The 143,464-nt window shown below is 44.0% G+C and overlaps 7 protein-coding genes, 7 long non-coding RNA genes and 1 pseudogene across 21 annotated transcripts; 7 read left to right on the forward strand and 8 right to left on the reverse strand.

The window, feature by feature from the left end:
• Window positions 1–14,018: 14,018 nt before the first annotated feature.
• LOC120648087 (UDP-glycosyltransferase 73C5-like) lies at window positions 14,019–14,940 on the forward strand. The gene is made up of 2 exons (XM_039924850.1): window positions 14,019–14,348; window positions 14,869–14,940. The coding sequence occupies exons 1-2, from the start codon at window positions 14,019–14,021 to the stop codon at window positions 14,938–14,940; spliced, it is 402 nt and encodes a 133-aa protein (XP_039780784.1).
• Window positions 14,941–15,889: 949 nt separating this feature from the next.
• LOC120652009 (UDP-glycosyltransferase 73E1-like) lies at window positions 15,890–17,293 on the forward strand. 3 transcript variants are annotated; one of them, XM_039929697.1, is made up of 2 exons: window positions 15,890–16,922; window positions 16,995–17,293. In XM_039929697.1, exon 1 carries the CDS (start codon window positions 16,003–16,005, stop codon window positions 16,891–16,893), a length of 891 nt encoding a protein of 296 aa, XP_039785631.1. In that variant the 5' UTR covers window positions 15,890–16,002; the 3' UTR covers window positions 16,894–16,922; window positions 16,995–17,293. The 3 variants fall into 3 exon arrangements, with proteins under 3 accessions (XP_039785631.1, XP_039785630.1, XP_039785629.1); XM_039929696.1 differs by having other exon boundaries at window positions 15,890–16,902; XM_039929695.1 differs by having other exon boundaries at window positions 15,890–16,889.
• Window positions 17,294–17,773: 480 nt separating this feature from the next.
• Window positions 17,774–20,921, reverse strand: LOC120652012. The gene is made up of 2 exons (XR_005666410.1): window positions 20,120–20,921; window positions 17,774–19,964 (listed from the first exon to the last, which is right to left on the reverse strand). It is a non-coding gene; the product is annotated as an uncharacterized LOC120652012 (long non-coding RNA).
• Window positions 20,922–22,464: 1,543 nt separating this feature from the next.
• Window positions 22,465–25,486, forward strand: LOC120652008 (UDP-glycosyltransferase 73C4-like). Of its 2 annotated transcripts, none has more exons than XM_039929694.1 (2): window positions 22,465–24,043; window positions 25,179–25,486. In XM_039929694.1, the coding sequence occupies exon 1, from the start codon at window positions 22,541–22,543 to the stop codon at window positions 24,023–24,025; it is 1,485 nt and encodes a 494-aa protein (XP_039785628.1). In that variant the 5' UTR covers window positions 22,465–22,540; the 3' UTR covers window positions 24,026–24,043; window positions 25,179–25,486. The 2 variants fall into 2 exon arrangements, with proteins under 2 accessions (XP_039785628.1, XP_039785627.1); XM_039929693.1 differs by having other exon boundaries at window positions 22,470–24,043; window positions 25,176–25,486.
• Window positions 25,487–43,119: 17,633 nt separating this feature from the next.
• On the reverse strand, window positions 43,120–49,227 carry LOC120648088. The gene is made up of 6 exons (XM_039924851.1): window positions 49,169–49,227; window positions 48,108–48,545; window positions 47,807–48,003; window positions 47,551–47,619; window positions 47,405–47,459; window positions 43,120–43,345 (listed from the first exon to the last, which is right to left on the reverse strand). The coding sequence occupies exons 1-6, from the start codon at window positions 49,225–49,227 to the stop codon at window positions 43,324–43,326; spliced, it is 840 nt and encodes a 279-aa protein (XP_039780785.1). The 3' UTR covers window positions 43,120–43,323.
• LOC120652014 lies at window positions 44,967–46,053 on the forward strand. Its single transcript, XR_005666412.1, has 2 exons — window positions 44,967–45,229; window positions 45,312–46,053. It is a non-coding gene; the product is annotated as an uncharacterized LOC120652014 (long non-coding RNA).
• A 406-nt stretch (window positions 49,228–49,633) lies between the features above and the next one.
• LOC120652013 lies at window positions 49,634–50,612 on the forward strand. The gene is made up of 4 exons (XR_005666411.1): window positions 49,634–49,731; window positions 49,806–49,844; window positions 49,957–50,046; window positions 50,478–50,612. It is a non-coding gene; the product is annotated as an uncharacterized LOC120652013 (long non-coding RNA).
• A 1,783-nt stretch (window positions 50,613–52,395) lies between these two features.
• LOC120652015 (UDP-glycosyltransferase 73C4-like) lies at window positions 52,396–54,374 on the reverse strand. Its single transcript, XM_039929698.1, has 2 exons — window positions 52,797–54,374; window positions 52,396–52,704 (listed from the first exon to the last, which is right to left on the reverse strand). The coding sequence occupies exon 1, from the start codon at window positions 54,315–54,317 to the stop codon at window positions 52,806–52,808; it is 1,512 nt and encodes a 503-aa protein (XP_039785632.1). The 5' UTR covers window positions 54,318–54,374; the 3' UTR covers window positions 52,396–52,704; window positions 52,797–52,805.
• Window positions 54,375–60,136: 5,762 nt separating this feature from the next.
• On the reverse strand, window positions 60,137–62,461 carry LOC120652017. Its single transcript, XR_005666417.1, has 3 exons — window positions 62,142–62,461; window positions 61,104–62,074; window positions 60,137–60,647 (listed from the first exon to the last, which is right to left on the reverse strand). It is a non-coding gene; the product is annotated as an uncharacterized LOC120652017 (long non-coding RNA).
• A 15-nt stretch (window positions 62,462–62,476) lies between these two features.
• LOC120652016 lies at window positions 62,477–72,214 on the forward strand. 4 transcript variants are annotated; one of them, XR_005666414.1, is made up of 8 exons: window positions 62,477–64,767; window positions 64,842–64,880; window positions 64,993–65,082; window positions 65,514–65,600; window positions 67,231–67,291; window positions 68,144–68,210; window positions 68,888–69,553; window positions 69,706–72,214. It is a non-coding gene; the product is annotated as an uncharacterized LOC120652016 (long non-coding RNA). The 4 variants fall into 4 exon arrangements; XR_005666415.1 differs by having other exon boundaries at window positions 62,477–64,278; window positions 64,381–64,767; window positions 68,888–72,212; XR_005666416.1 differs by having other exon boundaries at window positions 68,735–72,212.
• Window positions 72,215–74,983: 2,769 nt separating this feature from the next.
• LOC120652018 lies at window positions 74,984–80,161 on the reverse strand. 2 transcript variants are annotated; one of them, XR_005666419.1, is made up of 4 exons: window positions 79,981–80,161; window positions 79,225–79,369; window positions 75,920–75,983; window positions 74,984–75,827 (listed from the first exon to the last, which is right to left on the reverse strand). It is a non-coding gene; the product is annotated as an uncharacterized LOC120652018 (long non-coding RNA). The 2 variants fall into 2 exon arrangements; XR_005666418.1 differs by having other exon boundaries at window positions 74,984–75,983.
• Window positions 80,162–107,551: 27,390 nt separating this feature from the next.
• On the reverse strand, window positions 107,552–109,461 carry LOC120648768. The gene is made up of 2 exons (XR_005665080.1): window positions 109,146–109,461; window positions 107,552–109,059 (listed from the first exon to the last, which is right to left on the reverse strand). It is a non-coding gene; the product is annotated as an uncharacterized LOC120648768 (long non-coding RNA).
• Window positions 109,462–110,152: 691 nt separating this feature from the next.
• On the reverse strand, window positions 110,153–114,204 carry LOC120648089 (annotated as a pseudogene).
• Window positions 114,205–122,357: 8,153 nt separating this feature from the next.
• Window positions 122,358–124,706, reverse strand: LOC120652019 (cytochrome P450 94B3-like). The gene has a single exon (XM_039929700.1). The coding sequence runs from the start codon at window positions 124,279–124,281 to the stop codon at window positions 122,650–122,652; it is 1,632 nt and encodes a 543-aa protein (XP_039785634.1). The 5' UTR covers window positions 124,282–124,706; the 3' UTR covers window positions 122,358–122,649.
• Window positions 124,707–126,089: 1,383 nt separating this feature from the next.
• On the forward strand, window positions 126,090–130,053 carry LOC120652020 (cytochrome P450 87A3-like). Its single transcript, XM_039929701.1, has 9 exons — window positions 126,090–126,575; window positions 127,603–127,927; window positions 128,057–128,206; window positions 128,373–128,627; window positions 128,710–128,799; window positions 128,948–129,026; window positions 129,229–129,335; window positions 129,464–129,594; window positions 129,741–130,053. Exons 1-9 carry the CDS (start codon window positions 126,304–126,306, stop codon window positions 129,829–129,831), a joined length of 1,500 nt encoding a protein of 499 aa, XP_039785635.1. The 5' UTR covers window positions 126,090–126,303; the 3' UTR covers window positions 129,832–130,053.
• The last annotated feature ends 13,411 nt before the right edge of the window (window positions 130,054–143,464 follow it).

A 143,464-nucleotide genomic window follows, 5' to 3' on the forward strand; every position in this document is an offset into this window, starting at 1 on the left:
TCGGCCCTTTGTCAGCCACGAGCCTTACCACGGAGGCATGTACGGCGACGAGGAGGACGAGAGGCCCACTATGGGAACTATCTAGATCTGGCGTCAGGTACGTTCGTATCAAATCTAATTTTGTTATTCATTGTTACATGATGTATTAGCGCAATTTTAATTTTACTTATTCGGAATGCAGAGGTCCTGGGCACATGCGCGGGTTAGACGCGCATATCCTGAGTTTGTTTTGGAGCTCGACATGCTGACGCCCGAGGACGTTATCTGGGAGCCTTACAGCCCAGAGACTGTGGCTAGACGTGCACCAGCAGGCCTGTCTTCGTACTGCTCCGCGAATGCGAGCCTGTGGCTTACTTCCGCCGTCCTGGTTTATGACATCGCGGTTGAGACATATTGCCCCTGGAGAGTCAGGAGACAGTTTGGGCAACGCCAGGAGTTTTCGGTGCCCACCGCGTTGGAGCGTGTCAGTCGCCAGGACCACAGGTAATTATGAATTAACTTGGCTCATACATTCGTGTCGAATCTAACAATTCTTCGTAATCCACTTTGTAGATTGTCAAGGAGTGGCTTGCCGTGCTCTGATGATTGGCTCACCAAGATCCAGCCGTGGGTGGACCAATGGGAACAGGCAGACGAGCTTTTGGTCCAACCAACAGGACCACACACAGACAGTTCCTTCAGGGCTTACCTCACCTGGTACTTACCCCGGACTCGGGCTCGTCTAGTTTTTGTTGACACTCACCCGCAGCCACACCAGGCGAGGCCTCAGGATGGCTATGGCCGGCACCACGTGGAGGCACTAGCTGGCGCGGTGAGTCTCTTGATCATATTTGCATATATATGTATATATATATATATATATATATATATATATATATATATATATATATATATATAATCATATTCATAAGATAATTCATGTGTTTGTAACTTTACTGAATTGATGCAGTTTCGCCTTTGCAACATGATGGAGACGGACTGCTCGACTTACCTGACGAGGGTACGTGCCGGATCCCCAATGACCCAGTTTGAGCAGATAGAGGCATGGTCGAGGCAGCGTGATCAGTTGCGTCAGGTAACGCACAACTTCGGAAGCCGTGTGCAGTACGAAGACAGCCACGGGTCGTCTCAGGCGTCGTCGTCGTTCCCGTGTCCGTCGACCATACACGGGCCGACGTCGCAGTTCTTCCCAAGTGCAGGTAACGTACATATCTCTTTAAAATTACATCAAGTGTTCCTACATATTTACTAATATCACATACAGGATACGATCCAGCTACTGCGTTCGGCCATACTGGAATGTTTAGAGGGACAGCACCAGTTGGCGGACCGTATCCAGGGATGGTACCGGGGCCACAGATACCGGCGTACACAGGTTAATTTATGTTTCGTATTTCGGTTTCTACATGTCATTACGAAATATACGAGCGTACGCTAACATCCATATTTTTTGCGTAGGATTCTACCCCGATGCGGGCGCCGGACCTTCTTCTTCCTCCTTTCGACCAGATAACGAGACATTCACCTTAGACGACTTCGACAGCTTGAGTCCAGAAGAGCCTGCCGCGCAAGGTGACCCCGATGTCTTGGGGTATTCACAGCTAGGAGGAGCACCACTTGGGATCTCTCAGCAGCAGACACCGCAGCCCCTTGCGCGTCCTGAGCGACAGGTGAGGTCTCCGGATGTTCTCACCTACTCCGAGGGACATGTTCGTGCCCAGCAGAGGGCTAAGAGGGTCCGACGCCCTAGGGGTGGTTAGATGTATATGATGTTTATTTGTAATGAGATAGCTGTGGACCGCTTATTTGTATCCGATGTTTATGATTGTGGTAGGTTACTTGTCATTTGTTTTTATAGATATTATTTATGTGAACTTATTATGTTTGTGGGTTCCATAATGCTCGTGAAATAAGGGAAGTTCTTGCGATTTTTTCCCGTGATTTAATGAAGGACAAGTTACGTGCGGTAGGAGTTAGCGGCCGAGATCTTGCCGACGATGATGACGAATACACGCTCGAATAGATCAAAATAGGTCCCTGCAAAAATAAAAGTCCGAGAAAAAAAAGGGGGGGCCTGTCGCCCCCCCCCAACGGGCGACAGGGCCCTGTCGCCCGAGGGGTGGGCGACAGGCCCCTGTCGCCCGTTGGGGGGGCGACAGGTCCCCCCCTTTTTTTTCTCCAGGGACTTCGTTGCAAATTTGAAAAAAAATTACACATTGGGCCTGTCGCCCTATGGGAGGGCGACCGGGGTATATTTTTGAAATATTTGAAAACGGACATATATTTTTGAAATTTAATTTTTAAAAAATATAAAAATGAAAAAAAGTTCCCAAACCAGCGTGAGCTCTGGGCCACCATGGAGTTATGGGCCGCATCCAACAGGTTAGGTTGCTGCATGCCCGGGTGTTTTTTTATATATATATTTTTCAAAATTATTTTTTACAGAAATATATTTTCAGTTTCACAATTTATAGGTTTATACCCCTACCGCCCGGCAGGGGGCGGCAGGGTGCCGGCCGCCTGCCGCCCCCCTGCCGTGCGGTAGGGGCTTATATGTAATTAAAATTTGTGTTTTATTGCATGGAGGTCCCTACCGCCCGGCAGGGGGCGGCAGGCTCCCCCCAATGTAAAAGCCGAGGTCCCCCCACCTGCATTTGCAGCAAACAACATCCATAAAGGAAAAAAGGAGAGACGTGGGGTGAGGGAGGGAGTTGCAACAGCGAAGCCCTGCTGGATTTTGGATCCGAACCGTAGATAACCAATATTTCTCAACTTTGTCATTCTAAATTTTTTGTATTTTTAATTCTATAATTAGTGTTTTTTATAATTGAAACCGCTTAGGGTTCGGATTAGTAGTTATAATTGAAGCCGTACCATGGTTTTAGAAACTTGTTTAATTAAAATTAAGTCTTTGGATGGCCAGATATGTCGAGCAAGGTGGCGTTTCAAGTTCATTACGGTGATTTCTATAGAATTACTCGTGATTCCTATGGAGTAAATCTATCGACATTGGAACGAAGACAGTGCAGTCTAGATAAACCCCTCGAGATGAGTTTTGGTTCCATACGCAAATGGTTTCACGGGAAGTTCAATGTGAATCCAAAGACTCATTTGCTTACGGTTCATACCGTCACTTCCTGGGAAACAAATGGGGATTTTTGGGAGTTGACGCTTATAAGTAGTACGGAAGAATGGAAACATTACATGCACGCAGCTCTTCAAAGAGGGTGGCCTCTCGCAATGGTAATTCAGATTCACCAGAAGGTCGGTGATTTAAGTGAAGGATCAACACACACAACATATGACTGGAATGAAGAGTTGGAAGAGGATAAAGAAGAAGAGAACGTACAAGCTACAGAACCAGAACCAGAACCACAAGGTTTAGCAGATGAATGCGAGCGGATACCTGGAATTGTGGAGGACATGGAGAAAGAAGACCAGGATGCACAAATAATGGAGCAATGTGGTGACTCATCGGACGATGAGAACGATGAGCGCTTCCCAGTGCTAGGTGAATGGCGTGAAGAGGGTTTTGTGAATCCAGTAGTACAAGATATTAGATATCCAGAGTTTGAATACAGAGTGAATGAGGTCATACAAGGAGTAAAGTATTGTATCATTGAAGATGTGAAGGATGTTGTGAAGGTCTGTGCTATATCTCTGAGGAAGAAATTCAGAGTGTTGAAGTCTAGCAGCAAAGAATACGAGGTGAGGTGTGCAGATAGAGACTGTACATGGCGAGTGCATGCCTACAAGGGGAAGTTCAAAACACACTGGGAATGTCCAATTGTTACACCACATACTTGTAGATTGACAGGTGTTGTGGGACATCACCGTAATATCACATCTACTTTCGTGGCCAAAAAGATGTATAGGGTGATTCTTGACAAAATGGATTACGAGCCTGCATTGATAATTAGGGACATTGAACAGAATTTCCAGTATGTGATCAGCTATGCAAAGGCTTGGCGGGCTAAACAAAAAGTGTTTGAGATGCGGTTTGGCATTTATGAGGCTTCATATGACAACCTACCTCGTATGCTTGGAGCAATTGTGCACAGAAATCCTGGAAGTGCTTTTGATACATACAGTATACCGAGCTTGTCAGGGGGGCCAAGCATTTTGCTGCGAGCTTTCTTCTACATTGGTGCATGTGTGAGGGCCTTCATTTACTCCCTTCATGTTCTGTGTATTGACGGCACTTTTCTGACAGGGAAATATAAGGGAACAATATTGACGACGATCGGAATTGATTGCAACAAGCAGATAATTCCCATCGCCTTTGCCTTTGTTGAGAATGAGAACACAGAAAGCTGGTACTGGTTTCTTGAACGTCTGAAAAATCACGTTGTTGCTGGAAGGCCTAATGTTTTCCTTATCAATGATAGGCATGCGGGTCTACTTGCAGCTATAAGGCAGCTCCAAGTAGGTATTCCATTTTCACCTCCTATATGGCCACATGTTGTCAGTAGGTGGTGTGTGAGGCATATGGCTGCTAATTTTTATGAGCGGTTCAAGAATAAGGATCTGATGAGTTTGTTCAAGCGATTGTGCACTCAGAATCAGCAGAGAAAGTTCGATGCTTTGTGGGGTATAATTGATGACATGAGCGCCGAATTGCTTAAGAGCCAGGCCTCATCATCCAACAGGAGACGTTCTACAGATTCATTAGTTCGATGTGCCAAACCATTTACACAGTGGATTGATGGTGCACCTAAAGAGAAGTGGTCACTTCTGTATGTGGTATTGTATCATAGAGCCACACGAGGTTCAAGATTCATAAATAAATATAATCATTGCAATCAAACATAGCAAACATATAAGTATTGCAATTAAAGGTACAGGAGGTCTGCCGTCCCGTCACAATTCACATCACAATCTAAAACCGATGAACATCATATGTTATAGATCATGTCATGAAATCATCTAGGTCGTCATCCCAGTTGACAGATGGTGGTGCTGCAGGTGGTGTAGCATGACTTGACGAACCTTTCAACTTTCCCTTTCTATCTTTTCTGGTTCTAGAGTCATGTACAGGGGGACAAATATCATGTGTTGGAGGCTATGGTTTTAGGAGCATGAAGTCATCCATATCGTCATCCCAGTTAACACAAGTTGGTGCTTGAGGTGGTGCAGCATTACTTGACGAACCTCTTGTCTTTCCCTTTCTCTCTTTTCTGGTTCTAGCTTCGTGTACAGGGGTAGGAACATCATGTGTTGGAGGCCATGATTTGGGGGCATGAAGTCATCCATATCGTCATCCCAGTTAACACAAGTTGATGCTTGAGGTAGTGCAGCATGACTTGACGAATCTCCGGTCATCTGTTCTTGCGGAGGCCAAGGACTATCACCCGAAGATCTTTTCCACCTCCTTCGTCTAGTTTGCGGCATAACTCCACCGAAGATACATACCAATTTACGGAAATTTGGTATCTTTTTGTTAATCAACTCCGTGTCCTGGGGGTAATCCTAGCATATAATTACACAATAATTTTACTATTTCGTAAATATGGATTACAAATGACGGACGGGATTAGAACTGAATAAGAGTTACCTTAATGTGCATCTCATACACCTCTGACCGCATTCATATCTTACAAGTACTTTGTAAGAATCCAATAACATTATGATGATTCGCTAGTTCACACACCCTCATGTATATCTTCCGACGTTCTAGTAGGTGTTCCTTTACATCTTGCGTTGTAATACCTCGAAAAAATGTGAAATCTTTAAACTGAACTAATTTTGACAACACCATCTCTATCGTACCATCCGCTAATACATCCAACTTCTTACTGATTATAAGATGTGTCATGATCTCAAGTATTATACTAGATTTTTCTTCGGTCCATGAAAATCCTCCAAAATTGGAGGCAGCCATTGTCTTATGCTGCAATATTTAGAAACAAGTTTAATACTATATTTCACTATCCAAAACTTAATTCTATTTTAATTTATAATTCATTTAGAAACAAGTCTGTAATAAACTTAAATTTTAATATTGAACTGAAATTTTAATACTATAGCATTAATTAAATTAAATTGCTTTACAATATTAATGGATTCATACGTAACTTACCTGCAGATCACAAGTGCGGAATCCGGCAGGGTTTCGCTGTTGCAACTCCCTCCCTCACCCCATGTCTCTCCTTTTTCCCTCCGTGGATGTTGTTTGCTGCAAATGCAGGTGGGGGGGACCTCGGCTTTTATATTGGGGGGAGCCTGCCGCCCCCTGCTGGGCGGTAGGGGCCTCCATACGATAAAACACAAATTTTAATTACATATAGGCCCCTACCGCCCGGCAGGGGGGCGGCAGGGGGCCGGCTGCCCCGCAGACGGGCGGTAGGCCCCCTGCCGCCCCCTTGCCAGATGGTAGGGGTATAAACCTGTAAATTGTGAAACCGAAAATATATTTCTGTAAAAACGATTTTGAAAAATATAAAAATAAAAAAACATGCCAGGCCAGGAGGAGGTAAATGCACAGACCCTTTTGGGCCAGATGGCTTTTCAGGCCCAATTTGATTGCCCTAGGATTTATTTCGTAGGTCCTGTTTAGGACGATTGTGCCACAAAATCGCAGCCCAGGAGCACGCACGCTCCGAGTGATAATTTCATTCAACTCTGGGCACCCAACCAGCCCATCGTCGTAAAAACTGACTGCTTCTTATGCAGACGAAGAAAACTGATCGGCGGATATATGACCTTGGGGATGCATCAACTATCTCCGCCACACGGGGGAACCTCTGCCTGGTCAATTTGCTCACAGTGTTCTAGCTCCACATTGAGCCAGCCCTTGCATCTCCGGATCCGACTTGTTCCTCTTAGCTCCATATTAACGAGACATTTTCCCGCTGATCAACTAAATAGTTTGTTTTTAGGAGAACACACTAAATAGTTTAGGGACTTAAACTGAAATCTTAGAGTTTGATTTTATCTAGATGATAATGTCGAAATAGTTTAAAGGCCTAGCATATAATTTACTTTGTCACTTTTATTAGAACAAATTAGTTTTTTAGGCAATCTAACTCACCCCGCCGCCCCCATCTAAGGATAACCATATGGTCCTTACACTCTTAGAGGGCGTTTGCTATGGCTTCAGCTGGCTTTGGCTCTCACGCTGTTCATATACTGCTCATCGCTGGATTGTGAAGCAGGTGAAGCTAAAAAAATCGACTTCACATCTCCCTCAGTTGTTTTTTGCTTTCATTCAGTCTTCTCTCTACCAGGAGCGAATCCGGCCAACATATGAAGAGATTCATCTTACTTCTCATTTTCTTCTTCCCAAAAATAGAGAGAGGTTTAGGGAATATCAATTGATCTTGAGGAGATAGAGGGACTTGAGCCCCCTAGCTTTCCTTGTAGATCTGCCATTGCTATCTACTGTTTAGAGTAGTGACAACTCAAAGAGCTGAAGCTGACGCCGGACCGAGCCTTACCAAAAAGGGCCTTAAAGATGAAGTAGTTATGCCAATCATAATAATATATTAATGTTTCTAAAAAATATATAATAATATTGAGGCATTTTATACGTCTATATTGTCCGTGCAAATAAGGTCTACTAACTGCAATTACTACCTAGGCCTTGTTTAGTTGCGTAAAGATTTGGGTGTAAAACACTGTAGGCCTTGTTTACATTCACAGTGCTTTGGGGGCAATAATTCGTTAGGTCAATCAATGGTGCGGGTCCTGTAGGTTGGTGGCGCGCAACACGTGGAACACGTGGTTGATGATGGCGGGGCCGGGGTAATTGGTGATAGGACTGGACTCTGGTGGTGGCGTGGTGCTACTGTCGCCCTGCCCCTGCGTGAGGGGGCAGATGCAGATCAGGCAGAGAGGCCAACAGAGGAGTGGCGGAGTGTGTGCTGCTCTGCTTTTGCTGGTCGGTACCACTGTGTTTGTTTGGCTGTGGCTCGTAGCTGCTCATTTGTTATGAGAAAAAAATACTGCTGGTTGATTGGTAGTTGATAACTAGTGTTGATTTAGTGTAAGAAAAAAATACTACTGACTGATCGACTGACAAGCCAAGCACGCCGCTGCTAGGCTTGAGAGGAAGCAAACAGGGAGGATCCGTTGCTGGAGAGAGAGAGGATCCTATTGAAAATACAAATTCATGTCAGTGCTGTTCACAGTCTCAAGTAACGCCCATCTTTTGCATCTTTTGGTACGTGCATTTCTGAACTGTTTGTAAAACTAGATCCGTTCTCGGGAACTGTAAAATATATTATTTTAGATTTTTTTCCTAACCATTTTCACTGACTATTCAAGAATTCGTTTGAGTTTTTCTTTTTAAAAAGAAAGGAACTTCGTTTGAGATTTATTTTATTTAAAAAAGAAAGGCATATACATTCAAATTAAACTGTTCTTTTTCTCGGCAAAAAAAAACTAAACTCTTCTGTATATATTAGTGGTGACATCCTCTACCTCCAGTCAATTATGCTTTTTAATTTGCTTCTTGTAGTTGCTATCTGATCTGGCTACACACATGTGTGGTCCACCATGTTGAATCCTCTGATCGATGACAGAAGAAAACAAGCAATTAACTAGATAAAATATACATGCATGCCGGCCACGTGAGAAGTAAGTTTTGAGCTTTACAGAGCCGTAATAAGCGACAAGTGACAAGTAAGTTTTGAGCTTTACAGAGCCGTAATAAGCGACAAGTGAGAAGTAAGTTTTGAGCTTTTTTTTTTTTGAAGAAAAGTTTTGAGCTTTACAGAGCCGTAATAAGCGTAACTGATGACAGAGTTGTGTCAGCTCAATCCGAGTTGGAGGAGCGAGAAACGCCGGACCGGCGACTCGTGAGTCGTGAGTCGTGACTCGCTCACTCAAAACAGCAGACCCGAGGCAGAGTCGCCTGCTCCCAGACCGTCATTGGTTATTCTGCTGGCGATTTATTCCTCCCCTCCAATCAGATTGTATCTACATGTCTGCACTAAGTTTTTGGTCATAAATGCAATAGCTCTCTTAGCAAACCTAATAGCCAACTTTATTATATGGACTGACTGTGTCGAAGGCTCAATGTGATGTGGCTGTTGCATTCCGCGAGCAGTTAGTTAAACCACTAGCCATGCTCTAATTGGTGGTGGTCCGAACTCCCAAGCCCAGGCTCTGTGTCATTAGTCTGGAACTCTGGATGGCAGATGGCTCGCTCTATAGCTAGCCAACTGCCAATCTGACTGGTATCTTTGGATCAGTGACTTGTGAATCCGGATCCACATGTTAATGACAGTGACTTGTGAACCCGGATCCACATGGTAATAATAACGAGGCATTACAACAATATTATAGGAAGCTCGTCATGCTGTATGTAAACTAGCAGTACATTGCTTTGTGTACTCCAGCAGTTGTAGATCTCAATGCATGCTAGCGCCACCCGGCCGTTGGCAGCTATCAGCAGCAGCCATCACCGGCGGAGCCGGGATTTAAAAGTTGGGTATTTATATTAAAAAAACATTCAATACAAAAATGTTAAAAGTTCAAATTAAAAATGGTCCATGCAACAAAGAGAAATCAAAATTGTTTTTCTTTTCATTTCTCATGTGATGATTTTTCACAAAATTATTTCCACTAGACCAAATAAAATAGATGCAAGTAGCTCTACAAATATTTGAAATCACTAACTTGCTATTTATTTCTCATAGCTCCGTGATCCACGCTAAAAAAAACATACACACCACCGTGCAAATACTAATAGGGGCTCCTGCAAGGTGCGAGACCGGGGGGCTCGAACCCCGACTGGTTAGTTGCCTATCGGCAGCCAATCACTGAGCTACACCCCTTCTTCTGCTCCTCGAAGAGCAGCTATGGCACTTGATCTTGAGGGTCAGTGCATCTGTAATCTCCCTTGCATGTGATGCACTGCCCGGGTGGGATGTGAGGCATGGGACATCTCTGTGTCGGCGTTAAGCTGAGTTATTAGAAATTTAAAACTAGAATTCTTTTCCCAACATAACATATACATGTGTGTATATTTGACATATACTTAATTTTCAAGCAAAATAGTTGGGTATTCCTGGGAATACTCAGGCATCCATACTGGCTCCGCCCATGGGTTCAATGGTAAAATGAGTGGTCATGCCGACACAGGAAACCATAGTGGCTTTAGAACTCATTTGGGAGTGTGATGATGTCCGTACTCGTCGTACTCTATTTTTATTCTCTAAAAGAAATATTCTGTTATATTATCAAGATTCCTTTCTTTATATCAATTTCTCCGCATCCATCGTACTCTATATCTCATACTCTATATCTCATTCTCCATACAAGTACGTGAGATGTGCGTGTTAGATTTTTTTTTACCTCCCCACACGCTCTCACTCCCTCCCAGGGGCCTCATGGACCCCACGGGTTAGAGACAATAGCCAGCCAGGACACGCACGCCATGCGCATGACATAGTGTAGGGCGGCGTGCGGCTCCCGCCGGCGACAGGGCCGGCCCTGGTAAGCATCACGCAACTATTTAGTGCAATTTTCTCTTTTTGGTTTCTTTTTGTAAAATTTTTTGTTTAACCTCAAACTTTGCATGATGTTAAATACTTATGTGTTCTATCTGTTTATTTTTTTATAATTTTTAGTGCACAAATTTTATTATAATTAAAATTAATAATACGATAACGCCGGATACGTTCTTAGGAAGAGATCAATAGTACGTGGTTGTAGCTAGCCTAGCTCCAACTGTTGCACCACGAGGCAGCCGCTGGCACGTACGTGCATGCAGTGCAGCAGCAGAGGCTAGCTGTTGACGAGCCGGTAGGAATATGGTCAAAATGATGCGTGCGCAGCGGCAGCGGCAGATGATGAGCAGACGCCGGTCCGATGCCAACTCAACAGCAACGAGGCATTTCTAGATGATAATCCCTAAACTTGAAATTTTAGATTTTGATTTATCTAGATAATAATCTTGAAATAGTTTAAGGATCCGGTGTATAATTTACTCCGTCGTTTTATTAGAACAAATAAATTTTAAGCAACCTAACTCACCCCGTCCCCTCTAAGGACAACCATACAGTCCTTACCCTCTCTTAGCGTGTGTTTGCCACGGTTTCAACTGACACTGTTCATATATTGCTCATCACTATAGTGTGAAGTCAGTGAAGCTAAGAAAGAAAACTAGCTTCATCTCTCTGTCAATTGTTTTTTCTTTGCGTTCCAACTTCTCTCTACGGTTTAGAACAATGACGATCACCCAAACAGCTGAAGCCGTAGCCGCCTTGACAAAAGGGGCTTTAAAGATGAAGTGAAGCAGCTATGCCAATCATAATACTAATATTTTTAAAAGGAATAATAATATTAAGGCACTATGTATTATTGCATCTATAGTGTCCATACAAATAAGACCTACTTACTGCAATTACTACCCGATGATGAAGACGGTGGAGCGTCATTGTCGATCTCATCTGTGGCCGTCAATTGTCCTCTCTGCTGCCTTCCTAACCCCGGTAGCACCTAGCAACGCACATAGTACTCCAGTAACTCCCCTCGTCTCTGTTGGTTCTTGTTTCGCCGCAGCCGGTTCTTTTGATGTAAAGTTTTTGAAATATACAGACACATATTTAAAGTATTAAATGTAGACTAATAGCAAAATAAATTTCAGATTTCGCCTGTGAACTTTGAGGTGAATTTATTAAGACTAATCAATCTGTCATTAGTAAATATTTACTGTAGCACCACATAGTCAAATCATGACACAATTAGACTCAAAAGATTTGTCTCGCAATTTACACGTGAACTGTGCAATTAGTTTTTTCTTTCTTTTATTTATATTTAATACTCCATATATGTGTCCAAATATTCGATGTGACATTTTTTTGCCAATTTTTTTTTGAAATCTAAACAAGAAGCCACAGCCACTCCTGCCTTTTCCTGAATCCTCACAATTCTGTCTATTCCATGCTCACCAATAATTTGTTAGCGTGCACATCAAGTATGGTGGGACGGATCTTTCCCGCCCGTGTGGTAAAGAACCCTAAAATTTGATTTAGATTATTAAAAAATCAGACTCTAATTTTATACCATTTCAAACTAAAAATATATAAAAATCAACCATGACCCATGTTTGGGACGGTGGCCAGCGTAAGCGCGTGGCGTATAAGCAAAACGCGGCTCGAAATCCGCTTCTCGCTTTTTTGCGTCGGCACGTTGAAACTGCTACTTTTTTGCGATGTGTGATTTTGCAACGCGCGTTGAACGCTGGCCGTTTGGCGGGTGTATTGTGCGTTTTTGGCTCAAATGCGTCCAGGGGCGGAGACAAGGGGGCGGGCAGGCGCCATGCCCCCTAATGTTGGTATAACTACACATAAATCTCCCTAATTTCATTGCTAATGTTGCTCATTAACAAGGTGTGGCTCCTCCTAATTATCAGCATTAGTAAATTAGCCCCCTTTATGTTTCAATCCTGACTCCGCCCCTGAAACAAACACGCCAATATCACTCTGTTCGCTTTAATTAGTTAATGATATTTTTCTTTCACACCAGCCATCATTAATTATAGTCAGTCATTAATGTTTTTCTCTCCCAACAAATAAACATCATCTACTGGTCACATCCAGCCATTAGTATATCTACTGCAGCATAGAGACAGGCCCACGAGTCCCTCTGCAGTAGGATTTCGAATGGCGCGTAACGTGGAGCACGTGGTTGATGATGGAGATACCGGGGTAATTGGTGATGGGACTGGTGGTCAACTTCAACAACGAGAGCTGTTCTGTGAGCCAAATCCATCTTTTCCTCGCGTTAACAGTACTTTGCATCGGTGCCTCAAATTCGTGCCTCTAACAGCCATTGCATCCTCTAACAGCCATTGCATCCGGCGGCGATTCCCCGTGCGACCGTGCCCCCGCCACTGCCCCTGCTCTGGCTGCGCTCCTTGCCACTGCCTGCGGAGGCGAACTGGCGGTGCGCTCCTCCACGCCGCGCCATCGCCTTCCGCCTCGTCGCCCGGCGGGCTCGGCCTCCGCCGTGCTCGCCTCGTCGGCGTCCACGCAGGCCCGCCGCAGAGCCCGCCCCGGCTGGATCTCGGCCAAGAGACGCGTGCGGGGCGGCGGCCATGGGAGGGGCGGAGCAGATGTGACACCTTAGGTGTCTGCACAGTAGAACTGTATTTATTCTATGCATCATGTGCTTAATTGCTTGAACAAGAGTCTTATTTAAAAATAGTAATAAGGTTAATTGTGTAAATATGATTTGATGTAAGGACCTTCCTATAATTTAATTTGAATAAGATGGGTGAATATTACTTTTGTGGAGAGTTTCTTTGTAAAATTTAGTGTAATCTTTACATGGCAGGAAATTTTACTTTTAAGTCTGAAATTCAGATGAATTTGCTTTGGAAAAGATGAAAATCCATTAAATTCAAAATCATTTCTATGTTTTCAAAATAACCTTTCAAACTTTGGTCAAATCAAATTTTGCACAACATCAAAGTTATAGATCTTGAAAAGTTGAACAACTTTTATGTTGGACACTTTTTCATTTGAGCCCTAGTTTAGGAGTTATTTTTATTTTACAGTAGGACCCCTAAACTTTTCTAAAATTTTAAACAGGTCCAGCTTGTGTCTTCCTCCTCTCTCCCTCTCTGCTTCCTCTGCTGCCGGCGCAGAGCGGTGCCGCCCGCCACCGAGGGAGGGCTGCAGGCCACCTCCTGCTCGCTGTGTCCTTCCACGCGTCGTGCCCGGGCTCCTCGCCGCCCTTTTCCCCTCGCGCTGGACCTCCCCCGCTCCTACCACGCACCCCCGAGGCCCCAGTCGGCCGCTACATCGCCACCGCCGTGGCAAGCTCGGGGAAGAGCCCCGACTCCTCTTCTCTCGCGCGCTTCAGCACTAGGGGAACTTCCGCATCCCAATCCCCTCACTCTCTCGCCACTTCCCCGCTCCAAATCTCCAGAACGCCGCCACCGCCCACCCGAATGCCGGCGAGCTCGAGCTCACCGTTGCCCCGCTCCTCCACGGCCGCTCACCCTCATCTGGGTGGTCCGGAACGCCGGCGGCTACGACGAGGCGGTGCGCGCCGTCCTGGGGGAGATGGAGGCGCGCGTGGCGGGGCGCGGCCTGCTCGTCCGGGGGTGGGCGCCCCAGGCGGTGATCCTGTCCCACGCCACGGTGGGCGGCTTCGTGACGCACTGCGGCTGGAACTCGACGCTGGAAGCCATCACGGCGGGGCTGCCGGTGGTGACGTGGCCGCACTTCACGGACCAGTTCCTGAACGAGAAGATGGCCGTGGAGGTGCTGGGCATCGGCGTCAGCGTCGGGGTCAAGGAGCCCCTGGCGTTCCAGGCCGCGAACAAGGAGATCCTGGTGGGGCGGGACGTGGTGGAGAAGGCCGTGAGGGACATCATGGGCGCCGGGGAGGAGGCCGACGGGAGGAGGCAGCGGGCGCGCGAGCTCGCCGCCAAGGCGAGGGCGGCCGTGCAGGAGGGCGGGTCGTCGCACGCCAACCTGCTGGATCTGGTCAAGCGTTTCCAGAAGCAGGGCGCAGCCGCGCCTAGTGACAAGTCTAGCGCAGCATGATCGAGTAACCAAACCGGGAGGACGGATGACGGTGTGTGCCAATGTCACCAGAGAGAACTTGCCCTCTGTTCAATGGGTAAAAATGCGGCTGATGATTTCGGCTAACCCAACACTGTTCTATGTGAGAGAATAAATCGAAGGCTGAACAAAAGACTAGCCGAAATAAGCTAAAAGTAGACAAATATTGGTGTCGGCAAACTAAATTTTTATTGTTTTGCTTCTGTTTCGTGCTTCTGAACCGACAAAACTGATGCCTTCTTAGCACATCCTATATTTATGGACATTTTTGAGAAACTGGATCCGCTAATTTTGAGATAGAAAATTGTTCGTTTTCGGTCAATTCTAATTTGCGGGTGCCCGCCAGATTCCCAACGTCCGGTCGATCTCCGACATGCCCACCTTTCCATTTTCGGCATATGTGTGGATGCCATATTAATTCCCTTTCCCTTTTCACGATTGGCTTTCCCGCAAATCCTGAGCGCGCGTGAAAACAAAAATTAGTTGTGGGACCAATGTTAACGGAGAACATTTTTCAGAAGCCATTTTTTTAGGGATGTGGGATAATTGGGTGTAAAATATGGGTGGGGGGTGTGAAAATAAAAGTAACTTTTAACAAAATATTATATTGAAAAGATTGGAAAGAATAATATAAATTTATTGGAAAATTTAATTACTTGTAAAAACTTTTGACATTAGCGCTTAGAAAAAGCATATTATTAAAAATTTTTGTTGGAAAAAATTGTAAATGGAAACATATATATCGAAATTTTTTGAGAAAACAATTATTTAAGAAAAATGTGTGCTAGAAAAATATTTTATTTTGAGTAAAAAATATATTGAGTAAAAAAATATTTCGAGCTTAAAAAGAGGTGGTGGAAAAGTTTTAGACAGAAAACTTTGAAGATAGATAATAAAAAGGTGAAACTAACAATTAAACGTAAAAGAGGGAAAAAAGATTACTGTCACAAAATAAAAACTATCGAACAAAACTTTACATGGGTAGTGATTAACTTTTTGTTTTAACTCACGATACAGTACGATATTTTTTTACCAAACAAAAAAGAAATAAAAAAGGATTTGTTTTCCTTGAATTCTGCTTGACTCGGGAGGAGGGAAGGAATGGGAATGGAGAACGCGAGAGAGGAGGAAAAGAAAATGAGAAATGAAACAAACACGGGAAAAGGAAAACAAGCCGCACGTGGTGGACGGTCGGTCGGTCGACCGCGAGATGGCTTCCGAGCGGGCGATTGTAAAACCAACATTGGGCACTGTTCCTCCCATTTGCGTGAGCTGGGGTTTTCTTGTCGCCGACAGCCACCAAAACCATAAACCCTAGTTTGTCAGTGACTCAGTGATCAACAACTAGTAGTACTCGTAGTATGTTGACATCCATGGCACCGCTGGAGCAGGTGTGGTGCCTCTGCCTCGAGCTGAAGGCGGCGGCCACATACTGATCCCGCACACGGAGCTCCCTGAGTTCGTGAGGAGCTAGAAAATCATGGATGGCCCCGTCCTGGATCGGATGACCGCAAGCGTGAAAAGGTGTGCCGGCCGGGCCGTGAACACCTTCTTCGACCTAGAGCAAGGGTACTGCGAGATTTTCACTAGCAGTATAAAGACGAAGCCCTCCTACTTTGTTGGGCCCCTCTCGCTGCCGCCGGCAGCGGCGGCGCCGGCACCAACAACAGGAGACAGCGCAGGAGCAGGGCACTCGCCGCCGTGCATCGAATGGCTCGACAGAATGCCGTCTCGATCGGTCGTGTTCCTGTGTTTCGGCAGCTTGACCCATGTCTCCGACGCCCAGCTCGTGGAGCTGGCTCTCGGGCTCGAGGCCTCGGGGAAGCCGTTCCTGTGGGTCATCAGGGACAATGATACGTGGTCGCCGCCGGATGGGTGGATGGATCGCGTTGGTGCGAGGGGCATGGTCGTCAAGGGCTGGGCGCCGCAGACGCGGATCCTGGAACACCAGGCGGTGGGGGTGTTCGTGACCCACTGCGGCTGGAACTCCGTCATGGAGACGGTGACCGCCGGCGTGCCGGCGCTGACGTGGCCGATGGTGTTCGAGCAGTTCATCATCGAGCGGCTGCTGACCGAAGTGCTGGAGATCGGGGAGCGGCTGTTCCCGGAGCGTGCCGGGGTGCGTAGCACCAGGTACGAAGAGCACGACCTGGTCCCGGCAGAGGTCGTGGCGCGGGCGGTGACCAAGTTCCTGGAGCCCGGAGGCAGAGGAGACGCGGCGAGGAGACGGGTGAAGGAGCTCTCCGCCCGAGCTCGTGCTGCCGTGGCGGAAGGCGGCACCTCTCACCGCGATCTGCAGCGCCTCATCGACGACCTCGTGCAAGCAAGAACAGAGCAGCGGCAAAGTAACAGCAGCACCCTCAAAAAGTAACTAGTACAGGTATACCGTATAGCAAATAAGTACGCTGTTCGCATTTGATTATCTGATCTGAGCTCATGCAGATACTGATATGACCTTTTGGTTGCTTGAAGGATTCCAGTGCATGCATCATGCATGCCATTGCCATTCTGAAGGCTGAAGCTTCCGAGGTGGAAGCATCGATCTACTGTAAGACTACACGTCGGCCAATACGTGCAAGAAAGTAGTTTTTTCTGCAAAACTCAGGACTGATTATCTTTTCTGAAAAATTTATTGATTAATCGTTGCGGCAAATCTAAAACCCATGTAATGCTTGTGGGTTTGAAGTTTGTCGTGTACGCCCTACTTTTTTTTGCGTCGTATTTAGTTTTGGAAGAAAGTAGCAAATAAGTGTCGTATTTTGGTTTGCATATGCCTCGGTTCCTTCCAAACAATTAAGTCCGCATGCATGCAGCTAGTGTATTAGTAGTGCGGCCGCGGATTAGTAAAGCACACGGTCATGCAGGGAGAGAGACTGTGTCAAGCGCTACTCCCTCCGTCTCATAAAAATTATTTTGTTTAGAAATGACCTTGTTACCTTACCCCTAATTAATTATAGCAATTGTTGCGATTGAAAATTACATTATTTATTATTCTCAAAATCCTTAATAAATGCAAATGCAATGAAAACATAAAAATAGCATGTACCGAAGTATTTGATTGGCTTTATACCTCTCTCTCTACATAATAGTTTCTTAGTACATATGCCATAAGTTTTACTCCCTCCATCCTTGAATGTAAGGTGCTCTAGGTAGAAAAAAGACGCATTTACCCTTTATTAGTGCATTGTTCAGTTAATTAATTGCTTAATTTTTGGTTGGCTGTTCAGCTGCCCACACCAAAACCAAAAAGATTAGCATAACTTTTTACTCTCTCAGCCAAGCCAACCGCAATTGATTTCTTTACAAAATTAATACCAAAACCAAAGAGGTCAGCATGCCTTTTTGAAGGACCTTATGATGCCTTACATTTGGGTACAAATTTTAAACCCTCTAATACGTTACACTCCATGACACGGAGCGAGACACCATCTAAGGCAAAAATCCGTCGATCAGATCCTCAAGCTCCACGTATGCTAAGGCCGGAGAGATCTACTTTGTTCATAGTTCCGAACCCAAATCGGCGTGTGTGGCGTGCCAATCAATTTGTCCTGTAATTGACAAGGAGGATAAATGTTAAATTCCAGTGGCTATCGGCTAGCCAGCCGATATCGGCTATCAAACAGTCGATCTAAAGAAGCATACTGCGCTTAAAGCAACGTAGCTCACGAGCAACACCTAGATCTAGATCCAATCGGCTATGATGATGAGATCACGGAAAGAGCCGATTGTGAGCAGATCTAAACTGGATAACTTGTGATAAAAACTTAAAACGAACTAGATTAAACGCGTTAGCCTAGCAAGATCAAAGTAGATACTGATAACTTATGATAAAAACTACAACAAGATAGACTAAGCCGATTAATCTAAGAAAAGTAGTAACTTCTACCAATAACTTGTGAATAAATAAGATCAAGATAAGAGCGATGATGCGCCATAAACCTAAAATCTAACATATTCGACAATAACTTGAGCGCTATAGAAAGAGGAAGAAGCAATGTGGCATCAACCATGAGCCTATATAGGCAACTTAACTCGGAACTTACCAACAAGATGGAGATCGAAGCCGATGCAGCCTCGCTTGCCGAGAAGAACTTGTAAAGAGAAAAAGGCTACTACTACAAGTAGGATTTTAGCGAAGTCACCGATATAAAAAGTAGATGTGATAAATGTAAAGATTTTTTGTTTGAATGTGGTTGATCAAAATTTACAAAAAAAAACGGGAATCTGCTATTTATAGCCTAAATCTAGACCCCTTTGCGATACGACTTACATGACTTGCGAACAAAGAAAACACTTCTTCTTAAACAAACGACTCAAAACCTATGAAATAACAGCCCTTTCTCAGCTTTATCAACCACGACGTCCCTATTGGCCCACAGGACCAATACGCTATGTTTCCTTCTCCATTCCAGCATCGGCTCGCTTCCTCATCAACAGCCCCATTACTAGGTGGGAAAATTCCCTATATGGCCCTTTTAAAGTTAGCTATTCGTTCCTTAGCCCTCTTTTTTCCCAAAAGTTTTCTATAGGACCTCTTAACTTCATTTTCTCTCTAATATGGCCTTCTGTTAGTTTTGAGTGTTAATGGTGTTAACAACCACGTGAAAAGAGCTTGTGATCCCACAGCCATGACTATATCAGACTTTGTGCCATGTAACCTCGTAGTCTTTCTCTTAACCTGCTCTCTAGGAGCTTGTGATCCCACTGCCATGACTATATCAGACTCTTCTGCATCCTCCCCAGAGTCCAGAATTTCCTCTTCCTCAGACTGAAGGGCCTCCCATAATTCTTCTATGACATGTAAGGGCACCTGGGCAGGACAGGTGTGGTTGTGGCCTCATTTCTCTCCATATTTAAAGCGTAACCCATTCTTTCACCTAAACTGCATCAGCTCTTTCAGTTTCTCTAAATTGTCAGACTTGCCCAACTTGGGTTTCTCGGAGCCTGATTTATCCAATGGCAACAGTTTCGACCGCTCAGAAGTAGTAGTCATTTTACTGCTAGAACAATCCTTCAGAGAGAATCGCTTCCTGCTCATTGCCAACTCTTCTTCCTGAATCAATGTAAGAGCACTTGCCTCTGCAACATTCTTAGGGCGATGTAAAGCAATCACTGAATGAATCTCTTCAGTTAGTCCTCCCAAGAACCGAGTCACAAAATAGGTATCATCATAATGAGTATTGTAGAGCAGAATACCATGGGATAATCGCTCAAACCTCTCCAAGTAATTGGCCATGGTGGAAGTCTGCCTGAGAGAATCCAACTAACGAAGCTGGATTTGATACTGGTCGTGGTCGAATCGGCGAACACCGCCTTGCAGAAATCATCCTAGTCTGTGACTCGCCCACGACGTTCTAGCGTCTGCAGACAGATTGCCGCTGCTCCCTTGAAGTTGAGTGCCGCAAATCGTGTCTTCAATCCGGGGCTCATCACCGAGAAAACCTTGAAATACATTTCACAACGATCGCGCCGTAAGCGAGGATTATCAATATCAAAAGCAGGGAAATGCAATTTGGGAAAATGCGGTGCTCTGCTAGGACCCTCACGAGCGTAATTGCAGAACTCTGAGCGAGAAGAGTGGGATTTTGGAATCATACCCGTGACCGGGCGTGGCGGGTGGGAGCCAAGAATCCCCCCGCCAGCGTCCTGGTGGTGGTCATCCTCGTGGTGCCCGCTGGGACGCTCCCCGGTCGACGCAGATGGGCGTGTCACCGGTGGTGGAGAAAGGTTGAGGTCGAACGGGTCCGTCCACCGAGGTGGCGGTAGAGGTGTCGTAGATGGGCGCAGGAACGGTGGCGGCGGTGGTGGCGCGACCTCGAGGTGTTGAAGTCACGACGCGAGCTGCTCGGACTGCGAGAGGAGCATATCGGTGGCCTCATCTACGGTCATTCACTATGCCTCCAAGCCCAACAGCTTGTCCAATGCCTGGGTCAGCTGGGTCTCAAAGTTGTCGAACTTCTTGGCGAGGTCATCCATGGTCGTTGTCATCGTTGCCTCAAACTTGGTCGGTTTTCACGGCGCCAGGTCGCAGGCACCACGAAATCGAGAACTTCAGAGGCGGGTTCGCGTTCCTCAACTATCCTAAGCGGTGCGAGAGGAAGGTGGGCGGCGCATCGGAATGGCTAACCGACGTTGTGCTATGGCCGCCGCCGCCGGGAAGTCAGTAGCGGGGCGTGGACGCCGGAGTCAGGAACGACTCGGCGGAGCGGCGGCTGGAGCTCCGTGAGAGGGTCTAGGTGAGGAACGAAAAAAATTAGGGGTAAAAGGCTATTGATATCAAATGTCAGGGTTCTACTTGGAATCACTCATCAGATAGGGAAAATGGGTTCATGATTCAGAGTAGATCGAAGCAGGGGAATTGGGGAAGAATAGCAGAGGAAGACGATTGAATGGTTTAGAGTTATGTTACATCATAACCGAATTCGTTACAGCAGCTGGGTTATATACCCGCTGATACTCGGCACGCAAGCCGGATAGCTGGCCCATGGGCCGGGAGCGAAGCCCATTGTAAAGGAAAGAGTCTTCTCCAGCTCTTACTCACACTGACTGGCCGTCCTTACGAGGGTCATTACACCTGCACCTCGAGGCCTTCCACCTCATGCTGCACTGCACGATCGATGTCGTGAAGCTAGGATCGGTGTGCCTTGGCAGGGTCACGCCCATCTTCGACTCCTCTGGCACGCCGTAGTGTGATGGGCGAAGGCTGTGAGCGGGCGGCAATGTTCTCTTCCGGTCTTCCCGGACGCCGAGGCCACCAAGGGTTATCTTCACCGGCTCCAATTTGAGTAGGTCACTGACGAACGAGATGACTGTGTCGCTGGAGAAGCGGCCTGTTCGGTTTCGTTGGAAACGACGCGACTGGGGCTGGCGCTGGACTCGCTGGAAATACTGAGTCTGTGGATGGGCCCAGCAGCTCTCGCCCAGCCGAACAAGGTGAAGAGTGGCAGATCGACGTGAGAGTTTTCGCACCAACAAGCTAAGTAAATAAAACCAATGAGTCTTACTCGGTTAATGCACAGGATTGAGTGGGATTGAAGAGATTGAGAGAGAGATTTTGACTTTAATCCCTAACCTACTCCAATCGCTTCCAAACCGAGCGAGCCTGACAAAGAATTAATTAATAAATTAAATGACGAAACAACAAAAAATACCAGAAAAACTCCGGGTTGCCTTGCGGCCAGAAGATGCTGCTTCCTGAAGTTAAGAACACCGCTGCGACATTACGCTCAGCTCAGGCCGGCAAAGCTTCCCGACGTAGTCCCTTCCCTTGACGCAGCGTCGGTTGAGATGTTCCGCTGCTTTGGTCTCGGCGGGGAACGCAAAGAGCTCCGGGATGCAGCGCTTGAGCAAGGCCGGCCGCCGGAGCTCCGGGCCGCGCGCGTCGCGCGCGGCGACAACGCAGCCGTGCTCCGCGCCTCCACCACGGACGCCATCACCGCAGCACGAGCTGAGGCCCACCCAGCAGCCCGCGCAGGTTGACCTTGGGAATCGCCATGAGCTTGGTGCTACTCACCGTGTTCGGCAGGCTGGAGCTGGAGGCTGGAGTTGGAGTAGTGTGAGAGAAAAACACTGTTACCTGGCTGGAAGCTAGAGCTAGAGTAATGTGAGAGAGAGTTACTGTAGGGCTGGAGGCTCAATCCACCAGCCGAACAGGGTGACTCTGCGCAGCATGCGCCACGTGCAGGGATGGTAATGGGTCATGATTCTAGTGATTTTTTATAGCTCAATAAAATTCTTAGTTTTTTTAGTTCAAAATTATAGTATAAAATTAGACCTTAGTCTTTTTAGAGTCCTGTCTTTTGATTTTCCAAAATCACAATATTAGGCCCTTTGCCACCCACGTGCTTCCTCAGTCACTCTCATAATTGGACTCAGTGGTAAACCACAAACTAGCAGTTTACTGTAGCTATCCCTACCTACTACAACACAGCTTCCTCATATATCCGAAGTTGGAGAGACTTTTCCTAACACTACTCCAACCCAGATATCCACCAAGACCTCTGCACTAGTGAGCAATAATGGCTGCTCCTGTCCAGAGCAGGAAGCTGCGCATCCTCCTCATGCCCTTCTTCGCCTCTAGCCACATCGGCCCATTCACCAACCTCGCCGTCCACCTCGCGGCTGCGCGGTCGGACATCGTCGAGGCCACCGTCGCCGTCAGCACGGCGAACGCCGCGGTCGTGCGGTCAGCTCTTGCACGGCAGCTGAGCCCCGGCAGCGCGACGGCGGTGAGGATAGCGACGTACCCGTTCCCGGTGGTGGATGGCCTCCCGCCGGGGGTGGAGAACCTCTCGACCGTCAAGGCCGAGGACGCGTGGAGGATCTCCGTCGCCACTTTCGACGAGACCGTGATGCGGCCCGGCCAGGAAGCCCTCATCAGGGAGCACTCGCCGGACGCCATCATCAGCGATGGGCACTTCTTCTGGAACACCGACATCGCCGCCAATCTCGGCGTGCCATGCATCTCTTTCCAAGTCATCGGAACCTTCGCGGCGACGGCCATCACACACCTCAGGGATGCCGACATCCATGGCATCGCTGAAGGAGGTGTGGTGGCTCTGCCTCGAGCTGAAGGCGGCGGCGACATACTGATCCCGCACACGGAGCTGCCTGAGTTCGTGAGGAGCCAGGAAATCTTGGACGGCCCCGTCATGGATCGGATCACCTCGAGCATCAAAAGGTGCGCCGGCCGGGCCGTGAACACCTTCTACGACCTGGAGCAAGGGTACTGCGACATTTTCGCGAGCAGTATAAAGACACTGCCCTCCTACTTCGTTGGGCCTCTCGCGCTGCAGCCGGCGGCGGAGGCGCCGGCAGAAACAACAACAGGAGACAGTGCAGGAGCAGGGCACTCGCCGCCGTGCATCGAATGGCTGGACAGAATGCCATCTCGATCAGTTGTGTTCCTATGTTTCGGCAGCTTGACCCATGTCTCCGATGCCCAGCTCGTGGAGCTAGCTCTCGGGCTTGAAGCCTCGGGGAAGCCGTTCCTTTGGGCCATCAGGAAGGATACATGGTCGCCGCCGGACGGGTGGATGGATCGTGTTGGGGAGCGGGGCATGCTCGTCAGGGGCTGGGCGCCGCAGACGCAGATCCTGGAACACCAGGCGGTGGGGGCGTTCGTGACCCACTGCGGCTGGAACTCCGTGCTAGAGACGGTGAGCGCCGGCGTGCCGGCGCTGACGTGGCCGATGGACTTCGAGCAGTTCATCATCGAGCGGCTGCTGACCGAAGTCCTGGAGATCGGGGAGCGGCTGTTCCCGGAGGGTGCCGGGGTGCGGAGCACCAGGCCTCAGGAGCACGACCTGGTCACGGCCGAGGTCGTGGCGCAGGCGGTGACCAAGTTCATGGAGCCCGGAGGCAGGGGAGATGCGGCGAGGAGACGGGTGAAGGAGCTCTCCGCCCGGGCTCATGCTGCCGTGGCGGAAGGCGGCTCCTCTCACCGCGACCTGCACCGCCTGATACACGACCTCGTGCAAGCAAGAACAGCCGCAGCAAACTAATAGCAGCACCCTCGAAAAGTAAGTACTACTGCCATGTGTTTAGATATAAAAAAAATTAGCACTACAGTAATTTCGAACCACTGAACAGTATTAAATATTAAAGGTGGACAACTGACCAAACTCGTTACACAACTCGGGATGTAATTGCGAGACGAATCTTTTGAGCTTAATTGTACCATAACTCGTCTATCAATCTGTGCTACCGCACAGTCTAGTTAGAAATATCTAATAATTATCTACCTCACGCTCTCTTTAACTAATTAAATATTCTAATCTAGTACTATAAAACTAAATATTTATCATTATGTAATTGTAATAAATGTGGTAGGTTAGTACCTAATAATTTTTTCTCACTTTGCATCACACCTCCATATATGTTCGATAATATATTTAATTGAACACTTTGTTTGAGCTATGTGAATAACATGAAAATTGGTATTCTTATCTCTTCTCTTATACATGAATATACGGTGACACACACATTATGATTAATATTTCTATATAAATAATAACATAAATACTATATTAATAATGATAGAAATAGTAATTTAGACTTTTACATTGATGTGCTTTAAGATTTTATTATAATAATATAATTTTGATTCAGACGTGGGAGTTTATTTTAATTTTTTATTATATTATCATTGGATAATATATATGAAAATTTAGGGGGTTATGTGATATTATTTTATAATGGCATAAGTGGGTAATTTACGTGAAGATTAGGGAGTTATTTTAGATTATTTTTTATAATGGCAGAGGTGGGTAATTTAGATACATGTTTAGGGTTTACTTTAGTCTATTTTCATAATGACAAATGTGAGTAATTTGTTAGAAAAAAATAATAGATCCAATAGCTATTATAATTAGAGTTGCCGAATTGATGGCCGGATGTTTTTGATTTTTGTGAGAATTTGTAGAATTTTTCTATTTTTTTAGACTGTCCACCTAGGATCTTAGATGGCTTCACCTGAAGGCTTCAAAAAGAGCCTCCAACCTCTAATCATATTTAGTCCTAATCTTCGATTGAAAATTGGTACAGTGAATTTCGTCCAAATTTATACACACCTACTGTTCTCATTTGATTATCTGAGCTCATGCTGCAGTTTGCTGCTAGCAAATTTTGATATGACATTTTTGTTGTGTGAAGGACTATTCCGCACAGCCTCTCTGCTGTGGCTAGAAGTTGAACGACTAGCTGGTGCTATTCTGAAGCTTCGGAGGTGGAACTGGAAGCATCGATGATGTATTTTGTATGGCTACACGTCGGCCAACACGAACAAAGTAGTTTTATTGCAATAAACTTAGGATTCATTATCTTTTCTGAAAAACTTATTGATTACTCGTTGGGGTTAATCTAAAACCCATTTATGCTTGTGGGTGAACAACATCAGGCGACGCGTTTGAAGTTTGTCGCGTACCTCATTATTAGTATTTTTCATTGGTGGCCTATCTCTTTAATTTTGATGTCTGCATGGTCAGGGCTTGGTCACCTAATTTGGTACCCCGCCAGCAGAGCTGTCGGAGATCTTGGGCTACCTACACTTTTTTTTATTAGAACAGTGTCATTATAATTTTTTAAATTCACTCATCTACTATTATATTTTATCTATTTTAAATTATGTCATCATAACTTTACAGCTCTTTGAAACATACTATTACTTATTTTTTATATGTTTCTTCAAATTTATAAACTAAAATATCTCTATTTTTTCCTTCCTCTCATCTCCTCTCTCCTTCGTGGCTCTCCCCTCCATGGCGTGGGCAGATCCGCCGCAACCCCCATTGGCCAGGCCTCCTCCGTCCCACGCCGGGTCACCGCCCCTTCCTATTACTCATGCCTAGGGTGGTAATAGGCCATGGTTCTAATAAACTCTTCACAGTTTAATAAGACTTTTAAAATTTTTAATTTAAAATTATATAAAATTAAAATCTGATCTTTTTAAAGTCCAATCTTTAGATTTTTTCTAGTTTAAAATTTTGGACCTTCACCCCCCTGCTCACGCCGCGACTCGTCCAGCGCCTTCAGGTTCCTCAGGACTGTCCAGGTGATGCTGTCGACGCAGAGGCGGGGCACCCACAGCGTGCCTCATCAGAGCTGCACGTCGAGGACGGAGGATGCGGCGCCGTCATCCTAACGTGCAAGAAAAAGCATAAATCCCATCAATGCTGCTGCTCCATGAAACTTACTTCTTTACTCTAAGCACAGGAAGCTTTTAACTCTAGCACCCAAACTCTCTGGTGTTTGGCACCCAAACTCTAGCATCTCAAAAGATTCCCTTAGCACCAACAATTGTGTGGAGCTGCCCTCGGGCGACGATGTCGCCGGCCTCGGCTGAGGTGGCGGCGAGAGAGTATGTAAATTCAGTTACATTATCTACTACTATTCTCTCTCGCTAGCTCCTAGCAAATAAATTAAAGACAGTGACGAATCTAAAATCTAAATTTAAGGAAGACTTATTTTTCTCTTTTCTCTTTTTCTTCTCTTTCCACCTTCTTTTTTTCTTCCTCTTCATCATCATAGTTCAAAATGGGGGGGGGGGGTGCTTCATGGGCTCTATGGGAGTAGGGGGGCTTGAGCACCCCAGTAAACCCCTAGCTCCCCCACTTGAAGTCTTACGAGAGCACATCTGCCAGAGCTGCACATACCGAAGATAGGAGAGAAATTTTTTCTATTTTTCTATTGTCTTTTAGCTCCATCTCACCCAGCGATATCGCTGGACCATTTGAGAGGGCCTTACAGTGTTTGGAGGCACGTCGTTGTGCATAATTTGTCGACAATAGCTAAATGACACTTAACCTAGCTTGGCCAGTGGGCTTACTAGACCAGTCTCAATGCACAATTTTATGGCATAGTTATATAGATAGAAAACTAGATAACTATGCCAGTCGAGTTTTATAGAGATGAAACTCCTCTATTATCTTATAAAATTCTCTTCTTCTATCTCCTTGTCATGTCATCGAGATGATGTGGCATATAATTTGATACTATAAAACTTCATGAAACTTTCATCATGACTGGCCTGCTCTCCATGGCCAACCTGGTGAACCCTTGGATGACATATCGTTAGAACCTGATATCGTTTGATTTGAGACTACCATGCAATTGAGACAATGAAAGATATAGCAACAATATTTGGCATGATATATCAACTTATATTGTTTAAAGGTAGTGTCTATGTAGTCATATAATCAAAATATCATTTTTAGAACACTCTACAATCCCTAATGTTTGGGTTGGATTCCTATTAAACTCATTCTATTTTATTTATCTATTATATTTGTTCTCTATTCAGTATAAAGACATCACCTCACTCGCTCCCAATGCACAACTTAACAGTTCTAGCGCATAAATTTTTATACTAATATGGAATCTTGCATAAGACTCGTGCATAAGACTCGGTTTCATTCTTTCTCCACAAAGCTCCCTCTCATTTATCTAGCACCACATAAGTAAAAAAAAATTATAAACGGTTGTATAATTATTTTTTTAAAAAAATCATGAGGACTGCCAACGTTCTTATTTAAATGCTTATTATATTGCTTATCATTAATGGTATTCAGTTGGGGCAGGTGAGCGTGTCAGCTAGGAATCATTATTATCTATGGAGCATTGCAGGTGGAGCCTCTCACCAATCTCAAGATGGTGATGCAAAAGAACAAAAAATTTAGAGGCACCATCTGCAATCAACCTATCCGGTCAAAACTACAGTCCAGAAAGGGACACAGTAGCCAGGTTGTTTAAAATTTCAAGAGGCGGCATCAATAGTTTATAGGGCTAGTTTGGTTTTTAAGTTGTGCTCACATTAAATATTTGTATGTCAATTTAAATATTCAGATGATAATTTAATATAAAATTAAGTACATAAGCTTTAGATAAATTTATTAAGTATAATTAAGACACAAACACAACTAGCGGGTGATTACTGTAGCAATTAATGATTAAATTATGAACTAATTAGTCTTAATAGATTCATCTCGTGATTAAATCACGACTTATGAAATTAGTTTTGCAATAAGTCTATATTTAGTACTCTTAATTGATATGAAAATATGTGATGTGACGGAACTTATGACTTGAACTGAAAAACGAGACCTTAATCTTAACTAGTCGTGTGTCTATCACGACTCTAAGCATGGGCCAGTTGTCATATGCTCTTCGGTGCCGGTGCACATCATGCCGGACCGGTACGCGTAGCCCGACATGCGTGGCTGAAAATTTCCCTCGCAAGGATAATAATTTAGTGTGGCATGTAATTGCTTTCCAAATTTTAATAAAAAATATAATTTTCCTAATTTATGCGCCCATCTACTTAACTAAGTGGTACACGTTCGCTACACATAAGATGAAATCTTCAATATAAAGTTGGAGTGTTGCCTTAAATGTTGCTCATTCTAATAGGAGTTCTGGCGGAAAGGGTCCATAATTAAAGAATATTTACTGTAGTATCATCGTATCAAAACTAAGAATTAATTAGGCTTATTAGACTCATCTCGTGAATTAGCAACTATCTGTGCAAAATATTTTATAATTATATTTTATTTGATACTTTTAAATAATAAGATTCTCTTTAATATGATATGACAAAAATTTAGCCCCATGAAAACGAACCCAATGTTGGTTTTACGATCGCCCGCTCGGAAGCCATCTCGCGGTCGACCGACCGACCGTCCACCACGTGCGGCTTGTTTTCCTTTTCCCATGTTTGTTTAATTTCTCATTTTCTTTTCCTCCTCTCTCGCGTTCTCCATTCCCATTCCTTCCCTCCTCCCGATCTAGAGCAGTGCAGCCGGAAGGTCGCTCGGGGCTGCGCCGACGGCGCGCGCCACAGGAGAACGTCGGGCTGCCCCCCACCTATTCCTCTCTTCATCGGCGGATCTCGGCCGGCACGTTCGAGCGGCTGCGGGTCGGCGCGCTCGAGCAGCTCGTCCGTACAATAGTAGCAGTAGGCTACCCACGCGTCCGATCCGCCGCTCCCTCGCCGTCCGGAGGTGGCTTCCGCCGCCTTCGCCTTCACCTCGCCGGCGGCCTCCGCCGTCGCCGCCCGGTCCAAGGCACGACCTGCCCCTAACCCTCAGTCCCTACCAATTTGCTGCTCTACTGGTCCAGGGACTGAATGTCTTCTGTGATGGCTTGTTGATGGGCGCAGGTGCTTGGAGGGGGAAAGAATCAGGGGAGAAATTAAATGGCTGCCGCGTGGGGATCACGAGGAAGGTGACCGCCTGCTGGCTTTTCTAATTGCTCATACTCGTAGCCTCGTACTGCTTATTTGGATCATGGAGTTGATTTGGCGAATTACTTGGGTGCTGTAGCATGAGATGCCCATGGGCCATGGTTATCGTCGTGTATGGTCTGTCAATTGTTAGCCAGCAGTTCCTTAATTAGCAATTCATGAATTGAGACAACTTATAGCTTTTTTGCCGAATTCTAGTCTATGTGATCTGCTATGTTATCAGTTACTGCAGGTTTCTAGGACATTATCTGCCTTCCCATATAAGCATGTAGGTTACTGTTGAGTAAGCAACAGGATTGTCCTGCTAACCATTGATCTATAAGCATGTCACAGGATCATCAACTTTGAATGGAGGACTACTTGCATTAATAACTTTTGCAAGAAAAGATATGCTCCATACTATGTTTCTGCATGCAGAAAATATCATAAGTTCACTTATGAACACATCTGTTGGAGCTTAAGTGCTTTCAGAGCATAAGCAAATAATTGTCTTAGAGTTCTGAATTGAACCGAGAACCTCATTTCATGATAAATAAAATGACGCACCAAGTGTTGTATAGGAATGATTATTATTTTGATTGGTACACACTTTAAATTTCCTATGCTGAAGCTAAGACACATCACTATTGACAGGCTAGCTAGTTATGAGAATTTTCTTCTTCATTGAGGGTGATGTTTTGTATTTTTGTTGCCTTTTATTTAGTGTGCACTCCTGTGTGAAGCTTTGACATCTCTTTGTGCAATGATGTGATTTATGCTTTGAGTTATGATTGCTCCTTTCTTGAACGCAGAACTTTGGCCATGTTATGATGGCCCTTGCAGTGGATGTTTCTCGTTTTGTGGGAGTGCCAATGGCTCCACCAGACCCAATTCTTCGGGTTTCAGAAGCTTTCACTACAAGAAATCATTTAATCTATGACGAAACAAATTTGTCACAAATCGCGAAAAAACGTCATAAAACAACATCTATGACAATTTCGGATAACGTCATGTATTGAGCGTCACAGATTAAATCGGGTGACGTTTTTTCTGTAATCGTCACAGATTGGCACGATCTATGACGTTTCTAAACCGTCACAAAATGGCCCGAAGTCCACTTAGCCCAGCCCAAGCCCAATATCTATGACGAAAATAAACGTCACAGATAATGTCACGTGTTCAACTATCAATGACATGGACATTGACATGGCATCTGACGTGGCAGCTAATGTGGCATCCAACGTGGCGGCCCACATGGCTACCACATGGATGCTGACGTGGACAATGATGTGGCAGCGAGTCAATTTGGGCCCATTTGCATATGGCCCAATTAAGTTTCTACTCATGAAAATGCAGAGCCCATTTTACATCTTGGCCATTAAAATACAGCCCGTTCTTCTAATCAATGCATTATTATTTTAGCCCAAATCAAGATATAAACTAGCATATATTCTAATCCAACAACTCATCACATACATACATGATACAACATCAAAGTTTTTCAATTCAGCATGAAATCAGTGTAACTCTAGTTAATCTAGCACATCTCACAATTCTGAAAAACAAAAAAAAAAACAGCTTCCAGCAAATATATACACAGAACTACGAATTTTATTTAGCAGAAGCTCAAGTTTTGCATCTCACAAGTCTTGACTTTTCCAGGCAGTACCATCAAGGCCAATCTAGTTCAAATTATTGCCTTTGTCCCTGTATAATAGGAACCCACAGAAATATCAGTTACCATATCAAATAAGGCCATAAAATCTGCAGTTACTGCAGTTGCAAGTAAGAAACAATATATTTGTAGTGGAGAAGTAACTACAGTGCTATATTAGGAAAGGCTGGAATTTGAAAACAGAGGCTGAGTAGTCATAGAAAGCAATCTTAATGGTGATCTGACATATAAAAAATCAGGAGACTAGATGATCATACAAATCAATCTTACGGTGCTTTTTTTCAATGGAGACCAACTGAGCTATAAAGCATAATTAACATGAGAATACATTATATCACTGTAACAGGCCCCGTAAATACATGAGAATGATAACCTTGTACAGAAAAACTATATACGACTTACACTACGTCAATATAAATGATACACTTCTGGGCATAGTAAGACATGCTACCTACACTAGCAAATCTGGGCATAGTAAGACATGCTACCTTCCAGCATAAGCAAGAAAAGACCTTGGAGTCATCTTGCTTAAAGAACTTGCTGCACTGAAAACCTACAAAGATACAGGCTGATAATAAACTGAGATCAATACTGACAAGAGGTAAGGCTTCACTGTCTTGCACAATCATTAAGGCTTAACTATCTTTTGCATATTGTTTTCCTATCTCATGAAAAGGCAAGATTTCAATTCTTGTTCTATAGGTTCAGTTAGACATTTGAATGAATATCTGACATGCTAATTGTTGAAACAAAGAGGAAAGCCATGCTGGCCAATATTGGCCACAATTTAAATTTGAGTGGACCAGCAAGAAAGAATACCACTGTGTACGACACAATGCTTGCAAATTATAGAACTGATCCGATATAGCATTTGATTATCCACATTTCTTAAATTCCATTCAAGGCTAGCATTTGATTTGACATGGAAACAATGATAGCTACTCAGGGAAGCATGCTTTCATGCAATAGACATTGAGAACTGACATACAAGGAAATATAACAGAAGAAACAAATAATCCTGGTTAGAGGAAATATACAACCTATAACTTCACCTGTTATTGATGAACAAGGGACTGCAAATAAAATGACAATGATATACTTTGGCAATTGTCCAGAACTTATTAGTGACTACAATAAAACTTAATGCATTATATGGAAGTTAATATAAACGACAAGTATTGCATTCCCAGAAATATGGTTGCTGGTAAAGAACTTGTGTGAAAGTAAATTAAATCCATGTCTATGCGTGCAATCAAAGAGAGCATCCAGCTGCATATCTCTGACAGAATTTGTGGTGCTTACCGTGCTAGGGACATTTTATCGAACATCTTACCAGCAGTGTAGTCCAAAACATCTTACCAACGAACACCTCCACCATGTATGTGGCTGATCTGAACAAGCTTTCTCTGCAGCAATCTCCATTCCTTGGTGTCTATCTCATGTAGTAGAGATCTTCAAGCTGAGTAGGGAGCGGGATGAGGAGAAATCCAAGCAACATGAATCCAACATGAGCCAAATCAACCTACCGTAGATCCGCTGCTCCGTGGTGAAGACCATCCACGGCCGAAGGCTTGAGTTGCAAGTCAGGAGGATGGGCTTGGCGCGGCGTCTCCCCATACAGCTGCTCCTCGGGAAGAGGAGCGGGGGCCGGGGCCACGGCGGCGCCAAACTTCATGCGGCGGATGAGCATGTTGAGGTGCTCGAGCTCCTTGGATACAGAGGTTGAGGAGAGGGGCGCGGATCTGAGGGGGAAGGGATTTGGAAGGAGGCGCACAGGATGGGGTCCGGCCGCGGAGGACCAGAGCGGTGGGATGGAGGGGCGGAGGGCCGGATGCGGGCGGCGGACGGCGGACGGTGGTGTTGAGCGCAACCTGCGGGTGGCGGGTTGGCGACCAGGATAGGAACTGCGAGATCCGCCTCGGAGGAGGAGGCAGGGGGAGTCTGAGCAGCAGGACGAGTGGGAGAGCGCGAGCTAGGGTTTCAGCTCATTTTATACCATGGGAACGCGATGCTAACCATCGGATCGGAGATGGACGGTCGAGAATGATTAGGCCGGGTAGGCCGAGCCCAAAACGGCCCATATTTATCTCAACTCATTGTTTTTCTTTTTTTTTCAATTTAAAGCACTCTGGTGAAGTAACTTGCAAAAAAGGACATCTTAAATAGGCAATACACTTTTGAAATGTACTAGACAATATCTAAGTTGCCATGTAGAAGTTTCAATAATTTTTTGAACAGATTTAGTATTTTCTACCATTTAAATGAATTTCTGCATGCTTATTGAAAGTAATTACTATTTGAACTACAAGTATCTCACATAATACCTAAAAAATCCCAAAAAATATATTTAAGCAAACATATACAATTTTATACTATATCCTAAAAAACAAATGAATGATTCAAATGTTTGTTAGAGATAATTTAAACTTCTATGCACAAATTTATTGAAAATAAAATTAATAATATCCAAATTTGGTCAGAAAAATCTACAAATTGACATGGCAACATAATTTTGGTTCACGTGCTTGCCATAAAAAAATAAATAATTTTAATGAAATGAGATCATACACTATTCACAAACGGATACATCTCTCAAAGAGTTTCTTATAACTCAAGTCAATCTTTGAGATTAGACTACTTGATAACATTTTCGAACTCGCATGGATCTCAAATTTGGACAAAAGCTTATGTTGACCATAATAATAGAAATTATGAAGTTAAATTAGTTATTGTTATGTAAAAATATGTATTTCTATTCTATGCTTAAATGAAAGAAAACAAGCTATATGAAGAAGATTCAAGAAATCATAATTGACTTACAAAAAAATGCAATTACACGAAAGAACATGATTTTAGAAAAATTTAGGAAAAAGAACCATCAAATTTGGAGTCTATATGAGGGAAAAATACCAGTTACAAATTTTAATTCCGAATTAAAAAGAGGAATCTTCTTACGACGAAATTTGGCCGGATACTCCAGCAGGGATTGGGCCACGTCGCTTGTAAATAATAACCGTCGGATCTTTAGCACATAGTATCTCAATCGTCAGTTCAGCTGCTGCGACCGGGCTTCCTCCCAAAGCCAGCCATCGGGCCTTTTCTAGAGCCATCGAGATGTTCCTGCACCTCTCGCGAGAAAGAGGCCCGGCAACAAGATAAACCACCCCCACCGTCGCATCTCCTCCTCAACTCAGAGGGAGAAAAAAATCCAGGTCCACTTCCGCTATTCCCCAACCCTAGCGATTCCAAACGTTGCGACGCTTCCGATTTTCCACCGGCGACAAAAAAAGAGCATCGACGAAAGAGGTACGCACCCGTTGAAATCTCATCTACATCTAAGTTCCCAGCGATTGTTCAATTTGGGTACTTCCATTCACTTTGCGATTGTTCAAGTTGGGCGCTTCCATTTATTTTGCGCAATTACCCAGTCATCAAAGTAAATCCGGCGTCCTGCGTTACTCGTCAGATTAGCAGCGATAGAGTGGGCGGCGGCGCATCGCATCGAACAACCGGCAGTCCGGCGCCCTTAGACTAGAGATGCAGGCTGCGTTGATGCTGCACCGGCAGTCACAGACGCGCCCCGGTCGCCGGCGTCTGCCGGCACCGCGCCAAACCTCCTCACACGCTGCCTACGCTAGCTCTTCTCCTCACCCGCGCCTGTCCAGCTCCTACACGAGGCCGGAGCTAAGCGCTCCTACAGGCGGCACGCATCTCCACCAAGCTATCATGCGCTGTGCAACCCTCGCTCTGGGAACGAGATCCGCTGCAGTTGAGTGCCCTGCAGTGGTGTCCCTGACATGTGGGCCCCACACATGCAGGCCCACCTGTCAGTGGCCCAACTGCAGGCTGCCGAACTGCAGCGGATCCCTTTCCCTCGCTCTGGGCCTCCGGGACCTCCGTGGACCCAGCCATTCCCTTCAGACGCCGTGCAAGAAAGAAAAAAAGAAGGGGAAGGAGAGAATAGAAATTATAGGCAGTCCAGAGGATGATGAACCGCCAAGCAGGTACATTTCTTTAGTTCCAGTGATTACGAAGCTTCACAGAAGCCAGAAGGTTCTTGCCTAGCCGCCCATTGACTGACCAGCCTGGCAGCCTTCATGGCCCATCATGAAGTCGTTGCTGCCTTGCCCTTGTCAAATTCTATAGTTCTGTGTGCGTGACAAAATAATATACATAATATAAATATTAGATCCAAATAAAATCACTCGAATTACAATATATATCGCTTTGACATGTTGCTAAAATCTGTATACTGTACACTTACTAAATTATGTATTTTTCCTATGTCTGATTGCAGTGCCAAGAGAAAAAAGGAAGATATAATAATCAACTAAAAATAAAGAGAAGAAGGTACGTACCTGCATCATATTAACATCTTCCAACTTCCATTGTGCATATAGAATGATAATAGTACAGGCTCATTTTAGACATCCCATTAAGAATCCTCTTTTCATGTAGATAAATATTATATCTCAAATTGTAATACAAACTAAGACTTTAACAATATACAAAATTATTAAATGTAACTATCAATCCAGCAAAAATCAGCAACGGGAATAAATGCTTCCAATTTTATTAATTTTGTAGGTTTGTATTGCATTCAACATAATTTTTATTAGTCTTTACAATGGTTTGTAAAACTATTCTAACTATATCTTTCTATCTTGATTTTATTACATCGTTTGATATTTGTAAATAGATATGGCCAAAAGATCATATGAATCATATGAAAATAATAATGAATGTAGACATAATCATAAGAAAAGAAAAAAACAAGTCTATTCTATAGACAATGCAAATTTAGAAAAAGAAGATGCAAAAGTTAGACGACAGGAAAAAGTCAAAGTTAGAAAGCACAAGCTAGAAGATCTAAAGAATTGCCAAATGATAGAGAACCATACAAAAAAACAATGCTTAGATATTATCCAAAATAATGCTTATTTATCCTTGCCTTATGGTATGGTTAATTTTCCAGCTGAATATATTCAATATCTGAAAGAAACATACGAGGAAAGATCATACTTGGGAAAACCAGAATACAAATGCAAATATTGCGATGCCATATTTTGGTTTGATGAAAGAAATAAAAAAGATACTGAGCGCAATCATGGAGAAGTAATGTACTCCAATTGCTGCAGATATGGAAAAATCAAAATACCTAAATTTAGAGAACCCCCACCATATTTAAAGAGGTTACTTGATCCAAAAGGCGACAAAGATGCAAAACATTTCCTGCAGAAAATCAGACAATATAATAGCCTGTTTGCATTTACATCCATGGGAGGCAATATTGAGAACAAAATTAACCATGGAGAAGGTCCATATGTCTTTCGGGTAAATGGACAAATACATCATCGCATAGGATCATTATTACTTGAGCCAAATAAATCACCAAAGTTCGCTGAACTATACATATTTGATACAAAAAATGAAATAGAAAATAGAATACGAGCACTAACCAGTGAAGATACCAACGAAAGTGATCTTAATCCAACAATAGTAAAACGTTTAAAAGAAATGCTTGACGAATGCAATCCTTTAGTTAAGATATTCCGCCATGCCCGTGACCTATTAGAAGAATATAAAGGTGTCGATATCAATATTCGAATTATTGGTGCAAATAAAGGTGATCAAATACAATATGAAATGCCACACCCAGAGGAACTAGCTGTGTTAATTGTAGGTGATATGACAACAGAAAACTATAAGCGAGATATTATTATTAGCACCCGAAATAATGGCCTACGACGCATATCTATATTTCATCCTGCATACATGCCTTTGCAGTATCCTCTATTATTTCCTTATGGAGAAAGAGGCTTCCAATTAGGCATACAATACCATGATAGTTACAAAACAATACATAAAAACAGTAGTAAAAGAGATACAGTAACCATACATGAATTTTTTAAATACCATATGCATTATAGGCCAAATCAGCCAAATCCTTACTTGTGCTATGGGCGATTATCAAAACAAGCAATAGTTGACGCACGAGCAATGGAAGATGAAGATCGTCTTCAATATATTGCTAGAAATCAATCTAAGCTAAGAGCTGAATATATACAAGGAATATTTGATGCAGTTGATAAAGGATTGAATGAAGCGAACCAAATAGGAAAAGGAGTACTTCTACCTTCTAGCCACGTCGGTTGCAGACGTTATATTATACAAAACTACCATGATGGAATAGCTATTTGTCGTGTATATGGACCCCCAGATCTTTTTATAACATTCACATGTAATCCTAAATGGCCAGAAATAGCATTAGCAATATTAGAGGGACAACAACCTAATGATAGATGTGATATAATAGTACGTGTGTTCCATATGAAGCTGCAACAATTACTAGATGACATACGCTCAGGTTCAATCTTTGGACCTATATTAGCAATATTATATTCTATAGAATTTCAAAAAAGGGGTTTACCTCATGTTCATATCTTAGTTTGGATAGAAAAGAAAGGAAATGAAATAACAACAGAAATAATAGATTCTTGGATATCTGCTGAAATACCAAACCCAACAATAGATCCTTTAGGATATATACTTGTATCCGAACATATGATGCATGGACCTTGTGGAGAGAAAAATTGGAACTGCCCATGCATGAAAAAAGGTAGATGTTCTAAATTTTATCCAAAAGAATTTCAAGAAGAGACTACTTTTACCGATACAGGTTTTACAATGTATCGTAGGCGAAACAATGGAATCTTTATACGTAGAGATAACCACAACTTAGATAACAGATGGGTTGTTCCGCATAATTTACAATTACTCAAAAAATACCAAGCCCATATAAATGTAGAATATGTAAACAAAAGCAAGCTTTTAAAATACTTATGCAAATATGTAAATAAAGGACCTGACAAAGCAAGTATAATTTTCAAACGCATTAAAAAAGCACAGGATGAAACTAAAGATGAAGAAACCAAGGATATAGATGAAATCAAAGAATATTTGGATTGTAGGTATATATGTGAACAAGATGCACTCTGGAGATTGCTTGGCTATGAAATACACTATCATAGGCCTCCAGTCGAAAGGCTACCCGTGCATCTGCCACTAATGAATATTGTTAAAATGAGAAAAAATGCTAAATTAAAAGATATTATTGATAATCCAAAAAATCACAAAACAATGCTCACTAAATGGTTTACCGCTAATAGAGAACATATTGAGGCAAGAGAACTTACATACTGTGAATTTCCATTAAAGTGGAGATGGGAGGAAAAAACAAAAAAATGGACAAAAAGACAGCATGGCTTTAAAATTGGACGATTATATTACGTGAATCCTAGCGAAGGAGAACGTTTCTACCTCCGTATGCTTCTCATGATAGTAAAAGGTGCAACAAGCTACGTGGATATACGAACATATAATGGAACTGTATATCAAACTTTCAAAGAAGCTTGTGCAGCACGAGGACTACTAACTGATGACAACGAATGGTATAACACGTTTGAAGAAGCTACTAGCTGGGCTACATCTTCTCAATTACGGAATTTATTTTGCATAATGCTAGCATACTGTGAAATAAAGGACGAAAGAGAATTCTTTAATAAAAACTGGAAAAAATGGTTGATGATATGGAAAGACAGTTAACACTTAAACATTACCCAATTAAATATATTACTACTGAAACTGAACTTCAGAACTTACTATTACAAGATTTAGAGGAAATTTTAAGCAGGAATGGACATCAAATCACTAATTATAATCTGCCATGTAGGTGCATACACCATGAACTAGATACAAGCAACAAACTGATCCAAGAAGAAATGAACTATGATATACAGTATTTAGAAGAAGAATCTAATAAATTATATTCACAACTAAATAAAAGACAGAAGGAAGCTTTTCATGAAATTGTTGATTCTGTTTTAAACAACAGACCACAATTCTACTTTGTCTCCGGACATGGAGGAACTGGCAAGACTTTTTTGTAGAACACAATTGTATCATACATTAGAGCCCAAAAAAAAAAAGTTCTAACAGTTGCATCATCTGGAGTAGCTTCTTTACTACTTCCAAATGGACGAACAGCTCATTCAAGATTTCGAATACCTATTGATATAGATGAAATGTCAATATGTGACATAAAACGAGGGACAAAACTTGCTAAATTACTTATCGAAACTAGCCTCATTATATGGGACGAAGCCTTGATGACAAATAAACAGTGTTTCGATGCCTTTGACAGGTCACTCAAAGATATAATGTCTGAAGTAACTCAAGAAGCTGTCAATATACCATTTGGTGGAAAGGTCGTTGTCCTAGGTGGTGATCCTAAGCAAATACTTCCGGTCGTACAAAATGGCTCAAAATCTCAGATTATAAACGCCTCAATTATTAAATCATATCTTTGGAACAATGTTAAAATATTATTCCTAACTGAAAATATGCGTCTGCAAAAGGTAAATCCATCGAGTCCTGAATATGAAGAGCTAGAATCTTTCAATAACTGGATATTAAGCATTGGAAATGGAACTATCATAGGTGAAACAAATATTGCTACTGACTCTGACTCTACGTTGATAGAGATACCAAAAGAGCTACTAATACAAACGTCAAATAATAAAATACAAGCATTAGTAGACTGTACATATCCTGATTTTCAAAGAAGATTTCAGGATGCTGATTATATTAAAGAAAGAGCTATATTAGCAACTACTAATGAAATTGTTGATGAAATAAACGACTACATGGTCAAGCTACTACCAAACCAGGAAAGAGAATACTTGAGCGCAGATACCATATCAAAATGTATAGATGCACCTAACGATGCAGAAGTTTTATATCCTGTTGAATATCTTAATACACTCAACTCCAACAACTTCCCACCACATAGACTATTACTAAAAGTTGGAGTCCCGATTATGCTATTGAGAAATCTTAACCAGAGCTTAGGACTATGCAATGGAACAAGGCTCATAGTGACACAATTAGGAGATAATGTTATCGAAGTAGTAATAATTACAGGAACACACACTGGACATAAAACATACATACCATGAATTAATCTAACAACAAGAGGAAACCATTGGCCATTTACACTATGCCGACGACAATTTCCAATAAAAGTTTGCTACTCAATGACTATTAATAAAAGCCAAGGGCAAACACTATCAAATGTAGGAATATATTTAAAGAAGCAAGTATTTACCCATGGCCAACTATATGTCGCAGTGTCACGTGTAACAAACAAGACAGGTCTAAAAATATTAATAGAAAATGATGATGGCTCATGTGGCTCAAAAACAGAAAATATAGTATACAAAGAAGTTCTAAATTCAATAGAAAGAAGACCATAGCCAAGACCTAAGTGATCTCATGTCTGTTATTTTATTTACAGATGAGCCTCACCTTGCTCGCTCAACTACTTCCAATACCTGCACATTGTAGCAGCACCTCCTCCACTGCAGGGTCAAGCAAGCAGGACCCTGCAAGCATTGTTGCCTGCACCAGCACCACCTCCGCGCATCCAGTTCCAACTCCAGCTCCAGGTTCTGTATTGTCCAGCAGATCTGTTTCTTGCAAAAAGGTAAATTTTCTTTCCCATAGTATAATCAACTTGCTAAATTGTGCTTAGCCCAACATTGTCATGCTACTAGGCCTCTCGGTGTCCACCCACATGCTCAAAATAATTAAGTACAAAGTCATTAATTTGCTACGTTCATTCTATTGCTTGCTCAGTCAGATACCTAGATGAGAAATACTGATTAAAAATATACAACTATTATATAGCACGCACTGGTCCTGCAACAATCAAATAACAATAGCAGGAAAATTGATCTACAGTTCCATACAACTATGGAACCACATAATATGCGGCAATGCATATGGCGAGGTCAAATAACACCGAAGTGGGATGTTGGTAACAGCCATTTCAAAAGAAGTAAGTTCTTGATCTGCCACTTCAGAACAAAGTGTTTTTAAAAATATCGTGTGCTAATATCTTCATATGCAGTCCATTCCGATTACATCACAAATTATACTCTTTCCAATTTTAACAATGCCACTGCATATTTGGTTGACGATACAAGGCAAGACCTATCTTAATTAATGCATCCACAAACATCCCAATACTACACATAAGACTTAAAAGTTGCATAGTCTGCAGTTGGTCTATCCTATTTAAAATTTAATTGACTTGATGTTCCTTTCACACCAGCATTCTCAATTAACATTACTTTGATGACTTCTTGTATAATTGCACCTACAGGAGCTACATCTCTGGGTGAAGAGTGAAACAGTCATAGAGCCTGTTCCTACAAATCATGAACCCACCTCCATCTAAACACTCCCCCATCCACAGGGACAAGATTATACTGTTACTTATCTTAGTGCCTGGAATCATGAACATTCAGAGTTGTGCAGTAATTCAAAAGTGCAAATAAATTTGTGTCTGGAATTGCTCTTTGGCATGTAATCTTCTCTTTATGTAAGCATATTTTCATATCATTTCTATTCGTGAAATACAATTCTTGTGGCTGCTACTACTTAATTTCTAATATATTTCTACTCGTGCTGGCGTGTTGCAAACAAAACATTGCTATGCTATATGATGAGGGCACAGCACCAAAAAAACACTGGCCGAAAATATAAGCGCGCTGTCGCCTAGCACTGCCACGCTTCGAGGAAGGCGCGGCAACGCCGCGCAAGCTTTTCTAGTATCACATATAGTTGTGTTCTTCACATCACCCACGTGGCACAATAGTAAAAATAATTTTGATGCTCGACGCAGTCACAAAAGACTGTGTCTTACGGTGGTAGTGCCCGGTATTTACCTCAGGCAGGTCGCAGGTTCGATTGCCATGGAGCACAAGTTGTTTTTATTTTCCAGAAAAACGATGACCATTATGTACTACTAGGTCAGTAGCGCGCTAACGCCGCGCCCATCTGGATGGCGTGCTCGTGGGCCGAAGCTTCTTTTTTTGGGCTGGAGCATTGGTGTGGCAGTCCGGCCTAAATTAATCCGGCTTAAGTACGCTAACCATCACCGAAACAGTAACTAGGGTTAACACGCACTTAAAACGGAGTAATCCGGCAGTGCTGTCGAGTAAAATCCCGATTAAACCACTTGAAACAGGATCGACAAAGCAGTCCAGAGAATGCAACATTCCACAATTTTACAGCACAGAGTATGAAATTGAATTAATATTACAAACCAAGTTTGAATTTATAAAAGACAACAGAGTTCAAGAGTGACGAAAAACGAACGATAATCTAGCGTCGAAACCAGACATCATGATGAAACCCGTACATGACGTCAACCACATCCTCAGATGTACCACCTGAAAAACAAAGCCACAAGCAAGGCTGAGTATACTAATACTCAGCAAGGCTTAACCGACTAAGGGTATACTAAGCCTTTTATCTAGACATGCAAGGCTTTTGGCTTGAGGAGTTTGTTTGCCGAAAAGCAATAAAGAGTAGATCCTTAATTTCAGGTTTTAGCTTCCAAATTCTAGTTCAATTAACCATTCTATGTGAGCATCTATCCAATAGCATACATGGTGGAAACAATTATCTTTCATCATACAACCAATCATATTCATCATCATCATCTTTCACTTCTTACTCTATGTAGCAGAAGGGTTAAGCAGTCCCAAACCGTGAGAAGCGGACGATTCGAATCGAATTTGTTAACCTAGCCAGGCAGACCTAAACACACGCATGGGAACAGAGTCACCCACGCAACAGTTCCCTTCAATTCCCGCTTCACGGAACAGGCCCACCGCCCTCGACTACAAGAATCCACGCCACGGTATGGCGCCAGGTCGTGAGCCTTCTTGCACCCGCATGTGGCCGCATGAGAAACAACGTTCAAAGACGGTGGGACGGTATGTTCCGGCTGCGGTTCAATCCAGTACTTAAGCTTACCGATTACCATATTTCTCGGCATGTGATTAGTACGTTCAAAAGCTTAACCACCACTACCACACACTGCGGCCTTATCTATTTCCACTAAATAGACGGGGTATCACAAGTACCACAACCCCGCCCGTGAGCCTTATAGTTGCAGTATGTAGTAGACATTCAACTCCTATAGTTCTCGCGAGTGACAGGAAATCACTCGACTTCTACCGAACCATTAGCCTAGCCAACTAGCGAACTACACATACTAGTGTTCAAGCATAGGTACCTAGGATCATGCAACTAAAGTTCCAATCAACTCCTGTAACTTAGATGCACAAGTAGATAGAAACAATAATAGGTTGCATAAATTTAAAATAGATAGGACATGCTCCGGGGCTTGCCTGGGATTAACACTAGGTCAGTGTTAGTTAGAGAACAACTGCTCGACGAGCATCTTCCTTTGGTCATGCACATCGGAATCCATTCGTCCATCTTCTAGACATGTCCACCATTCATCGTCTTCCGGCTCGTCTCCGATATCACGTCATTCACGCGGTTCTTCTATCGTACCTAAATGAAATGCGACAATGCATATGTATGAATGCACAGTTTCAAGTTGCTCAACAATGTAGATGTTATTATTTTTCCTTCACGATAAAGTTGTAGTCCACCTAAGTGAGTTTGGACATGATACTTCTAAATTAATATTTCCTGGGCAGTCGTTTATAGAGTAGTATCTAACATTTCTAACTATACAAGGCATCATGATCAACGGCACAAAAGAAGCTCACTAACTTCATAAACAAGTGGTAGTTGTTTCCGATAGCAAGTAAATCATGGTTTGTTAAATAAATAACAACTCAGCACACATACAGTAGTAGATTCAGCAAAAATTACATTAAACAAAAGGTAAACAGAGTAATCTATCCTGTAAAAAAAATCAAGCTATTTCATGCAGCCACTTACTCGAAACAATTCAGATATTCAGACTACACCCAGAGAAAGATTAAATTCTACAGAACAAACCACAACACTTATGAAAGCTCAAAATTTTTCAGAACAGACTTCATATGATTCTTGACACCTCATAAATTTTTCAGAATTTATTCTGCAGAGAATTAATTCTGAGGAATTAAACAAAACAGACATCAATCTAACAAGATTCATTTTTAACTTCTGTTCTAGTCATGAACTGGTGCTCAAACTTCATGGAAAATCTAAACTATTCAAAAATAACATTAATAAATATTTTCATGATTTATCATGAACAGAAACTATTTACCATAATTAAAGTATACTAAACAAGCATTAAATAAAATAAATATCTACACAAATCGAAAAATTATGAAACTTGGACAGTGGTGTTAATTTAGTATTGTAAGTACACAGAAAAAGTTTCATACATATATCTAAATGAGAACATCCAGAAATAAAAGAATATATTATTCTACTAGATCTAGACAAGACTAGGGTTTCATCTAGTTATAGGTATTAACTGGTGCTCAAAATTTTACACAACACTAATCATGGCATGGATTAGCTACCAGCCAAAAATAACCCATAAATGCTAAGTAGAACTCCTAGAATAATTATAGCCTATGAAATCTAATCGTTTTCCTAGATTAAAATAGAAGCATAATATGAACATGTGACTGTAACAAAAGTTGTAGGTTTTGATCTAAGGATTCCAAAACATTTTAGTTTGCATTTTTATGATTTTTTTTAAGATTTTATATGGAATTTACAAGTTTTCTGTTTTTGAAAACAAAAGAAAAAGGAAACGAACTTTTGCATCTAGGCCCCTGGGTTTCTGTTTCTTCTCACAGGAGGTCCTTGGCGGAGGGAACAGAATAGGGGAAGGGTCTACGGCCGTTTTCCGGCGAGGTTTGGCCCTGGCGGCGAGGGGGAAGTTGGGGAAAAGGAGGAGGGAGTCGAGGCGCACCTCTAGGAGGTCTCGGGTCGCGAGAAGATGGCCCGAGGCGGCCTGTCCGCGGTGAGGGGCGGCCGGCGGCGGACTGTGCCGGCGGAGGCGGCGCTCTGGCAGTTGTGGGCGGCGGGGAGGGGGTCGGAGAGCTGCACCACGACGAGAGGAAGCTCGCTGTGGGGTTATCTCGGGCCTAGGAGGGTCGGATTATGTGTTTAATATTTCTTGCTTAGTATTTTAAAAACTGGGATGTCACAATTGGCATGGGGTCTCACGTTGCGATTGGGCCGGGCAGCTGCTATGTTTGTGGACTGGGCTGTTGGCACACGTTGTGTTTGCTGGTGTTGTTGCCTAATCCTGAAGCAGGTCGGTTTGCCGACAACGATGAGACAGAGGCGGTTTCAGCAGGTCGGTTTCCATGGGCGGTTTCGTTGGAGGCAAGGCAGCTGCTGTATTTTAGTGGAGGCAGTGGAAGTGGGTGTGAAGAGGCGCGGACGGTCTGAGCGTTGGCGCGATGGCGTCAGTTACTGGTGAGTACAGCGACTCTTTCCTTGTGTAATCCTAAGGCGAAGTTCGGTCGGCAATTGATCCGATTTTGTATCCCTGTAGGAGGAGTTCTTGTTGCGCATGTTTCTTGCCGTCCTATTTTGACTGATGTGCTCAAGACTTTAGAGGGTTCCATTCCTTTCTACTCATTTAAAAGCGTTGATGGTCTCTATGTGGCAACGGGTTTTGTGATTGTTCCTCTACCCGCTTAGTTTGATGAGTTTACTCTTCTGGAGGCATGTGCTTCAACAACGAAGGATGGAGCAGAGGAGGCCGCGGCGAGCGCACTGATCCAAGCAGCAAGCCGTGATTTTGGTGTTGTGGTCAGCAGCTCAATTTTCGGTGATGTAGAGGAGCTGCAGAAGAAAAATGAAAAGCTGGTCAGGAACAATATGCTGCTCAAGTCTGGTTGGGTTCAATCAATCGATACTCCAGAAGACGCTTGAACATATCACTTTGGACGCCGTTGACGGTTCCTCCAGGAAGTCCATCGGGATACTTGCTCATGAAGCTGCTGTCTGGGCAGAGGAGAGTGTTTGGATGGCCACAGCTGCAGTGGAAGAATTGTCGTCCGAGTTCATGGATGAAACTTGAGTCATTTCCTGTGCTCTGCGTGGCACTGAGTTGGTGTAGTTGTTTGTTTGGTAAAAAAGTATGTGTAACAATCTTTTGTATGGTCCAAAATGTTAGGCGACCTCATGTGTTTGGAATATGTCTTAGTCTAAAGTGTACCAATGTTTTGTCTGACCAACAATTGGCACCAGGGCTATTGTGCCTGTAATGTATGTTAATCTGAGGTCGGGTATCACTCACTGGTTCATGATAGTATCCATAGTATTATTTGTTTTATGACTCCATCTATGTTTGCCTGGGAACGGGTCATGGAGTTGATCAGGCTGTATGGATATAAATATTTGGATATAATCGAGTATGCATACCAATCTGTAGTTTATGACACAGAACGAAATATGTATCCACAAAACGAAATGTCGCACAAAATGAATGAAAATTCGAAACAGTACGCAAGCATAGCACTTGGCACAACCAACAGTACAGATCACCACTATATTTCAAAAGGAATACTTGTGCATATATGATTCTTGTCTAGTTTACAAGAAAAAGGTAAGAGAGCATGGCCAGTAAATATGGAACGGAATACGCAAAAGCTGAGAAATCGATAAAGACAAATATCCCAGGTCCGCACCTTTTAGCAAGGTAGCGTATTCTTTTGGGAAGGCAACTATAGGTTCGCTACTTGTGGGAAAAGGGAAATAGCCTGCATTTATTAGGATATAGGTATGAAAACCCAGGGCACCCAAAATAGGGCAAAAGCAAACATGGATGTGGCAAAATTTAAGGTAACCTGTCCTCATCGGAGCCCTGTCCTTATTTCTGGCTATTCTTTTGGCCCTATTCTGTTGAGCATCGCTCACAGACACAAGGGGGCAGAACTGGTCTCCTGAGTATGAGGGGCATTTGAATCAAATCCAACACAGAGCATAGCTAACAAAGGCAGCAGGACTTTCTAACTAAACTCATTGATTACTGTGTAGCGCCGCGGTGCAGGTGCAGCATAGCCAGGATCTAGAACGGGAACTGGGGGAGCTGACCAATGTTTCGGAGATGCAGGCACACGCTGACGTACATTTCTATCAAATGCAGGAGGGACAGAAGCAGGTAAAAGGGGGTGCAGGCGCGGATCGACAACACTGCGGGGCAGCAGCGGCACGAGCAGCTAAAGTGGCCGCAGCAGCCTCCTCGCGACGCCTGCGCCGTGAATGAACCAAATCCGGTATAGAGCACCGTGGCCGCACATGTCTTCCACTGGAAGGGGTAGGTTCCCTGCAACGTCTCCGTGAAGAAGCAGGAGCATCTATCTAAACAGTAAGAGGGCAAGTACATCTAGTGTGAGTGGCACCCAAACTGTCATGGACAATGCATGCTAACCCTTTACCAATGTACCATATTTTTTTGCTGGGAACGGCAAGAACAAATCAAGCACAAGGGGCACATGGGGCCAAACCAAACAGGCCCCACAGCAGGTAAACAAAGAATAGACAGAGCAATATGAACGACCGGGAACAGCGCAATGACAAGCATAGTGAGCACACATTTGCAGGTTTCACACTCGAGAGTTGAACAATGGGAAGAGCACACACCTTATAACCTGCAGCAGGAGTTCGGCACGGGCAAGGCATCCCGCAAGCAGGCCACCTAGATATAGCACGCGCAACATCAGGAACAAACACCAAATAAGCAAAAAATAAGCAACGAAGAACAGAGCAGGCAGAGCAAGAGCACCAACCAAATCCAGGTAGGAGGAGCAGTGAGGCAACGACGACTGAACCAGCGGGAGCAGCACGACGAACCCGCTCTTGAGACCGAAGGGAAACAGCCAACGGTAGCGGAACCATTCCAGGCGCACAGACCGCAAGATTGCAGCGGGTACCAAGGAACCGAGGAAGGCGCACACCGCAGTCACACCACAAGAGGGTAGAGCTCATCAGGGAAGGCGAGGAAACCCGAAGCAATCCGCACAGGCGTCCAGATCTTGAACTCACCAGGGTCCCGAAGAGGAAGGAGGCAGATGCAGCAGAGGAGCCGCGTGCCCCCGGTAGCGCGTGGTGAGGACGGCGTGCATGGGGAAGTCCGGCGCCGGTGCACCCCTGACGTACTCCTTCGTCGCCGCTGCACCCCCACCGCGGCGAGATCCGGCCCTCCCCAAAGCTTCCCCAAACCCCACACCGCACCAAGGAACCTAGGAAGGCGCATACCGCAGTCACAAAGAAAGAGGGTAGGGCTCGTTACCGAAGGCGAGGAAAGCCGAACCAATCCGCACAGGCGGCCGGATCTGGAGCTCACCAGTGTCCCGAAGAGGAAGGAGGCGAATGCAGCAGAGGAGCCGCAGGCCCCCGGTAGCGCTCGGCGAGGACGACGTGATTGGGCGGTCCGGCGCCGCCGCACCCCCGATGGGCTCTTCCACCGCCGCTGCACCCCCACTGCGGCGAGAAGGTAAGCGAAAAAGGAGGCGGACAGAGAAGAGGCACTGTCCCGCAGAGGCGGTGCGGGAGGAATGAGCCCCACACGCAGAGAGCGAGAAGAAGCCGGAGCGGGGACGGCGCAGCGAAGGCGGTACGGCACCAGCAGGCCCACACGCAGCGGGCGACGCGCGGCGCAATGCCCGCGCGACCAATCCACAGCCAGCGTCGGGCGTGCTCTCCCCGGCACGTGTCGACCAGCGAGCGCCCGATCCCTCTCGCGCTTTCCTCTCCAGGGCGGATAGTAATAAGAGTAAACCATCTAATGCACTTTATTAACACAAGTGCTTTACAAGTCCAGTGGTTAGGCGGCAGTGCTGTAATCCATGATAGCTTGTGTTCGAGCCCGCTTTTAGGCAATTTTTTTTAATTTTTTCACTTTTTTTCACACTTGAGCCAGTAGCCCAGGTTCGAATTACGTACCTACCACTTATTTTTTCCCTCCATTTTTGCTCTTATTTACAATTACGCTAACTATTAGATGCATGGTGTAGTGGTTTGGCATGTTGTGTTCCAATTTATCTCAATCATGTATAAAAAAGTTTATAATGTCAATAATTAACACAACCGGTGTCATAGTCCAGTGGTGAGACACTTGAATCCGTATTGTGAGGTGGCAGGTTGATTCTCTGCCACTCAACCTTTTATCTCATTTTTGGACTAAATGTATACGTTCATTAGAATATAAAATATCTCATGGCCAAATGAAACAAAAGCAAGGCCCAGCGCAGTTGTAGAACTGCTCTCCAAGAAGCTCAGCTTCCGCGGTTCGACCCTCCAGCGCCACTTTTTCCGACTCCCATTTGTGTCAATGTTTTTGCTCTCTTTTCTTTTTCAGGTTTTGCTATGAATAAAATTTAATGTAACACATAAACACAACTTTACCTAAAGCGCAGTGACTCCAATGTAACTACACTACTAGCTGAATGGTACGGCACTTCCATGGAGGGCTGCAGTCCAAGGTTCGAACCCCCTTTGCCCCTTGCTGTGCCACTTTTTTTTTTAACAGGGCATGAGATGTATAAAGGGCCCCTTGCTGTGCCACTTTTTTTTTTTAACAGGGCATGAGATATATAAAGGGACTATGACAATTTCTGTGACACCCCCTTGCCGTGCCACTTTTTTTAACAGGGCATGAGATAGTATAAAAACTTAAATACCAACTACGTCACAGGTTATTTGCGACGGATTTACTAAAACGTCACAGATTATGGGCTGCTTCATGACGAAATCAACAAAATGTCACTGTGTTATGGGCCTTATATCCATATTGCATATTCATGACGATCTCTGAAAACGTTACAAAAATTTCGTCAGAATTCGTCACAGATTAAATGGTTTCTTGTAGTGCTTTTAAAGCAGATAAAAATGACCTGAAACTCAATCTTGGTGTTGGTGCCTATAGAATAGAAGAATTGTAGCCCTATGTCCTCAGTGTAGTCAAGAAGGTGAGCCTAATGAGCATCAACATTCTGTTAATAATAGAGGTTCCTGTCTTCATGTTCTCTTTTGCTTGCTGTAGGCTGAAAATCTTATGTTGGAGAAAGGAGAAAACAAAGAGGTACGGTGGAAGTTCGGAATTCAAGTTGCATGGTCATAAGAATTCATTTCTCCTTAGTTTATTTCTGTTTTATGTATCTGAAACTGAAGGAAAGTTCTGGATTGTGGTGCAGTATCTTCCTATTAAAGGCTTAACAACATTTACCAAAGCAACTGCAGAGCTACTCCTTGGAGCTGACAACCCCGTCATCAAGCAAGGACTGGTATGTACTATGCTGCACTTGCTGCCGGTATTATACCTGTAGTGTTTCATGTAATGCAGATAGTGTTTCACAAGCTGGGCTTGAGTCTACTTGAGCTTTGACTGACAAGTTCTAGCTCTTAATCCACTTATGCTTGTCTCGGGTTGAAATTCATATTAATGACTGAGCCATCACCATCGAAACATTATTTTCTATGGCTCATTGTTGACTAAGTTGGAACACCCTACATTAGTTAACTATAGCTACCTAATGCAAAAGGAGGTAGGGGATAGTTGTCAATTCTTTGTAGGCCACTGAACCATTTCATTTATGGCATATCAACATACCTTTTAGAGAAATGCATTTCAAGTGGAAAAATATTGTTAACAAAAGCTTTGTGGTGTGCCTCTGTATACAGCTACTTAATTCGGCTCTTTTCTTTGTTATTTCAGTTTCTGTAGCAAGTCATCAACAATATGGAGTAGAGGAAGAGTACATGGATCTGGAGTTCTAGACAGTTTATAAATCAAATGTCACAAGTATGTGCTCAACTGACTACCATTGCTGTCTTGATGCTCGGTTTTACACTTTTATACCAAGTAGTATGAAAGTTAAGAGGTCATATGGAAAACTTTTGGGAAAAAAGAGGGCTAAGGAACGAATAGCTAACTTTAAAAGGGTCATATAGGGAATTTTCCCATCTAGTAATGGGGCAGTTGATAAGGAAGCGAGCCGATGCTGGAATGGAGAAGGAAACATAGCGTATTGGTCCTGTGGGCCAATAGGGACGTCGTGGCTGATAAAGCTGAGAAAGGGCTGGCAATATTACGTTAGCAAGTTATTTCATAGGTTTTGAGTCGTTTGTTTAAGAAGATGTGTTTTCTTTGTTCGCAAGTCATGTACGTCGTATCGCAAAGGGGTCTAGATTTAGGCTATAAATAGCAGATCCCCGTTTTTTTTGTAAATTTTGATCAACCACATTCAAACAAAAAATCTTTACATTTATCACATCTACTTTTTATATCGGCGACTTCGCTAAAATCCTACTTGTAGTAGTAGCCTTTTTCTCTTTACAAGTTCTTCTCGGCAAGCGAGGCTGCATCGGCTTCGATCTCCATCTTGTTGTTAAGTTCCGAGTTGTGTTGCCTATATAGGCTCATGGTTGATGACGCATTGCTTCTTACTCTGTCTATAGCGCTCAAATTATTATCGAATATGTTAGATTTTAGGTTTATGGCGCATCGCTCTTACCTTGATCTTATTTATTCACAAGTTATTGGTAGAAGTTACTACTTTTCTTAGATTAATCCGCTTAGTCTATCTTGTTGTAGTTTTTATCATAAGTTATCAGTATGTACTTAGATCTTGCTAGGCTAACACGTTTAATCTAGTTTGTTTTAAGTTTTTATCACAAGTTATCCAGTTTAGATCTGCTCGCAATCGGCTCTTTCCGTGATCTCATCATCATAGCCGATTGGATCTAGATCTAGGTGTTGCTTGTGAGCTACGTTGCTTTAAGCGCAGTTTGCTTCTTTAGATCGACTGTTTGATAGCCGATATCGGCTGGCTAGCCGATAGCCACTGGAATTTAACATTTATCCTCCTTGTCAATTACAGGACAAATTGATTGGCACGCCACGCACGTCGATTTGGGTTTGGACCTATGAACGAAGTAGATCTCTCCGGCCTTAGCATACGTGGAGCTTGAGGATCTGATCGACGGATTTTTGCCTTAGATGGTGTCTCGCTACGTGTCATGGAGTGTAACGTATCATAGGGTTTAAAATTTGAACCCAAATGTAAGGCATCATAAGGTCCTTCGAAAAGGCATGCTGACCTCTTTGGTTTTTGTATTAATTTTGTAAAGAAATCAATTGCGGTTGGCTTGGCTGAGAGAGTAAAAAGTTATGCTAATCTTCTTGGTTTTGGTGTGGGCAGCTGAACAGCCAACCGAAAATTAAGCAATTGATTAACTGAACAATGCACTAATGAAGGGTAAATGCGTCTTTTTTCTACCTAGAGCACCTTACATTCAAGGATGGAGGGAGTAAAACTTATGGCATATGTACTAAGAAACTATTATGTAGAGAGAGGTATAAAGCCAATCAAATACTTTGGTACATGCTATTTTTATGTTTTCATTGCATTTGCATTTATTAAGGATTTTGAGAATAATAAATAATGTATTTTTCAATCGCAACAATTGCTATAATTAATTAGGGGTAAGGTAACAAGGTCATTTCTAAACAAAATAATTTTTATGAGACGGAGGGAGTAGCGCATGACACAGTCTCTCTCCCTGCTTGACCGTGTGCTTTACTAATCCGCGGCCGCGCTACTAATACATTAGCTGCATGCATGCGGACTTAATTGTTTGGAAGGAACCGAGGCATATGCAAACCAAAATACGACACTTATTTGCTACTTTCTTCCAAAACTAAATACGACGCAAAAAAAAAAGTAGGGCGTACACGACAAACTTCAAACCCACAAGCATTACATGGGTTTTAGATTTGCCGCAACGATTAATCAATAAATTTTTCAGAAAAGATAATCAGTCCTGAGTTTTGCAGAAAAACTACTTTCTTGCACGTATTGGCCGACGTGTAGTCTTACAGTAGATCGATGCTTCCACCTCGGAAGCTTCAGCCTTCAGAAGGGCATGCATGCACTGGAATCCTTCAAGCAACCAAAAGGTCATATCAGTATCTGCATGAGCTCAGATCAGATAATCAAATGCGAACAACCTACTTATTTGCTATACAGTATACCTGTACTAGTTACTTTTTGAGGGTGCTGCTGTTACTTTGCCGCTGCTCTGTTCTTGCTTGCACGAGGTCGTCGATGAGGCGCTGCAGATCGCGGTGAGAGGTGCCGCCTTCCGCCACGGCAGCACGAGCTCGGGCGGAGAGCTCCTTCACCCGTCTCCTCGCCGCGTCTCCTCTGCCTCCGGGCTCCATGAACTTGGTCACCGCCCGCGCCACGACCTCTGCCGGGACCAGGTCGTGCTCTTCGTACCTGGTGCTACGCACCCCGGCACCCTCCGGGAACAGCCGCTCCCCGATCTCCAGCACTTCGGTCAGCAGCCGCTCGATGATGAACTGCTCGAACACCATCGGCCACGTCAGCGCCGGCACGCCGGCGGTCACCGTCTCCATGACGGAGTTCCAGCCGCAGTGGGTCACGAACACCCCCACCGCCTGGTGTTCCAGGATCCGCATCTGCGGCGCCCAGCCCTTGACGACCATGCCCCTCGCACCAACGCGATCCATCCACCCATCCGGCGGCGACCACGTATCATTGTCCCTGATGACCCACAGGAACGGCTTCCCCGAGGCCTCGAGCCCGAGAGCCAGCTCCACGAGTTGGGCGTCGGAGACATGGGTCAAGCTGCCGAAACACAGGAACACGACCGATCGAGACGGCATTCTGTCGAGCCATTCGATGCACGGCGGCGAGTGCCCTGCTCCTGCGCTGTCTCCTGTTGTTGGTGCCGGCGCCGCCGCTGCCGGCGGCAGCGAGAGGGGCCCAACAAAGTAGGAGGGCTTCGTCTTTATACTGCTAGTGAAAATCTCGCAGTACCCTTGCTCTAGGTCGAAGAAGGTGTTCACGGCCCGGCCGGCACACCTTTTCACGCTTGCGGTCATCCGATCCAGGACGGGGCCATCCATGATTTTCTTGCTCCTCACGAACTCAGGGAGCTCCGTGTGCGGGATCAGTATGTGGCCGCCGCCTTCAGCTCGAGGCAGAGGCACCACACCTGCTCCAGCGGTGCCATGGATGTCAACATCCCTGATGAGGTGTGTGAAGGCCGTCGTCGCGAAGGTCCCAATGACTTGGAACGCCACACACGGCACGCCGAGATCGGCAGCGACGTCAGCGTTCCAAAAGAAGTGCCCGTCGGTGATGATGGCGTCCGGCGAGTGCTCCCTTATGAGGCCTTCCTGACCAGGCCTCATCAGGGCCTCGTCGAAAGTGGCGGCGTCGATCCGCCACGCGTCCGCGGCCTTGACGGTCGAGAGGTTCTCCACCCCCGGCGGGAGGCCATCCACCACCGGGAACGGGTACGTCGCTACCCTCACCGAAGTCGCGCGGCCGGGGCTCTGCTGCCGTGCAAGAGCTGACCGCACGACCGCGGCGTTCGCCGTGCTGACGGCGACGGTGGCCTCGACGATGTCCGGCCGCGCAGCTGCGAGGTGGACGGCGAGGTTGGTGAATGGGCCGATGTGGCTAGTGGCGAAGAAGGGCACGAGGAGAATGCGAAGCTTCCTGCTCTGGACCGGAGAGGCCATTGCTCACTACTAGTGCAGAGGTCTTGGTTCGATATCTGTGTTGCAGTAGTTTTTAAGGGCCGTCCGCAGTCCCAACCATACGGGCGGGAACTTTAATAATGGCCTTGGTTCAACAAAACTAGCGCGGACGTTTTCCGAGAATAAAATCTCGCATGCATGAAATAATAAATGAAGTCTATTTGTAAAAAAAATTTTAGGGATGGGTGTAACTTTTCGCGATGAATCTAATGACGGTAATTAATCGAGGATTAGCTACAGTGATGCTACAGTACCATCATCTAATCGCGCGGTCAGAGGCCTCATTAGATTCTTCAGGGTCACTAACGCGGGGTTCTGAAGTTGATTTTGTAAACTGACTTTGTTTGACACCGTAATTAGTAGTCAAAGTTGTTACTATTCCTAGCGAGCTACAATTGTAGCGCGAACCAAACAAGGCCAATGTACGAGCCACAGTAAACTACTACTAGTTGTTGATCACTGAGTCACTGACAAACTAGGGTTTATGGTTTTGGTGGCTGTCGGCGACAAGAAAACCCCAGCTCACGCAAATGGGAGGAACAGTGCCCAATGTTGGTTTTACGTTCGCTGGCTCGGAAGCCATCTCGCGGTCGACCGACCGACCGTCCACCACGTGCAGCTTGTTTCCCTTTTCCCGTGTTTGTTTCATTTCTCATTTTCTTTTCCTCCTCTCTCGCGTTCTCCATTCCCATTCCTTCCCTCCTCCCGATCTAGAGCAGTGCAGCAGGAAGGTCGCTCGGGGCTGCGCCGACGGCGCGCGCCACCGGAGAACGTCGGGCTGCCCCCCACCTATTCCTCTCTTCATCGGCGGATATCGGCCGGCACGTTCGAGCGGCTGCGGGCCGGCGCTCTCGAGCAGCTCGTCCGTACAGTAGTAGCAGTAGGCTACCCACGCGTCCGATCTGTCGCTCCCTCGCCGTCCAGAGGTGGCTTCCGCCGCCTTCGCCCTCACCTCACCGGCGGCCTCCGCCGTCGCCGCCCAGTCCAAGGCACGACCTGCCCCTAACCCTCAGTCCCTACCAATTTGCTGCTCTACTGGTTCAGGGTCTGAATGTCTTCTGTGATGGCTTGTTGATGGTGTCGGGTACCACAATTAGGGACACCCTAATCGGGGTACTAAGATCATTCCAAAAAACACAAACACGTGTTAAGGCAACTGGGTCCACGAAGGCCCACGACCTCCTTCCAATCTGGAAGAAAGGAAAGGACTCAAAGAAGCCCAGCATGCGGCCCATTCGCACCCCTCTCGGGTCCGCGGGACGATCTCCGCCTCGCTCGAGGGCTCCCATCGGGACCCTCGACTGCGCCCCGCATCTCTGCCACGCTCGAGGGCAGCAAACCTCCCTCGAGCAGGTAACTCATCTCCGCCTCGCTCGAGGCCACCCCTCGGCGTAAGGGACAAACGGCCCCGCCGCTCAACCGCTCGCCGTACGGAGGCATTGAGTGCCAACCACTCCTCCACAGTGCTCAGGACAGACGGCGTCAGGCCGCCATTCCCCACAGTGGCTGTGATCGGGGTCCCATCCGCCAACTCCGGTCACTGCTCCGCCATCCCGGACACTGTAGCAGCACTGTGGGACCTACGACGCGGGACGCAGCATGCTCGGCACTGCTCCCCGTACTATTCTGCCAACTCTGGCCGTCCGGACTCCACCTCATCACATGCATGGCCCCGGACCACCTCCAGCTTGGAAAAGGGTCCGGCGACGCCACGTGCCCCTCCAAGAGGGACGCTCAGCACACGCAACTGGAGTCCCGGACCTCCCCCCTCGAGGGGTCCGGGACCTCCACGTAACCCTCGGACCTCCTTAACGCGCACACCAGCGCTTTATTAAGGGGGGTCCGGGACCGCCGCGTGCCCCACCATCGCTGGTGCACGGAGGACCCTAACCTGCAGGGCCTACGGAATGCCACATCAGGAGGACTGAACATCCTACAGCAACGACCACGCCGCATGCTGGGGTTGGCAGGACGCCGACGCGATCTGCGCAAGACCACGGACGACATCCAGGACGACTGCCACGCCCGACGCCATGCCCCACATGGTACTTTCTACAGTGTTCGACCACTGCACCCCCGCGATTCGGGGGAATACGATGACTTCCACATTCCCCTACTCATGTACACCGCCCCTCCTTGTGACCATAAAAGGATGAGGCGGGCTTCCTTTAAGGGGGGACGTTCTGGACATCATCTACCACGGTCACCCACACTCGCGATCATCGTCACTTCTCAGCACCACTGAGCGCTCACCTCAACCGACTCCTCTTCTAGCAGAGACTTGGGAGCCTCTCTCCCTCTCTCGTCATGCTTGTACCCCCTACTACAAGTAATTCGGGTGCAAGATAATACAGTGCCATCGCACACCCCTTTGCTGGACTTACGGCCCCGCGGCCGGAACCAGGATAAACTCGTGCGTTACTGTGTTGCCTCTTGCATCAACATTTGGGACGAGGAAACACGCAGCATTTACTAGTTGGGATCCGGACCCCCGGGTCAGGACACCGACAGATGGGCGCCGTTCGGGTCACCTCCCCTTCCTATTACTCATGCATAGGGATGGTAATGGGCCATGGCTCTAGTGGCCTTTTCACAGTCCAATAAGACTCTTAAAATTTTTAATTCAAAATTATATAAAATTAAAGTCGGATCTTTTTAAAGTCCAATCTTTAAATTTTCTAGTTCAAATTTTGGAACCTTCAACCCCCCCCCCCCCCCTACGCCGCGACTCGTCCAGCGCCTTCAGGTTCCGCAGGACTGTCCAGGTGATGCTGTCGACGCAGAGGCGGGGCACCCACAGCGTGCCTCATCAGAGCTGCACGTCGAGGACGGAGGATGCGGCGCCGTCGTCCTAACGTGCAAGAAAAAGCATAAATCCCATCAATGCTGCTGCTCCATGAAACTTACTTCTTTACTCTAAGCACAGGAAGCTTTTAACTCTAGCACCCAAACTCTCTAGTGTTTGGCAATAGTTTAGCATCTCAAAAGATTCCCTTAGCACCAACAATTGTGAGCTTTTAACTCTAGCACCCAAACTCTCTAGTGTTTGGCAATAGTTTAGCATCTCAAAAGATTCCCTTAGCACCAACAATTGTGTTGAGCTGCCCTCGGGCGACGATGTCGCCGGCCTCGGCTGAGGTGGCGGCGAGAGTATGTAAATTCAGTTACATTATCTACTACTATTCTCTCTCGCTAGCTCCTAGCAAATAAATTAAAGATAGTGACGAATCTAAAATCTAAATTTAAGGAAGACTTATTTTTTCTTCTTTTTCTCTTTTCTCTTTTTCTTCTTTTTCCACCTTCTTTTTTTCTTCCTCTTCATCATCATAGTTCAAAATTGGTGGGGGGGGGGGCTTCATGGGCTCCATGGGAGTAGGGGGGCTTGAGCACCCCAGCAACCCCCTAGCTCCCCCACTTGAAGTCATACGAGAGCACATCTGCCAGAGCTGCACATATCGAAGATAGGCGAGAAATTTTTTCTATTTTTTTATTGTCTTTTAGCTCCATCTCACCCAGCGATATCGCTGGACCGTTTGAGAGGGCCTTACAGTGTTTGGAGGCACGTCGTTGTGCATAATTTGTCGACAATAGCTAAATGACACTTAACCTAGCTTGGCCAGTGGGCTTATTAGACCAGTCTCAATGCACAATTTTATGGCATAGTTATATAGATAGAAAACTAAATAACTATGCCAGTCGAGTTTTATAGAGTTGAAACTCCTCTATTATCTTATAAAATTCTCTTCTTCTCTCTCCTTGTCATGTCATCAAGATGATGTGGCATATAATTTGATACTATAAAAGTCTTCATGAAACTTTCATTTATGACTGGCCTGCTCTCCTTGGCCAACCTGGTGAACCCTTGGATGACATATCGTTAGAACCTGATATCGTTTGATTTGAGACTACCATGCAATTGAGACAATGAAAGATATAGCAACAATATTTGGCATGATATATCAACTTATATTGTTTAAAGGTAGTGTCTATGTAGTCATATAATCAAAATATCATTTTTAGAACACTCTACAATCCCTAATGTTTGGGTTGGATTCCTATTAAACTCATTCTATTTTATTTATCTATTATATTTGTTCTCTATTCAGTATAAAGACATCACCTCACTCGCTCCCAATGCACAACTTAACAGTTCTAGCGCATAAATTTTTATACTAATATGGAATCTTGCATAAGACTCGTGCATAAGACTCGGTTTCATTCTTTCTCCACAAAGCTCCCTCTCATTTATCTAGCACCACATAAGTAAAAAAAATTATAAACGGTTGTATAATTATTTTTTAAAAAAATCATGAGGACTGCCAACGTTCTTATTTAAATGCTTATTATATTGCTTATCATTAATGGTATTCAGTTGGGACAGGTGAGCGTGTCAGCTAGGAATCATTATTATCTATGGAGCATTGCAGGTGGAGCCTCTCACCAATCTCAAGATGGTGATGCAAAAGAACAAAAAATTTAGAGGCACCATCTGCAATCAACCTATCCGGTCAAAACTACAGTCCAGAACGGGACACAGTAGCCAGGTTGTTTAAAATTTCAAGAGGCGGCATCAATAGTTTATAGGGCTAGTTTGGTTTTTAAGTTGTGCTCACATTGAATATTTGTATGTCAATTCAAATATTTAGATGACAATTTAATATAAAATTAATTACATAAGCTTTAGATAAATTTATTAAGTATAATTAATGCACAAACACAACTAGCGGATGATTACTGTAGCAATTAATGATTAAATTATGAACTAATTAGGCTTAATAGATTCATCTCGTGATTAAATCACGACTTATGAAATTAGTTTTGCAATAAGTCTATATTTAGTACTCTTAATTGATATGAAAATATGTGATGTGACGGAACTTATGACTTGAACTGAAAAACCGAACGAGACCTTAATCTTAACTAGTCGTGTGTCTATCACGACTCTTAAGCATGGGCCAGTTCTCGTGAATTAGTAACTATCTGTGCAAAATATTTTATAATTATATTTTATTTGATATTTTTAAATAACAAGATTCTCTTTCATATGATATGACAAAAATTTAGCCCCATGAAAACGAGCCCAATGTTGGTTTTACGATCGCCCGCTCGGAAGCCATCTCGCGGTCGACCGACAGACCGTCCACCACGTGCGGCTTGTTTCCCTTTTTCCCGTGTTTGTTTCATTTCTCATTTTCTTTTCCTCCTCTCTCGCGTTCTCCATTCATTCCTTCCCTCCTCCCGATCTAGAGCAGTGCAGCCGGAAGGTCGCTCGGGGCTGCGCCGGCGGCGCGCACCACCGGAGAACGTCGGGCTGCCCCCCACCTATTCCTCTCTTCATCGGCGGATCTCGGTCGGCACGTTCGAGCGGCTGCGGGCCGGCGCGCTCGAGTAGCTCGTCCGTACAGTAGTATCAGCAGCTACCCAAGCGTCCGATCCGCCGCTCCCTCGCCGTCTGGAGGTGGTTTCCGCCGCCTTCGCCCTCACCTCGCCGGCGGCCTCCGCCGTCACCGCCCGGTCCAAGGCACGACCTGCCCCTAACCCTCAGTCCCTACCAATTTTCTGCTCTACTGGTCCAGGGTCTGAATGTCTTCTGTGATGGCTTGTTGATGGGCGTAGGTGCTTGGAGGGGGAAAGAATCAGGGGAGAAATTAAATGGCTGCCGCGTGGGGATCACGAGGAAGGTGACCACCTGCTGGCTTTTCTAATTGCTCATACTCGTAGCCTCGTACTGCTTATTTGGATCATGGAGTTGATTTGGCGAATTACTTGGGTGCTGTAGCATGAGATGCCCATGGGCCATGGTTATCGTCGTGTATGGTCTGTCAATTGTTAGCCAGCAGTTCCTTAATTAGCAATTCATGAATTGAGACAACTTATAGCTTTTTTGCCGAATTCTAGTCTATGTGATCTGCTATGTTATCAGTTACTGCAGGTTTCTAGGACATTATCTGCCTTCCCATATAAGCATGTAGGTTACTGTTGAGTAAGCAACAGGATTGTCCTGCTAACCATTGATCTATAAGCATGTCACAGGATCATCAACTTTGAATGGAGGACTACTTGCATTAATAACTTTTGCAAGAAAAGATATGCTCCATACTATGTTTTAATTCAGCATGAAATCAGTGTAACTCTAGTTAATCTAGCACATCTCACAATTCTGAAAAACAAAAAAAAAAACAGCTTCCAGCAAATATATACACAGAACTACGAATTTTATTTAGCAGAAGCTCAAGTTTTGCATCTCACAAGTCTTGACTTTTCCAGGCAGTACCATCAAGGCCAATCTAGTTCAAATTATTGCCTTTGTCCCTGTATAATAGGAACCCACAGAAATATCAGTTACCATAACAAATAAGGCCATAAAATCTGCAGTTACTGCAGTTGCAAGTAAGAAACAATATATTTGCAGTGGAGAAGTAACTACAGTGCTATATTAGGAAAGGTTGGAATTTGAAAACAGAGGCTGAGTAGTCATAGAAAGCAATCTTAATGGTGATCTGACATATAAAAAATCAGGAGACTAGATGATCATACAAATCAATCTTACGGTGCTTTTTTTCAATGGAGACCAACTGAGCTATAAAGCATAATTAACATGAGAATACATTATATCACTGTAACAGGCCCCGTAAATACATGAGAATGATAACCTTGTACAGAAAAACTATATACGACTTACACTACGTCAATATAAATGATACACTTCTGGGCATAGTAAGACATGCTACCTACACTAGCAAATCTGGGCATAGTAAGACATGCTACCTTCCAGCATAAGCAAGAAAAGACCTTGGAGTCATCTTGCTTAAAGAACTTCCTGCATTGAAAACCTACAAAGATACAGGCTGATAATAAACTGAGATCAATACTGACAAGAGGTAAGGCTTCACTGTCTTGCACAATCATGAAGGCTTAACTATCTTTTGCATATTGTTTTCCTATCTCATGAAAAGGCAAGATTTGAATTCTTGTTCTATAGGTTCAGTTAGACATTTGAATGAATATCTGACATGCTAATTGTTGAAACAAAGAGGAAAGCCATGCTGGCCAATATTGGCCACAATTTAAATTTGAGTGGACCAGCAAGAAAGAATACCACTGTGTACGACACAATGCTTGCAAATTATAGAACTGATCCGATATAGCATTTGATTATCCACATTTCTTAAATTCCATTCAAGGCTAGCATTTGATTTGACATGGAAACAATGATAGCTACTCAGGGAAGCATGCTTTCATGCAATAGACATTGAGAACTGACATACAAGGAAATATAACAGAAGAAACAAATAATCCTGGTTAGAGGAAATATACAACCTATAACTTCACCTGTTATTGATGAACAAGGGACTGCAAATAAAATGACAATGATATACTTTGGCAATTGTCCAGAACTTATTAGTGACTACAATAAAACTTAATGCATTATATGGAAGTTAATATAAACGACAAGTATTGCATTCCCAGAAATATGGTTGCAGGTAAAGAACTTGTGTGAAAGTAAATTAAATCCATGTCTATGCATGCAATCAAAGAGAGCATCCAGCTGCATATCTCTGACAGAATTTGTGGTGCTTACCGTGCTAGGGACATTTCATCGAACATCTTACCAGCAGTGTAGTCCAAAACATCTTACCAACGAACACCTCCACCATGTATGTGGCTGATCTGAACAAGCTTTCTCTGCAGCAATCTCCATTCCTTGGTGTCTATCTCATGCAGTAGAGATCTTCAAGCTGAGCAGGGAGCGGGATGAGGAGAAATCCAAGCAACATGAATCCAACATGAGCCAAATCAACCTACCGTAGATCCGCTGCTCCGTGGTGAAGACCATCCACGGCCGAAGGCTTGAGTTGCAAGTCAGGAGGATGGGCTTGGCGCGGCGTCTCCCCATACAGCTGCTCCTCGGACATGCCGCTCAAGGCCACCTCAGCTCGGGAAGAGGGGCGGGGGCCGGGGCCACGGCGGCGCCAAACTTCATGCGGCGGATGAGCATGTTGAGGTGCTCGAGCTCCTTGGATACAGAGGTTGAGGAGAGGGCCGCGGATCTGAGGGGGAAGGGATTTGGAAGGAGGCGCACGGGATGGGGTCCGGCCGCGGAGGACCAGAGCGGTGGGATGGAGGGGCGGAGGGCCGGATGCGGGCGGCGGACGGCGGTGCTGAGCGCAGCCTGCGGGCTGGCGGCCAGGATAGGAACTGCGAGATCCGCCTCGGAGGAGGAGGCGGGGGGAGTCTGAGCAACAGGACGAGTGGGAGAGCGCGAGCTAGGGTTTCAGCTCATTTTATACCATGGGAACGCGATGCTAACCATCGGATCGGAGATGGACGGTCGAGAATGATTAGGCCGGGTAGGCCAAGCCCAAAACGGCCCATATTTATCTCAACTCATTGTTTTTCTTTTTTTTTTCAATTTAAAGCACTCTGGTGAAGTAACTTGCAAAAAAGGACATCTTAAATAGGCAATACACTTTTGAAATGTACTAGACAATATCTAAGTTGCCATGTAGAAGTTTCAATAATTTTTTGAACAGATTTAGTATTTTCTACCATTTAAATGAATTTCTGCATGCTTATTGAAAGTAATTACTATTTGAACTACAAGTATCTCAAATAATACCTAAAAAAATCCCAAAAAATATATTTAAGCAAACATATACAATTTTATACTATATCCTAAAAAACAAATGAATGATTCAAATGTTTGTTAGAGATAATTTAAACTTCTATGCACAAATTTATTGAAAATAAAATTAATAATATCCAAATTTGGTCAGAAGCTTATGTTGACCATAATAATAGAAATTATGAAGTTAAATTAGTTATTGTTATGTAAAAATATGTATTTCTATTCTATGCTTAAATGAAAGAAAACAAGCTATATGAAGAAGATTCAAGAAATCATAATTGACTTACAAAAAATGCAATTACACGAAAGAACATGATTTTAGAAAAATTTAGGAAAAAGAACCATCAAATTTGGAGTCTATACGAGGGAAAAATACCAGTTACAAATTTTAATTCCGAATTAAAAAGAGAAATATCACATATAGTTGTGTTCTTCACATCACCCACGTGGCACAATAGTAAAAACAATTTTGATGCTCAACGCAGTCATTAAAGACTGTGTCTTACGGTGGTAGTGCCCGGTCTTTACCTCAGGCAGGTCGCAGGTTCGATTGCCATGGAGCACAAGTTGTTTTTATTTTCCAGAAAAACGATGACCATTATGTACTAAACCATCTAATGCACTTTATTAACACAAGTGCTTTACAAGTCCAGTGGTTAGGCGGCAGTGCTGTAATCCATGATGGCCTGTGTTGGAGCCCGCTTTTAGGCAGATTTTTTTAATTTTTTCACTTTTTTTCACACTTGAGCCAGTAGCCCAGGTTCGAATTACGTACCTACCACTTATTTTTTCCCTCCATTTTTGCTCTTATTTACAATTACGCTAACTATTAGATGCATGGTGTAGTGGTTTGGCATGTTGTGTTCCAATTTATCTCAATCCTGTATAAAAAAGTTTATAATGTTAATGATTAACACAACCGGTGTCATAGTCCAGTGGTGAGACACTTGAATCCGTATTGTGAGGTGGCAGGTCGATTCTCTGCCACTCAACCTTTTATCTCATTTTTGGACTAAATGTATACGTTCATTAGAATATAAAATATCTTATGGCCAAATGAAACAAAAGCAAGGCCCAGCGCAGTGGTAGAACTGCTCTCCAAGAAGCTCAGCTTCCGCGGTTCGACTCTCCAGCGCCACTTTTTCCGACTCCCATTTGTGTCAATGTTTTTGCTCTCTTTTCTTTTTCAGGTTTTGCTATGAATAAAATTTAATGTAACACATAAACTCAACTTTACCTAAAGCGCAGTGATTCCAATGTAACTACACTACTAGCTGAATGGTACGGCACTTCCATGGCGGGCTGCAGTCCAAGGTTCGAACCCCCTTTGCCCCTTGCTGTGCCACTTTTTTTTTTTTTAACAGGGCATGAGATATATAAAGGGCCCCTTGCTGTGCCACTTTTTTTTTTTAACAGGGCATGAGATGTATAAAGGGACTATGACAATTTCTGTGACACCCCCTTGCCGTGCCACTTTTTTTAACAGGGCATGAGATAGTATAAAAACTTAAATACCAACTACGTCACAGGTTATTTGCGACGGATTTACTAAAATGTCACAGATTATGGGCTGCTTCATGACGAAATCAACAAAATGTCACTGTGTTATGGGCCTTATATCCATATTGCATATTCATGACGATCTCTGAAAACGTTACAAAAATTTCGTCAGAATTCGTCACAGATTAAATGGTTTCTTGTAGTGCTTTTAAAGCAGATAAAAATGATCTGAAGCTCAATCTTGGTGTTGGTGCCTATAGAATAGAAGAATTGTAGCCCTATGTCCTCTGTGTAGTCAAGAAGGTGAGCCTAATGAGCATCAACATTCTATTAATAATAGAGGTTCCTGTCTTCATGTTCTCTTTTGCTTGCTGTAGGCTGAAAATCTTATGTTGGAGAAAGGAGAAAACAAAGAGGTACGTTGGAAGTTCGGAATTCAAGTTGCATGGTCATAAGAATTCATTTCTCCTTAGTTTATTTTTGTTTTATGTATCTGAAACTGAAGGAAAGTTCTGGATTGTGGTGCAGTATCTTCGTATTAAAGGCTTAACAGCATTTACCAAAGCAACTGCAGAGCTACTCCTTGGAGCTGACAACCCCGTCATCAAGCAAGGACTGGTATGTACTATGCTGCACTTGCTGCCGGTATTATACCTGTAGTGTTTCATGTAATGCAGATAGTGTTTCACAAGCTGGGCTTGAGTCTACTTGAGCTTTGACTGACAAGTTCTAGCTCTTAATCCACTTATACTTGTCTCGGGTTGAAATTCATATTAATGACTGAGCCATCACCATCGAAACATTATTTTCTATGGCTCATTGTTGACTAAGTTGGAACACCCTACATTAGTTAACTATAGCTACCTAATGCAAAAGGAGGTAGGGGATAGTTATCAATTCTTTGTAGGCCACTGAACCATTTCATTTATGGCATATCAACAGACCTTTTAGAGAAATGCATTTCAAGTGGAAAAATATTGTTAACAAAAGCTTTGTGGTGTGCCTCTGTATACAGCTACTTAATTCGGCTCTTTTCTTTGTTATTTCAGTTTCTGTAGCAAGTCATCAACAATATGGAGTAGAGGAAGAGGACATGGATCTGGAGTTCTAGACAGTTTATAAATCAAATGTCACAAGTATGTGCTCAACTGACTACCATTGCTGTCTTGATGCTCGGTTTTACACTACCAAGTAGTATGTACTGTATAATATTTTTTCTAAGGAAAGTTATACAAATGATTTTTTTTCCTAAGCAAAGTTATGTATAAAAAGTCTAAAAAGTTTATACAAAATAGATATTGATGATGTTTTGGTACAAAAGTTATATAGAAAAATATACAAATAAGGTATATGGTAAAATATTTATATGAAATCATATAAAAAAATTTAAACCAAAATTTCTCAATAAATTGTTAGGAGAGTTTGCTAGAAAAAGTTCTACGCTTGAATGACCTTCATATTTGCCATACTTTTTCCAACTGATTAGGGTCAGTCACGTCCACCTGCCATACTCGGTCCAATTGATTAGGGCCAATCACATCAACTTACCATACTTGTCCCAACTAATTAGGGCCAGTCATGTCAATCTGCCATACTTGGCCCAACTGATTAGAGCGAGTCACGTCATCTTGCCATACTCGGCCCAACTGATTAGGGCTAGTCTCGTCATCCTGCCATACTCGGCCCAACTGATTAGGGCAATCTTGTCATCCTGCCATACTCAGCCCAACCAGTTAGGGTGATCTGGGTTTTAGTGTTCGACTCCGTTACCATATGTTTGAAATTTTAGTATATATCAAGAACTGATTAGGGTCAATCACGTCCACCTACCATACTCGGCCCAATTGATTAGGGTCGGTCACGTCATCCTGCCATACTTGAACTAACTGATTAGGGCCATACATTATTTTTTTTGTCTCTAATTACGTGTAGTTTTTGTTGAACTTTTTTCTCTTCATCTTCGCATCAAAACTTTAAGCTTCATATTTTGTCTTATTTTATACAAAAATTATACTAAAATAATTTTGGTTCAAAAATTTGCGCAATCAATTTTTTAAAAAAATTGCACATTATTTTTTGTTTCTTTTTTCTCTTCGGTATTTGTTTGAGAGATTGTTTTTTCAGTCAAAATTTGCTTCTAACATAATTCTAACATATTTTTAGCAAAAATTTTCTTTTCTAATTTGCTCAAAAATTTTATCATCATTTTTTCTACTAAATTACTTTTTGTTTGATAACATATGTATGTTTAAGAGTGTATCTTCGAAATTACTTTTTCTCATCAAAATTTTTCCTGCAAATATTTCCACAAATTTTATAACTTGTTTTTTTCCACCCATATTTTTCTCATTACTTTATTTTTGCAACTATGTACATTTTTAAAATCTTATATGACTACAAATTTGTTATCTGAAGTTATATAATGTTTCTACAGTAGTTTTCTACAAAACGTTTTGCACAAAACTTTGGATATGTCATCAGTTAACTTCTAAAAAAGTTTTTTCAACATAGCATTTTATAGAAAAGTTTTCTGGATAATTCATCTAAAAAGATCACTTGAAATATTTTCAGGAAATGTAGGCTTTTTTATATATGTTTTCACAATTAAATTTTTGTCTACATAAGTTTTCTGGATGAAATAAAATGCTTTTTGCTACAAATTATTTCAAAACAATTAATTTTTTCTATAAAAAAGTTTTTCTCATATCCCTCCTGCCTTGTTCGGCATCAATTGATCCCCCCACCTCTGTTTTGTGTTTTTTTCAGGAACAAATCTACAACTATAGGGTTAAAGCAGCAGTGTACATTCTTTTAGACAGTGAAAAAGGTATGCCACCGTAACATCATGTTTTTACATTGTATACTTAGGAAAATAGGAAATAAAAATGATGTAATATCCATCGTTTTTGTAGCTGCTGTTGTACTTTAGTATCATAATCCCCCTAGGATAGAACCCCCCCTCCCCCCCATAGTCACAGGATTCGGAGTCGATGCCTCGTCCCACGACCCAGAAACGCCGTTCCGATTCGAGGGTCGGGATCAAAGAGGGTCAGTGTCCCATTCAAGATTGGATCACGTCCCGGTTTGAGAGGGGTCGCAGCCCCATTACTAGCAGATTTAATTGGGATAAGAAGGTTAAGGGTGTTGTTTTTGTTAGATAATGAGCCGAGTATGTATACTATGGTCTAAATGTACTTTTTTTATACATTTCTTATATGATTGTGCAGATTAGTTTCTTCATTAGTAGCACATATATAGTTTTTGTCTTTTTAAAGACGCATCGACCCGGATGAATTAGGGTCACGTTCCACATAATAATTTATCGTTCCACAGAGGTATACCCCCTTCGTACCACAATTTTATAAAGTGACGACCCTCGACCCTCAACCCCGTTCCTCGACCCGGTCGACCCAGGAACTTTGTGACTATGCCCCCCCAACACACACACACACACACAACGTACTGTCCGCAGTCTTTGTATCATGTTCTTATGTTTGCACCACGGGCAAAATTTCATATTTATTTTTATATTCGAAACTTTTTGTACAAGTGTACAGATGTGTGTGGTGCTTTCAGGCCATGTTGCAAACATGATGATGATCCTTTCAGGAGATGGTATAAGTAGAACTGAAACTCTACATTGTATAAGTAGTTAGCATCTTAGCTATGTATTTGACAGTATGGAGATGCCCACGCCGAGAGAAACATGCACTGCATGAAGACCTCTTCCTTATCCATTGCTAAAAGTAAGCCATCAACTTCACTATTTCTTACCATAATCTTGTCGTAGGTTGTGCACCAGAATTTTGTGGAAATTAGCTGAAACATGGCTTCTAGGAGGTAATGTCAGGATACTTAACTTATACAATGGAAACATATACTATTGTGGTTGTTTGCGTTGTATGTGTGAAATGCACCCGTAGCATTAGCGCAGGCACTCTACTATGTTGGATAGGATAATAAGGATGTTGATGTTTATGACTGTTTTATGTTTTCCTATGGGCATGATGTATGTCATGAAGTAATTTCTGAATGTGATTCTGTAGCCATAGTTTGGTCTGGAACCATATGATGGCTTTGTTTGCCTGAAATTTATCTATAGCGTTAGCACTTGATTTTTTTTTAAAAAGGTTTCACATGTTTTGAAGCAGCTAGGAAGCATTGGCAATATTCATGCTGCATATTGGGGAGGTGTATGAGTTGAGATTGATTTCTTCTCTTTTCTTTCGTATATGAAACTATATTTACTTTGATGGATTTTTTTTAACAGGAATAAACTTTGGGACATGCTCTGGTCATGCTTTGGAATTACACTTTGCATCCGTAAAGGGATCTTTGTGTTTGCGGTTTTGCCGTCCGATTCAAAAGTAAATGGAACAAAAAGTAAGTTTCAACTCTGGTTAATATTCTCTCTTTGTTGCAGGCGTACCTCAAATACCACTAGAGGCCTCAAAAGAAATGCTACAATGGGCGCTGGATTTGCTGCAACAGATGAGTACTCACTCTGTGTGTTGTTATATACATTTAGCTGAAATGTGGCTAAACCAATAGGTGGTTACATTACCTTTTTACGATAGACTGATATTGTCTATCTATAATACACTGATGATTGTAAGTTAGAGATGGTATACTTTCCATAAGTCACTGCATATTTCGAAGACAATAATTAATAATAGCTTTCATTTAGCCCAATTTTCAACCAGTCTATGCAATGATCTACAGGTGGATCAGTCAACTTTAGGACATATGTATCCCACTGTGCTCTGCAATGGTCCATAGTTGTACTTATTAGCAAGAGTGATTACCTGCTGACTAACCGTCTAATATAAACTGATGTTTTGAGATATCTCTAAAAACTCATTGGTATTTCTCTATTGTATAAAAAATATGATATAGATTTTATATTATTGCAGCTGAAGGAATTGCACTATGAAATTGATGATTGAAAAGCACGGGCAATCAAGTATTTACTAGATATGCTAATTACTTCACTTCTTGATAGGATCAAGTTGTTATTTTATTTGATCGGGCAAACCAGCACACACATGCTGTATCTGAAATTTTTTTAAAACAGCACAGAAGGGAGAAGGTACAGTACCCCAGTGCACACACACAGTATCTGAAAAAACATTTGTTTAAGATTTTTTAATGTTGTACAACTTTTTCTCATAACATTATCTAGTAATTCATTTTTCCCCAGCATGTGCCTGACACACTTTTTTCTATTTTTTTCTCTCGCAGCCATTGGTAAAAAGGCAAAAACAAGGTCAAGCAGAATTCAAGGAAAACAAATTCTTTTTTTATTTCTTTTTTGTTTGGTAAAAAAATATCTTATTGTATCGTGAGTTAAAACAAAAAGTTAATCACTACCCCTGTAAAGTTTTGTTCGATAGTTTTTATTTTGTGACAGTAATCTTTTTCCCTCTTTTACGTTTAATTGTTAGTTTTACCTTTTTATTATCTATCTTCAAAGTTTTCTGTCTAAAACTTTTCCACCACCTCTTTTTAAGCTCGAAATATTTTTTTACTCAATATATTTTTTACTCAAAATAAAATATTTTTCTAGCACACATTTTTCTTAAATAATTGTTTTCTCAAAAAATTTCGATATATATGTTTCCATTTACAATTTTTTTTGTTAAAACATTTTCCAACAAAAACTTTTAATAATATGCTTTTTCTAAGCGCTAATGTCAAAAGTTTTTACAAGTAATTAAATTTTCCAATAAATTTATATTATTCTTTCCAATTTTTTCAATATAATATTTTGTTAAAAGTTACTTTTATTTTCACTCCCCCCACCCATATTTTACACCCAATTATCCCACATCCCTAAAAAAATGGCTTCTGAAAAATGTTCTCCGTTCACGTTGGTCCCACAACTAATTTTTGTTTTCGCGCGTGCTCAGGATTTGCAGGAAAGCCAAACGTGAATAGGGAAAGGGAATTAATATGGCATCCACACATATGCCAAAAATGGAAAGGTGGGCATGTCGGAGATCGACCGGACGTTGGGAATTGGCCGGAACAGTGGTGGTGGGGGCCGCTACCATTTAATGCAATCCGTCAGCAGCAGCCAATAAAAACTAGGCAAACGGTGGGGACACCGCGGCAACACAGCCTATGTCACCCGCTTGAGCCGGCGTCGCCCAACTCGCCCAGTTTCTTCTCTTTCTTACGCTCTCTCTTCCATATTGGATTTAGCCAGCTCAATCCAGCTCTTCACCACTTATAATACTTGCTCTTAATATGAGACACTGCACTGTGGTAACAGCTGATCCTGAATTCTTAATACAAAGATCCATACTATGATTTTTTTAACATATTGTAGCTAATAAGTACTTCGCCGATACTAGGACGAATCAGGAGACACTGCAGCTCTAGCAACAGCTGATCCTGATACAAAGATCCATACTGTGATTTGTTAATACTTCCTCTGTTTTTATTTACATGTCGTATTAGATTTGTCTTAAGTTAAACTTGGCAAATCTTGACCAAATTTATAGAAAAATAATAACATTTTCAGTACCGAATTTGTTTTTTTTTTGAATTCATCATGAAATATATGTTCATAGTGCATAGGTTGGATAGTATAGTTGTTGCTATATTTTCTATAAACTTGATCAAAGTTAGTCAAATTTGACTTAGGACAAGTCTAATACGACATATAAACAAAAATGGAGGGAGTATATTATTGTTGCTAATAAGTACGCCTAAGCATCGAGAGGTTTGCTCACAAGCCAAAGCCATGACTGAGAGCAAGTTTAATAATAAAGTATTTGACTATTAGCCAATTTATAAGAGCCAAGCTATATTTGAGGACCAATGATGGTCACTCTTGGATGATGAGTGATTGACAATATCGTGTGAATTTGATATATCTCTTGGCTTGTGATGTGCAGGTGTAAGATGCAGCATGGCGGTCGACGGCGCGTGGTGAAGATCAGGCGAAAGATTCATGCTGAAGTACCGTGGTGAACGATGGACGCGAGTAGGCTCGGAGAAGTGAAAGGTTCATGCCGAGGGATCAAGACAGTGAAGGGTGGATGCGAGTAGGCCTGTACCGAGGGACCCGAAGAGGTCGTGCGGAGCCTTGGGCGGTCCACACGGTGCACGGAAGAGCAAGGGTACATGGTGATGAAGACGGCGTCGGCCAAGTCGGCGAGGATGATGGCGAGTCAAGTAGGCGGCTAGTGCGGCGGGCGCATGTGAACGACTCGAAGGCGTCAAGACTCGGCGGGAGGTCGGATATGCGTCGACATCGGCGGTTTAACCGGTTTGGCCTCAAAACCGGGAAGTCAGTCACGTCGTGCGGTGACGTGTGAGAGGGTTTGACCGGTTTGGCCTCAAAACCGGGGGAGACGGGTTTGACCAATTTGAGCCTCAAATCCGAGGGCGGACTTGACGCGATCAAAGTCCGGGTGGAGGGCACGTGGCGCCATCGCGAAGCTTGCGTCGAGGCGAAGCAAAATCGTGAAGGCGGCGTGTCCTTTCGGTGCTACTAGAAAAAGATGGACAAATTTGTTCATGTGTGGACGGATATTGTAATAAATAGCGAGAGGGTATTTTAGTCTTTCGCACGACTATATATAGAGAGGCATGGCTAGCGGACGAGTTAGCTCTTGAACCCTAATTCATTTGCTCCTCTAATTTTTGTGGATTAGAGTTTATTGGAGATTTTGTTGTGAAAGGAGGCCCGAACCTCTTGTGCCCTTCGAGCGTCAAGATCTGAGTAATTGTTGAGTTCATACTTCGAGCGTCAAGATCTGAATAATTGTTGAGTTCATCCTCTCGTTCTTGACGTTTTTCTTTTTTTGCGATTTCGGGAGTATTTTTTGTTGTGATTTTCGATTCGCAAGATATACTCTACCGTTTCGCGAAATTCTTTTTAGATCTGTTAATCTGTTGAGTTGCGGACCTATGGCTCGAGTTTCATTCGGATTCATCGAGTTTTGAGGGAGATCTTTGGAATCGAATTCGGTGTTGTTTTGTTCTTCCCGTTTCTTCCTCTTTTGTCTGTGCAGGAGCGAAGCGCACGAAAGGGAGAAGTAGCGCGCAGCTGCTGGCACTGGGGGCGCTCACGCACGCGCACAGGCGCACGCGGGGACGCCGGCAGCGGCGGCCAGCACGCGCAGCGAGCGGCGGCGCTTGCGTGTTGCGCGGCCAGCGGCAGCGCCTGCGCACGGGCTGCTCGTGCAGGCAGAGTGGCAGACCACTCGGGGGCTTCCTATCCATCTACCGGAAGACAGAAAAGCACTATATCGCACAGCCCATCTAAGACCAACAGTGCACACAAGGTAAACGCGGCACATGAGCACCAGCAAGCACCAATCTGGCAGACGTGCGGACGGTGTATGAATGAAGGGATAAGAATATGGTGTTTTCCTTTTTTTCCTACCAAATTATTTTATGATGCTAGATACAACAATTTTGTAAAACTAATTCAACACAGTAAAAAACCTAATTTAACACTTTAAAAAACTAATTTAACACTTTAAAAAACTAATTCAACATTTTTTAAAAAAATGCTGAAAGAGTATACTACAAATGTTGACATAATATATTGAAAATGTTGAACTAGTATATTAAAATGTTGAAAGGTTAAAATAAAAAATAGAAACTAGCATATTGGATCTTATTTGTTGGCATTAATTCTAATGAACACAATGATTTAAATGGATTTTAAATTAGGTGTACGGTTGAAGAGAAAAGGCCGATGAAAGTTTAGAATTCGTTTAACCTCTCGCCCCCTCCCTTCATTTGTACCGCAGCACGTGGACACTGCAACCAGTCCCCTCCCTTCATTTGTACCGCAAACACGTGGACACTGCAACCAGCTCCTCCCTCTCTCCCAGCGATGCGCTACAATCCCCTTGCCCCCAGTGGCGGATGTACACCCTGGGCCACCCGTGCCATGGCCCGGGGTTCGGCCCAAAAAAGTGCTGAAGAAGCCCAAAAAATTGTTGAAGAAGAATAAATATACTACTTCGCGATGACACTTGTTGTATGTTTTCTATCTTTCCATTATGTTCTCGTGTATCTTTTGAACTTCCATTATGTTCTCGTGTATTTTTTGAACTATGAGTTTGTCGACGTCTGGTTTTTGTCACAACTATATTTAAAACTCGGCCCGGGGAACTCAATCCTGGTTCCGCCACTGCTTGCCCCGCCAGCCACGTGATGTGCCATCTAGATGTAATCATTACCGTCCATATAGTATTGCACGAATCTCAAACAATGGAAGATACATAGACTATAAATTTTGTGGAAGATGGATAGGATTTCCGGACCACTCGCAGCTCGACTTGGGCCTGAGAGTGCGGCGTGCGGTGCTTGGCCCAGAAGGGTGCGGGCGCGGCCCAACTCCAAAAGTGCGGCCCAGTCGGAGACCAGCGGGCTGGTCAGGCGGCAGGCCGGCGCTGGGAGTCAACAGGCCGTGCTTCAGCAGCACGTGGTCAATCTGGCCAATAGGAGCAGGCAGCTCCCAAGCAGCCCACGGTGCTTCTTTTTATGGCCGTGGTTGGATCACACTAGCGTCCTAGCACGTACGTTAAAAAAAAATATCGCATGCATGAAGTATTAAATAAAATTTATTTGCAAAATTTTTTTAGGGATGGATGTAACTTTTCGCGATGAATCTAATGACGGTAATTAATTGGTGATTGGCTACAGTGATGCTACAGTAATCATCCTTTAATCACGCGGTCAAAAGACCTCATTAGATTCTTCATGGTTCCTAGCGCAGTGGTTCTGGAGTTGGTTTTGTAAACTGACTTTGTTTAACACCGTAATTAGCGGTCAAAGTTTCCTAACACTCTCTAGCACAGAGAACCAAACAGGGCCATCACATGCATTTAATCTGTGCTAGTATTAATGTTTGTTAATCTACATGTTTAGTCAAGTCATTACTCTTGCTAATGTCTAGGAATATTTTGCATGCTTATTTGATTTGTCGTAATTAGCCTTTGATCTCGCTAATCCTTGCTTGCATGCGCATGTAGAGAGTAAATTAATTGTTAGTTTTTTGTTCTCTATGGTTATGCACTCTCAATTATTTATTTGGATGACCCGTGAGCTGAACTTTTCTTGTGGATTTGCTTGCATGTCAGATAGCTCTTAAATTCTTGGTTAAGTGAAAGCTGTTCTGCACTTTGATAAATTGTTGCTTCCGCTTTGTGTGTCTTGCTCGAGTGAAACGCTTTATACTTGCTTTCGCTTTGCGTCGAGCTTTTCCTAACCGTTTCTAGGGTGAACTCGTCACGTGTTGCCTTGTGTCACCTTAGTGGTTAGAAGAGAAGTGTGTCGGGTTGAATTCGGGACATAGGTCTTGTTCTCTTGAAAAAAATTTAAAGGCTCCTATTCATCCCCCTTTGGTCGTCTGTCTGATCCTTCATTACCATAGTGGATGTGGCTAACGTACGGCCGGCTGTAAATTAGGCCGGCCATACGGCCACCCCAAATAGGAAAGGTGCACATGAACAGTGAAAAACTGTTTCCCATATTTGGTAAAAAATCTCAATTAGTGCATGAAAACAAGCTGGTCTAGCATCAATTATTAGTAAAATAGTAATGTTTGCCCACATATTCAGATCTACATAGCTGCCCTCTTGCTTATGGACATTCTACATTTTTAATACAGCTAATTCAACTCGATGGTTACAAAGAAAAAGCAAAGCTTTGAATAACTGTAAGCAAATTACAGCATATTCAAAGGCAGTTTCACCTATCTAAACATTCATAAAAAACAAGTGTCCCGCCCTCATCCTCTACAACCAAAAATGGTTTGGACTGGCTCCATCATCATATTTGTATGAGCCTGCATACTAGCACCAAACACAAAGAATTGAATCAGATAATCAGATTATAAAAATGCTTAACTGGAATACAAAAAATGCTAAACCAAAAATGAATGTTTGCTGCAAAAGTTGATCAGTAGGACCAAAATACTAAATTCACTAACATATGAAAAGATTGCTAAAACAAGAACACAAAAAAATGTGACATTGCAATGGACAATTTGCTTGTTGATCTAGCATAACTATCCTACATAAAAAAAACTGTTGATGCGTCATTGTGTTTGAGGGAAGAGCATTTTTGGGGTTTGTTGTAAGGGCACGATACAGGCCCATAACTGTATCTCCTGGGGTTTCTACCCCTCCCTTTTCTTCTTAATATATTGATGCACAGTTCTCCTGCGCATTCAAGAAAAAAAAGTTTCATAATATTTATGGCCACTCAAAAGAGCTGAAATCTCTCTAGGAACTCCCCTAAGAAGGGAGAGCAGGTGCAGGAGAACTGTCCGTGTAAAACTGAAGCTTCACCAGTTTTGGTTATCACATCATTGATGATCTCTCATATCTAGTCTGCCACAAAAATAGTTTTCAGAGCTTGATCATGGAGAAGCAAAGAAATACTGCTTTTTAAAAATCTAAGAGTTTCTTGAATGAAGTCTTACTGCATCTTCTTGCAGAATAATTTGGGCAGCCTTCTTCACCGTAGATGAAACAATGGAAGCACCTCTGTTAGGATATTGGTGCACACAAACAGAATTAAAGCATCTATACAAAACAGCAAAAGTGCTTTATGTTTGAGTCAGGAGTTACAGTTGTTTAGTTGAGCAGAAAAATAGCTAAGTATTATCTAAAATGCTTGGGCCGACCATTTTGAAATTGCCTACCAAATATTATTAAATTGCTACCTCAGTACTACTTAAATGCCAGTTAAATATTCTTAAACTATTTTGATACAGCACAAGAATGTGAACACGAGCTGTAAAAGAGGTGACGTCAATATGTGTTGTTAGCTGCGGTTTCTACAGGGATGTGATGTGGATAAAAATGGCCGAGTAGGCTAGCTGCATGATGTGTAGAAAAAAGAAAATAAGGTTGCATAGTCTAACGACCATGTATTTGTTTTATGCGCAAATTATGAAGCACAGATATAAAAGGTAGGAAAGTATGAATTGTGTACCCATGGCCGTGTTCAGCTGCCCTATACATTCGGCTAGGCTGCTGCTTGCAAGAAAGCCTGCTATCCCTCCATATAGAAGAAAGGAGGAAGATGTCTAATGAAAGGAGCAACAGATGGGATCTAGTGGAATGATCCTATTCTGTCATATTTCAGATCATGCTAAAAAAACTGAACAATAGTTCCAAAGATCTTGCTTTTAGATCTAGTAGATCTCCCTATGACATATGTTCAATAATATTGCCTAAAAAGTAAACTATTTTACCTTTTCAATGCAATATTATTGCCTAATTGAGAACCACATAACTACCGAATTTATCCCATATTGTATATGTACTCTCAAGATGGATCGGATGCACACATAGAATTTACTCCCATATGGTCAGATCAGGCTAAAGAATTAGGTTCCAGTGCTATACCAGTGCTGATAGTTGATATTACCTAGTATTTTAGGCAGCCAATGAAAATGAATTGTATAAAACTCTAAACTAAACATTGGCTAATGAAGTAAACTATTTTGTCTAGTTCAGAACCATAGTATTGTCTGAAGTATGTTGTACGAATTGATTGTTAGAACCATAGTTACAGGATTCTAGCGAGCGAAAATAAAGGACACTGGTAGCAAAAAAAAATGACAACCAACTTTTTATCAATCCAAATGATAGCATACATCCATCTGATAGCAACAAAAAAAATCTATCTCAAAAACGCCTGAGCACACATGAGGATTAACGAAAAGAAGCATTTCCTAAAAGGAAAAAGTCCACTTTTGACCCCTCAACTATATATTAGGTTTGTCCAACTTCGACCCCCAACTACAAAACCGGATACAATGGACATCCGAACTTTCAAAACAAGATCAATTTATACCCTGAGACTGATTTGGGTAGTATCGAGGTGATGTGGCGGTGGTTTTGACTACATTGACCATGACATGGCAGATTTTCGCCTACGTGGCAGGGCCAGCGTGGACAAAGGGCCACGTAGGAGGGGAACAGAATTGCAATATGGCCCCTTCCGACCCTTGGCGTTGCACATGGCCATGTCGTGCACGCGCCGGCCTTGACCGAGGTGCGGTAGCGCTGACCCATCCAGGAACGCCCGGCAGCGATCCTCTTCGGCCAAGCCATGGGCACCGTGGGGCTCAACAAGACATGGTGAACAAATGGGTGGTGCTAGAGCTCAAAGGCAGAGGTGAGGCGGTGGTTAACGGCGACGGCAACGGCTAGGGCTTGACCGGCGGCGCGAAGCGGCCAGCAGGTGCGGGGAACATAGATCCAAGGCAACAAGCAGCACGAGTAGCATCATGGGAGCCTAGGATAGCGCGCTCCCTAATTTGGACAACGCGCGATCAGCAAAACCCGGCGGTGGACATGGCAGCGGCACAGGCGTCCTGGCGATGGCACGCACACAGCAAGCCAACAAATGGCACTACAAGCACCTACACAACCTAGGAGAGCTAGCCATGCGGTCGTATTGGGAGAAAATCAGCCGGAGCATAGGGCACACCGTGAACTACCTTGCAGGCGGCGAGCGGAATAGGGCAGGGTACTCAGCGGCGATTCAGGGCACAAGGGCTTGAACAGATCTGTTGGGAATGGAGGTGGGGTGTGCACGAGGTTGTAGGCTGGAGGAATCGGCCAGAGCTTGCTCGGGGACGACGAATTTCTTCGACGATGGAGAATTTCTCTAACACCTTGGCTCAGTGGCAAAGCAGCATGACAGGCCCGTGCGCCTGTGCCAGGGACCGGAGCGCGCAGTGCGGCAGCGCGCCGAGGAGGTGGAGGTGGCCGACCAGCGGGAGGGCCGGCGGCGATGCAGTTCAACTACGGCACGACGTCAACGAAGGTGCTGGCCACTGGCGCCTCGCCGTGCGGCGGTGCCCGCGGCCTCTGTGTCATGGAAGCTGATGCGGAGCTGTAGTCAGAGATGGCGCCGGGCACCATGCGCGAGGCGGCGGTGCCCGCGGCGTACCGGGAGGCGCTGGAGTACATCGAGAGCGTGATGGCAGGGGCTGGACAGGTGCAGCGCCGCGTGTTGGCGGAGATCATGGCGCACAACGCACCGCCACCGCCCGAGACGTGCCGAGCTCGTGCTCGCGCCGCGACCGCCACTGCTGGCACTGCTGAGGCCGAGGAGAGCTGCAGCTGGGGCCGGCGGGGGAAGCTGCGGCACCGCGCCCTCGTCGTGGTCGTCGCTGGCATAGGGGAGAAGGAGGTAGCGTGTCCACGTGGCCAGTTTGGTCCACTTCATGGTCCATGTAGTCAAAACCACCGCAACATCAGCTCAATACCACCCAAATCAGTCTCTGGGTATAAATTGATCTGGTTTTGAAAGTTCAGGTGTCCATTGTGTCTGATTTCGTAGTTGGAGGTCAAAGTTGAACAAACCCAATAGTTGAGGGGCCAAAAGTGGACTTTTTCCTTTCTAAAATCTAATGCACCGGCACAAGAGGAAGGTGGGAGAGAAGGTGCTCACAATATTTGACAGTGATGATCCCAAAATGCATTTCCTAAAAAAAATGCTAAACCAAAATGAATAATTTGCATATTCATTTAGCATAAGTTGCCTACATGAAACCTAATAAATAATGAGTAGGGACATTGAAAAATGCTAGAATTAGAATGCGAAAACATGAAACTGAAATTAATAATTTACTTGATGATTTAGCAAAAATTTTTAATGGACAAATCACATATTACCAAGAGAACATAAAAGATGGAATAAAATGAATAGACAACGGAAAAGACATGATTGGTGTCAACAGTTGCAGAGATGCATTAGACATCTCACCATGAGAGCCGACCTCCATGGCAACTGGAATGGCAGACTCTAGGAAGACCTGAAGATTTTGGAGGCAGACCCAAATCTCTCTACTGGCCGCACCTTCATGGACATCACCTCCCAAAGGCTCTCTGATTTTTTCTCTCCACTGCATCTAAAGCATAAAAAAAATCAAGCTATAGGATGGCAATGAATTTGTGCAAGGGGCTGAGCAAAATCACCGCATGAAGCAAAAATCCACTCGAAAACAACACGGTGCACAATCTCACCCCTCACCTGATCGTTTGAAAGCAACCTCTTGCCATTATGCCTGGAACTTCTACAATTAGCAGCAAAAAGTGATAGTATCACCTAATTGAAATATTAAGATTGTCTAGTTCAAAATAGTAGAATTGACTGGGCGAGAAACATAATATATTGAAAAACGGATTTGGTCCTACAAACTATGGTACTAATTGCTATGCTATAGGATCTAGTCCTATGGTTCTACAAATTACGGAATATGTGTCATGTAAAAACTGATCTAGTACTTTGTCTATCATATTTATGTTGACTCAATGGATTTGCATCAAATTTCATGGGAGATGATCTTAAGCAGAATAGCAACACATCTGATTGAACTCTTCACTCCTAGTGACTGTTTAAGTCCCCAAAATCAACATCACGATCTAGACGGTGCTGCTATATTGGTGGCAGAATTGGAACATATAACTGATTTTTTTAGGGAAATGACCTAGAAAAAATGGGGGAGAAATTCTTACACACCTAGCGAAAATATTCGTCATGCTCCTCGCTGCTCGTCGGGATGAAGACTTCGACGCTTGTGGATTGTCCCTGCATCTGCGCCCTGCCATTGCCGTGCTCACCGGGGATCCGTCCCTCCACCGCGGTCCCCGGCTCCAAGCCATGGCCGCTAGCTCCGCACCGCGGCCCTTCATCTACGCCTTCGCGCCCTGCCGTCGCCATGGTCGCCGGGATCCACGCCGCCGCCCGCGGCCCCTTGCTCCGCGCCGGTCGCCACAGCCACCAGCTCCTGCACCGCGGCCCTGCAACTACTCCGTCGTGCCGCACCGCGGATCCATGCCCTACCCTGCCGCAGCTCCTCCATCAGGAGAGGGGGAGGGGAGGGGAGGGGTGGCTCCGCGCCTCCGCGAGCCCTCGCGCCGTGGGCGGAGCACCAAAAAGGAGGGAGCCGGAAGCGAGGAGAAGGACGGCTCCATTGCCTGGGGAATGGAAGGTCGGCAGGTTGGGTAGGGGGAGGGGAATGGGATGGCCTGCGGGGAGAGTGGAGATGCAGAGAACCATCGGGTAGAGAGATAGAAGATGGTAGGGAGAATAATTATTACGAGGTGGGCCAAACGCAGCGCGTGGGTAGATAGAGCCGGCCCTGCAGATGAACTAAATTACGGCAAGCCGGTTTGAAGTCATTACCATAGTGATTTCTTATTTGTCTATAAGAATTTTTTTAATTCTATATCTCATCTTCTCTTTTCCAATCTTCCTCACATTCGTTTAATGTATAATCCCTTCATATACCTCGTGATTAGCCTGTGTTCGCATGAGAGTCAAACTCTCCTCTCTTCTCTCCTCCGTGTTAGCATTTACTTGGTTATAAAGTATAAACCAATTATGTTATCTATTAAAAAAAAGTATAAACCAATTATTGTACTTGCTCTCTGGAAGCCAGGCACAGAGCAGAAGCAAGATCATGGCGATTCCCAAGGTCAACCTGTGCGGGCTGGGTGGGCCTCAGCTCGTGCTGCGGTGACGGCGTCCATGGTTGGTGGGGCTGAATGCGTTGTCGTCGGAGCTCCAGCGGGCGGCCCTGTTCGAGAGCTGCATGCCAGAGCTCTTTGCGTTCCCTGCCGACACCCAGCAGCGGAACGTCTCAACCCACGCTGCGTTGAGGGGCTACGTCGGATCGTCGGGAAGCTTGCCGGCACGGACTTCGAGAGCTTTAATGTCGCAGCGGTCACGGACCCCCCGCAGTATCCGTGACTTCAGCGGCATCTTCAGGCCGCAAGGCAACCTGGAATTCTAGTATTGCCACTGATGTTTCGTCGTCATTTAATTTCTGAATTCCCCGTCAGGCTTGCTCGGTTTGAAAGAAATTGGAGTGGGTTGTGAGAGATTTAGGGGGTATTTGGTTTCAGAAGCCGTAAGGCAACCTCTTGTCTCGCACGTTACATTAATACCATCTCAGCTACGTATCACTTGTGATTACAAGAGAGACATTTTGCTTTTGAAGGAACTCATGAAAAACCCTTAACTATCGGATGGTAACACCAATCAGTACTAAAGGCTACACAATAATACCGAGTGGTGATACCAACCGGTACTAATACCGGGTACCGGTATTTTAAATGTGGACTGATAGCGATGTCGTCAATCAAGCATCACCTCCCTTGCGACGCCGGACGCATTCTGCTTTCTATGCTAACAAGAGGGGAAGAAGAAAGGAGATGGGAAGAAGGGGAAAAAAGAAAGAAGATATGACAAGTAAGCTCCACATGTCACGAGGAAGTAGGGGCTGACATATCTCTATATACGATTCACGCACCAAACCAAGGCTAACTAGCGTGGCCATGTATTTAGTAAAACTTCAGCCGTAGATCTAAAATCCAACGGCCTCCGCCCTCTTGCTTGCTTCTGCTCGCCGCTCGACACCAGCGCCGCCGCCCAGGCCGTTGAACTGATCCATGGCAACGCCTCCACTCTGTAGCTCTGCACGGCCGGACCCAGGCAGGCCGCGGTCCCGGCCAACAGAGGAAGTTCCCCACATCACCAAGGCTGCAACTCATCGGCGCGGTCCTGACCATGAGCATGGCCCTCTCTGCCGCCTCCGTCTTTATCTTGCGCACAGCCATTTGGACCGGCGGTCGATAAGAAGGCACGCCGACACCTCCATGCTCCAGCTTGGCTCGGCCGGTGACGCGGCACGGACCATCGTGGTCCGTGGAGGAGAAGAGCAGAGGAGGAGGAACCACCAACGAGCTTCCCGCGGGCTGTACCGTCGCGAACCCCTGCTCGCCGCCATCGCCGGGATGCACCGGCCTGGCCTACCCCTCCGCAGCAACGCTCTGCTCGGTGTCGTCGTCGGGCCGCGCCGGTCGCCTGTGCGACCGGTCCGGTCGCTTGCTGCTGCGCCGCATGGCCCCCAACCGCGCGTTGGACTAGCCGCGCCGGCCTCCTGCGGCAACTGGGCCGCTCCAACCTGGCAGCCCCACGCCACGTGAGAAGGGGGAGAGCACTATACAAATTTTCTTCAAAACTACAGTAAATAATGTTCATATTCTACCAATAAGATCCCAATTCTGACTAAACAATTCGGAGCTCATAGCAAGATCCAAAGTTACAGGTCCAATTAAATGTAGTTCATGCGAAATGTGACAAAAATAAGTTATGGATTGATAAATTCCATGCTTTGCAGTGAAATTGACCTTTTGGTTTCCCTCCTTAATAAATATTTTTATACCTTCTTTTCGCACAATAAATGTAGCCCAAAAATATGATAGCTATAGTTTTATTACACAAATACTGTATTACTTAAAAAATGCCTCTATGATAATGGAGTTCTACAAAATATATAACAAGAGCAACTACAGGCTTTGAACCAACTATACGAAAATAACGAAGCCATGGATTCATTTTACAAAATGTTGCAACAGTAAAAAAAAGGTACATTTGCGGTGAACAAATAAACAAATACTACTCCACGGCACCACGCAAGAAATAAAAAGCCACTCAGTGTAGTAGTATGACAAAACACAGCAACAAATATCCAAATTTTAATTACACAATTCAATCTCAAATTATATGCCCTCCAATTAAAGACGGTTCCAATAACACGCCACCTCCGTAGGTTGCCAAACATAAATGCAGACTAAAAAGACAAATGTACTGCAAAAAGCAACGCATCTATAACTCAAACAGCCAGTTCACTGGCCCCACGCGGCAATGCCGCGACCATTTCTAGTAGAGACTATTGCCGGAGTTGGATGGGAAAAAAAATCTAAGTCCTCAAAAATAGGAAGATCTTCTACTTAACAAGTAGAGGGTCTAATTTAGGAGTATTTCTGGAGATGCTCTAACACTCTATGTGAGTCGATTGACCCGTATACACATAACACCTCTCTCAACGATACTTGTAGAAATAACAAACAACTTACACAAATAATTTGGATTTTACACCAAATACGATCGCAAATTAAAGCTTGTACATAAGACAACAAAGTATCTTCTTTTCTCGTATTTTCATTTATAAAGATTCACCTACTTATCTATTTGGCTCAACTAATGACATTAATCAATCAATAATAGTTTTCTTCTACTTTGGTGGTTGAGCAAACACTATCATGCAAGAAATGTGCATGATTGATATGCTTTTATAAAATTGGATCCTTGAGTTATAATATAGTGGTTTACTTTCCTTGTTTTATTTTGTGCAACTTACCTTCATTAATTTTATATTTTATCATACGTACATCAAGTTGTAATCGTACATTTTATATTCTTGGGTGATGGGGACAATGGCGTATCAAATGATCCACGATTTTTGTGGTTAAGCTCACTATCAATTGTTTTTTCCTTCTCAGTAAGCCATCATTATAATTGACTGGACATGATATATATAGTAATACTTTAATATCTATCTCATTTATTGTCGGAGTGTCAACTACATACTACTATTATACTTTAAAGAGTAAAATGCACCAGACGTCCATCAACTTGTAAAAGAGTATCACTTAGGTCCACAATTTTTAAAAGTGCATTTTAGGTTCATCAACTTTGCAAGTTGTGTTACTTAGGTTCAGAAACACTAAAAACGTAGGCTCACAAACTCCGAAAGTGCATTTTTGAGTCTATCAACATATAATTTGTATCACTTAAATTCACAAACTTTGAAAGTGTATTTGTAGGTCCTTAAACTTGTAATAATTTGTATCACCTAGGCCCGTACTCTACCGCGTGTACACATAGCACTGACATATCTTGCATTTTATCGAGCACACTGTGGGCGCGGTATTACCGTATTAGCATGTCGCCATTATTGTTTGCAAGGATGGCCACGAGAGGAGCTGTTGTTGATGCTATCCTAACAAAGCATGTCATCGCTGCTGCCATGGCTCTCCACAGCAGTGACCTCGAAGGCCGTCTTCCTAACCATACTACACCCTCGAGTGGGCTCTCATTATGGTTGAGCAACTCCATGTGTTCCTTCATTGCTTCATCCATGAGCAATCATGTGCCATGGATGCGCCAACAAATGTTGACCCAATGTCATCACACCTTCTCTCCACTTATTACGGGCTGTTCTAAAAAAATATTACAGATTTTGGTCATATCTAGACCTCAGCTTCAGAACTCTCAAATGGCAGTCTGTGCCCCCTGAACCCTAATCTATGTCCACAACTTCCAAAATGTGTCCTCCATATCCCCTCATTCATCTTCCTATATATGCTCTTGGATTCGGAATTTGTGCCTGAATTTCATCCTTCTTGTGAAACTCCAGTGACCCTCCGCAGCATGATGATTCTTGTTGGTGCCACATCATTGCATGAGGGCTAGGTGAAGGAGTATGAACATAGGTGACACAAATTACAAATTTATGGACCTAGAAATTAAATGTACTTTTAGAGTTCGTGAATCTATGTGACACAAATTACAAGTTTTTCTGTGAGGACACAAATTACAAGTTTATGTATTTAGAAATGCACCTTTTGAATTTATGGACCTAAGTGACACCCTCTTATAAGTTGATGGACTTCAAGTGTTTTTTTTCTCCATTTTAGATATTGTGTGACAGGGACAATATATAGTGGATGGAACGATTAACAGGTTTTATCTATTAAGGCAACTAGAATGGGTGTGTGTGTGTGTGTGGTGGGGGGTGGGTGGGGGTGGGGTGGGGGGGGGGGGTGGGGGCACACAGACCGACTGTTGTTTTCTTAAATTTCGTGAAGTCAGAAGGTGTTAAACTTAAGAAAAGAGGAAGTGGCTTGATTAGATTATGATTTGACTCTATATATAGTATCTCCCTTGAAAATTAAGTAAACATGATAGTGGATGCACTTAGTAGGATTTTCCTAAGACATGTGATGCCTTTGATCTCTGCTAGTCCATGAGGTGACTCAACTATATATTTATTCAGTCAAAAAAACTGTATATTTATTCATTCATGTTGTGTGGGACGAGTGCATGTGGCACAATTGCGTAATGGCTTGCTTCAGGCCATTCACGATTGTGCAATCATATTATCAGGCTACCCTAAAAGAATATCTTATTATGAGGCGGGTAAACCCTGGATGTTAGGTATGGAGATGAATGCAGTACTGCACATATCTCTAATTACGATTCCCGCAACAAACCGCGGCCTGAGCGTGTCACGTCGCTGGCAAATCCCGGCCGTCGGATCGGCCGGACGGACGGTCAAGGTTGAGTTTTTCTCTTCTATTTTATATAAAAAAACTCTCGAACTTTCTCGAAATAAAACCTGCCGTCCATCCCTCCCTCTCAGAAAATTTTACGAAAAAACCCCCCAGATTTTGCCAAAACCAACCTACAGTCCACCACCACCCGGCCAGGCACATTTTCAGAAGACCCCCTACATTTTCTAATAATCAACCCGCCCTCCTTTCTCTCTCAGGAATTTTCTTCGAAAAACCCTCGGATTTTGCTTAAATTATGTAACAATTCATTCCATTCATTACTTCTACACTAGCGACACTACACATACAATTCGACCACCAAGACACGTTCGAACCAAAAGATGTCCAACATAAAATTTGCTTAATATTTCAAAATATACAACTTTATTACAGAGCACATTTTAAACTTAAAACACTTCCACAATTCATTCACACAAATGTTTATATGCGACCCATTCGAACAACGAAATGTCCTAAAATTAAAAAGTGTTCAACAAAAAAATAATCAAGTTTTCAAAACCTAAATCTTTCGCATACATAAAAATTTCAAATTCTAAGCATTCTCGTAATTCGTTCACACAAATGCCTATATAAATTCCGTTCCACCTACGATTCCGACGACAAAAAATCTTCAAATTAAAAAATGTTGAACGTGGAAGCGGTTCAAAATTTCGAAATTAACAAACTTTCTACATATGAGACTTAAAAAATTGGACTCAATTTTATAATTCCCCCATTATAGTTAACATCCGAACACCAAAATGCTTTTTAATTAACAACTCTTCAACATAAAATTTACTCCAAATTAAAAAATCTACAAATTTCATATAAAGCAAATAGAATTCAATGCTCCTTTCCAATTCTCTTGCACAAATTTTCACATTTCAACCAAAGATACACTTCAAAACAAAATATACCTAATATTCCAAAATCTACAACATTTCCACATAGCGTTCCTATGGGCTCAACGTACTCTGGCATTTATTTCAAAAAAAATGTTTAGCCAACCACACGTAAAAATAAAAAAAATCATACCACGGGCACATCCACTGGCCACCCGCGGCAATGCCGCGGCCCTTTCTAGTATCTACTAGACTACTTCAAGGTCATCTTTGTGTACCATAAGATGTAGTAAAAATAGAGATTTTGAGAGAAACGGTCGCTAAAGAGAGAGAGAGAATCTGGTCGTACTCCATATATGGTACATGATAGTTAACGCAATGTAAATCTTTTCATGCACGTAGACCCTCAATTTATTTTGTAATAGATTAACACTATAAATGGTATTGTTTTCTGTTACTTCACTAATAAAGTTGCTTTAGCTGGTATTTGCCATAAAGAGAGGACTAGTTAAACTCATCTTTGCACGATTCAACCAGACAACAATGGCTTAATTTCAAGAGCATTGAAATATACTACTACATTGCTACTACTACAAGGCACCTGTCACCAAAAAAAGGACCAGTAGTATATGCTTATTTTGCGTAATTCAAGGAACTTTATCAGGAAGCCACTGGGAGCTTGCCATCTGTGTCGTCCATCTTGACGATGTCCTCCTTGCTCTTGCTCACGACCTCTGCCGCACCAAGAGCCATGTCCTCCTCCTTCCGCGGTAGCTCGACGATGTGGCGGATCATGTCCTTGACGTTATTGTCCAGCGGCCTGCCCTCAGCCATCACGGCCCTAACCTTATCCGCAGGCTCCTTCGCCCTGCTGAAAGGATCGAGGCGTAAAAAGAGGGTTAAATTGGAACTTTTTTAAATTTTTAGCTAGTCCTTAGTCTAAATTAGTATTGCTCAATCTATAAATTTGAAACCTATCGACTAGAGCACACTAACAAAAGGTTTTTAGGTGGGTAAACACACTAACATGCTAGCATGATCAAACCTTTGGCAAAAAGGTCACACTAACATGGGATTGTCCTTAGTCAAACAACAAGCAATTAAGAGTAAGAATATAAACAAAGTAGATTAATTGCTTGAATGTAAAAGCAAGAGACACGAGACAACCAGATTTTTTCCCCGTGGTATCGAGGAATTGACGCTCCCCTCTAATCCACGTTGGAGCACCACACAAGAGTATTGCTCCCTTGCTCCATCAAGAAGCAAGTGATTACTAAGAATGCTTCTTCTCCATCTCTGGAACGGCGAGCTTCACACCGTGTACAAGCTTCTCTTCTTGGGGCTCTTACAATTTCCAAGAGCTCACCAAGAACCTCCCGATCACCAAGACCGTCTAGGTGCCGTCAAACACCGAGAGTAACAAGCTCCTAAGTCTTCACTTGACCTACACTCAGTTGGCCCTAAGCTCAAGCACACTTGCTACACTTGCAAAGGTTGATTTCTTCAAGTTTGGAACACAAACAAGCTCTAGATCTTCATCTCATAGCTCAAAACACTCTCTCTTCTTCTCTTGGGTGGCCTCAAGTATTAAATGCATCAAATGCATCATAAATGATCCAGGGGGTCGACCTATATAGTGTGGAGGAGCCCCCATAGCCGTTGCAAACCCACTGCACAAAAATCGGGACCATCGGAATATCCGATGCTAGGCGTCGGTTCAACCGGTCTCTCTGCGTCCAAATAGTAGCCGTTGGAATCCTGACATAGTGTGCTGGCTTGTGTCATTACACGGGTGCTTGCTCCGATGGGGCATCTGTTGGGATCCGGAACTTGATCTCCAAACAGAAAGGGGAAAAATAAGCTTCGGACAAAAAGTTCAACACAAGGGAATGATCTGCACAATCGTAATTGAACTATATTGTCTCCAAGTGTTCAACCCCATACAACGTTGGGTGGAGGGGGTATTTATACCCCCAACCTTATTACAGTATTCCAGGAATGCCCCTCCGGTTACTACAAAGGTCATGAGATTACATCAGGGGTATTCGGTAATTTCACCAGGTAAGACAGTTCGAATTGGACACTCCTACTCGAGTCACATGCAGCATGGCGCATGGCAAGCTTCGGCAAGAACCTTCGTCAGGCTTTGTGATGTTCCGCCTCTATCGTTCGTCACCTCCATGTCGCCCGCTGAGTCCCGGAGGTCCCGGACGTCACCTCCGGGTGCACGACCCTGACGAGTTCCTGAAGACCTTCACCGCCCGGGAGCGATTGTCGTACCTTGACGAGCTTCTCGAACCTTCGCCAACCGGGAGCAATTGTCATCCCTGCTCTCACTGATAAATGGAGAAAAAATGATTCTTTGTGGTTAGCGAAGGTTACTATCTTTGACGAACCTTCGGGTTCAGCCACCTTCGCGAGGGGGCGATCCCCAACAGTAGTCCCTCGTGGGCGAGGTCCGACTCCGACCGACCGAACCCTCGAAGAGTACGGATCGATCAAGACATTTGTGCGGAAGCGTCTCCACCGAAGGTCGGAGGTGGGCGTGAACCGAAGGTGTTTGCTGATACGCGTCGCGGCCTGATTCGACGTCGTTATGACTTCTCCTCGATTTTACCATTGGGTGAACAGTGCGAAGTTACCCCCCTATAAAAGGGGGCGGGGGTGAAGAGTCTCTTTCACGTTCTCGTGTTTTGCAAACCTTTGTCAGCTTGTCTAATTTGACACGCGGCGCTTTTTGATTCGCCCCATCCTTCGAGGCGTGAAAGTGACTCGTTCCGCCCCATCCTTCGCGGCACTTAGGGGGTGCTTAAGAAAGGAGTGCTCTACTTAGTCCTTGTAAGTTTCTTCTCCCTTGTTCGCCCCATTTTTCGCGTCTGGTCTGTTGTGTCTCTAATCGTTTAGCCTGTTTAGGGATGGCCCGGTTGAAGTATACTGCAAGACCCATCAGATCCGAGGACGTGGAACCTTCGGTGGAGGAAAGGGTGCAGTTATCTGAGGGGGAGGAAGATTTGTCCAACGTGGAGGCTGATCCTTCGGAGCTGATGGGTTCCCGTGAGAAGCCTCCTCCTACTCTTATTTTTTGTCAGTCGTGGGAGACTCAGGAGTTGGTTGAGAGTTATGAGGAGAAGGGATATTTTGGCCCTGGAGTTTGTCGCGCGCCTGAGGATGAAATTACTCCTGACCCTCGCGATGGAGAGTGCATGGTGTTTCGGTATTTCTTTGCTGCTGGATTGCGTTTTCCGCTGGATCCCGCATTTTCGAAGATTCTGGCTCGGTTTGGTCTTCGGATGCACCACCTGACTCCCAATGCCATCGTGCAACTGTCGAAGTTCTTCTGGGTGGTCAAAACATTCGAGGGTCCAGTGAATGTGGATGCTTTCTGCAGGCTTTACGAAATGCATCCACAGACACGGAAAGTTTCTTTCGACGAGGATTCGCAAGTTTTTTCTGCGCAGAGTGGGTGTTGCTCGTTTCACCCGAGGAGGACTAATAGGACTCACGGAATTGACAAAATGGAGTTGTCCTACTGCCAGAAAAATAAGTGGGAGGATGACTGGGAGCAATACTGGTTTTATGCCAAGATAGGTTTTTCGAGTGATAGTTCTTCGGGGGGGAGTTTACTATCCCCTTGCCGTGAAGGTTGAGGAATTCAAGCATGTTAGCAAGGCGGACTTCCGGAGAACCTCTGCCGGCTATAAGGAATGCTACTCCGCATTTGCTTCTGCGGCACGCGTCATGGGCGGTTGTGATCTAATCGAGGAGTATCTGGCCACGTAGGTCTGGCCGCTGACAAGGGATTGGTTGCCCGGGACCTTCTCGAAGGTTCGGGTCGCTGGTCTGAAAGACAAGCTTCTCTTTCCAAACTTTGGCTTGAGGAAGTCAGACGAAGTTTCTGACGACATGATTGTCGAAGAGATTGAGCAGGAGGCGGTTGCTATTGCTGGACCTTATCTGACAAAGGAGTGCGATTCATTTGAGGCCATTTGCTTCGAGAAGATTAGGGTGAATCGGAGCTTTTTGCAGATGGGAGTTGTGTACGGCCGTCGCGAAGCTCCTCGAGAGAGGAAGAGGGGGGCGAATACTTCTGCGCTCTCCGCAAAGTCTGCCAAGGGTCCGGTCGCCAAGAAAGCCAAAAGGTCTGAAGCTGCTGGGACTCGGGCTGCGAAGGTTCCGAAGGGAATTGCTGAGAAAGCTTCGCGAACCTCTACGATCAAGCCTGCGGCGGGGGTACGAAGGAGTCCAAGGGGAAAGGTATCTTTCCTTATGGTTATTCATTTCATATTGCCAAGGAAGACTTGGGTAGCGATGCTTTTATGTGAGAGCTTCGAGCTACGGGGAGTAGCGTTCCTTGGCGCTCGCGAACTGGTGATAGGGTTCACCTGTATCTTGATCAATTTTGCTCGTTTCGTGCAGAGCCAGATACAACGGGCGCCGTCCTGTTGGCGGTTCAGAGAGGGGCGAAATCCTCGCTTCGAGTTGTGAACCTTCTCGAAGAGGAAAGTGATGAAGATGTACCACCGTCACCACCGAAGGTGTCGCCTGTGGAAGGGTCGAAACACCCCCTCCAAGCTGTACACGAGGAGATTCCACCTTCGGTGAAGGATGTTGATAGAGAAGAGGAGAAGAATGTTCCTGCGAGCGGATTCGATGATGATGCTGGGAGGGATGTGAAAGGACCTTGGATGTCGCCTAGAGGGGGGGTGAATAGACATTTCAACAAATTCTGCAAATTACAACACTTAAACCAAACTGTCAGCACACAGACCGGTCAGACCGGTCTAACACTTAGACACTGAGCAGAACAGGCAACCGATCAGACCGGTTGGAGTGACCGGTTAGACCGGTCCTACGCAGAACCTGCACAAATATCAGAGTTTCTCCCCTCCTCGAGCTCTAGCACTAATACAACTTGAAGTTGTGTTCTTGCAAGTTATTATGAATGTATTGCAAGTCCCTGCACGCACAGAAACAACACACCAAAGTAGATCGATACGGAATTATTAAACAAATGCTAGAACTCAAAGTAGTGAGGTAAACCACAAAGGAGACACAAGAATTTGTTTCCCGAAGTTCAAATTCACCACCGTGAATCCTACGTCACTGTTGAGGAACTCGTTGGGTGTGAGTCTCTTTCAACTCGATCCCTAGAGTTGGGTCTCTTTCAACCACTTCCCCAATTCCACTATCTTGATCCTTTCCACCAAGGGGGCAAGATCACGCCCGCACAGACTTGCCGCTGCTCACCACAACGTTGGGAGCTAGCCGGCGACGCCTAGCCGTCTAGGAGGCAAACCTCCAAGAGTAACAAATATGAACTTTGAAAGCTTTGACAAATCTCAAGTGCTCAAGCTATGGTTGCTCACTTGCTGCTCAAAATGAAACACATTTTAACCACTTGAGCCTTGAATTGCTTCAACTTTGCCATACTTTGATTTTCTTCAACTTTGGAATTCCAACATTGCATAACATCCTTTTGAGCAAATCCATACTTGAGCTAGTGACTTAGAGTTCCAAATCATCTTGCAAAACTGTCCTTGAATACTCAAGTCACTACAATAAAAATATTTGATGTATTGCATTGCCTCTCCCAACAAAGCTTGGATATGATACTTTGAACACCCCACGGATACTAGCACTTCACCTTAGCACTTGCACACATGGTAAGCCGTCGCTTCACCAAAGCTTGCTTAGTCCCTCGCACTAGTCATCTCGGTTGGTTTCTTCATCACTTACCCTTGCCATGTTGAGCTAAACTTTGCACATCAACAATGAATTCCATAATTCATTCTTGTATCTTCATTTCTTTGTCTTGCATTGTAATAAAGAACTTTTGATCCTTTGAGACAAAGCATACTTCATTTGGACAAGCCATATTTAGAAACCATTACATAACGTATGAGCACTTGTTTCTATCTTTGCTTCATAATGTGCTTGTCTTGCTTTGTAACCATGATTTGGTAACAATATTCCAAGCATTGCAAGCTTCAAAATATAAGACCAATATGTAGCACATAAGTGTATGTCTTCTCTTTTTGTTTAACTCCATGAAGCCTTGCAATAATACTTTGAACTATTGTATATCTCATATATTCTTCAAATATATCAAGCCATGAATAGAAACCATATATTGTCATTGCATGAATACTTATTTCTCATTTCTCATCACAACATGCTTGACTTTCAATAATAGGCTCTCTTTAATTTGATTCCTTTATACATGAGACAATACACATAATGATCTACAAATGAATCCCTGCTCATGATATCTTAAATAAAACATTAGTCCCTTAATCATGTTGTCATTCAATTCACCAAAACCCATTAGGGGTCTAGATGCACTTTCAGGATGGCTCTGTGGGAGCTCCGAAGGAGTCTGTTTTGTTGGCCATTGACGACGAGAAGGCTCAAGAGGCCGAGGGGACTAGCAGCCATTTAATTGGGGCTAGAGATAGGTTTTCTGAATTAGGTACTCCCTCGATTTCTAGACGCCTTGCTTTCCAAGGACCTGACATTGACCCCTATCTTTGATATGCCCTTCAAGTAGATGTTGCGAACATGATGAAGGAGCTCGGGGAGTTGCTGGGACTGGAACCTCCGGAGACCGGGACTTCTCAAGTCGTGTCGAAGAGTCAGCCTGCTCTCCCCGAGGATGTGGAGACTTTTGATGCCGAAGGTAAGGTGCTCTAGTCCTGACTTTCTTTTGGAAGTTGTGTGTGTATGGCCTTGTCATGTGCCTTAGCGTGTGCAGGATTCATGAAGAGTTTGGGGGTTTACGGGACCAGGAGTCTTGGCCGGATCACGGCTTCACTATGCATGAAGGTTTGTGCTGTGAGATGAGGAGCTGGCTTTTTGATTGGTGACCTTGTTTTTGAGCCTAGTCTTTGTTTCAGGCTCTGCTTGCCAGTCATGCAGTTGTAGGCAGCGCAAGGAAAGACGAACATGGTTATCTGGCTTAGTCTGCTGAGAGGCTACGACTGGTGGAGGAAATCAGCGCTCTGAAGAAAGAAAATGAAGCCTTAGAGGACCTTCGTGGCTCTTTGAAGTCGAAGAATGAGCTTTTGAAAGGGAAGGTTTCAGAGCATGAGGATACCATCATGAAGATGTAGGAGAAGATGAACCTTGATGAAGGTGTCCTCGAGAACCTTCGGAGTATTGTGGAAAAGGATGCTGCGAAGGTTGTTAACCTTCAAACTGAGGTTCGTCAACTTAAGGCTGATGTCGAAAGAAAAAATGGCAAGATCTCGGAGCTTGAGAAGGAGGTTGAGGAGGACCGTGCGATGTGGGAGTCCACCTCACATGACATCTTAAACAAGAGTATGGCTATCAGCGAGGAATACTGCAAGGGTTTGGCATCCTTTGGTGCGGAGCCTTCGCCTTTTCCGGAGGACGCCGAAGATGGCGCATCGGGGCTTCTTGATTGGCTGCTGAACGAGTTCGAAGATTTAAGCAAGATATTTGCTAGCGTGTCAGACAATACTGCAGTCGTGGCCTGCGAGAGTGTTATGGCCGTTCTCGCCCACGAAGGTTGCCCGGATCTTGATAGGATTGGGAATAGGGACTACATTTTCCCGGAACCTTTTGCACTTGAGGAGGATACTGCGAAGGTCCAAGCTGTGAAGAAGCTTTTTCTTCGCAAGTTTTGGAAGGTTTCTGGTAGAGAGATGGTTCGGGAGACCGCGCAGCAGAGGCTTGAAGCGGTCGGTGTTATCTTTTCTTTTTACCCTTTTGCGGGACTGATCTCCTATGGAAGAGGTATGCTAACACATGTTTTGCTTTTTCTTTGTAGGTGAAGCGGGCTCGAGGAGCGGCCAAGGGCATTGTGGTGGAGGGGGCGCAGCCGGCGGATATCGGCGGGAGTTCTGGTGCCAGTCCACCGAAGGATTCCACCGACGGAGGAACCCAGGTGTATATTTAGTCCCTAGGCGAGGAGAGTTTGTTTTTGAAGCTTTTTGGAAGTGATAAACTGCTTGCTACTTTGTGTTAGGCGATCGTGCCTGTCGGACCAGCTTTGGTTGTTTGTCCGTTGCGGATTCATGGTGGTGGCATTGTTGCAAGCGGTTCTGACTGGGAACTATTTAGTTTCGCTAATCTTGGTGCCAGCGTTACAGAATTTTTGCAATCGCATGGCCGAAGCTTGTAATTAACCGGTTGTTGGTTGACTTGGTGATGCTTCGCTACAACTTGTCCCATCCTTCGTGGTGGCTTTGTAACTGCTGAGATACATTTTTGTGATGGTGTGTCTGTTCCATCCTTCGTGATGGCTTGGCTTTATGCCTGTTCCATCCTTCGATATGGTTTGGTTTTAGGTCTTCGGAGGGACAAGAGCTTTTGGTTCTAAAAGCGTCTCCCCCCTCCCAAGCTCTTGTTTCTCCGAGGGTTGTTCCTTCGAGGGTAGTTTGCAAATATTTTCGCGAGTGACTCCCTGCTCTCCTTGCAAACTTACCCCGAAGTCGTGATTTTGTTTTCGTTGCGAGGCATGGTCTTTGGAGGAAGGCTGCAATGTTTTTGCGGCGTCTCCCCCCTCCCTTGCAGTCTTGCTCTGAAGACTTTTGTAGTAAATACTTTTTAGTGTGCGATATACACATTTGACTTAGCCAAAGGTTTCATGGCTGCGGCTCGTCTCGAGTTGTTAGTCCCTTGGCGTTTTAGTGTATAGTATATATTTTTGGTTTGGCCGAAGGTTTCTTGGCTTCGACTCATATTTCGAGTTCACAGCCCCTTGGCTTTTTTAGTGTATAGTATACACTTTGATTATGGCCGAAGGTTTTGTGGCTTCGACTCGTGTTTCGAGTCGTCAGCCCCTTGGATTTTTTAGTGTATAGTATACACTTTTATTTTGGCCGAAGGTTTCGTGGCTTCGACTCGTGTTTCGAGTCGTCAGCCCCTTGGCGTTTGAGTGTATAGTATACACTTTGATTTTAGGCCAAAGGTTTCTTGGCTTCGACTCGTGTTTCGAGTCGTCAGCCCCTTGGCTTTTTAGTGTATTGTATACACTTTTATTTTGGCCGAAGGTTTCGTGACTTCGACTCGTGTTTCGAGTCGTCAGCCCCTTGGCGTTTAGTGTATAGTAGACACTTTGATTTTAGGCCGAAGGTTTCTTAGCTTCGACTCGTCATCAGCCCCTTGGCGTTTTAGTGTATGATATACACCTTCAGATAAGTATGTACAACTTGTTACGGTTACGAGCTGTGCTGACTTAGTTATTTTCAGCCTTTGCGTGAATGCGAAGGTCGATGTTTGCGATCCTGTGATCGCTTCGACATGAGACATTTTTCTAAAGGGAATTATTCATAGATTTTGGAGAATTTATATAGAAACCGCCTCGTCAAAAACCTCACCTCCGAATTGGAGTTCCCTTCTGTGAGGAAAAGAGTACAGTCCTAGACTCAAAAGGAAGAGAAAATGACGTGAATGTCTGAGCGTGCTTATACTTTTGCCGCTCAGCCTTTTACAACTTTTACTCTAGACATGATACTTTTTGAGACTGTCAGCATTCCATGAATGCTGCAACTCGTTTCCTTCGATGTCTGCCAAGTGGTAAGATCCTGGCCTGTTGGAGTATAACACAATGTAGGGTCCATCCCATTTGGATTGAAGCTTGCCGATAATTTCGGCGTTTGGCTTTCTTCTTAGAACCCAGTCTCCTTTGGCGATGTCTCTGTTGACTACTTTTTTATTTCGCCATTTTCTTGTCTCTTCCTGGTATGCTTCTAAATTTTCCGAAGCTTGCAAGATGTCGAGTTCTGTGAGATCTGCTTCCATCGAAGGTTCGATGTTGTTTAGAACTCTGACACTTTTGTGTTTGAGTTCTTTCGGGCTCATGGCCTCGGCTCCATACAGCAGTCTGAATGGGGTAAATTTTGTTGCTCTGCATTCAGTTGTGTTGTGGGACCAGATGTCCTTCGGTAGTTCGTCTGCCCATTTGCCTTTTTCAGTCCGAATAGGCATTTTTTGATGGCGGTGAAAATTAAACCGTTGGCTCTTTCCACGGCACCATTGTACTGAGGGTGATAAACTGATGCGAACATGAGCTTTGTTCCTACCGAGTGGCAGAATTCTCTGAACAGTTGAGAATCGAATTGCTTCCCGTTGTCAACGGTTAGCTCTTTTGGCACTCCGAACTTGCAGATTATGTTTTGCCAGAAGAATTTTCTGACAGCTTCGGAGGTGATGTTTACTAGTGGTTTTGCCTCTATCCATTTTGTGAAGTATTCCACTGCAACCACAGCGTATTTGTAGTTGCCTTGAGCTGTTGGTAGAGAACCAACCAGGTCCATGCCCCATCTTTGGAGTGGCCACGCCGGAGGTATGAGTTGTATTGGTTGTAAAGGTCTGCTTGATTTAGGTGCCATCATTTGGCATCTTTCGCAGGTTTTGACTATCTGTTCGGCGTCTTTCAACGCAGATGGCCAAAAGAAACCTTGCCTGAAGGCTTTGGCGACCAGAGGTCTTATGCCGATATGAGATCCGCAAAACCCAAAGTGTATTTCCTTCAATAGCTCCTGACCTTCGGCCGCTGTTATGCATTTGAGCCAGGGGGCTACTACACCAGATTTGTAGAGCTCGCCTTCTGACAATGTGTACCTTCTTGCCCTTTGGAACATTCTTTTTTCTTCTTTTTCGTCCGAAGGTTCGAAATGTCCCCAAAGATATGCCATGATTGGTGATCGCCAATCTTCACTTGCTATGGCGTTGATCTGTTTGCTTTTTCTTGTTTTGTGGAGGGCTTCATAATTTTCTCGTAGAAAACATCCGGAGGTAGTGGCTCTTTGCGAGCAGCAGCCTTTGCTAGCTTGTCTGCTTCTTCGTCTGGCTTCTTGGGATGTGAATAGCTATGAAGCCTTTAAAATATTTTTCCATGGCTCTTACAACATCTAAGTACATCTTCATTTATGTCTTCTTTGCTTCGGACTCTTTTTCCACATGGTCAGTGATGACCTTTGAGTCAGATTTGATAACAAAATTTGGATGACCCAAAGCTTTCATCTTTCTGAGGCATAGTAGTAGTGCTTTGTACTCTGTGGTGTTGTTTGTGCAGGGGTCTGGATCGCTGAATTCCAGATGCGCGGCATATCTTAGCTTCGCTCCCGAAGGTGACTGGATGATTGCTGCGATGCCGACTCTTTCGTTACACCTTGCGCCATCGCAGTGTACTGTCCAGGGCTCAACTGGGGCTTCTTCCTCGAAGGTTGGGGAGGTCCAATCCACATCAAAGTCTGCCAGGATCTGGGACTTTATGGCTGTTCTTTTTTCAAAGTCAATGTAATGTTCTGAAAATTCTGAGGCCCACTTGCTTATTCTTGCCGAGGCTTCCCTATTATGGAAGAGGTCATGCAGTGGTTGATCAGTGATTGCCATGATTTTGTGACCTTCGAAGTAGTGTCTCAATTTTCTTGATGCCATGACAACAGCATAAGCAATTTTCTCTAGTTCAGAATAGAATAGTTTGGAACCGGAAAGTGCCTCTGAGGCGAAGTATACAGGCAAATGTTTTTGTCAACCTTCGATTATTCTTTTCACCACCAGGGCTGCACTAACAGTCGTTTGCGAAGCGAATGTGTAGAGTAGGAGAGCTTCCTCGGGGCTAGGTGAGGTCATCTTGGTCAGGTTTTCCAAATATTTTTTCAATTCTCTGAATGCTTTCTTTTGTTCTTCCCCCCCACTCAAATTTACTGGAGCTTCGGAGGGTTTTGAAGAATGGTAAGCTTCGGTCCGCTGAGCGAGGGATGAATCTGTTCAATGCTGCGATTCTGCCTATCAGTTTTCTACACATCTCTTACAGATTGTGGTTCTTCCATGTTTCGAAGTGCTCTAACTTTGTCTGGGTTCGCCTCTATGCCTTTTGTTGAAATAAGGCATCCGAGGATTTTTTCCTTTGTCTACTCCGAAGATGCATTTTTCCTGGTTCAGACTGAGGTTTGCCTTCCGAAGGTTGGTGAAGGTTTTGGCCAGATCTACCACATGATTCTCTCTTTTCGCACTAGTGACCACTATGTCGTCGACATAGGCCAGTACGTTTCTTCTGAGTTGAGGGCCCAGAACTTTTGAGGACATTCGCGAGAATGACTGACTGGCGTTTTTCAAGCCTTCGGGCATTCTGACAAAACAATATGTTCCGAAAGGGGTTGTGAAGCTTGTTTTTTCTTCGTCTCCTTTCTTCATCTAGATTTGATGGTACCCGGAGAAGCAGTCTAAGAGTGATATTAGTTGGCTGTTAGATGCATGATCAACAACTTTGTCGATTCTTGGTAAGGGAAAGTCGTCCTTCGGACATGCTTTGTTTAGATCGGTGAAATCTATGCACATTCTCTATTTGCCATTTTTCTTTTTTACTGGCACAGTGTTGGCCAGTCAAGTGGGGTACTGCACTTCTCTTATGACCTTCGCGTCGAGAAGCCTTTGGACTTCTGCCTTCACTGCTGCGATTTTGTCATCGGACATCTTGCAGAGCTTCTGCTTTTTGGGCTTTATCTTCGGATCAATGTCCAGCTTGTGTTCTATGATGTCTCGGCTGACGCCGCGAAGATCGCTGGCTGACCAAGCGAAGACATCCTTGTTTTTGTTTAAGAACTCCAAGAGTTCGCGCTCTTCTTCTGGTTCAAGGGCCGCGCTGATTGTTACTTGCCTATCTGGTAAGTACTTGTCAAGTGGCACGTTTTTTATTTCGCAGTCTTGCTGGAATGTTTCTTCTTTGTCCCTCTTTGGCTCTTTGAGTGGCGGGGGTTTTCTGTCTGCTTCGACCAGATGGACATTTCTTTGTCAGGGAGCGACACCCCATTCAATGTCTCTAGCCAATTGTTGGTTGCCTCGGACTGTGATTACTCCTTTAACTGCAGGCAGTTTCATGCATAGGTAGAGCTGATGGACGGTTGCTTCAAACTTGTTGATGAGGCCACGACTGAAGATTGCATTATAGGGGTAGTTCATTTCCACAACATCGAAGGTTACAGGTTCAGTCCTTGGTTTGAGAGATCCCCGAATGATACTGGAAGAGTTATCTTTCCTAGGGCATTTACTCGTTTGCCCCCAAAGCCGATGAGCGGGATATCCGCTGGCTCCAGAAGGTTGCGGTCGATGTTCATGCAGTCGAAGGTGCTTGAAAAGATGATATCTGCGGAGCTTCCCGTGTCGACTAGGATTTTTCCAATTGTCCAGCCTTGTATATTGGTGTCGATGACTAATGCATCTGTATGGGGGAAGCTGAGCAGGTTTACATCTTCTTCAGAGAACACTATGGGCATGCGAGACCATTGTGTTTTCTGGACGGGTCCATCCACCATGATGGAATGGACCTGTCGAAAGTAGTTTCTTCTCTGCTTTTTGTTCTCAAACTCTAGGGATGATCCCCCTGATATTTGCATTATCATGCCGAAGGTTGGTAGTGCCGCAGGCTGGGCATTTTGTGTGGTTTGGTTTTCTTGCTTGAGTGGTGGACCTAGCGGAGGTGGGGGCAACTCTTCTTGGGTTGCTTGTGTTGTGGGTGGAGGGGGCAGCCTTGGGTGGTTTTGCTGCGGAGGTTGCCAGTTGATTGGATAGGGGTTATAGCCGAAGGTTAGCATTGCTTGGAAAGAATTGTTGAAAATTGGTTGCGGAGGTTGGAATTGTTGTGTCTGTTGGTTGGGCCAGCTGGTGTGCCCCACCGGTTTGGCTTTCTTTTCAGCTTCCATTCTTTCAAGCGTTCTTTTCTTTTCGGGGCATTGATTGGTCCTGTGGCCAGCATCTTCCCCATGAAAGTGACAGTACAATTTTTGCGGGCCTTGCGGAGGTCCGCGTCCTCGGCCTCTGCCTTTTCCACGGCCTCTGTTGGGCCTGCCCCGTTGGTTGTGTTCTTTGGAGTTGTTATTGTCTTGTTTCTTTGTGGGTTGAGTGGAAGGTGGGATTATGTAAGGGTCAAATTCTTCTGGCTGATACGTGTCTTGCGAAGGTTCCACGGGGAGCAAGCTCTGATTTTGCAGATTGGTGTTTGTTTGATTGTTTTGCTGCCAGCTCAGTTGTTGCCTCATCAACTTTCTTTGTTCCATGTGCCTTTTGTGATCTGCGTCGGACTTTGCATATTTCTCTACCTCTGCGTACAGCTCTGTCAGGCTTCTTGGTGGTTCTCTATCAAGGTGAGATGCCAATTGGCTTGGGAGGAGACCTTCGATGAATGTTTCTATTGCATCTTTCTCAGAAAAGTTTGGAGTCTCTGCTTTTTCTGCACAAATCTCCGAAGGTACTCGGGTAATGGTTCTCTGTCCATTTGTATGCAGCTAAATTACTGCAAGGTGTTGATGGATAACCTTTTGAAGACTTGAAAGTCTTGTTTGAGTCTTTTCTTGAGCTGCGCCCAGTTTTGAATTGAGAGGGGTTGAATGTAAGAGTACCAGTTTGCAACTGGACCTTCGCAGGCCATGACGAAGGACTTTGCCATGATGGGATCATCTCCGTCAGCTGAGACAATTGTAGCTTCATGAGTCATTATGAATTGTGCAGGGTCGACTGATCCATCATATTTTGGCAGCTAGACTGGCTTGTAGCCATATGGCCAGGATGTTCGCTGCAAGACAATTGATAGTGATGATGTTGGGTCAAATGGAGGGTTTGGTTGGAAGTGTTGATCTTGGTGTATGTGGTTTGCTTGGTGAAGGTCTTGACCTTCGTGGTGTCTGGATGTTTCGGCAGCTGCTTGTGTGTTTGGTAACTCTTGCAGTTGCCCAACTTCTTCTTGCATTTTCTGGATTTCTGCCTGCATTTCTGCGACTCTGCGTTTGGCTTCAGCTAGTTTCTGGGTTTGCTCAGCTGCCCTCTTTCTGGTCGGCAGTTGGTTGGCTAAGTGAGCTTTCTTCATTTCTAGAGCTCGAAGCTCAAGGTTGAGTTCATTATGCAAGTTTTGTTCCAACTGGTCATCTTTGAGTTGGGAGAGGTTGTTCAGTGTTTCAGCTTTGGCTGTTGTTGCTGCTGAGGCTGCTGCTGCCTTTTTGCTTGCTGCTGCTTTCTTGCCTGCTGCGGCGGCCTTTTTTTGCTTCGATGGCACGTTCTGCTTGGATGCGCTTCTCCTTCTCAATCAATTGTGCGGAGGTTAGCTCATTAGGTGAGGATTGTCCGATGGGGACTTCGTGAAGGTTAGGACCTTCGGCGCCTGGGTTAGTGGTTTTCTTTCTTTGTGGAGCCATCGTAATATGATTTTCGAGCTAAGAACACTGGTGGGCGCGTCTGTTGGGATCCGGAACTTGATCTCCAAACAGAAAGGGGAAAATAAGCTTCGGACAAAAAGTTCAACACAAGGGAATGATCTGCACAATCGTAATTGCACTATATTGTCTCCAAGTGTTCAACCCTGTACAACATTGGGTGGAGGGGGTATTTATACCCCCAACCTTATTACAGTATTCCAGGAATGCCCCTCCGATTACTATGAAGGTCATGAGATTACATCAGGGGTATTCGGTAATTTCACCAGGTAAGACAGTTCGAATTGGACACTCCTACTCGAGTCACATGCAGCATGGCGCATGGCAATCTTCGGCAAGAACCTTCAGCAGGCTTCGTGATGTTCCGCCTCTGTCGTTCGTCACCTCCATGTCGTCCGCTGAGTCCCGGAGGTCCCGGACATCACCTCCGGGTGCACGACCCTGACGAGTTCCTGAAGACCTTCGCCGCCCGAGAGCGATTGTCGTCCCTTGACGAGCTTCTCGAACCTTCACCAACCGGGAGCAATTGTCGTCCCTGCTCTCACTGATAAATGGAGAAAAAATGATTCTTTGTGGTTAGCGAAGGTTACTATTTTCGACGAACCTTCGGGTTCAGCCACCTTCGCGAGGGGGCGATCCCCAACAGCATCGGTTAAACCGGTGCTAAAGGGTGTTTTCAGTTCCATCGAAACATGCTCTCTGATCAATAGTATGCTCAATGCACCGATGCCTTTCTCAGAAGCGTCGGTTAAACCGGTGCTGGAGGCGAGTCTGATCCACCCAAATATGCTCTCTGGATAATAGTACGTCCATTAGACTGACGCATGCAGTTGTAGCCATCGGTTAAACCGGTGACTAGAGTATCTTGACTTGAATCCAATTTTCACTAAGAAAATGGGCCGACATGGGGTCATCGGTTCTTCCGCTAAACTTCGGATGCATCGATACTAAGGCATCGGTTAAATTGGTGCTGTTGTTTCTCATGTTTTGCAGCCGAATTGACTTGGAGTTGATTGCTTCTTCGATTGTTTCTTTTTTCAAGTATTGTTTTGGTTTCTTTGGGCTGTCTTGAGCTGGGTTTGACGAGTGTACAAGATTTCTAAGGCTAACTCAAAATAGGTCAAGCTACTAACTCGAAAATCCCTCTTAATAGTACGGTCAAGACCTAAAAACCTTTAAAAACTTAACTAAATCAAGTGTTCTTCATCTCCTTGTGACACTTGAGACTAGAAATATTCTTAATCTTTAAAAATGAGTTCTTGGTACGCAATTATTAATTGAGCACGTGGCCCTGCGCCTTGAGAGCAACTCCAGTGGAGTGACTAAATTTGAGTGACTAAAACTCATTTTAATCACCCATTTTTTAAGTTTAGTCACTCAAAATATAGTTTCTACTCTAGCAGCACCGACTAAATAAACTAAAAAATGGTGGGCCTTACTTTTGGTAGTCTAAGTAGAGGGTGATCAAATTGAGGTGGTGGGAGAGGAAATTTAGTCACTCCCTCATTTTAGTCACCCAAATAGAGGCCCTAGAGGCCCTGCTAGAGATGAAATTTTGAGCAAAATGACTAAAATGTGGGTTTAGTCATCTAAATAGAGGCCCTGCTGGAGTTGCTCTGACGAGTGACACCAGCATGAAGTGGAGCTTCGCCGTCGCCATTACTAGTTTACCACTGTTACTGCTACTGTATGCTCAACCGCCAGCGGCGACTATTTAGTGTTCCGATCCTGTTAAGTATCCAAAGATTTGCAGGCATGAGAGCAAGTTTAGTGATCCCGCCGGCAGCGGGCTGCAAACGAGAGGTGAGGTAGCGCATGTGGTGGCGGGTCTCACGGAGTTTTAATGCCCAGCAGCTCTATCAGTCAATAGTAACAGCAGTAGAAGCTCTCCGCCAGCGCCAAGCGGGCGTATTGCCAGACGCCCGCCTCCCTCTCTCTTCTCGTTTCTCTCTCATCCACATCAGTATCAGTCCGCTCCCAGCCTACCACTGACAGCGCATGAGTTAAATATTGTTTTCGATTGCAACCTGACTTCTTCCATCTACTAGGATGTGATGGACGTGGCGTGGGCGCGTGGCTTATTAGTTTCAGGGAGTACTCTAGTTTAATTTCAGCGCACCGCTTGCCATATTTGAATTATTTATACTAGTGTGCACTATTCAATGTGTTCCTTAATTGTTTTACAGTTAACACTTTGGTTGCATTTAGTTTATACTAGTATAGTGCCCACGCGTTGCCACGATTAATATATTTTTTGAAAGACTGCTATAAATTTCTTGCTTGTCTTGAAGAGTTAGAAAAAATAAAATGATAAACATAATATTTCATCCCAAATTAAATTTTGGCCAGATGAACTTATGATCAATTCAGTGACCAAGCTCTAGGGTAGGATGCCGCGTAGAAGGTGTTATATTGTGATTCAAATTTATTGCACAAAAGGAAAGGCCGACTTCCGATGCAGCGAAGCGGAAGCCTGTCGCCGGGAGGCTTGGGCTGGACGCTTGGGCGTGCGGGGGCGGAGCCCTCCACGGTACGGTTCATATACCCTTTAGGGTTTGCTCCTCGACAGATTATTCCTCTTGTAGGCCGCCGATAGGTGTTGTAAACACACATTTGAAATAGTGAAGATTTGTTGGCTGACGCCCGTGATTTTTGTCTTTCATATTAGAAGAGTTTTCCACGTTAAATATTCATGTCTCCTGTGGTTTAATCTTACTGTTCTTTGTTTCGCGTGTCGTTTCTAACAGGAGGTTGATCCTGCAGCTGCATCGCAAACTGGCTGAGGCCGTGTTTAGTTCCAACGCAAAAAAAATTTGCGATAGAATTTTGTTAATTTGAAGTACTAAATGAAGTCTATTTACAAAACTTTTTACATAGATGGGTTGTAAATCGTGAGACGAATCTAATAATGCTAATTAATCCATGATTAATCCATAATTAGCGGATGGTTACTGTAGCATCAATGTTGCAAATCATGAATTAAGTAGGCTCATTAGATTCGTCTCGCGATTTACAGCCCATCAATGCAAAAAGTTTTATAAATAGCCTTTATTTAGTACTCTATGCATGTGTCAAAATATTTGATGCGATATTTTTTTTATGTTTACGGGATTTACGGGTAAAAATGTAAAGAGGGCCTGAATCCTGTCACTGCGCAGCCGGCTGAGGCAAAGCCCTTCGCGGCCGTCCGGGAACCTGGGGCATTGCTGCGACCTGCGTCACGTGGCCGACGATGGTGCACTACTGCTGCGCTGCAGCCGAATGGCGGGAAACTGCTGCGCTGCCCGCTGTCCATGGACAGCTTCATCCCAAGTACCGCCGAAGCGGCGGCAGCAGGCGCACCAGGAGCCGCACGGCAGCCGAACGGGCTGGAGATCGGCGACACTAGGAGATCGGCGAGCGAATCCCTAGAGGACAACCTTGGGCCGAACCATGAGGATCACCGGCATATACAAAATTATTGTTAAACAGTAGTATCTACATTCTTTCCTAAGATTTTGGTATTTGTTTTACGGCAGCGCTATTCTACACTCTAAGTGTAGAATGGGATTCTACACCCAGCCAACCAACCGACCCGATAACCCCACCACCAGTCCAGCTTCTTCATTCGCGAGTGGCGCGGAGCGCCACGAGCGATGAGTGCGAGACCTCACCGGATCGGCGGCGCGTAGGTTCAGTTGGAGCTGTGGCGTGCAGGCCGGCGAGGGCAGTGGCTGCGCTCAGGGGGCGAGGCTGGCGGCGGCGCGCAGGTGGGCGAGGCTGCGGCGGCGCGCAGGCCAGCCAGCCTTCGGCGGCGCCCAAGTCGGCGAGGGCTGCGGCGCCGTGGTTCAGCGAGGCACCGAGGTCCCTGCGGGCGAGGCCACACATGCCAGCAGGGGCGGGCAGGGAGGTTGCTACGGCAGCTGGGTGCTCGGGGCAGCCGGCACGAGGAGCAGCGGGGCGGCCTGCACGGCGAGCGGCATCGGGGGCGACCAGCGTGGGAAGCAGCGGCGGCACGACCTCGCGGGGATCGACGGCGGCAGCCTCCGCTGGGAGCAGCCGCAGGCGCCTAGAACCAGCGAGAATGCAGGCGTGCAGCAGCGAGCAGAGGCCGCAGCGGCCAGCGGGCACACGAGTGCTATTGGAGCCGGGCGCGTGGGCACCAGCGTGCGGCAGAGCGGCGGTTCTGGCGCATGCTCATGGCTGGATGGGCAGGCGGCGGTGCGACCCGCCCATGGGGAGCGGCGGTGGTCAGTGCCCCGTGCCTTGAGGTTGAGATCTACTATAGATAGAAGATTGGGGATGAAAAAATTACTGGAATTTGATGAATTACTGAAGCACTCGACTTTTTCTCATTAATTGAGCTACTAGTCCTATTCTAACTTCTCTCTATGTTTTTTTACTGCGATTGAGTTCAGTAATTTATGGTATGGTTTTTGTTTTTTTCTTAGCCCACCGAGATCAGTATTAAGCTCTAGATCAGGAACTTCTCTCCATGATACTTGAGAACATTTTGTGTTGATGAACAGGTGTTACTGGATTACTGAATCCAAGATATGTGTTTTATAGATTTACTAAATAGGAGTGTACAAGCATGTACATGGTGTACATGAAAAGAAAATAATAGATAAAAAGAATGTGTACATGGCGTGTTACTGGATCCAAGCATGTACATGGCGTGTTATTAGGAAAAAAACAAATTTACCAAACAGCCTCCAAAACACAAAAAGTTACAAAACACTCATGAACATCTTTCATTTTCCTTGGAACCCTCTCCTTTATGAAGTTCAGTACTATCACTGTCATATTACTGAGTCTCTCAGTTATTGAATCCAGACCTTGAACTATTTGCGACAATTACTGGCCTTCATAGAATCCCGAATCCATCCAATGTAAAAAAAACTCTGAATAACTAGATCTCTGGCTTACTGGATCCATCCACTGAAAAATAAAGTGTAGGTAAAAATGTGTCACCAAAAAATTGAAAAAGATACTAGATGCACATCAAAGAAAATACTGAATTACTGATCTTCCTGTTACTGAATTGAAGCATGTACATGGTGTGTTACTGGAAAAACAATTCACCCGAAACATGAGAAATTACTAGAAAAAGTGCATAATATTGAAAGGTACTTCTCGAGATTACTAAACCCAAGCACTTGTTAAACACATGAACCATATTACTCTTCTCTTGGAACCCTCTCCCTTGTGAAGTTCAGTACTATCACTGTCGTATGCATGATGCAAATGAGTTGGGAACGGGTGCAATGCCCACATGAACCTGCCACTAGTTAAACTCTAAGAAGGATCATTGAGAAACATAGAGCAAGACCAGCAGGGTACTGAATTTTGATTGCACATTTACTGAGAATAACTGAAACGCTAGATAGTATTACTAAGTTATAGAGAATTATAGAGTGGGGTAATGAGGCATTACTCATATTTGTAAGTATTAATGGATTAGTGAATGCAAAGCATCCGCTGAATATTTATTACTGAATAACTCCGATTATTGAATGCAAGCATCTTCTGAATATTTATTACTGAGTCTCTTGGTTACCGAATCCAAATATATGAACTACTTTGCAACAGTTATTAGGATATAAAAAAATCTGAATAACTGGATCTCCGGATTACTAAATCGATCCAATGTAAAAAAAGGAGAATACTAAAAAATTGTTACTGAGCCTCTCAGTTGCTGAATCCAATTACTAAATACTTATTACATAAAAAAATACTAAATAACTAGATCTCCCTATTACTGAATCCAAGCATGAACATGGTGTGTTACTGGAAAAACAAATTCACCAAAACCTGAGAAATTACTGAAAATAGTGCATAATACTGAAATTATTGAATCCATGACATACATAAATACTGAATATCAGTTTTCTGGATTACTGAATCCAAGACATACAAAGGAATTACTGGATGTATTACTGAATCTGCATACGCATAGTTGGCATTGAACATGTATAGTCACAATTAACAATCTGAGCATGCAGCCCCAAAAAAAGATCTACAGATAACAGATATTGTACATGTCACATGTCTGCATCTTCTCTCTTCACTTAGCCTTCACTCTTGTGAAAGTGGCGCCATGTCCGCATAATGAAGCTTCCCTCGGGCTAGTTTTCAAAACGCAGCGGGTAAAGTTCTTAATACTACTACTGAAATAATATAGTATAGAGCTCAAAGTAGCAACATAAAAAAAAAGAACAATTGTGCTTACTCAATAAAAATGCTAATAGAACTGCTAGACTAACTACTCAGTTCAGATCGTCGATGCTCAGTAGTAAAAAATATTGGACTAACTGCTAAACCTAACAAATTAATGATACTAAACAAAACTACTATCTTAAATTTCAACATTCAGCCATCCAGATCAATATCCACTCTAGATGGTTCAGTAATTAGCCTATTCAAATTATGTTAATGCATTTGCTGTGGGGAACTCCTCCCACAGTTTCCGTTCAAAAAAAGTTATGTCAATTTGAGTTACTGAATATAAAATTGCATAGTCTCAATAGTTTTTTAAGTTCCAGTGGTTTTACTTGCTGAGCTCTATTCAATCTTATATAGTTCGATAATCTAGTATTTCATTCGTTGATCTGATAGTTCAGTAATGACTACTGAACTACTAGAGTACCTACTTGGTTCAGATCAGTGCTCAGGTATTGAAAAAAAATACAGGACTAACTACTAAACCTAATAAATTAATGGTGCTGGGAATATTACTGAGCCAAAGAAAAAAAAAGTAATGGTACTACTGGCCTAACGAAAAACTACCGATACTACATACTAACACAACTACTATACTAACTTATGTGGTTGCGTTCAGTAGTTTACATCATAGTTTTTAGTTTTATTTAGCTATCGAAATCATTATCTGGCTTTAGATAGTTCATTCAGTAATTAGGCTATTCAAACTATGCTGAATTACTGAATATAAAAAATTGCACTGAGCTCGGTCAATTTTTTAGATTTAGTAGTTTCTGTTACAGAGCTCTATTCAATCTCATGCAGTTTAGTAGTCTAATATTTCATTATCTGGTCCAATAACTCAGTAAGGACTACTTAACTACTATACTAACTCAAACCATCAAATGTTCAGTAATGATCGAAAATTATTGATACTAGATGCTAACACAAATACTGAAAATAATATAGTACTGAGCCTAAACTAAGCAACAAAAGAATAATTATGCTTGCAACAATAAAATTACTGAACTCAAAAATGCATACAGAACTACTAAACTAACTAATTGGTTCAGGCTTAGATCACCGGCACTAGGCAATCCAAAAAAAAACTGAATACTGAACCACCTAAAAAACTAACAAAATTACTGATACTAATTACTCGGTTCGTAGGATTTGATTCTTACTGAAGCTGGTAGAGCAGCCAAGCAGGTGGTGGGAGGTCTGCAAAGATCTTGATTGTCAGATTCATCGTTGAATCAATATGATTATGTCAACAAGACTTGCGTAAGCATTGGTCAGTAATGCACCTTGCAAATCAAGTCGACGGTGTCCATCTGAATGCGGAGATCCAAGCATCTCGTAGTCCTCCTGGGGGCAGCCAGCGATGCATTCCTCGGAGGAGACCGGAAATTCCACGCTCGACTCCCCACGCATCCTGCCCCGCGCCAGCACCTCCTTGTCGGGTTCACGCAGGGAAGGGAGGGTTAGGCGCGCAGGGGAGGGATGCGTTCGGCCCACACCGAGCAGTCCGAGGTTACTGCAGAATCAGCAAGGACCCGAGCGGGTGTGGCGCGCGGAATTGCGCTCGTAACGCATCCCGCGGCCACCGCTCGCCCCGCCACACCCCATTGCTGGCTGACGCCGCACCAGTTGCTCGAGGACGCCGACGAGCTACCTCGCAACTCCACCGCAGCCTCCACGCCATGCTGCTTGACGCCACCGTAGCCACCACGCCACGCTGCTCGACTCCACTGCAGCCTTCGCACCTCACGAGCCGTCTCCGCGCCACGCCGCTCGACGCCACCGCAGTTGGCGTGCCACGCCGCTAGCCGCTGCCGCTGCCTCCGTGACCCGCAAGCTGCGTCCCGCCTCCGCGCCCTGCTGCTTGCTGCTCGCCGCCGCCATCTGTGCTTCCGCGCTCTCAGGACCACCGCGCTGCCGCCGCTCGCGGACGCCGTGGTGATTTGGTTTGGAAAGGGGTGGGTGGGGTCGGGGGAGGAGGTGGGGATCGGAAATGGGAGCTGGGCCGAGCCGGCTTGGATTTTGGAAGGAGTCTGGCGCGGGGAAGGCGGGCTAGGTGGGTTGGCCGGCTGCTGGGTGGGTTTGGTCCTGGGGTGTAGAATAGCGCGCGGGCGCGCGCGCACACACACATATATAGTTTTAGGAGCAAGCTATGCATTATTTATTTATGGCACTTGCTCACATAAAAATGTTTTCCTCACATTATTTTCCTTAATAGAGGGGGAATTAGGAACGACCGACGTTGGGGACACCTTGCTCGATGCTATTACAAGTGCTTACTATGATTTCAAATCTATCGATATGCTGGGAGCAATCGGGCAAGACCACTACTACAGAATAGACTTTTGTTCCAGGCCATTTGTCCCGATTACCTTTGGACCCGGGACAAAAGGTGGCTTTTGTCCCGGGTCCAACGGCTAGCCCGGCCAATGGGGGGACAGGGGCTTTTTGTCCCGGGTGGAGCCACCAACCGGGACAAAAGGCTCCAAAAGGCCCAACCCTTTTATCCGGGTGGTAACACCAACCCGGACTAAAGGCCCAACCCTTTTCTCCCGGGTGGTAACACCAACCCGGACTAAAGGCCCCGCCGTTGCTGTTGCCGTCATCGGAGCTTGGGCGTAGCACATCCGGAACCTTTTCTTTGGCGAGCCTGATGAGACCGACCAGGTCGCCTACGGCGCTGTCTGCCACGACGCCGGTCATCGCGCCAACCCCCTGCACGACCGTGCAATTGCCGTAGTAGCCGGCGCTAGTGCCGACCAGGGCTCGCAGATTGCACGGGAAGAAGAGCGGCGCCGGAGACCCGGGATCACCGCCGGACAGGGCCGCCCGAGTGCGGCACTTCCAGAGCACCGCGGCGACGGCCTCGAACACGGTGCAGGGCTTGCCGCCGCCGGCAACACCGGCAGCTCTGATGTCGGTGATGAGGCTCCAAGGGACAGTGACATCGAGCCGGACCATGTCCTGGGGTCCAGGCGCCGCCGACGAAGCAGCCTTCTGAGGCGTGGCCTCGGTGCGGGGAGGCCCGGGATGGAGTCATCCCGGTGCCTGTGACAGAACCGTCAAATTAAAACTCTAATTAAGCGTAATGGCCGTCATTTGAACACATTGGGCTCATTAGCTTAACAGCTTAATTTGGCGATCCTTTCTCAACCCACGTCCTGCTCGAAACATCACCGATAGTCCCACGCGAAGGTAGGCGCAGATGGTACAAGCACGACACATATTTGAAAATACAACAAATATACATAATACTTTACTTTAAGTTTTACAAACCAATTGTGAATAAATATATAATTTACAAACTTTGCATTACTGAAATCCGGGTTCAACTAGAGGAAAGGGGGGCCTACAACTAACAAAAGTGTGCCCTAGGGAGATCCCTAACTAAACGTCTGGCTCCACAACCTCCCATCCCTCAGCATCCCAGCGGATGAACTTGGCGCAACAGGGACAGAAGTCTACGTTTGCATGCCTTGAAATAATTGTGGCAACAAACCCTGAGTATACTAATACTCAGCAAGGCTTACCCGACCAGTGGGTATAACTTAGCCCACATATCTAGACATGCAAGACTTTTGGCTGGTGGTTATTTTGCAGAAAACAGCAACTAAATATATTCCTTACTTTCATTTTCTAGCTCCAGGTTCTATATAAATTTACTCTCATTTAATATTTGCATAGACTCACTATAGTAATCATGGTGAGGCAAGCAAAAGTAATTCAATGTACTCAATATTTTATATACTATAAATAATTCTCACTCTAATATTTTGCTACTATGCAGCAAAGAGATCAAGGCCCTCATGACCGCGAGACATGGCGAATCGATCCGATTTAACCTTGCAAGGTGGACCTAACCAACACGGCACGCATTTGCCCCGTCGGACTATACATGCCAACCATTCCCCTCCCTGCCTCGAACTACAGAACCACCCCACCTGCATATAGTCAGCCGAGCCCTACGAGAGACCAACAAAAGTAAACATATGCATCCCGATTCTCCGCGGCCCCTCGACTCGCCCTAAGGGGTGGGTAGAAGTTCTGTACTTTCGAAACAAAGCAGCACTCGGCTTACCGGTTTCGACTACTTCCTACTCCCGGCATGCGGTTAGTACAATTCAATCCCCGATCAGCACTGCCGACAACGACCGGTCCTTAATCGACTCAGACGGGGCTAAGGCACCCAGGAACCCTGTCCTGCGGCCATACCTATACATCATCCCCGCCCGGTCTCACATCTCCATATCCATTTCAATACTCAAGTACTGTAATATAAGTAGACATAACTTATGAGTAACTGGAAATTACTCGACTTCCATATATCCTATATCTCGCGAGTGACAAGAAGTCACTTGACTTCTACCGAGAACTCTTAAGCATAGCATTACTATTGTCCTATCATACTAGTATAAACTTAAGGAAACCTAAAGATCATGCAACTAGGGTTTCAACAAATTTCTATACGCAATGCACAAGTAATATATATATATATATATATATATATATATATATATATATATATATATGTATGTGTGTCATAATTTAAATTAATAGGTTGTGCTCCGGGGCTTGCCTTCGGGCTGCTGCTCAGAGCTGGGTCAGACGGGCCTTGGGCCGGGTGCTCACACCTCTCCTCCTGGGCTTGCGTCGGCTGCTCTTGTGGTGCCGCAATCACCTCAAATACGGCGCCCTCAGCTGTGGATGCTACACATATGCATATGAAATAAATAAGTGCAGCTCAATGATGTAACTATTTTACTTCAACTGAAATGCCCTGCGGACTGTCCGCGCCCAAGTGACGGACCGTCCGCCGTACTATTCTACCGACCCACCAGAGACAACAACGTCTCTGGAACAATTCCTAATTCTACCTGCGGACTGTCCGGCCACCCTTGGCGGACCGTCCGCAGTTCACGTATTCCATCCACCAGAGACGCCAACGCCTCTGGACAAAAATCCTAGACTCTGCTGCGGACTGTCCGCGCCCAAGTGGCAGACCGTCCGTAGTTCAATCCTGCGAACCCCCACCAGAGACATCGTCTCTGGACAAACTTCAAGTTTCAACGGCGGACCGTCCGCTAGCCTATAGCGGACTGTCCGCAGTCAATTCTGCTAAACTACCAGAGACAACATCGTCTCTGGACGAAACCTAATCTGACCGGCGGACTGTCCGCACCTCCCAGGCGGACCGTCCGCGATACCCAACTTTTGACTCACACCACAGGCGGCAGCAAGTGCGGCGGCGACGGCGGCGGCCGTTCACCGGCGCCGGCGACACACCACGGAAGGGGAAAAAGACCGGGAAGCACAAGGAACTCACCACGAATCCATTCCCGCGGTCGGTTTGAGCGGAGGATGACCGGAGAGGCGAATCGACGGTGGAGCAAGCTTCAAGCACCTCCAATGGTGTCCGGCGGTGGTGGGAGCGATTCCGGCCGTAAGAAGCCGGTATAGGGCTTGGGGAAGGTGGTGGAGGTGCCGAGGAAGATTCCCGTGCGAGGAATCAAGGTTTGGTGGCAGGAGGAGGGAGATCGATGAAAGGGGGCGACGTCGGCATGAGCGCTCGAGCTCCGCTCGGCTCTGGACGAAGTGAGGAGGAAGAGAGGAATGACAGGTGGGTCCCACATCCATCCCGATAAATATCTGGACGATACCTGGCGGACCGTCCGCCGGCCCCGTCCGCCGGCCCCTGGCGGACCGTCCGCCGGCCCCGAGCGGACTGTCCGCGAGGCAGGTGTTACAGTGACTCACCGGGGAGACGGACGGCGGCGACACCCCGCGCGCGAGCTCGCCGACGGCCTGCAGGAACTGCGCCATCCCCGCGCCGTCCGCCGCCACATGGTTCCACGTCACTCCGACCTCGAACCCGCCGCAGGCGAACTCCGTCACCTGCACGAGTAGCAAGGGGTCGGAGTCGCGTGAGGGCTCGCTGGGGTAGCTGAGGGCGAGGTCCTTGACGAGCCGAGCCGCGCCGCGCCGCCATTGTTGCCGTCGTCCAGGAGCTCCTCCAGGGCGCAGCTGGCCCGCGCGCCCTCCCCGGTGCACGCGATGGCGTCGGCGTCGCTGAGGAGGCGGCCGGCCGTCGGTTGGTAGTGAGAGAGTGCCCGCGACAGCGACCGCCGGATCATCTCGACGGGCTCGTGGATCGGCCGGTCGTACGCGAGGAGCATCGTGATCGGAAAAGGACCCGCGCGCTTGTCGAAAGAGGAAAGGCTGACTTTTTCTCCGGCTTTCGGTGCTACGGCTACCGGCTCCGCCTCCGATGGGACGACGATCGCCGGCGAGGACTTCAGCACCGTGATCGAACTCATAGTTAATTTCGTGCCCCTAGATACTCTTTGATGTATATACACGGGCACGACATGTCCGTACGTGTGCATCCTGCCTCTAAATAGGCGGCTAGTATGCTTAGCCGCAAGCTATTTAGGCCGTTGAATAATCGGTAATGCTGCGGCTCAAGCGTTCGACGCAACTAAAAAAATTCGGATTGGAAATTTTTTTTGTATATAGTTTTGTTGTGAGAGTTATGAAATGATGTTGCAACGGGAAAGGCAATCCAATCTCGTGATGACCGATGTTGCGGTGGACTTTTTACATAACTTTTTGTTATGGTAGGAAAACGATGATGTTGAAATAGGAGTTTAAGTTGATTACTAATGTTACCGTGGGAATTTTCAGTGACTATTGATGTTGCAAAAGTTATTTTAAGATTGTTTGATGAGTCGATTTGTGATGTTGCAGTGATCATTTTCAGTATGTTTGAAATGCGATGTGAAGTTGCAACACCTATTTTATAATGTTGCATACATTTATTCTAAATGTTTCAATAATTTGCTTTTCACATCGCACCTATTTAATCCAATCGACTAATTCTATTTATTTTATTTTTTTGATAAAATATTATTTGGAATGTTGCAATTGTACTTTAAAAATATCGCAACTGCAATTTTTAAATGTTGCAAAAGGTAAGTATCGGTGTTACATAACTCTAATTCTACACATTATCATTCTCGTTGGATGTTGCATGAAACATGGTGTCATGTTGCGATAAAAATTTTCTATCTAGAATCTAATGATAGAGTTATTCTTATATAAGTTTTTTAATGTTGCAAGCAGTAATTTTGACTGCTGCAGTAGTTAAATTTTAATATTGCTACAGTATAGACATGCTTGATTCAAAACGAAAGACAAGCAAGTGGAGGGAGGGAGAGACACGAGGAGGAGTGGTGGCAGTAGACCTTATCATGCGTCGGGTATGGTCGTCCAGTTCAGGTTGGGTCAAAAAAAAATCAACGGGCCGTATTTTTCTGCCCGAGCCTGACCCAATCCATTTGATCAGATCTAGCGGTGTCATGGGTCTTGGCCGAGCCATATGTGTGGTCGCGCGCGGTCCCATCTTATCTTATCTTATAACACGAAAGCTAGGTCCACTTATCTTATCTTATAATACGAAAGCTGGGTCCATTCTCTGGATGGTGGATCGGGCCACGTCGACCCGTTAATCATTAACCGTTGGATCCATTGAACTCTCATCTTATAACACGAAAGCTGGGTCCACTTATCTTATCTTATCTTATAACACGAAAGCTGGGTCCATTCTCTGGATGGTGGATCGGGCCACGTAGACCCGTTAATCATTAACCGTTGGATCCATTGAACTCTCATTTCTGAACATCGGATCGGGTGTAGCCCGTTAAGCCACAGACCCGACAACCCGCGGATCGTCGAGAACTCGCTCGAGCCTTCCTCCCCTCCGCCTGTGGCTTACCCCGCCGTCGCGCCGAGCCGCCGGGCCACTGCGCGCCACCAGGCCGCCACGCCGCGAACGAAAGAGTAGAACCTGACGCGGAGAAACCGCCGCGTCGACCTGCTCGCCGGGCCAGCCGCACCAAGTTGCCGGGTCTCCCTCGGCGGCGCAACCCGGTGTCGGCCCTTCGCCTGGGCCGCGGCTCGAGCTCCATGGTGCAGCGTGGGCGAGGGTGAGGAGAGGAGCGAGGCAGCTTGTGAAGCAGTGTCGTGGTCTAGATCACCACGCCACGCTCCCTGCCAGGCGGGCACCGGGTGAGGAAGTCCAGCAGCGGGTCGGGGACAGGGTCGCCTGCCGGCATGGGGACGGCGCGGCCATCCTGGTACATGAGCTCCCGCGCATTGAACGGATCGGGGGAGGAGGACGGTTGGCAGCCCTTGGTGGGCGTCTCAGCCTTCCGCGCGCCGAAGAAGGCGTCGGCGTGGACCGATGCGACGGCCGGCTCGGCCGGCGATGAAGTCCGCGGCCGGGTCGTCTCCGGCATGGCCACGGGCAACCTTGGGCAGAATGTGGAGAGGGTCCAAGAGTGCCTTGTCCGTTCGCTGGCATAGCACTTCGTGTGCGCACGAGCTGTTCGAAGCAATGCCGCGCTGAGCGGCCGCATACCACCCGGAGCTGTCAAGACGCTGCTTCTGGAGGATGACAGTGCCCCAAGAGGCCGACGGGGACAATATGGTCACAGGCGAAAAGGAAACAATTAGATGGAGGCCAATGCCGACGAGCGGGGTGCACATGCAAGGTTTAAGTTTTCTGTTCCTTGCTCTAAGGTGCTCTAACTCCAACAGCTGCTAGCCATCACTACTTTTAGGCCACAATTTTCCTACACAGATGGCATTTATCATGTTGTTTCTTTATCCATATTTTGTATTGGGTTGTTGGGGAAACATTTCCAAACTGACAAGCAAAATAGACAAGCTTCTTCTATTTCAATTGTTTGTGATTTGCAGGAAGAAAGGCTTCCGCATTGATCCATCTTGATGAGATCACTAGGTAAAAATGTCAGCCGTAGGATGATGTTTATCCATGATTTAGACCTTAGGACATTGCTCTTAGTATTGACACCAATCTAAATTATTGAATAGATTATTATAAAACTGTCGATGAGTGGAAGCTATTTTGGAGGTTCATATATTTATCTCTGAAACTCAGCATCTTATCATGCACCTCTGTTTTGTCAAACAAATTATGGTATCTGTCGATCTCAGAAGTTTGATTTACGTAACTGTGCACATTTGAAAATTAGCTATAGCTACAATTTCCCACAATGCAAACTATATCACTTTTTCAAGCAACAAACCATCTCGAAATATTTGAGCAATGAAATGCTTCTTTGCTAGGATTACTACTTTACTAGCAGGAGTAAAAAAAATTCATAGTGCAGATCTTAGCAAATAGTACCTATTATACTATATTTGCCTGTATTTACATATTTTTCATAAGCGAATGAACGGATACACTTAAGCAGTATGCTAAAGACATACAAGAAATTGAAGTGAAAAAGACTTACGCTGAGGGTAAACACAAGCAAACTGATATGTGCATTGTGCAAGACTAAATAGAAAATGGAATTGAAGCTCATCTCAGCTTATCGGCGCTCTTATGGAAAAGCCTTCTACAAAAACGTATCATGAGTTATAACTGCTCCGTTGGCATGAAATTGAAACTTGTTTTCTACTGTGATTGCTACAGCCACCTCATCAAACGCGTCAATCTGTTTGCCCTGATGTTGCCTTACTTCTGTGTGCCTTTCTACTAATCGTCTTCTCCACCTAGTGACATTTGGACAGACAGTGTGAGTAGGATTAGGATGTCATATAGAAGAGATAAAATGCGAAGGAGAGAATTCATGATGTTTTAACATTTTCTGAGTTGCATTGAATTGAGCAATCCAGGCATCTGTTGGTAAGATAATTTCAGCTAATCCCGTCCCCTCATGAAGCATGATCGAGCAAAAGTGAAACTAGGCTCCTTCTATGCTATTTCAATAGTGACACTGTCATTTCTGTGCAGTACCTTGACAATGTACCTTTAAGCTTTTACCCTCTTCTATATGCTGCTTCTTTCGTCATGATCATTTTTGCTCCAATAATTTATGGCAATTTGATTATAGTTAATGAAAACTTTTGGTTACACCAGAATTTTGCACTAATCTTATCTTATTGTAGTGATTCAACATTTTCATTCTTTGTGCAAATAGTAAATAAAATACAAAACTGATCCTATATCAAACAGGAAGTCTACTAAAAGACACAATCCAGTAAAAAAATAGAACACCAACAATTACATACTAAAGATATGAGGCACATCATGCCGTAGAAACGTTAGTGCTCCATTTCGCAAGCCATGGGGTGGCTCGGCAACGCCGAGCCTACTTTCTAGTACCATTGAATAATGGATTTGGGTTTGCGGTATGGGGATTGAATAATACGTACCCATCTAGGTATACACTCTTCAACACAAACTTTGGCATTTTGTCCATGAATGAAATGTAAAGTTTTTCTAAGGCAAAATAGATATTTTGGTCCTTCAACTTTGCTTCAAGAGTCAAGTTGGTCCCTCAACTTTCAAAAAGATCAATTTGGTCCCTCAACTTTTGTTATTAGATCAAATTTGTCCTTATACTGATGTAATGCTCCACAAATTGGGGTGTTTCTACAAATTATTTTCATAAAAAAAATCTGATTTTCAACCTTCAACTATAAAACCGGACAACATAGGCCATCCAACTATCAAAACCGGGCAAATTTGGCCCTTGGGGTGGTTTTGAAGGTGGTTTTGCATTTTCTAAAGAAATTAAATAAATCTAATTAGATCTGAAAATCAAAACTAATTCACTTTAAATCAGAAAAATATGAAACTAGTACAAATTTTTTTCTAAAAATGTAACCTATCTATTATTGCTCCATTTGAATCTTAGTTATTAAAAATAATAGGCATAACTACAAGCAACCAAATAATATAAACATAAAAAATTAAATCTGAATAGCTCACAAGTCAAGTGACAATAGATATGTTACATTTTTAGAAAACTTTTGATACCCATTTCATAATTTTTTGACTTAAAATGAATTACTTATAAATTTCTTAGTGTAAAATTGAATATTTTTAATTCTCACAAAATAAAAAACCACCTTCAAAACCACCCCAGGGGCCAAATTTGCTCAGTTTTGACAATTGGATGGACTATGTTGTCCGGTTTCGTAGTTGAAGGTTGAAAATCGGACTTTTGCGATAGTTAGAGGGTGTAAACCGGACTTTTTCCTTTTTTATTATTATAGTGAACCCTTCTTTCAAAGCCCATCGATCGGTGAAGTAGCTCATTTCTTAAGACTTCAAACAAGAATATCGTTGCTAACGATAACATTTTTTTGTTAGCTCCTGCCTAATTACCCCTTCTTTAGTGGAGGCGTTGGCCACCTGGAAAAAAAATGAAGGGTATAGTACGTAGTGGTCTGATTAGGTTTTGTGTGCACGAATCTGATGATGATGGCTGAACCTTCATTATAGTTCCGTGACTCTGCATAGTTTCACAGTCTCTTTGTCTAAGGAATTTTTTTATAAATTAATTTTTTATTTTATCCTGATAATCCTATAATCCTTGCATTGACTTGGAGAAAATCCGTGATACGAGCGACCACCTCGGTACATTTGATCCTTGTTAAACTTTTTTTGATAATCCCGTAGGCAAGCTTTATTGATTGAATAAGGTTACATCGTTTGCTAACATGGGTAAAATAAAAATAGGGGGCTCATCATCCCACATATAATTTTCATTTGAGATCATAGCTTGCCTAGCTAGAGCATGTGCTACCTGATTTGCATCCCTACTCACATGTTCTATAGAAATCTTCTGGAAACCCCTCCACACAGTATTGCATTCATCATATATTGCCGCTGCTGAGTTTGTCGTAAATCCCTCGTTGCTCATGATTTCAGTTACTTCCATACAGTCGGACTGGATGATAATGCGATTTCCACCAATCTATTGGGATAGCATCAGACCATCCTTTAGAGCAAAAGCTTCCGCCATTGGAGCATCAACTAAGTGAGGGATGTATCTACTTGCTGCAACGATCATATCCCCCGAGCAGTCTCTGATTATTACACCTGTACTCCCACTGTCCCTATTTTCATCATAAGATGCATCTACATTCACCATTAGAAAAAACTCTGGGGGCTTTCTCCATCCCTAACGAATCTGTGTTACCATCCCTGCTGCCTGTTTGTAGTTGTTTGTCAGTGAGACAATAGAGAGACCCGATCTTGCTGGACGCTGAACAGACTCTCCATGTACTATTTGCCTTCTCTCCCACCATAAGAACCAGCCTCCTGTCAAGATGAGCTCGGCAAGTCCCATATCCAAACCTTGAACTAGTTCTCCTCCTCTTATCACTTCTTCTAGCACAATGGATCCCGATCGGTCTACTGTCAATAGATCGGTGATCTTCTGACCGAGCCCGATTGATGACCAGACCGCTGTCGCTCTATCACATGTAAAGATCATATGCTTGATGTCTTCAGCACCAGTCAGACAGACCGGGCACCCTCCATTTGGCGTGATATGTCTATTTGCCAAGATTGCCCTACAAGGCAGAAATCTTTCCCGGTACTTTAAGTTTCCATAGCTTCTTCCAGACTTGCCAAGTACTACTACCAGTAGTTCTTGTGTTAATTCTATTTCCAAAACTACTCTTCCACTGAACATGATAGGCTGATTTCACCGAGAACATCCCATTTCTATTGTAGTGCCAAGCAACTCCATCTTCTCTCCCAGGAGTAATCGGAATCTGTAAGATCCTTGATGCATCAACACCCCAGAAAATTGAATGGATTAAATCAGCATCCCACATAAAGTCCACAGGATTTATCAGCTCATCAACTGTTTTCACCATATTATTCCCTCTCGGCATTTGTATCTTCATGTTGCGACTCCCCGGTATCCAATTATCTTTCCAGATATTAATTTGGGTACCATCACCAACTCGCCATATATATCCACGTTTAAAACACTTGAGTCCTGCGAACACACTTTGCCAAGTATAAGAACTGCCTGATTTCAATTTTGCATTCAGTAGTTTTCCATCAGGATAGTATCGGGCTCTAAGAACCCTGGCGCACAGGGAATCTGGTTCATAAAGAAGCCTCCAAACCTGCTTTGCTAGCATTGCAAGGTTGAAAGACTGAAGATCCCTGAACCCCATACCACCTTGCCCTTTCGGCACACATAACTTCCACCATTCTAGCCAATGCATTCTCTTATGATCATTGTCATCACCCCACCAGAACTGCGAGATAGCATCTGTAATTCCTTTGTAGATTTTTTTAGGAACTTTAAACACCATCATAGCGTACACTGGCACAGCTTGAGCAACTGATTTAATAAGAATTTCCTTCCCTCCCATACTTAGTAGCTTTTCTTTCCAACCATTAATACAAGAATTCACCCTATCAATCAGGTGGCGAAAACAATCACTTCGATCTGCACCCACCATCGCTGGCAGACTCAAATATTTATCACTCAGGGATTCAGTCATGATATTCAGAGCTTCACATACCTCGGCCTTTATACCCACTTTAGTATTACTTGAGAAGTATATACTCGACTTTGCTTCGCTGATTTTCCGTCCTGAGTTTTCTCAATATCTAGTCAATATATCCATTAGACAGTCTGCATTTTTCATGTCCGCCTGCATCAAGATGAGAGTCATCTGCAAACAAAAGATGGCTGATAATAGGGGCATCCCTACAGACCCGAACACCCTCCAAATCGCCTCTTTCTTCGGCACCCTTTAACATGCAAGATAGTCCTTCAACAACCAGCAGAAAAAGGTAAGGTGACAGCGGGTCACCCTGCCGTAAACCCCGCGTAGGAATAATGGTGTCCGTCTCCACCGAGTTAAAACGGACCAGATACCTCACCGAAGTAACGCAGGCCATAATCAATTTTACCAACGTGGATCAAAGCCCTGTTTGGTCATATTCTTTTCTAAGAATATCCACTCGACTCTGTCATAGGCCTTGTGCATGTCCAGTTTTACTGCACACAAGCCTCTTTTTCCCTTCTTCTTTTTCATGGTATGAATGCACTCATAGGCCAGCAAGATATTATCCGTAATCAATCTCCCCGGAACAAACGCACATTGGTACATTTGATCCTTGTTAAACTTGATGATAGATACTTGGACGAGGTGGGACTAAACTGCTTGCTCCTGGTCCTGCCCGCCGCTGCTGCTCTGTGCCTAAGCTGCTCTCGGCAGGCTGGATTTATGGCACGGCCCACGTGGTGGCCCATGGCTTGTGAAGGAGCAACGGAAGCAACAGCTTAGCGGGTTTGGCCCTTTTCAACTTTTTTTTTCATTTCAGTTCTTTCTTTACAATTATCTCATTTCTAGTTTATCAAGTATTTCGTGACAATTTATAAAGTAAATTCACTTATATTTTCTATAGGAATACGCCATGTGAAGGTTCGCATAACATTTACTCATGTACTAATACGTGAAACACAGATTACAAGTGTTCTATGGATTGGTGAACTTTATGCCGACCGATGGTCCGTTCCTGTAACGACTTATAGCGATCACAGTGCAGTCACGACTTATAGCAACCGCAGTGCAGTAGCTATCTCGGGGCTATGATATAGTGAAATATAAATGTATTGACGTTTGATTAGAGTTTAGATGACACCACCTTGAGAAAAAGTTCTAGGATCTGATTTCCGGAAATGCTTTTCCAGATCCAGTTTAGGATGCTAGATGACATACGGAGACAATAAGGAGTACCACCCACGTAGGAGTATTTTACACTTATTTCTCTCTGTCTCAGAATAACAAAGCAAAAACAACCGAAGGACTGGCCTCGAGATGGATGTGCGTGCCTACATCTGAGGCAGGCTAGCTGTGAACATTACATGCAGAGATTATTAGACGCGATAAGATATGAAATGGCAAAAAAGTAGCAGCACAGGATTACAGGAGTAGTATCTATCCTAGAGGTGCCTCTGCCTCTAGCCCCAGCCGCTGCTTGGTCACTTGCATCGGCAAGCCGCCTTTCATCCTGAGCGTGATCGTCCAGTCCAGCCCAGGGTGCTCCTGGCCGCCCCGGTACTGGAAGCTGAACCTCTCGAAGGCGCAGGAGACGATGGACTTCATCTGGATGTAGGCCAGCTCCTTGCCGAGGCACATCCTCGGCCCCGCGTGGAACACCGGGAACCTGAACGGGCTCTCCGGCTGGAACGTGCCGTCCTCCCGGAGCCACCGCTCCGGCCTGAACTCCTCGCAGTCCTTGCCCCACAGGCCCTCCAGCCGCGACATGGCGTACACCGAGTGGTTCACCGTCCACCCTTTCCCCACGAACGTGCCGTCCGGCAGCACGTCGTCCCGCTTGCAGTGGTGCATGCCCATCGGCACCGGCGGGTACAGCCGCATCGACTCGGTGATGGCGGCGTGGATGTAGTGCATCTCCCGGAGCTCCTCGAAGGTGATGAACGCCTCCGCCGCCGCCGCCGCCGGCGACCTTGACGGCCCGCCGCCGCGCACCCTGCGGATCTCGTCCACGATCCTGCGCTCGACGTCGGGCCGGGCGGAGACCAGCCAGAAGAACCACGTCAGCGCGGCGGACGTGGTGTCGCGCCCGGCGAGGAGGAGGTTGGTGACGACGTCCCGGAGGCTCTCGTCGCTGAGGTCCTCGCGGGCGGCGATGTGCGCCAGGAAGTCGCCCCTGCTCTCCGGCGGCCCGGCCCCGCCGGCGGCCTCCCTCCTCTCCCGGCACCTCCGGACGATCCTGTCGGCGTAGGCGTGGACGACGCCGAGCGCCTCGCGGATCTGCCTCTCGGGCTCCATGTTGAGCGCCCTCTTGAGGCGCCACAGGAACGTCGCCAGCGGGTTAAACCGGCCCAGGATGGCGCCCTCCACGTAGTCGAAGGCGCGCGCGAACTCCGGGCCCTGGGGTGGCGCCGCCGCCGCGCCGCCGGCCTCCACGGCGAGGCAGCCCGGGTCGTCGCCGAAGGCCACGTGGCAGATGTTGTCGAAGGCGAAGCACTCGAAGACGTGCTGCATGTCCAGCGCGCGGCCGTGGCGCTCGGCCTGCTCGAGCAGCGGCAGGAACCGGCCGGCGACCTCGGCCTGGACGGTGTCGACGATGAACTTGCGCAGCGAGCGGTTGCTGAACTCGAAGCTGGTGGCCTTGCGCTGCCACAGCCACTGCTCGCCGTCGGAGTTGAAGATGCCGCGGCCGAGGAAGTCCTCGAGCGTCGACGACATGTAGTCGCCCTTGGGGTAGATGGCGAAGCTCGTCTTGGCGATGTGCTCGACGTTGTCCGGGTGGGCGGTGATGACGACGCCGGGCAGGCCGAGGGCCTTGAAGGCCGTGGTCTGCGTCGGGCTCCGCTTCGCGACCTCGACCGACCATTCGATGAGGCGGTGGCCGTTCTTGACCAGGTGAGGGAACCTGCCGACGATCGGGTAGGACTTGAGGTCGTCGTCCGATGGCTGCTGCTGCTGCTGCTTGCTGCCGTGATCCTGCTGGCGCAGGTACAGCAAGCAGACGAGGGGGAGGAGGAGCAGGACGAGGAGGAGAGGCCATGAGGCCAGCAGGGAGAGTGGCTGCATTTCCATTTGGCTAGCTTTTGCCTCCTTGCTCGGGCTGCAAATGCAAAAGCTACTAGTGATTATTATGAAATGAAATTCATTCAAACTAGTACGTGAGGTGATCGACGATATTTTTGTATTTTGTGCGTGTCGTGTGCGGCATGGCGAGAGTTCATTTTTATGGCCACCCCCATCATCGACCTGCACATGTACCTACGTGTACCCTTGGGGACCCTTGTGGACCAACCATTAACTCGATGGTCTGCAATTTGCAGGAGTAGATACGACCTCGTGTTCCGCGTGTGTGCCGTCCCCATGCGGGCCTTGCACATGTGTGGTTGGTGAAAACAGAGGGTGTGTTTAGATAGGTAAAATAGAGGTAAAAAAAGTCACATCGGATATTGTGGTATATTGTATTATTTTTCGTTTGTTTGTGGTAATTGTTATCCTATTATGACCTAACTAGGCTCAAAAAATTCGTCTCGTCGTGTACATCAAAACTATAAAATTAGTTTTTTTTATTTACCTATATTTAATACTCCAAACATGAAGTAAAAGATTTGATGTGATAGGTGAATAGTGAAGTTTGGAGAGAGAAATTTTGGAACTAAACACAGCCAGAGTGAGCACATGTCATGTCACCCCTGTTGCATTTTCAAGGCACGTATTATTGGAGCAGCAGTGTTTATTTTCTGATACCGAGAGGATAAATTATTGTGAGCAGAGCAGGTGGTGCAGTTCAAGTTGACACATTTATTTTATTTTCATTATTCAAGGATTGACGTGCTCTGTTTCATTTTCTGGCCCGGTAAGTTTTCCAATCATCCTGCATGTCCTAAGCAACCAACCTCCAATTAATTTTACTGTGTTTGGTTCGTGCACAGTAATGCCATGATAGCTGATGAGTTTTGCTTGGCAGCTAGCTAACTCGTGAAGATATTTCCCTTTTGTTTATTTACCACGTGAAAGTGATCCTGCCCACATGCCGATGATGCCGATGTGATGGATCTCCAATCTCACTCCGTGAACATTTTCATATTATTTACTGTGTCTCCATTCCGCGACAAGTAGTAGATGTCAAGTTTTGTAACTTCTCTAATTTTGACTTATTTATACAAAATTACGCAAACTTCCACACCGTCAAATTAATTTATTCCACTACTAAATCAACAATATGTGTCTTGATAATAATGTATTTATGTACTATATATCTAGATGTTAACAATAGTAGAGAACGGACCAGGAGTCCGGAACTAAAGCCCCGACTAGCTGGTGGCTGGTGCTGATTTGCTATGAGAAAAAAGTACTGCTGACTGGTGGCTAATGGCTGGTGCTGATTTGGTGTGAGAGAAAAATACTGTTGCTGGTTGCCAGCAGAACAGAATGGACCCTAACTAGAAACCGGGACCAAAGGGTCCTTGGATCTGAGACCTCTCACTTCGCACATAGCTTCTTACCACTTCATCTACACAGCACATGTAATCTTAATTAGTATGATTTTTTAAAATTAACTCGCAAAGGACCTTTAGTTCCGGTTCGTATTACCACTCGGGACTAAATGTTTAGAACCTTTAGTTCCGGTTACAGCCACTAACCGGGACTAAAGCTCTCTGCCACCCTATAACCGTTGTTCCGGGACTAAAGCTTTCGCTAGTCCCAGATCTAACGGCGGTGGGGACAAATGCGCAGGACCAAAGATATAGTATGAATTTCTATAAACTTAATCTATGTACTTAGCTGAGAATACGGAAAAGTTCAAGGTCTTGGTTCAGTTTACTCCTATATCAATCATTCACACCTTGGTTCGTTCTCGCTCCTATATATATTCACAAACGACGCATCACACAAGGATGAGGTGTGCCATGCACCTGCTATAGCTAGTCCACTATAGGACTGCAAGCAAGGCGCACTGCCTACCCTTTGCATCTCTTCACACACCCACCCACCGAGACTACGCATACATATCTGCCCAATCAACCCATTAGCGGTCGTCTCCGCTCCTACTTGCAGAACTGAAACGCAGTAGCTCATAGCAGAGCAGCTAGTGCAATGGATCTTCAATCTGCGAGCATGTTGCAGAGCATCCATGGCCGTATCAGCAACATGGGGCCGCTGGCTCCGCCTCTTGTTGTCGTGGGTGCGACCCTGATGTGCATTTGGTTAGCCCACTACTTTCTCAAAAAGATAAACCACAGACGACGCCTGCAGGCGGTGCTGCCGCCTGGTTCTATGGGACTGCCACTCCTCGGAGAAACGCTCGAGTTCTTCGCTCGGAGTCCTTCAATGGACCTGCTGCCTTTCTTCAAGCGACGAATGGAGAGGTAACATTTAATCCCATATCCCTCCATATATATATGTGTGTGTATATCTGGATACAGAACACGTAGTATTGTTTAGGTTTTCAGAGATTTTTTTTTTCGCAATGATGTGTGTTTCTACACACGACAGTCTCCACTTTTTTTTTGGGCGAGATGACAGTAGTTGATCTCAACTGTGGTTTATGATTTTTCTTTACATCTTATTAGGGCAGCTCCAATGTTGCAAATAATCGATTAGTCACACAACAAGAAACAAATAGAGCACACTGTGACATTCAGAATCTTGTAAGAGAACCTTGTTTTCAGTTCGAAGTTTGAACCAAGCTGAACAAAGAAATGAAAACTGTCCACAAAAGCTATTCAGGAGAAAGAATGCTGTCCTTTCGCTAGTATTATTATATTAGCAGCCTAGAACCCACCGCTATTATTAAAATCGAAGTTCTTTCCCGCCGAACCACTGCTGCGCCTGTGCGTACACGTATATGCTTGCTCACTCCGTCCCGGAACGTAGGACCTCCTGGGTTTTGCAGATAGATTACGGATGTTGAGAAAAGATGTATGTACCTTTTATTAGGGCATCGTTCTGTTAATTAATTATTTAATTTTCGACCGGCTGTTCAGCTGCTCGCACCAAAATCAAGAAGATTAGGATGCCTTTTTTTTACTCCTCTAGCTCACGCTAATTGATTTCTTTACAAGACTAGCACCAAGACTAAGAAGATTAGCATACTTTTTTTATCCAAAGGGCCCTATGATGCTTTACATTTGAGTAAAAATTTTAAACCTTCCAGTACGTTACATTCCAGGATGGATGGAGTATTATGCAACATGCTTGAAAATAAGGGACAAATGATGCTATAAAGTATAAACGCCCGTAAAAGGCAAAATATGTTTTCCGAGGAAACCGGGGAGGAGCGCGGCTTAGGCAAAATATTCATCTATCAACTTTTAGGCTTCATAACTTTTAACTCCTGATATAGTACACACATCTGACGGATATACATGGTGATCCCGGCCCTTCAATTTTCAGGTTCGGTCCTATTTTCAAGACAAACTTGGTCGGTAAGGACCTGATTGTCTCTCTTGACCCGGACATCAACCACTACGTGCTCCAGCAAGAGGAGAAGGCGTTCCACATATGGTTTCCGGAATCGTTCATGAGACTCCTGGGCGAGGAGAACATCGCCAAAGTTTACGGGTCCCTGCACAAGAACACTAGGAACATGATCCGCCGAGTCTTTGGCCCAGAGAACCTCAGGCTGGTGCTGCTCCATGATATGCAAGGTGCCGTGGAGAAGACCCTTAGCTCCTGGCACGACAGCGGAAGCGTTGAACTCAAACCTGCCCTCTCAAGTGTATGTATATGCATGCATGAATCCATACATGTTGATCAGCATCTATTATATATTCTAATGGCATTTCTTCTGGGATACGGTATCAATCACCCAACCATTATTTATCTATCTATTTATCTGTCTGTGCAGATGATATTTGGTATTGCTGCCAAATGGATGATTGGTCACGAGGCGTCGGTATTATCAGGGGATCTGTGGAAAAATTTTGATGCGTTCAACCAAGGACTGTTGTCCTTTCCGCTTTATATCCCTGGAACAGCGTTCTACAGATGTATGCAGGTATATACCTACCGGTTTATTATGTGCTGATTGATGGGTGAACTGTGTCGACAATTCTAATTTGCATAATTCATCAGTGGCTTCCTCCTGTTGTTAATTACACCTTAGATTAATCTATCGCCACCTTGGAAGTTTCTATGAATTCTCATTATAATATATACTGTAGGGACGCAATAATGTCATGAAGACCTTGAAGCAAGTGCTTGACGAGAGAAGGAAAAAGGCAGAAACACCGGAAAGGATGGATTTCATTGACGTTATAGTCAGCGAGTTAAATAAGGAGAATCCCGCGCTCTCCGAAAACCTTGCTTTAAATGTGCTATTCTTGATGATATTTGCTAGCTTTGAGACAACATCATCTGGACTAACTGCAGCACTCAAGTTTCTATCAGACAACCCTAGAGCATTACAAGAACTAGAGGTAAGTGTCTATGAGCACCAGCCAATAGTTTACACAAAGTTTGGATTTTTGATATCACCGCGAATCATCTGATACCCCGCAGGAGGAGCATCAGCAGATCCGGGCAAGAAGGGCTGATCCGAACACAGGAGTCACTTGGGAGGAATACAAATCCATGAAATTCACCTCCCATGTAAGTTGAAACTAGATCGAGCACCCACTCCCATTTTCAATCTACTATATATGAGTGTATAATTATCATAAAAATAATTAATGTGTCAGAGGATTATTGGTATACTGATGGTTTTCTATGTGACGATGACCTCATTTGCTTGCTGTAGGTTATAAATGAATCATTAAGGCTAGCCAACGTCGCCCCTGTGTTGTTTAGGAAAGCAACACAAGATGTCAACATAAAAGGTAGTAGGTTCACTCTGTCGCCCTGTATATAGTTCTTGGAAACATATATACTATCACCTATATATATTCTTTTCAAATGTTTTACCGTTACTCAAAGAAATTATTTTCGGTAACCAATGCAAGCCGTGTCTTTCAATATATAGGCTTTCCTTTGTTTTCTCAATTCCCAGTTGAGTTGTTAACAAATTTTGTATTCGTGAAGGTTATACTATTCCAGAGGGATGGATATTGATGATCTGTCCTCCAGCAGTTCATTTCAATCCTACCAAATATGAGGATCCCAATGTCTTCAATCCATGGAGATGGAAGGTTAGAAAAAAATAATATACATATGGGTCGGGATGTGCTTGATCGGTCCAAAATAGGTTTGATTAAATTAGCTTGCAACTTGTTATGAAAGTCTACACACGTGAATGATACGGAAAGGTGATTTGCAGGATCTTTCGGAACCAGTTGGGAGCTCCAAGGATTTTATTGCCTTTGGATCCGGATTGAGGTTATGTGTCGGTGTAGACTTTGCAAGACTTCAAATGACTATGTTCCTCCACTTCTTAGTCACCAAGTATAGGTATATATTGATATATGTACTCAGAAAAAAGTTCTGATATTCTTCTACAGTCGTGTGTGTACGCGTGCACTCGTGCACACGTGCGTGTGTGAATAATGAGATACTCATTCATCACTTAATATCGTTTATCTTGTTTTCTGCAACAGATTGAAGGTGGTCAGTGGTGGGGACATGGTGTTTGGCCCTGGACTAGGGTTTCCTAATGGATTTCAAATCCAACTTGAACGCAAAAAATAATTTTGTCGGATCTACAATATCTCAGCAATTTTTCTCATTTTGTATGCATGTAGTTATGCTATCAACTCAAATAATGTACCATAAACAAATGATGTCTTGATCTGTGTTGCTTGTATGATCTGCTGATCTTATGTAAGTGGACGTACATCACAATGATCTTATATTTGCTATTTAAGTGCTACAAATAAACTAGCAAGTTGATGGATACAATTTCACACCCAATCTCAAAGAGCCTTTTGATATCAATACGTAGTTACTATGTTATTAATCCTCTCTGTTTTCTCCTTATTATATTCTTTTTTCCCACCTTTAGCGATCTTTAAGACGGAAGATTCTCACAAAATTTTAGTATTGATGGAAGTATTTGTTTTAAAGAACAAGAACTGTAGTGCTACATTTCAAGGCAATAACACATCTTGAATAATTATATTATGATGAGCTAGCAAAAAATACCCATGTGTTGCAAAAAGTTCTAAAAGTATATCATATTTAAATCTATAGAAAAGATAATTTTTTTTTCTAATTTGTGCTCAAATAAGACTTGAATCATTGACTAGATCATTTCACAAAAAACTGACAATTTCGCAAAGGGAGAACAGTACATTACCAAAGAATATATTTCAAAAATAAAAAACAATGATCTTACAAAGTATATTTGAACCCAAGCTATACATATTCTTTAAAAGTTACCAATATTATAAGCATTAGAGTTTGTCACCAAATGTTAGATGATGTAAGTTCAATAATAAAGTCTTACTCCACCTATTGCATCTTCAAAAACGTAAATATCATAAGATGACCAAATCATTTCTACTATATCTTTACAAATCATAGATCCTTAGGAAATTACCACATTAATTTGAAAAAAAAACAAAAATGTATAGCTACACAGCCATCCCACCATGAGACAAATTAAATATATGATAGCTCATGATCAAACATAGCCATGCAATGAAAATTTTCAAGATCTAATTAAGGAAAGGAAACTATGTCTTGTTAGCGTAACATGCTGAAGAAAAATTAAGAACAATTATAAGGAAAAATAGAATCCTAAACAAATAGACTTATGGGAGGAAAGAGAGGTCCTCGGCTATTTTCTGAAGCTTTATCAAGTGAAAATAGGCCCACTTGCATGTGGAAAATATCGGTCGACTATCTAGGAAGTTATCCCATCGGAAGCTCGGCCCTTATAAGAGCATTCCCTTCCGAGGGGACCCGACGAGGACTATGGGAAACTGTGAGCTTTCTAATATCATGGTAAAAAGTCACAATATATGCTAGAAGTTTGCATTCTCTACATCTTTGTCTTACACATTATTTATTACACTTATATTTCATATTTATCTTCGTGGGATTTATCATACTAGTCTATCAACCCGTGCTCACGCACGGGCTAGTTAGAGATATCTAATAATTATCTATCTCACGCTCTTTTAAACCAATTAAATATTCTAATCCAGTATTATAAAGATACATATTTATCATTATGTAATTGTAATAAATATGATAGGTTTAGTTACTAACAATTTTTTTCTCACTTTGCATCATACCTCCATATATGTTCAATATGTATTTAATTGAACACTTTATTTGAGTTATGTGAACAACATAAAAATTGGTATTCTTATCTCTTCTCTTAAACATGAATATATGGTGACACACACATTATGGTTAGTATTTTTATATAAATAATAACATAAATAATGTACTAATGATGATAACAATAGTAATTTAGAATTTTATATTGATGAACTTTAAGATTTAATTATAATAATATAATATCAATTCAAATTTTGGGTTTATTTTAAGTTTTCAAATGATGTCACTGGATAATATATACGAAAATTTAGGGGTTTATTAGATATTATTTTATAATGACATAAGTGGGTAATTTACATGAAGATTAGGGGGTTACTTTAAATTATTTTTATAATGGCAGAGGTGGGTAATTTAGATACATGTGTTGGGGGTTACTTTAGTTTATTTTCATAATGGCAAAGGTGGGTAATTTATTAGAAAAAGATAACAGATCCAACGGCTATTATGATTAGAGTTGCCGAATTGATGGCTAGATATTTCTGATTTTAGTGAGAATTTGTAGGATTTCTCTATTTTTTTAGACTGTTCACCTAGGATCCTAGGTGGCATCACTTGGAGGCTTTAAAAGGAGCCTCCAGTTAGTAATAGTAAGATATGTAGTTTGTATAGGATTACAACCTAGGGTGTGAAACTTTTATGTGGTAGAGATCACTCCTTGAATAACCAAAAATAACACAACTGCATGTTAGAACTCCGAGGTATATGTGACTTTGTTAGTCCTCTAATATGTCCCTAAATTTCATAGGATGACCCGTATTTTGGGACGGAAGGAGAACAATATTAGAAAGCGATGGATTTATAATAAATGTGACTTGAATGAAGACTAGTTGCACAATATAAAATATGGAAAGAAAATAACTATTAAATATAAGGATCAAATTTTATATAGCATATCATACACGTATGATGATAGTGTTTTATCAACAACCAAAATAAAATAGAATTATTATTGATTTAATTAATATAGAATTAATATGGATTGGTTGGTAGTTGCCATCAATGAATCAAAACAAGTAGTAGGTCTGCAAACCTTTATAATATAAAATCTACATAAAGAAATTGCTGACCTATGTACTATCAAGAGAATTAGTTAAATAGAAGCTAGGTGTAAAATACAATTTCAATACAAGCCAGGTGTAGAATACAATTCTCCAATTTGTGTCCATACATATCCTCGATATCATAATATCTAAACTATTTAGAGCTGTTTGGATCCTCTCTAACTAAAGTTTGGAGCGTTTCTGTATCAAACTAAAGCTTAGATTTTGGCAAGAGTTGTTTGGATCCCTTTGCTAAACTCTTCTAAGTGATCATGCTACCCTTCATTTAATTCTCTGCACCAACCCCCACCAGTGCTTTATTTCCCCCAAGGCTGGCAGGTGGAGTTGTTGCGGGGATATTTTGGACTTTGCTCACTTTTTAGCAAATTAAGCAACTCTTGGCTAGCTAATGACTAAATCTCTTTTTGGAGTCCAACTAAAGTTTAGCAAGATAATTTTAGAAAGATCTGTTTGGATCCAAAGTTGCTAAACTTTAGCTAGGGGATCCAAACACAGGAACCTTGGTATCGATTCATAGGTTGTTCTCAAGGAACCATCCCGTAGGACCAGATATCCTCCATTAAACAAAATAAAAGAAACAATAAATTTAGACTATGGTGTAGTTGTAATGAGAAAATATTTTGTACTTTCATTTTCTTCTCATACCAATAAATTAGGTAACATGATAATTAAGTACAAAAGAAATATTTAACATGTCCACTCTTCCGTGATTAGTCCGCCACAACATAAAGCCTCGAGATAGCATATCTAATTCAGCTAAAAGTTGGGGAAAAAATCAATATCAAAAGATTGCATCCAACAAATGATATTTGCAAGTGATTCTCCAACACACACACATACATAAATGACATACATACATATATATAGCATGTCATGTGGAGCTGGTGATTCGAAACAACAATACATAAATTGATTGCCTACCTAGAGAAACACTAATTGATAGTTAGCAAAACAACTAGAACTAGTGAATCATTTCATATACCGTTGTCACCATCAGCCATAATTATAAAATTACTACTCAAACATGTGCATATTCTTATGAATGTGTGAATTGATTGAAGATAGTGTTTGCTCAACAACCAACATAAAAGAAAAATTATCATTGACTCGTTGAATACAGGAAATAGTATCACTACTACAAAACCGCATATTGGTTTTTATCTATAGTCCCAGCTACAAATTGGACCCGGGACTAATGCCTCCCGGATCCAACGGATAGGTGGCAGAGGGGAACTTCAGTCCCGTTGGTACTACCAATCGGGACTAAAATTCTCTCTTTAGTCCCTATTTGGTGTTACCAACACGGACTACAAGTTCAAACTTTTTTTAGTCTCGGTTGGTAACAACAACCCAGACTAAAAGATCACAATCTAGTCTCGATTGGTGCTATCAACCGGGACTAAATAGTCATCACGGGTTAGCTTAAAAGAAAAGCATCCCCACTAGAGTCATATGTGTTGTGTAGGTGCGGAATATTTTTTTTAACCTTGCAGATATCTTTTTAACCTAAGTGTAGGAACCAGGACTAATGATGCGGGACCGGTTCCCACACCTAGAACTAAAGGGATTAGGAACCAGGACTAAATACTCTCTTTTAGTAGTGTATACAACGGTTGGTAGATGCCATCATTTAAGCAATAATAAATAATATAGAAGGTTGCTAGTGGACATCAATTAAGCAAAACAAATAAGTACGAGAAATTACTATATTTGAATATACAAAATAGGACAATTTCTTAACCTATCTACATGCATAGTGACTTAATAAGAGCATTGGTTGGTGTAAAAAACTAAATTTCCGATTTGGGTCCATACATATCATTTCATATCACACCGAACTGAATGAAAATTTGTATACAATATGAGATCCAATTTGACACCATGATCAATATTTGGCCACATAGAGTTTATTTCAAAAATTGTAACCCTCCTTCCAGAACTGCAACCAGCCCAAATTACACATGTGAGCAAGCTTGCATACGCATGTTATAAGCTGGTCTAGCTCCAATGTTACACTTCCACCTTTTTGCTTCGTATAAAAGGTTACCGTAGAGCACATATAAAATTGGGACGACTCATATCAACTGATAAATGAGATGGATTCAACAGTTCGGCTTTGATTTCTATTTTCCTTAACAATATTCAAAAAATCCAACAAACTTTGAGATCGTGAAAGTATGTTTGAAAGCAAATCTACACAAGTTGTGTATCTTAATTCTTTACCCCCAGTGGAAGCGGTATAGTTTCTTGTAGAAATTCAGTATTCTGTCCATTTCAAAATTCAGGTCATTTTACCTTTTTCTTGATTTATAGCTTTTGTTAGGCACCTAAATATACATAATATCTAGATGCATAGCGAATACAATAAAACTAGAAAAAACTTTCTTTTTAGAATGGAGGGAGCAGAAACCAAACATGCATGGCCGATTCCACATCCGCATTTTACTTAATTAGTTTGGGGAGCCGATTTCTCTGCTTACCCTGCTGCCAGGTTATCAGCGAGGCACTAATCGAGATGTGGCATTATCGTCAAGCTGGTGCACACGAAGGCTAATGAGGCCATCTCAACCAACCATGCACCGTACCATATAAACCAAGCACATAATATGAAAGATGTCACCCAAGCAAGAGAACAAGTGAACATTGGACCAATTACACATAGCCGAGCTAAGAAACTACAACAAGAGGTGAACGCGCTACTTTGTGAAATTTATTTTAATATTAATAAGAATTGTATACTGCCTAAGTCGTGCATGTTGGTATTGCTCAGGTTCACTAAGGAGGATAAAGGACCACACTCGAACCCGACCAGTCCTGCAGAACAGTCTGAAAGAAGCAGTCATAACTTTTGATTCCCAAAATCTATAAAGGTCAACAAGGACATTTTGGAAAGCTTATCAAGTCTACTTTCCAATGACTTTCATGCCGAGTACTTTTGATTATCCACTAATGAAATCTGAGTACTTTAGTGAAGATTGGTCAGAAGCTCAACAGTCTGCCAGAGGTTCAAATTCCCATGCAAAACTGTACTAATCTACAATGTTTCATGGTGCATGCTATATAAGGTTGGAAAGATAAATAAGTCTACTTTTCAACAAACCTCATATCATTTGGACTTTCCAATAAAGAGTTATGACTGAGTTAGTGGACACTGCACAGAAGGCCAACAGCCAGGTGAGGCTCCACGGGATTCCAGTTCGTGATGACTTTTGAGCTACTATAACTTCAAAAACTCCAAGGTCCATTCACACCCAACCAGAAGGGTTGTTCCTTGTATAAATATCATATATATCTCAGAGATTAAACAAGACTTTGATAATGAAATAGAACCCTTTTGTTTAGCTGTGTGCTAACAAATTCAGAGAGTGATCTCCCTTGGGAATTACGGAAGCGGCCGCTTCATCGGCACACAATCCGTGCCCCTGCTACTTTGAGTGCAGGTTGCATAAGTTGGTTCTTTGAGTGTGATTGGGCGAATCCTTAGTTCAGGCTGCCGTATAGAGACGGTGGTTAGCTCCTTGTGCGTGTCGTCAGATTGCACTAGTTATTCGGCTGCTTACAACTAATTATTTTGGCTGAGATTTTAGCCGGTTATCATGTTTAAAATTCTACGTCGTGAAGATGGGGACCGATGGGGACCGAGACTCATCAAAGACCCTCCAGGACGTCACCTACCAGGTAGTAAACTATAGACAAGCTGCTGACGATGTGTAAAAAAACACGCAGGGACCATGCGATGGTGATGTCTGAAGCAAATAATGCATGGCTCTGAATCTTGTTCCCTAGCTATTAATTTAGTTGGTGCACGTCACATCACGTGGAACGCGCGCGCGCACTTTCAGCCTTGAACAGGGAGGTCTGTGTTCCCTTCTCAAAAGATACTCCTTGTTTTGATGTTTTCAATAAGAGCCTAGAAGAAGGTTGGACCGTTATTACGGTGTCAAACAAAGATAATTTATAAAATTAATTTCAAAAACCCCCTGCTAGGAACTCTGAAGAATACAATGATGTATTTGACCGTGTGATTAGAGAATAGTTACTGTAGCTTCACTGTAGCCAATCATCGATTAATTACCGTCGTTAGATTCGTCGCGAAAAGTTACAGCCATTACTGAAAAAAAGTTTTGGAAATAGATTTCATTTGTGCCCTGTTTAGTTCACGAAAATATTTGGATTTTGACACTGTAGCACTTTCATTGTTATTTGATAAATAATATCCAATCATAGACTAATTAGGGTTAAAAGATTCATCTCGTGCTAATCAGTTAGACTGTGTAATTAGTTATTTTTTTCAATTGCATTTAATGCTCCATGCATGTGTCCGAATATTCGATGTGACGGGTACTGTAGAATTTTTTTTGGAACTAAACAGGACCTTAGTACTCCATACATATAAAATTCTTTTCTCGGTTTGTGTGCGTTCTAGGATCAAGAATGATTCAAACAGAACGCGAGAGTAAAATTAAGAAGGGAAAATATCAGGTGCAAACCAACCACTCCGTATAAACTATGAAAACTTTAATATGGGCCATCAGATCAACATCAAGGGGAGTCCAAGGGGAGAGGTGCAGAGAGGTGGGAGGGGAGATTTGCAAAAGTGTGATTACCCAATTCAAGGGCGGGTTCAGATTATAAAATTATCTAATTTTCCATATCCTTTGGATGTTGATCCAATAACTCAGATTGAAGTTTTTATAGTTTGCACGGAGAGGTTGGTTTGCACCTGATACACTTTGCCAATTAAAAATGTCAGGAGAAGGAAGACGAAAGCTTTAGTCCGTCACATAAACGAAAATCTTGGCTAGTTAGAATTATTAAATAAAAATATGTATTTTATTAGAATGGAGAGAGTAACTTAGTTAACGTTGAGCAATACTCCCTCCTGACCCTTTTCTAGAACGTATTTCAATTTTGCAGAAAGATCAATATATAAGACGCATGCAGTACCGAGGTGTGAATTAACTAGTTGGAGAGAATCCCAAGCAGTTTTGCATGGGAGTAGACAGCGATGCCATGCTGGCCGAGCAGCTCCAGTCAGTGTTGTGTATTTGAGGGTGCTAGAAGAAGAGAGAAATGAATAGAAAAAGTGCAATATACTTGAGTAGGTAGCGCTACCGAGAAAACATTATTAGCATCCAGTGCTCTAGTTTGCACCCGGTGCAAAGAATAAAAAAAACTCTTTGCTTTTGTCTTGGTTCTCGTTCAGCAGAAACTCCCACCTTCCCTTGCTGCTGGAGAGAGAAAATTTTGAATTTATTTTATTTGGATTGATGGTGCCACCCGATTGCCAAGCAGTAAGCACTAGAGTCATTTTTGCCAACCTAACTTTTTTTAGGTGGGTCCCTTCTTAGCTTAGCACAAGTGCTAAATACTGGACATGCCCTAAGGGATCCATGCGTACTAGACGGTGGCACAAGAAATCAAAGTGCATCGAGGGCCAGCAATTAATTATCTTGGTTGGCCTCTTGCTAACCGGCCGAGGCTCCTCACGTCTAATAAAAGGTCTGGGGGAGTACGCTAGAACCCCATCTTTCGTGCCACGCACACGTGATATTCGAATCTCGAAGCCATGTTCACGTGAGAGCCGCAATAAGGCCAGTGCCAGAATGTGTTACCCTATGGTTTAATATTGGTCAGTCTCATTAGGTTTCATACTAGTTTCAAATATATTAAATTTTATACACGCATCAACAAATTTTATGATACTGGTGGGTCCATATGAGAAAAGAGGATAGCGAGTTTCACGAGATGACGAAATGAGGGGGGAGTTTCATCCCATTACATTATTAATCTAGCTCGGTTACCAAATTCTCAGTTTTACCAACTGTACAACAACAGTCAAATTATACATGAGACTGCCTTACTTGAACTAGAGATAGACATGATGTATTAGGCTAATAAACTATATATAGATGATATGGTATAGTAATAAGATGCACACTAATAATAGTTTCTGATTGGGAGAACACACTACTAGAAAACGGGCCATCGGTACCGGCTGCAACAGCAGCTGGTACCTTTGGCCATCGACCGATCTAGTGGAGAGCAATTGGCACCGGGTGGTGGTTCCAACCGGTTCCAATGCATCACCATAGGAACCGGTTGAACCACCACCCGGTACCAAATGAAGGCGGCGCTAAAGGCACCGGTTTATAGGAATAACCGGTTCCTATGGAAATGAAACGTGGCAGCTGCCAGGAGCTCGGGCCTAAGGCACCGGTTGGTGCCTTGACCCGGTGCTATTGAATTAATTTTAGCACCGGGTCATTGAAATCAACCGGTGCCTTTGGCCCGAGCCTATAAATACCCCAGCCCCTCCCCCTCTCAAGCTGCTGTGAACTCACTGTTCATGGCAGCTGAGTGGGGTGAGGGGAGGCGAATTTTTGCTTTTTTTGAAAAAAAAGGTTAGTTATTTTTCTTTATAACTTAGCAATTAATTTTTAGAAACAGTTATTACTTGATTTAGTTTATATATATGATAATTATTTTTATTTGTAGCATCTTATTGTAGTTATATACGTTATCAATTTATTTGATATTTGAATACTATCAAATTATTGTATTTATATGTTTTTTCAATTTATTTGATAAGTGAATAGCATCTATTTATTATAGTTATATGCATTATCAATTATATAAATATATTGTTATAAATTGGTAGTATGACTGAACTATTTGTACAGTACAATGATGTATATAAATGTATTGTGGACCCAGATGAGTCGGCAATGGATGTACATGGCCGACCGGCGTTCAAAGGAGTTCATGGATGGCGTGCATGAATTCATAGAAGCGGCCGAGAAACACAAGTATGGCGGTTTCATTCGTTGTCCATGCAAATTCTGTAAGAATGAGAAGGATTGCTCATCATCAATAACCATCCATAGTCACTTGTTCAATAGTGGTTTCATGCTGAACTACTATGTTTGGACCAAGCATGGCGAAAGAGGAATTGTGCTGGATAATAATGTAGAAGAAGAGGACATGATTCCTGACTTTGCAGCCAATTATAATTCCTTTTTCAATGACACTGCAATGGGTGAGCCTGAAGAAGATACTGAAAGATACATTGTAGAAGATGATCTTGGTCAGATGCTGCGCGAAGCTGAGGAAGGTTGTGAAACAGAAAAGGAATCGAGAGATCTGAAGCGTATGTTGGAGGACTACAGAACATTGTTGTACCCTGATTGCAAACAAGACCAAAAGAAGTTGGGTACCACATTGGAATTATTGCAATGGAAGGCATCAAATGGTTTGTCTGACAAGGGATTCGAGGAGTTGCTGAAACTTATAAAAAACTTACTCCCTGAGGGTAACACCTTGCCGGAGACAGCATACAAGTCAAAAAAAGTTGTTTGTCCTTTAGGATTAGAGGCACAGAAGATACATGCTTGTCCTAATGACTGCATCCTATATCGAGGTGAGTATGAAAATTTAGATTCATGCCCTGTATGCAACGCATGCTGGTATAAGATCCCTCGAGATGATCCAGGCGACGTTGAGGGGATGCGTGTCAAGAAGAGGGTGCCTGCCAAGGTGATGTGGTATTTTCCTCTAATACCACGTATGAAACATTTGTTCATGAACAAAATGAATGCTAAATTGATGCGATGGCACAAAGAAGAACGTAAGCAAGACAATATGTTGAGACACCCCGTTGATGGGTCGCAGTGGAGAAAAGTGGACAGAACATTCCCAACATTTGCAAATAATGCGAGGAATGTAAGGTTCAGCTTAAGTACGGATGGCATGAATCCTTTCGGTGAGCAGAGCAGTGGCCATAGTACCTGGCCTGTGACACTCTGTATATACAACCTTTCTCCCTGGTTGTGTATGAAGCGGAAATTCATTATGATGCCGGTGCTTATCCCCGGCCCGAAGCAACCCGGTAACGATATAGATGTGTATCTGAAACCACTGATTGAGGATCTTCTATTGTTGTGGAAAGATGAGGGTGTTCGTATGTGAGATGCACACGCAGAGGATCATTTTAACTTGCGTGCATTGCTTTTCGTAACCACCAACGATTGGCCAGCACTAAGTAACCTCTCCGGACAATCCAATAAGGGTTATAGGGCATGCACCCATTGTTTAGAAGAAACCGACAGCATGTACATCAAGCACTGTAGGAAGATCGTGTATATGGGTCATCGTCGATTTCTTCCGATCAAGCACCCATTAAGGAGGAGGCATGCTCACTATGATGGAAAGGCAGATCATCGTACCAAGCCTAGCCATCGTTGTGGGAAAATGATGTTTGAAATGGTCAAAGATATAAAAGTGCAGAGTGATGACGAACGTGCACCTATGTGGAAGAAGAAGAGTATTTTTTGGGAGTTACCTTATTGGGAAGTCTTAGACGTCCGCCACACAATTGATGTGATGCACCTAACAAAAAATCTTTGTGTGAACCTTCTAGGCTTCCTTGGTGTCTACGGTAAGCCAAAGGATACATTGGAAGCGCGGCAAGATCTTCAACATATGAAACAATGGGCCGCCCTACATCCAGTAAAAAGGGATAAAGGACGTCATTATCTAGGTCCTGCGTGCTACACTCTTAGTAAGGAAGAGAAGCAAAGTATGTTCGACTGTTTGAACGGTATCAAGGTCCTATCAGGCTACTCTTCGAATATAAAGAGGCTACTGAACTTGAAAGAGAAGAAATTCGCACACGTAAAGTCTCATGACTGTCACGTGTTGATGACGCAATTGATTCCAGTTGCACTTAGAGGTATTCTACCAGCTAATGTTCGAGCAACAATCATAAAGCTATGCGCATTTCTCAACACAATTTCTCAGAAGGCAATCGATCCATCGAGTTTAAGCAGGCTACAAGAGGATGTTGTCCAAAGTTTAGTCAGTCTTGAAATGAAATTTCCTCCATCATTCTTCAATATTATGACGCATCTTTTAGTTCACCTGGTCAAAGAGATTGGTATTCTCGGTCCTGTTTTCCTTCATAATATGTTCCCTTTTGAACGATACTTTGCAGTCCTAAAGAAATACGTTCGTAATCGGGCTCGTCTAGAAGAAAGCATTGCGAAGGGTTACGTCATAGAGGAGGTCATTAAATTTTGTGTTGACTATGTGGAAGAACTCTGCCCAATTGGGATTCCAGTATCATGTCATGAGGGGCAGCTGATTGGAAAGGGCACACTTGGAAGAAAATCAGTAAATGCCACAGATCATGCCACGTTGAGCAAAGCACATCTCACAGTTCTGCAACAATCAGCCTTGGTGGCTCCATACATGGAGGAGCACATGCAAATTGTGCGAAGTATGTACCCTTTGAAGTCTGAGACATGGATTATAAAACATCATAACGATACATTCGCCACCTGGTTGCAGAAGGAAGTCATGGCCAACGATCAAATTCATGAGCAGCTAGCTTGGCTGGCCAGGGGTCCGGCAAATTCAATCCTGATGTACCAAGGATATGAAATTAATGGTTACACATTTTATACAAGAGCCCAAGATAACAAGAGCACCAATTAAAATAGTGGTGTCCTTATAGATGCCACCGACTCTAGTGGCCAAACGAACTCATATTTTGGTTACATTGAAGAGATCTGGGAACTCGACTATGGGCCGTTGAAGATACCTCTATTTCATTGTCAATGGGTTAAACTAACAGGAAAAGGTGTCGATATCGACGAGTACGGAATGACAATGGTAGACCTCAAAAAGCTTGGCTATCGAGACGAACCATTCGTCCTAGCTAAAGATGTCACTCAAGTTTTCTATGTGCAGGACAAGTCTAGCAAAACGAGAAAGGACAAGTCCAGGAATAAATCAAGTTTTGTAGGTGCCGGAGATGAGACAAAGCGCCATATTGTTCTGGCAGGAAAAAGAAAAATTGTGGGAGTCGACGATGTCACAGATGAAGAAGAATACAATAAGGTTGAAGATATGACTCCGTTCGCAGTGGAGGTTGACACAAGTATTCTTTTAGCCGAAGAGGAAGCTCCGTACGCACGTCGTGATCATAATGAAGGGACGATTGTAAAGCGAACCATCGTTAATATTCCCTTAGTTGAATGATTATGTCTTGTAATATTTTCTGTGAACATTATTAGATTCCTTATGCAATGAATTGATTTATTGGATAATTAAATGATTTATTATGTAATTATTTGATTTATTATGCAATTAAAATGATTAGTTATGCACCTAAATGATTTATCATGTAGTATTTAGACAGCATCCCTCCCAGCGGCTGGATCCTCAAAGAAGAAGCAGAAAATAGTTGAAAGACAATTAACCTATGAGAAAACCACTGAGGAGTTGGAAGAGGAGACTGCTCGATATATAAAAGAACAATTGAAGCCTAAAGTCCCCCCGCCGAGGGAAAAGTTACCTCTAGAACTAGGGAAAAAGCTTCTCGCAAACCTAGACAACCCACTAAAACTGAAAAGCTTATCCTCGGACTATGATCGTACCCTGACAAAGGCACACAAGGTGAGAAATCTGAAGAAAAAATGTGGCAAGACCATTCCTCAGCTTGGCACACAACAAAAAGAACTCGAGCCCCTCCGGGTGCCAGGGTTGCCACTCCTACACCCGACGGACGTACGACTCCAAGCGGACCTACATGCCGCAATATTTCTTTCTGAAACTGGATTAACGCTAGAGGAGGCAACCGGGCATGTGGAGGCAAAAATCACTGTCGCTCGCGCTATTACTCCATTCCAGCATGGAAAACCTTTTGTCACTGAGGAAGATGAGAAAAGTCTAGGCTCGCAGATGTTCAATTTGCATAGATGGTACCTGCGAATGGCGAAAGACAAAGGGAAAATGTTTGGAGTAAAGTATCGTGACCATGATTTCTTCCGCGGGGAGGACGACTTCTGGGTGTACTTCTAAAATTTATATCATATTTACCATCGACAAGCCCTCGACGCCTCTATCATCACCATTTGGGTTTTGTAAGTATCACTTACCTCTACATTAATACTTTTTGTTAACAAGAACAT

The sequence above is a fragment of the Panicum virgatum genome, chromosome 9K, assembly GCF_016808335.1.
Source record: "Panicum virgatum strain AP13 chromosome 9K, P.virgatum_v5, whole genome shotgun sequence".
NCBI lineage: Eukaryota > Viridiplantae > Streptophyta > Magnoliopsida > Poales > Poaceae > Panicum > Panicum virgatum.

Bases quoted from the DNA above. Each gene is read 5' to 3' on its own strand.
- LOC120648087 (XM_039924850.1), top strand. From the start codon at position 14,019: ATGGAGGCGCGCGTGGCGGGGCGCGGCCTGCTCGTCCGGGGGTGGGCG. The intron at 14,349-14,868 runs GCCGACGGGAGG...GGTGCCCGCCAG, and splicing joins TCATGGGCGCCGGGGAGGAG to ATTCCCAACGTCCGGTCGAT.
- LOC120652009 (XM_039929695.1), top strand. From the start codon at position 16,003: ATGGATGGCCCCGTCCTGGATCGGATGACCGCAAGCGTGAAAAGGTGT. The intron at 16,890-16,994 runs GTAACTAGTACA...GGTTGCTTGAAG, and splicing joins AACAGCAGCACCCTCAAAAA to GATTCCAGTGCATGCATCAT.
- LOC120652008 (XM_039929694.1), top strand. From the start codon at position 22,541: ATGGCTGCTCCTGTCCAGAGCAGGAAGCTGCGCATCCTCCTCATGCCC.
- LOC120648088 (XM_039924851.1), bottom strand. From the start codon at position 49,227: ATGGAAGTGCCGTACCATTCAGCTAGTAGTGTAGTTACATTGGAGTCA. The intron at 48,004-48,107 runs GTGAGCTCCAGA...GCGCCTTCCTAG, and splicing joins CCTTCCTCTTCGGGACACTG to GTTCCTTGGTGCGGTGTGGG. The intron at 47,460-47,550 runs GTTGGTGCTCTT...TGCTATATCTAG, and splicing joins GCTCCTCCTACCTGGATTTG to GTGGCCTGCTTGCGGGATGC.
- LOC120652015 (XM_039929698.1), bottom strand. From the start codon at position 54,317: ATGGCCTCTCCGGTCCAGAGCAGGAAGCTTCGCATTCTCCTCGTGCCC.
- LOC120652019 (XM_039929700.1), bottom strand. From the start codon at position 124,281: ATGGAAATGCAGCCACTCTCCCTGCTGGCCTCATGGCCTCTCCTCCTC.
- LOC120652020 (XM_039929701.1), top strand. From the start codon at position 126,304: ATGGATCTTCAATCTGCGAGCATGTTGCAGAGCATCCATGGCCGTATC. The intron at 129,027-129,228 runs GTAGTAGGTTCA...GTATTCGTGAAG, and splicing joins ACAAGATGTCAACATAAAAG to GTTATACTATTCCAGAGGGA. The intron at 129,595-129,740 runs GTATATATTGAT...TTTCTGCAACAG, and splicing joins TTCTTAGTCACCAAGTATAG to ATTGAAGGTGGTCAGTGGTG.